Source organism: Panthera uncia, chromosome F1, assembly GCF_023721935.1.
Source record: "Panthera uncia isolate 11264 chromosome F1, Puncia_PCG_1.0, whole genome shotgun sequence".
NCBI classification, from domain to species: Eukaryota; Metazoa; Chordata; class Mammalia; order Carnivora; family Felidae; genus Panthera; species Panthera uncia.
Window position 1 is genome coordinate 63990592 of NC_064813.1, and position 124058 is coordinate 64114649.

General features: G+C 44.4%; 6 protein-coding genes across 7 annotated transcripts in view; 5 read left to right on the forward strand and 1 right to left on the reverse strand.

Annotated features, from left to right (window-relative positions):
* Positions 1–13308, forward strand: part of LOC125925831 (olfactory receptor 6K3-like) — an 18194-nt gene extending 4886 nt beyond the window's left edge. Inside the window, exons 4-5 of the mRNA XM_049635074.1 lie at positions 12310–12360; positions 12418–13308. Of these exons, the coding sequence (XP_049491031.1) occupies positions 12310–12360; positions 12418–13308 (942 nt within the window). The remainder of the gene's footprint in view (positions 1–12309; positions 12361–12417) is intronic.
* A 3946-nt stretch (positions 13309–17254) lies between these two features.
* Positions 17255–18302, forward strand: LOC125925832 (olfactory receptor 6K3-like). Its single transcript, XM_049635075.1, has one exon. It carries the CDS (start codon positions 17304–17306, stop codon positions 18300–18302), a length of 999 nt encoding a protein of 332 aa, XP_049491032.1. The 5' UTR covers positions 17255–17303.
* Positions 18303–24383: 6081 nt separating this feature from the next.
* On the forward strand, positions 24384–25331 carry LOC125925992 (olfactory receptor 6K3). The gene has a single exon (XM_049635296.1). It carries the CDS (start codon positions 24384–24386, stop codon positions 25329–25331), a length of 948 nt encoding a protein of 315 aa, XP_049491253.1.
* A 10404-nt stretch (positions 25332–35735) lies between these two features.
* On the forward strand, positions 35736–36698 carry LOC125925993 (olfactory receptor 6K2). Its single transcript, XM_049635298.1, has one exon. It carries the CDS (start codon positions 35736–35738, stop codon positions 36696–36698), a length of 963 nt encoding a protein of 320 aa, XP_049491255.1.
* A 10689-nt stretch (positions 36699–47387) lies between these two features.
* On the forward strand, positions 47388–112091 carry SPTA1 (spectrin alpha, erythrocytic 1). 2 transcript variants are annotated; one of them, XM_049634731.1, is made up of 52 exons: positions 47388–47690; positions 48525–48764; positions 50323–50448; positions 52355–52495; positions 53223–53369; positions 55421–55554; positions 56110–56254; positions 58409–58563; positions 59529–59664; positions 59765–59866; positions 61316–61453; positions 62046–62156; positions 63641–63718; positions 63866–64021; positions 65423–65627; positions 67087–67268; positions 69144–69387; positions 70624–70746; positions 73609–73826; positions 74603–74695; positions 76826–76963; positions 77732–77883; positions 78001–78187; positions 79749–79850; positions 80822–80913; positions 81695–81839; positions 82602–82783; positions 84745–84844; positions 84959–85156; positions 85951–86094; positions 86934–87037; positions 87635–87797; positions 88059–88190; positions 88691–88828; positions 88996–89100; positions 90398–90606; positions 91961–92081; positions 92586–92707; positions 93472–93604; positions 96750–96848; positions 97780–97942; positions 98566–98642; positions 101812–102021; positions 104508–104804; positions 105844–105956; positions 107124–107141; positions 107630–107681; positions 108674–108861; positions 109778–109831; positions 110216–110362; positions 110975–111119; positions 111639–112091. In XM_049634731.1, the coding sequence occupies exons 2-52, from the start codon at positions 48528–48530 to the stop codon at positions 111762–111764; spliced, it is 7227 nt and encodes a 2408-aa protein (XP_049490688.1). In that variant the 5' UTR covers positions 47388–47690; positions 48525–48527; the 3' UTR covers positions 111765–112091. The 2 variants fall into 2 exon arrangements, with proteins under 2 accessions (XP_049490688.1, XP_049490687.1); XM_049634730.1 differs by having other exon boundaries at positions 47388–47539.
* A 5122-nt stretch (positions 112092–117213) lies between these two features.
* On the reverse strand, positions 117214–118173 carry LOC125925994 (olfactory receptor 10Z1). The gene has a single exon (XM_049635299.1). The coding sequence runs from the start codon at positions 118171–118173 to the stop codon at positions 117214–117216; it is 960 nt and encodes a 319-aa protein (XP_049491256.1).
* Positions 118174–124058: the final 5885 nt, after the last annotated feature.

Sequence of the window (124058 nt, forward strand, 5' to 3'; positions counted from 1 at the left end):
GAAGGGGGGATGGGGGGGATAGAGAAAGAGGAAGACACAGAATCCTAAGCAGACTCCAGGCTCTGAGCTGTCAGCACAGAGCCGGACGCGGGGCTCAAACCTGTGAACCAGGAGCTTAACCGACTGAACCACCCAGGCACCCCTAATCCTAAATTCTTTTGAGTGTTTCCATCCTGTGATCAACATGGTGAGATCCCAATTTTAAATAACAAGCGTAATATTTTGAATTTTATTAACTATAAATTTTACCTCAATAGAGTTGATTTTTAAAAAGTATAAATTACTGGCTCTATTACAAATTTAAAATTCGAATTAGAAGTTCGATTTGGTATCCTAATAGGTCAAACTGTTAAATAATTAAATTATTTAATTAAATTAAATTAAATTATAAATTAAATTAAATAATGCAAATACACAAAATACTAAATGCATAGACTTTTCTTAGGGCAAAAGAGAAATGATAGGTTTTGATTCTATTACCTGTTTCTACAGTTGGCTCTAAAATCTTTCTGGGCTTAAAAGATGCTAACCCACTACAGAAATTATTATATGACCCATTTCTTTATTCCTGCAACAATTATTTACTGAGGCTACTATGCCAAGAACTGTTTCAGGTGCTTGGGATACAGTTGAGAACAATTTCCTGCCTTTACATAGCTAACACTGTGGTGAGGGGAGATGTTTTTTAAAATACATATTAATAGGGGCGCCTGGGTGGCGCAGTCGGTTAAGCGTCCGACTTCAGCCAGGTCACGATCTCGCGGTCCGTGAGTTCGAGCCCCGCGTCAGGCTCCGGGCTGATGGCTCGGAGCCTGGAGCCTGTTTCCGATTCTGTGTCTCCCTCTCTCTCTGCCCCTCCCCCGTTCATGCTCTGTCTCTCTCTCTCTGTCCCAAAAATAAATAAAAAACGTTGAAAAAAAAATTTAAAATACATATTAATAGTAAACCAGAAAATTGGCAAATTATATGAAACTATGTCCTGTGGGAAAAAGAAAAGAAAATGTTGCAGGACAAGAGGGTCTGGTATGGGTAAGGAGATCATAATTTTAAGCAGAGTGGTCACATTGGACCTCATTTAGTAGGTCACATTTGGACAAGGATTTGGACAAGAAGTTAGTCGTATGGTTATGTGGAGGGAGAATAATCCAGGCAGCAGGTAAACCTGGTGAGAGAGCCCCAAGGTGGGCAAGCACTGGCCTGTTCAAGGATTCAAGGAGACCACTGTGGTTGGGATGGAGTAGAGGTGGAGGGAGACCACTGCAGGGCGAGTGCAGGGAAATAAAAAAGATGGAACCTCGAGGGCCTCAAAGGCTATTGTATGTATTTATAGTTTCCTAATTTATTCTGAGAATGGGGGCCAGTGAGAGTTTGGAACACAGGAGAGTTATCCTGATTTAGAATTTAAAAAACAAAAACAAAAACAAAAACAAAAAACATGGCTGCTTCCTGTTGAGAAGACAATGAAGGGAGATACGGAGAAAGCTGGAGTCCTGGGGAGGATATTGCTACAATCCTGTGAGAGACGATGGTGGCCTAGGTCAAGATGGCAGCAATGGAGGTGAAGAAATGTGGCTGAATTCTAGATATAATTTGACAACAGAGCTAACAGGTTTTCTGATGGATTGAAAATGAAGTGGGAAAGGGAAGAGTCAAGGATGACCAACTGGGATAGCAGAGATGCCATTAACTGAAACCAGAAGGGGATGTTGGGAGGAGAGAAATCATAAGTTTAGTTTAAGCATAAGTGGACTTTTGAAAATCTACTAAAAACACTGGGTAGGTGGGCCTTCACACTTGGGAGTGAAGGCCAGGATGAAGACATACGTGGCAATCGTTAGTGTATATCATGTATCTAACGCCGTGAGACTGAAGGAAACCACCCAGGGTATGAGTTTTGGGGCACTCCACTGTTACAGATTTGGGGGAATAGGGAGAATCAGAAAATGTGACTCAGAAAGAGTGCCCAATAGGAAGAAAAAAACAAGTGTCCCCAAGGCCAAATGAACAAAATAAAGGAGGAAGAGGTGATTGACTTTGCCAAATCCTGCAATAGTCAAGTAAAATGAAGACTGAAAATTGGCCATGGACGTAGTCACCTGGAGGCCACTCTTGAACTCAATGAGAGAAGCGTGCATGAAATGTTGCAGGGAAAAACCCGAATTGAGTAATGCCATAGAAAAGAATCAAAGAGAAATTGGAAACTTCAAGTACAGATCATTCTTTCATGGAGTTTAACTGCTGATGAAAGCAGAGAAGTAAGGTATTAAGGAACAAGTGGGATCACTGAAATATTTTAACTGTGATTCACAATAAAGAACATATTTTAAATCACAATATAAGATCCACATACATACATATTCATTTCCATATTTGTAACAAAAACACTTTATAAAACAGTACTTACACTTACTCCATTCAGTGTTTCTTGTCTTTTGTATTCTTTTTTTTCTCCTTATTCTATTCCATTAACATTGGAACTGATTTCACCACCTATTAACGGGTCGCAACCCTTAGTATGAAAACAAGAAGAACTTTAACGTAAGGAGTCTTTAACTCTAATTACACTTGTTTATGTGTGTGTTTCTGTTTATTTGTTTTAATTTTATTTGGTTAACATAGAGTGCAATACTGGTTTCAGGAGTAGAATTGAATGATTCATCACTTACATACAACACTCAGTGCTCATCACAAGTGCCCTCCTTCATGCCCACTACCCATCTAGCCCATCCCCCCTCTTTCCTCTATCAACCCTCCGTTTGTTCCCTATTGTTAAGAGTCTCTTGTGGTATGCTTCCTTCTCTCCTCTTCCCCCCCTTTCCCATATGTTCATCTGTTTTGTTTCTTAAATTCCATATATTGATGAAATCATATGGTATTTGTCTTTCTCTGATTTACTTATTTCACTTAGCATAATACATTCTAGCTCCATCCACATCATTGCAAATGGCAAGATTTCATTATTTTTGATGGTTTAGTAATATTCCTTTGTGTATACACCACATCTTTACTCATTCACCAGTGGATGGATATTTGGACTCTCTCCATAATTTGGCTACTGTTGATAATGCTGCTATACACACTGGGGTGCACCTGCCCCTTCAAATCTGTATTTTTGTATCCTTTGGGTAAATACCTAATAGTGCAATTGCTGGGTCGTAGGGTAGTTCTCTTTTTAGTTTTTTGAGGAACCTGCATACTGTTCTCCGGAGTGGCTGCACCAGTTTGCATTCCCACCAACAGTGCAAGAGGGTTCCCCTTTCTCTGCATTTTCATCAACCCCTGCAAAGCACATTTAATCTACACAGGTAATGCAATCCCTATCAAAATACCACTGGCATTTCACAGAGTTAGAACGAACAATCCTAAAATTGATATAGAGCCACAAAAGACCCTGAATAGCCAAAATAATGTTGAAAAGGAAAACCAAATCTGGAGAGATCACAATCCCAGACTTTAACCTGTATTACAAAGCTGTAGTCATCAAAAAAGTATGGCATTGGCACAAAAACAGACACATAGATCAATGGAACAGAATAGAAAACCCAGCAATGGACCCACAACTATATGGTCAACTGATCTTTGAAAAATCAGGGAAGAGTATCTAATGGGAAAAAAAGATAGTCTTTTCAGCAAATGGTATTGGGCAAACTGGACAGCAACATGCAGAAGAATGGAAGTGGACCACTTTCTTTCACCATAAACAAAAGTAAATTCAAAATGGATGAAAGACTAAATGTGAGACAGGAAACCATCAAAATCTGAGAGGAGAACTCAGGCAACTCTAATTACCTTTGTATACATATTTCACAGGTGGTTTCTATGTTTACTTTTGTATTTAATTATAGTTTCTAATCTATTTATAAGAGAGTATTGCATGTTATTAAAAGCCACGTTTTACCTTAAAAAATGATAGTTTAAATGTGATGAAGAAAATATACACTCTCCAACAGTACTGATGAGATGTCAAAATGGCACAATCTTTTCTAGAGTGATTTAACAAAATGTGTCGAAAGAATTAATAAACATCGACATCTATTCGGAAGTAATGCCAGAGAAGGCTTCTTTGATGAAGTACCATGTAAGTTGACACTTGAAGACTGAGAAGGAATCAGCCAGGAAAGTGCGTAAGGGAAATCATTTGTGCAAATGCCCTGAGGTGATTAAACAGCTGAGTGCACTATAGGAACCAAATGCAGATGTGCAGATGGGACAGAGGAAGAGTCACGAAGCGAAGGCTAGAGGCAAAACATGCAGAACCTTGGAGGTCATGTTGTAAGATACTGGAATGTATCTCAATTGCCAAGTGAGGACCCTGGAAGGATTTAAGTAAGCAATTACATTCTTAGAATCACATTTCTATTGTATCGATAGTCGATCAGAGTGGAGCCGAGGTACAGGTGGAAAGTTTGGTTTAAGAAACCGTATCCATTGTCTTTCACTACAGAAAGGAAACGTCCCCAAAATTAGTGACTTAAGACAGAAACTATTTGTCTGTTAATTTATGGGTTGACAATTTGGCCTGGAATCAAATAGGTGGTTCTTCTTGTCCTGGTTCACTCATGTATCCAGGGTCAGCGGCTGGCCAGGAAGCCCGGGCTGAACAGGCTGGCATTAGCTAAGACAGTTGTACTCTTTTCCCTGTGTTCTTTCACCTTCCACAGGCTAGTGTGTGTTGTTCACGCAGCGGCTGCTAAAAAACTTCTTATGACATTGCCTATCACATAGTCAACAATGCTATTGCCATGGAAATTGTGTGCTGGGGAAACGCAACAGACCTTGGAAATGCTACTACTCTTTCAGAGAGTAAAGAGGGGGAAAAATCCCTAATCCAGTTGAAAGCAATTCTTCATTAAAATGTGGCTTCAGGAGTGACATCACCAAGATGATGACATAGGTTGTCCCTGACTTCACTCCTCTACACAAGAACAAATAACAACTATTCAAAAATAGGACACCCCTGAGAGAACCCTAGAGTTCAGGGGTGGGTCTGAAGCAGCCCTTCACCACAAAGACCGTGACAGACTGCGGTCGAAGGGGAAGAGAAGTGTCTATAAATTGACCCATCACCCTTCCTTGCAGGCCAGCACATGGAGCTGTTTCCCTGAGCCTTAGGTTCCTCTAGTGGGAAAGGAGAACCAGAAGGGGGTGGCACACAACCATCAAAAGAAGCCATCAACAAAGTGAAAAGACAACCTATAGAATGAGAAAAAAACATTCGCAAACCATGTATCTGTTAGGGTGTTAATATCCAAAATCTATAAAGAATTCATTCAACTAAAACACAAAAACCCAACCCAATTAAAAAAATGGATAAAGGACCTAGGTAGATATTTCTCCACAGAAGATAAATGGAAGGGCAACAGGTACATGAAAAGGGGCTCAACATCACTAGTCATTGGGAAAATGCAAACTAAAACCAATGAGATGTCACCTCACACCTGGTAGAATGATCATCTCCAGAAAGACCAGAGATACCAAGTGCGGGTGAAGATGTGGAGAAGAGGGAACCCCCCGCACTGCTGAACCGTTGGTGGGAACGCAAACTGGTGCAGCCACCCTGGAAAACAATATGGAGGGTCCTCAAAAAATTAAAAATGCAACTACCATATGTTCCAGCAACTCCATTTCTGAGAATATACCCAAAGGAAATGAAAACACCAACTCGAAAAGATATTCGCACTCTCATGATCATGGAAGCATTGTTTACAGTAACCAAGACATGGAAACAACTTAAGTATTCATCAATGGATGAGTGGATAAAGAAAATGTGATATATATATATATATATGTATATCACAACCTATGTCATATATATATATCACATTTATAATATATATACACACATATATATAAATATATATATAAGAAATGTGATATATATATGCATATATATAGTGGATTATTACTTAGTCATGAAAAAGAGGAAATCCTATCATTTGCCACACATGGATGTAACTTAAGGACATTATGCTAAATGATATAAGCCAAACCTAGAAAGACAAGTACCATATGATCTCACTTATATGTGGAATCTTAAAAAAAAAAAAAAAATCTCAGAAAAGAGATCAGACTCTGGTAGAGGGGGAGAGGAAGGGAGAGGTAAGGTGGTCAAAAGGTACAAACTTCCAGTTATGACATAGATAAATCCTAGGCATATAATGTACAGCATGATGACTAGAGCTAACACTGCTCTATGGTATATAGAAAAGTTCTTAAGAGAGGAAATTCTAAGACCTCTCATCACAAGGAGAAAATTTTCTTCCTTTTTTTCTTGTTTTCTTTGCATTGTATCTACATGGGAAGATGGATGTTAGCTGGACATTTCACACCAGATGTAAATCAAACTGTCATGCTGTGCCTGAAACTTATACAGCAATGGATGTCAATTTTTCTCAATAAAACTGGAAAAAAATATGTATTTATATAATCTATTAATTCTGAGCAAATATATCAAAGAAGGCTCATATTTTAAAAAGACTCTCGGAGTTCCTCTTACTCAGGAGAACTGATGAGAAAAGATCAGAGGAGGAGGTCTCACTAATTAATCTGTGGAGAAATGGGGTGGATGTTTTTTCTCTGGTTATCGGGGGAAATCTCCGGTAGAGAAATCTTCCCAAGAGTATTTTAGAAACAGGTTACAACAGTCCACCTGATGAACTGAAGGGACTTCAGCCGCATAAACCCAGGAAAGGACCTCCTTCGTCTCTGCCAGGGGGTAAGAGAAAAAGGCATGCGGGTCCAAGGTGCGGGTTTGTCCTGAGTCAAGGAGAAAGTGAATTGCCTAGTGGGTAGAAGAAAAGGACACTTAGCCTGTGCTCCTTATGTTGACTTCACTAGCAAAATCTGGGGACATATCTGAGATTGCATGAACGGCAGAAAGCAATTGGGCTCAGGCAGGAGGAGATATATTTATAGGATTTAAAATTGGTGGTGATGGGGGTGCCAGGGTGTTTCAGTCAGTTAAACTTTGGACGTTGGATTCCACTCAGGTCATGATCTCATGATTTTTGAGTTTGAGCCCCACATCGGGCTCTGCACTTACAGTGTGGATCCTGATTGGGATTCTCTCGCTCTCCCTCTCTCTCTTCCCCTTCCCCCTCTCTGCCCCTCCCCTGCTCATATTTGCTCTCTCTCTTGCTCTCTGTCCCTCAAAAAAGAAAAAAATAGTGATGATGTCATACGTCTGGGGCATGATGGCTGAATAAGACTTTTCCCCTAATGATATTGTTCCTCTCTTTGCACACCCTCAGATTTTTTCAAAATTAATTCTGATCCAGGAGGACACCATTTTACATACTGGTCTCTGTTCCCAGTCAGAGGACTATAAACCAAATAAGGTCATGAATAAAGAGTGCAGACATACCTGAGTTTCAGATTCCTGAAAATCTTGTATCAGGGAAGTGAGTCAGACTGAACACAGTCTGGACCCCCCCCACCCCCTGACTAATGTTTTCTACCCACCTTCCTTTCGCCTGGTAGGATTAGGTGAGCTCATTTTGTCTCCTTCCAGTCTCCAACAGATAAACTTCGAATTGGCACATTGATTTCTGTAGAGTAGAACATTGCTTTTGCCAAAACATAAGGACCCAGATTCTATTAAAGAGTGATCATCACTCACTTCGGAGAAATAAATTGAGATGCCAGAAACACAGTGAGACAATAACTGTGTCTGCTTGGGAGGGTCCAAGATGTCTCGGTTTGAAGACGGTGGTCGTGGTCACCTTTGTACTGATTTGCCAATGGAGAGAAGTATGAACCTTCTTTGCCTCTTCCCGGACAATCTACATGTGTGCCAGGGGTTCAGCTGAGCTAAGAGAGAGCAGCAGATTGAAACAACATTGAGGCCGGATGAAAGTAACCGCCAAGCTCTTGATCCCTTACCGTGTTAGTCACTTACTATGATAGCATGAGCAGAAGGCTGAAGACAAAGAAAGCACTTTCCTGCAGCCCATTTCTTATCCCCTGTGAAACTGAGCACTGATCAGGGGTCAGGAGCAGCGGCGCAAGCCCGAGGGTCATTTCAGTGTTGTGGGAGCCCCGAACAAAAGGATCCAGAAGTTTTAGGAACCCTGAGAAGGAGAAGATACAACGTGGACTAAGTCAGCTAAGTCCACTCCTCTCCCTTGTCCCCTGCAGAGGCATCAGTAGAGGTGCCTGAAGAGGACCTTGGTCCAAGGCTACAGATACAGATGTAAGAGTACGCTTGCTGAGCTGACTGGAAACACACAAAGGGCATGACCGGCCAGAGGAGCCACAGTCCTCGCTGCCATCCCCTTAGAGTCTGTGGTGCACAGGCCAGGACCAAGTCTGGTGTCAATGGGGCGGCTTGCCCTGGGCGTCCTGCCTGGGAAAGCCTTTGCAATCGCCTGCAGTTAGGGCTGGAAATCATACAGGTTTTCTGCCAGGGGCCAGACTCCTCAGTGCATATGTAATTTTGAGGCGGAGACAAGAGTGGGAGAGATCTGTTTCCTTATTCTTATCCCTATGCCTTGGACTTTTAAGCCCTTTATTTGAAACGTGTGCATAACTTAAATCTTTTCCCTTTCTCAAGCAAAGCTGATTCCATCCGCTTGGGTCTTGGGCCAGCCTAACCTTTCTGGGACTTTCAGTTCAGCCCTGTTCTTCCAACCTTTCTGGGTTTCTCCAAGCCCCTCCACTTACCTCTTTTAAGCTTCTCAGAGTCCAGAGGACCGAGAAGGGCAAGTCTGTTCCAATGGACTTCCCCAGGCTCATACCATTCTTCTTCTCTATTTGACCTTGGCTTTATCAAGAGTGACGAGTCAAAGTTACTGCTGATGGTTTCCCTACAGATGTGGGTCACTGCAACGGTCCATCCCCCCGAAACTGAGATTTTCTTAGGCAAAAAATACTTTCTTGTAAACTCTTCTGGCCTCTGCCCTTTGGCCAGCTCCCAGGCTAGTTCCATATTTTCAGGTATTCATTAGAGGACCATCCCTATTTCTCAGTATCAGTTTCTGTCTTAGTTCATCCAGCCTGCTGTGACAGACGTGTCACAGACTGGAAGGCTTAAACAACACACATTTCTATCGAGCACCTCTGCAGCCTGGAAGACTGAGGCCCAGGTCAGGAAGATCTGGGGTCTGGTTTGTAGATGACTGCTCCTCTCTGAATCTTCACATGGCAGCTGACAGAGAGAAGCTATTTTTCTCGAGACTCTTAGAAGGGTACTAATGCCTCTCGTGCTCATGACCTCATCTAATCCTTATTACGTCCCCATAGTCCCTCTCCTAACACCATCACATTGGGAGGTAGTTCCAACGTGTGAATCTGAGCGGCAGAGAGCAAAAACATTCGTCCCACAATCGTCCTAGCAATGGAATCATACAACGTGTAGCCTTTGACCTCTTTCCTTTAACACAGTGCATTTGAGATGAATCCACATTGTGTGTCTGTCATTTATTTTCATGGCTGAATAGTATTATACGGGTGTACCAAGTTCGTTTATCCCTTTGCCAGTTGGAGATCATTTGGGTTGTTTACAGTTTTATAAATAAAACCACTATAAATATTTGTTTACAGGTTTTGGTGTGGCCATAGACTTTCTTTGGGCTAAATACTTAGGAGTGGGGATGCTAGGTGATAGACACCCGTGTCTGATTTTACAAGATACTGCTAAACTCTCTTCCACAGAGGCTGCAGCATTCTGTGTTCCCAGCAGCACCTGCAGGAAAGATAATTACTCCACACCCTCCCAGCACTTGGCATCACCAGCTGTTTTGTTAAAACAAAAAATAGGTTAATTGTTCTTATAAATGTGTGACGGTGATGTATCTCGTTGCGGTTTTAAGAGTTTTGAGTTTTCCTGTTTTCTGGAAATGTCTTTAGGCAGATGCATGCCTCACAAATACTTTCTCCCAGGGTGGCTTTTTTTTTTTTTTCATTCCTGAGGGCCATCAATTTTGATGAGGTTCAGTTTGTCAGTTTCTTCTTTTACATATTGAGCTTTTGATGTTAGAGCATCCACACTTTTGTTGTGCCAAAGGTCATAAGGATGTTCTCTTCCGTTTTCTGGGAGACACTTTATGGTTTTGGTTTTACATTTAGATCTGTGACCCATGTTGTGTTCATTCTTGGGTGTGATGCAAGATTTATTTTAGCACACGTATGCCCAGTTTTCCCAGTGCCATTTGCCAAAAATACCTTCTTTCCTCTGTTGAATTCTTGACCATATATGTGAGTGTCTATTTTTGTACTCTCCTTGGCTCCATTGATCTGGGTGTCTGTTCTCCTGACAATATTACAATTACATTGTCTTGATTTCTTTAGCATTACAGTGAGTCTGGAAATGTATATCAGCAGTTCTGAGTCCTCCAAATTTGTTCTCTTCTATCAAGATGTTTTGCTTTGTCCCTCGATTTTTCATTTATAGTTTAGAATCGGCTTCTTGATATCTATTTTAAAAACCCACCTGAGTTTTAACGGAGGTTACATTGAATGAATGTATACATTATATTACATATACAATCATTGTATGTGTGTATACATTCTATATGCATATTCATATGCCAGATGTCCTATAATGGCATATGTTCTATAAATGGCAGAAAAATGAATGGCAATTAATATCTTTAGAATATTTATAATCCTCTTATTTTATGAAAATGTGAGGGATTTGCATGTATAAGAATAATAAACATTTCCTAATTCTCTGTGGGCACTTGATTTTCCAGAAGTTGCCGAAGTGATATTTGTCAGATTTAGTCTATATAAATAACGCAGTTCTTAAAAGAACATTTTCAAGATATATACTTAGTTTTGTAATGAGATCTCTGAAAAATCTCAGAATGAGCCAAATATGTTCCATTGGCTCCATCTATGTTTCAAATGCTTCATTTTAATTTGGAATTTCAAATGGTATTTTTTAATAAAGTTGTAAGCTTTACATTGATTCTGCTTATAAGTAATTTTTCAAGTAGTGTTAATTCAGGGGAAATATCCCTGCCTTCCTAGGGAATATTGGCATACAGCATAATCAAGTGTCCTAATTTCATTGTATGAGGAGTTTGTTTGTTTAATTTATTATTTTTGTGTGAGAAAGAGAGCAGAGGAGAAGGGTAGGGGGAGAAAGAGATAGAATCTTAAAGCACCCTCCATGCTCAGCACAGAGGCTGGATCGGGGTTTGATCCCACAAGCCTGGGATAATGACCCAAGTTGAAATCAAGAGTCAGACGCTCAACTGACTGAGCCACTCAGGCACCCCGTGAGGAGTTCATTTTTAAAAGGTTCTACACGATCTCAAAAGAGAACTTATCTTTCAAATTCCTTTGTGTTCTCAATATTTCTCTTTGGCTCATTCTCGATTCAGGTTTCTGAATTGCTGGGGAATAGTACCCAGTACACTTGATGAGATTCCTTGAACTACTTTTAGAGATCTCTTCATACTTCATGCAATTTCAAAGGACCCAAATTGTGCTGGAATGTCACATTTTGGCTCTCACCTTCTAATTCCTTGATGGTCTTTGTCAGACTATAAACAATCCATGCAGGGAGACTTAGCTAGCTCAGAAACACTCTCTGCTTCTTTTTAATATCTCTGGTGGACTGACATTTAGAAGTGTGATGGAAAGATTTCAAGAACAGGTTTCTCAAGAGAGAACTCCCTGTTCACAGACTGGGCCCTCTTTGTTCTTCCAGAACCCTCTAAAGCTCAGTTTCTGGAATTTCTCTTCCCTCTGTGCTGGCCAGTTTCCACTAGCTTTATCTCTTCCGCTGCTGGGAATAGGTTCCTACCATAGCTTCACCTTGAAATATTTCCCTAAAAACCTCACCCTTTCTCTAACTACACTCAGAATTCCTCTGTGGTCTGATAAAGGAACTGAATACCGAAAACTGGGGATTTTCCAGAAAATGCAGAATACAACTTGACAATAACTGTGTAGACAGGAAAATAAGTAAAAGTCTTGATCGTCTAATCTATAGCCAAGAAACATTAGAGAATGTATCCGGTATGTGATTCAAAATGATTTTGGGAATTCGTATAAAAAGTGATTATTAGTAGTCCCCCTAATATCTTACTTTGCTTTAGTTAGCATAGCTTATAAAGATGACCTTATACAATCTTACTTATTTTTATTTGTCTCCTTCATTGGAATATAAGCTCCATGAAAATGGAGTGTTTTCTTCACTACTGAATTCAACAAGCCTACAGTTGTGTTTGGCACATAGTAGATACTAAATGGACATGTTTCATTAACCCAAGAATGATAGGGATAAATCATCTAACTAAATCATTTCTTCCTTTGAATCTTATTTGAACCAAGAGATCTAACTCTTTATATTTCATCTAGGGAGTGAGCTGTGTCTTTCTACCCAAAGCACTTAAGGCTGTTGAGCCCATGGTAAGAAATAACCGAACTTCGACAGTGACGGAGTTTCTCTTCTCTGGATTCCCCCAGTTTGAAGATGGCAGCCTCCTCTTCTTCATTCCTTTGTTCATCATCTACATCTTCATTGTGATTGGAAATCTCATTGTATTTTTTGCAGTCAGGATGGACACCCGTCTCCACAACCCCATGTACAATTTCATCAGCATCTTCTCCTTCCTGGAGATCTGGTACACGACAGCCACCATCCCCAAGATGCTCTCCAACCTCATCTGCGAGAAGAAGACCATCTCCATTACTGGCTGCCTCCTGCAGATGTACTTCTTCCATTCACTGGGAAATTCCGAGGGGCTTTTGTTGACCACCATGGCCGTTGACAGGTACATTGCCATCTGCAACCCTCTCCGCTACCCGACAATTATGACCCCCCAGCTGTGTGCTCAGCTCTCTGCAGGCTCCTGCATCTTTGGCTTTCTTGTGTTGCTCCCAGAGATTGTTTGGATTTCCACACTGCCTTTCTGCGGGCCCAACCAAATCCATCAGATATTTTGTGACTTTGAACCTGTACTGCGCTTGGCTTGTACAGACACGTCCATGATCCTGCTTGAGGATGTGATCCATGCTGCGGCCATCATCTTCTCTGTCCTGGTTATCGCTGTCTCTTATGTCAGAATCATCACCGTGACCCTGAGGATCCCGTCTGCCGAAGGCCGCCGGAAGGCCTTCTCTACCTGCGCGTCTCATCTTGGTATCTTTTTGATGTTCTATGGCAGCGTGTCCCTCATGTACCTGCGCTTCTCCACCACTTTCCCACCAACTTTGGACACAGTCATTGCACTGATGTTTGCCATTCTTGCTCCCTTTTTCAACCCTATCATCTATAGCTTGAGAAACAAAGACATGAAGATTGCGATTAAGAAGCTTCTCTGCCTTCAGAAGGTGTTTAATGCACCTGCAAGTTGATGTTACCCCATAGGCACCTCTCACTTTGGATGTTACTCTAAGATACTAAACCACAAAACGAGCATATAGCTCATTCGTTGTCACACTGATAGTTTCTACTTATTCCATTTCTTCCCATGTTTGTTCTATTTATACATGTCTAATGTATCACAGACTACCTGTTCAGACATGCGTAGGTGGATAGATAATAGGGAGGAAATATGACGTTTAAGCCATTAAAATATATGCTGTAAACATTAATTTTATTTCTATTACGTAAGTATTATTCTTATTATTCCATAAACATTAGTAACAACTGCAGATTATAAGATACAGTGGTTAAGAGCATAAGATCTATAGAAGAGAGGCTCATATTTTACTGGACTACATACAAGCTTTGTGACCTTAAACATGAAGTAGGTCTGAGAGGTGTTGGATACATCTGTTGCCTTGACTGTGGTGCTTATATGTGGTGTTTGCATATCTTCACACTCATCTACTGCACATGTTAAATATTTTCTTTGTATACAAAGTATACCTCAATAAAGTTGTTAAAAATAAAATAGACCATTTCATGCCACGGTAAACCATTAGAAAGGACATTTTTTCCCATTAACATTTTTTCCAGATCTTCTCATGTGATTTTTTTCTTTAGTTTGCGTATAGTTGACCCATAATGCTAATTAGTCCCAGGTGTACAACATAGTGATTCAACACCTCTATACTGTACGTCATGCTCCCCACGACTGTAGTCACCATCTGTCATCATGCAGTGCTATGTTCCCTATGCTGGACCTTTTATTCCAATGGCTTACTATTATTTTGGAATTTCAAGAAAAAATATTATAAGAAGTTAGACAAGGAAACTACGTCCCTATGTCACAGGAAGAAATGTTAGACAAACTCAAGAGAGAAAGAAAGCACATCTTCCCATCCAAAATCTGACACATAATTCCAAAGGGGATTACATGATAAAAGCAACTAGATTTGAAGAAGAAGAAGAAGAAGAAGAAGAAGAAGAAGAAGAAGAAGAAGGGGCGCCTGGGTGGCTCAGTTGGTTGGGCATCCGACTTCAGCTCGGGTCACGATCTCGCGGTCCATGAGTTCGAGCCCCGCGTCGGGCTCTGGGCTGACAGCTCAGAGCCTGGAGCCTGCTTCGATTCTGTGTCTCCCTCTCTGTCTGTCCCTCCCCTGTTCATACTCTGTCTCTCTCTGTCTCAAAAATAAATAAACGTTAAAAAAAATTAAATAAAAAAAGAAGAAGAAGAAGAAGGAGGAGGAAGAGGAGGAGAAGGGGAAGGAGGAGAAGGAGAAGGAGAAGGAAGAGAAGGAGAAGGAGAGGAGGAGGAGGAAGAGGAAAATAACAACAACAACTCTGAGTTTTCAACAGAGCAGTGGATTGAGCACTTGGAATACAGAATAATCCTGTGAAAAGTGGTGAGACACTGACTGTCACTAGAGAGGTCAGCAGGACCCACGTGGATTGTTTAGGGGAAGAGAGATTCACATGCATTTGTGGCATGAGAAAAAAAAAATAACATTGCCCCCTCACTTCACTATTGGCACAAAATCCCAATGACATGTCTGTTGTGAAATGGTCTTATTTTCTATTAACTATTTTTCAAGTTTTTCTTTCAAGTATGTTTCCTTCAAGACTTTCCACACATGTGTGTTCATGTAAGAAGAGGAGGACCAACACAAAGCGCTCTTTGCAGGGCACAGGGTAGACTTACGAACACCTGGGGCGATAACCACAGTGGTGGGGAAAGTAGTTTGCCACGTCCAGAGATATGAGTTCAATCAGGAAAAAATACTTCATGACGACTTTGATCCCGAAATCTAATGAGACGAGCATACAATGGGGACCTTTCTGCTAGTTAATCCCGTGAGGGAAAGCGATGTTCTGCACTGGGGGGCAGGGAGGGAATCCCCAATGGAGCCCGCTTACCCTTCTTGCTATTCCCTGGGATGCCTGTGAAAATAACTGTAAGATCCCTTTTGGAGGGGCCGGAGGAGTGTCAAGCGTGCAGAGATCCACACAGACAGGGGAGCCCCTGCAGTCTTGGGTAGAGGTGAGTGCAGGAGGCTAAGGCTTGAGAAAGAATTCACTCACCATGCACAAGAAAGTCATAGGGGTTCCTGGGTGGATCAGTGGGTTAGTGTCTAACTCTTGATTTCCTCTCAGATCATGATCTCATGGTTCGTGTGTCCAAGCCCCGTATCGGGCTCTTTGTTAACAGAGCGGAGCCTTCTTGGGATTCTCTCTCCCTCTCTCTCTCTCTAAATAAATAAATAAACAAACATTAAAAAAAAAAGCCTGAGGACTCAGAAACTTCAAATGTTGGTAGCATATAAAGGCAAGTATAGCGGGAAAGTTACTGGGCACAGGCATAAATAAAACAGGATACTCCATTATGATGGATCCTTTGAGAGGCCAGTTTTTCCAGACTTGCTTAGGACTCTCATTAAAAGTGAATTGTCGGGGAAAAAAAAAGTTAGAGGGGGAGGGAGCCAAACCATAAGAGACTCTTAAAAACTGAGAACAAACTGAGGGTTGATGGGGGGCGGGAGGGAGGGGAGGGTGGGTGATGGGCATTGAGGAGGGCACCTGTTGGGATGAGCACTGGGTGTTGTATGGAAACCAATTTGACAATAAACTTCATATATATATATATATATATATACACACATATATATATATACATATACACATATATACATGTGTGTGTGAATTGTCATACTTCCCTTTCCAAACAGTCTCCAATTTTCTTTTCTCACTTGTCCATGGCTGTCTTGTGGGTTTAATTCTAATTGCATCAAGAGTATGGCTTCCAAGTTAATTTATTTGACACCAACCATTTTTTTTTTACAGGCCAATCCTGTTCTAGGTTACTTCCCTGAAGGAAGAGCCCAGTCTAAAGAAGGAAAAACAGGGGCACCTGAGTGGCTCAGTTGGTTAAGAGTCCAACCCTTGGTTTGGGCTCAGGTCATGATCTCAAGGTCATGAGATTGAGCCCTGAGTTGGGCTCGGCGTTGACAGTGTGAACCCTGTTCAGGATTCTCTTTCTCTCTCTCTCTGTCTCTCTGTCTCTCTCTCTGACTCCCTCCCCACTCACTCTTGCTCTCTCTCTCCCAAAATAAACGAATAAACATTTAAAAAAATAAGGAAGGAAAAGCTAGTAGTGGATGATGAAACATGATAAATATAATCCAGAAACCCCAGTGTAACAGTGCCCAATATTCTGGAGTGTTGACTATCTTCCTGACGCTGCTCTAAGCCCTGAAAGTGTGTTTACACATACGGGCAGGGGCAGTGGGTTCGAGCGCGTCCTTAGAGATACAGTGCACGGATTTACATTCTGACTTCAGGCGAGAATCCCTCGGAAAAGGGTTTCACCTGTCTGTGTCTAAGTGTTCTCCTCTGTAAAAAGAGGATGATCTTGCCTCCCTAGAGCATCTGGAGCATTAGGGAAAAAAATACAGCCTGTGCTTGGGGCGGTGCTTGCCACAGTGACTGACTCCATACCCAGCACACTATGCAATGCGGTTCTTGCTATTGTAAAGTGTTTGGCCATTCTCAAAGCCTTCCATGCTAGTATTAATATTTCCTCCCGTCCGCCTTCGGCTCAGGTCATGATCTCACTCACGGTTTCATGGGTCTGAGCCCCCCATCGGGCTCTTCCCTGACAGCGCGGAGCCTGCTTGAGATTCTCCCTTTCTCTCTGCCCCGCCCCTGCTCCCACTCTCTCCGTCTTTCTCAAAAATAAATAATAAAGAAAACACTTAAAAACATTTGGGGACCGCTGTTTCTGTGATCGTACCTCTGAAGGAGCGGGGAGAAAAAGTCAAATACTAGTCAATGTGCACAAGAGTGTGAAATTAGGAAAGAAGAAAACTTGCAAGTTATTTCCTGTTATTCATCCAAGTTACTTAGCTGTTCACCACCCGTTCTTCTCCGCCTCCTTGTGAGCTGGTGTGTGCCCTCTCCTTCATTCGCAGGGAGCTCTGCTGTGCATATGGAGAGGGGAAACCTGTCAGCCGTGACTGAATTCATCTTCACTGGCTTCCCGCAGCTCCAAGATGGCGGCCTCCTGTACTTCTTCCCCCTACTTTTCGTCTACACCTTTATTGTCATCGGGAACCTGATGGTCTTCTTTGCTGTCCAGCTGGACACCCATCCTCACAACCCCATGTACAATTTCATCAGCATCTTCCCCTTCCTGGGGATCCGGTACATGACAGCCACCATCCCCAAGATGTTCTCCAACCTCATCTGTGAGAAGAAGACCATCTCCATTACTGGCTGCCTCCTGCAGATGTACTTCTTGCATTCACTGGGAAATCCCGAGGGGATACTGTCGACCACCATGGCCATCGACAGGTCCGTGGCCATCTGCGACCCTCTCCACTGCCAGATGATCATGACCCCCCGGCTGTGTGCTCGGTTCTCTGCAGGCTCCTGCATCTTGGGTCTCCTCATCCTGCTTCCTGAGATTGTGATGATTTCCACACCGCCTCTCTGTGGGCCCGACCAAATCTGTCAAATCTTCTGTGACTCGGTCCTCGTGCTGAGCCTGGCCTGTACAGACACATCCACGACTCTGGTTGGAGATGTGATCCATGCTGTGGCCATCACCGCTACCATCCTAATCATTGCCCTGTTCTCTATCAGGATGGTCACTGTGGTCCTGAGGATCCCCTCTGCTGAGGCTCGGCAAAAGGCCTTTTCTACCTGTGCAGGCCATCTCGCTGTGTCCCTGATTTTCTTCGGCCACGTGTCCCTCATGTACTCACGATTCAATGCCACCTACCTCCCAGTCCTGGACACCACAACTGCACTGATGTTTACTATCCTTGCCCCCTTCTTCAATCCCGTCACCTATAGTCTGAGAAACAAGGACATGAAGAACGCGATTAGAACACTGTTCACCTTCGGAAAACGTTCGACACGTTGGAGGTTAATTCTGAGCCACAAATCTCCTCCCCCCGTCTTACTGTTTTCTGTAACAGATTAAAAAAAAAAAATGAAACCACTCTATACATAGTTCTTTATCACACTGAACTTTCTGTCTGTTCTCCTCATTATTTTCCCTGATATCTAGGAAAACACATTTATACTCTAGGTCATAGCTATTAACAATGATGTACATACGGTCAAGAACCTTATTATGGGGTTGATTTGCTTGCTTTCTTCTGAACGGTTGTAATTAAAGGAAAGCTCGCTCATCACTCCAGAAGCTGGCCGTGTGCTTCAGGCAATAGATCTCGGGAAAGTTCTCTATTTCATTATGGATCATGGATTACCTGATTAGGTTTGTTGGGAGTAGCTATCTTGTTTTTTTTTAAGTTTTTGAAATTAATTTATGTATTTTGAGAGAGAAAGAGAGCACAAGCAGGGGGGAGGCACAGAGAGAGAGAGAGACTATATCCCAAGCACTCCCTGCACTGTTAGCACAGAGCTTGATATGGAGCTCAAACTCACGAATGGCGAGATCATGACCTGAGCCAAAACCAAGAGTCAGATGCTTAACTGAGTGAACCATCCGGGAGCCCCGGGAAGCAGATATCTTAAAATAATAATAATAATAATAATAATACTTAAGGAAGTCAAGTATACTTTCCTTTTTAGTAGTGTAATTAGTTCTTCATTAGAATAATAAGCGTATACATTTAATAAGACTAAATGATTCCTGTTGCCAAACATGTTCATAAGAAACCTACCGTGTAGGATACTGTTGACACATATACACTTCAGTACACACAGATACACACAGAGAGGAACGTTAGTTATTGCTGGTCTTCCCGGGGCTAAGCATCTTCATTTTCTTCAACACAAAAGTCTTCTTTGCATCTATGGAATGGCCGCTTCAAATAACATGATTCATTTGACTTTCTAACCGAACAGCTCTAAAGAAACTTTCCTCTCCTTGCCATATCCAGTGCTGTTGCCTGAAGTTTCCATCATAATTCATGCACAGCTCTTATAATTATCTTCATAAAACACACGTACAATAATTTTGGTATAAAAATAGCAATTTTATCCTGTGTACTGAAATTTCCTTCCCCGACAGTCCAATAAAACAGCCCAAACCACGTGGATATTAATTTCTTTAGAGACCCAAAAGGCGCACAAAACACGAAGCAACCCCACCTAGCTTACATCACAAGCATCCTTCCAGGGGGGGGGAAGAAAAAAACCTCTGTAAGTCCTGAAAAACAAAGAAAGGTGAAGTCAATAGACAAAATGTAAATAATCTCTTAAAGTCATAGTATATACGACACAAAATTTAAGGGAATTCAGTACAGGCAAGAGAAGGCCCTATCTGGGAAATATTTTGCAGGAATCTTTTTTGATAAAAGTGTTGGAAATTCCAGGGGCGCCTGGGTGGCTCAGTTGGCTAAGCATCCAGCTTCAGCTGAGGTCACGATCTCGTGGTTTGTGAGTTCAAGCCCCGCGTCAGGCTCTGTGCTGACAGCTCAGGAACCTGGAGCCTGCTTCGGAATCTGTGTCTCCCTCTCTCTCTGCCCCTCCCCTGCTCACGTTCTGTCTCTCTCTGTCTCTCAAAAAATAAACATTAAAAAAAATGTTTTCAAGTGTTGAAAATTCCAAACAGAAGTTGGATTTTGATAGATAATACATTGGGATGGGGGCTCATGAATAAGTATCTGGCATATTTCTGTTTATTAAGTGGGGACTTTACCTCTTCAACTCCTGGGTTTCCTTTGGTGGATGGCACATGAAGTGAAGTTGGGACATCTTTGCCTCAAAAGTCTGAGTTTAGGATTCCACAACCAACAGAGAAGAGGCACATTAGTGGCTGTGTGTCATCCACTTGGTTGGAGTCCCATCAGGAAACCATTTAAATTAAAGGGCGGCTGACAAAAGCAGCTGGAAATGGAGAGGAGGCCTGGGATGCAGTCACATACAAACTTCAGTCCTACTCGGCCTCCGAAGCCAAACCCCGTGATTTTGAACTTGGGCCACGCTAATCGTAAATAACGAACACAAACAAAAGCAGATAAGGAAACAAGAAATTATCCAACAACACCTGTTCTCGACTTAGGATCGCACTTCACGGCTTCACCGTAGCCTCGCCAGAAAATTTGCATTCCTGTTCCGTGGGCAGCCAGAATTCAAACGGTCACATTCGCATTCCTGAGTTTGCAGGAACAGGCAATGGAAAGACAAATGCACCACGAGGGCAGGAGGACCCACAGAAGTGGAGGACGTGTGATGCATCCCAGCGGCACTCCCACATACAAAAGCTTGCTATTGTCAATTAAGTATCGGATAACTTTCCATCCTGAAGGAAAATAAATATAAAGGTTTAAAAATGCTTCTGCCAATCTAAAAGTGAACTTATTCCTCTAAGTGTCACAAAGGGCTTCATATACCCAACTGTTTATATTTTTCATGTGGTACATTTGAAAAAGAGCAGGGAGAAGAATTTTATTTTATTTATTTATTTATTTATTTATTTATTTATTCAGAAAGCAACAAATCAGAGAATCAGAGAATAAAGAGACTGTGCAAGTGTGTTTCTGCACGTTGCTACCATCGGTGTCCGTTTGCCAACTGGACGTTCACTTGGGTTGCAGTGGGGCAACTCTTGACAATTCAAGTCCACGGTGAAGGCTGGTCTGTTAGGTTAAAAAGGGGGCACTATGGTCATTCAACTATTTCCATTTCCAGATTTCCTAACACCTGGATAAGGGCAAATACAGACAAATTAAACATTTTTCTCTTTATTTAGAAGTTTTATTTATTTATTCTGAGAGAGAGAGAGAGAGACAGAGAAAGAGAGATGGAGAGCATAAGAGGAGATAGGGAGAGAGAGAGAGAATCCCAAGCAGGCTCTGTGCTATCAGCACAGAGACCAACGCGGGGCTCAAACTCACAAACTGTGAGATCATGACCTGAGCTGAAACCGAGAGTAAGACTCTTAACCAATTCAGCCACCCAGGCATCCCAACATTTCTTTTTCTTAAAGTAAAGTGAGTCACTTTCCGTTCTTGTTAATTTATGCATTTTCTCATAGAAATAATTTTATTTCTAGAAACAGATGAACCACAGATTATATCTGTAAAGCAAACTTGCCAAATGTTGCTGATACTAAAAGTCAGGTTAGTTTTCATGGGCGTGGGGGGGGGATAGACAATCTAGATAAAATTGCATATTCAAGGGAGCATATAAATATTTCTTAGCGATAAGGTTTTGGTATTACACTCGAGAGAAACATGAAGGGAAAAAAATCTTCCCTGATAATTTTCAGTGGTTAAAAATAAACATATCTTACACAGTCGTCGTTAATATGAATTTATTTTTATAAAGTATTCTAAGTCACCAAATTCCATGATTAGAGATGAGAAGTCCTTCTTCCTAACATTGTGTATTCTTGAGCCAGGCTCCGTAACCACATTCACACGAAAGACGTGACCCCATCGCTTTGCTACCATATCAGGAAACTTCTAAGATATTTTCCGTAAGAATGGTGAATAGAAAACGAATTAATATATGTGTCATTGCATTTGGCGATGTTTGCAACACACTGTGAACGAAGTGGTATACAAGACCAATCTTTCATATATTTGTGGGGAAAAATAGAAAATTTAAGGAATTCATCAGACTCCATAGGAATAATTTGAAGGAGAGCCCCGTATATGTTGCTGGAAGGAAAAAGGTGGGGGGGTTTCCATCGTCTTCTTTAGTACTGGCTCACTTTTCCAAACGACATGTTTTCCCAGAAATTGTTTTCTTTTTTCCTCACTACTTTATCCATGATACTTAACATGCCAGTAAATCACCTTCAATGCTGTTCCTTTTTTAATTTTTTAAAAATGTTTTTATTTATTTTTGAGAGGGAGAGAGATGGAGCATGAGCAGGGAGGAGCAGAGAGAGAGGAAGACACAGAATCCAAAGCAGGCTCCAGGCTCTGAGCTGTCAGCACAGAGCCCGATGTGGGGCTCGAACTCGTGACCCACAAGATAATGACGTGAGCCAAATTTGGATGCTTAACTGACTGAGCCACCGAGGCACTCTAACACTGTTCTATTTCTTGTGTGTTTTGTGAGGGTAGAGTCCTATCAAAGCTGTTCTTTGTATGGAACCCTCTCAATTCCATACCGAGATGGGAAGTGACTGGTTAAATCATAACCAGTAACAAGAAAATGGTGGTAACAATGGTCACCAGGATCTGTGAGTCTTCCTTGGGACACTGATTCTCCTCTGACCTGAAGATCTAATGAGAAGACAGGGCAGGGGTGTCTGATAATTGACCCCATGAGGGAATAGATTGCTTTCTACTTATTACCGAGGGATAAAACCTCAGTGGAGTTCATTTTCCCTTTGGTGTCTTTTGTAGGATGGCTATAACAACACTTCCAGAGACAGTGAAAGAACATTCGGCAATGCAGAGACCCAGGGAAAAGGAAGAGCCCTCTGGTATTTTGCAGAGGTGAGTTTAGGGTCACTGAGGGCTGGGGAGAAATTATCCATTTTCTTTGCTAAGGATGAAACACATTCTAAAGACTCAGTGAAGATCTGGGGAGGCTTGAATTTGGGCATTGGACTAGGGCTTCTGAGGAAGTTCCATCTTTGGAATTCTGGGCTCTGCATATTTTCAATCAGAAATTATATCCAGTTATTCAGACCATGTGATGGTCCAAGACATGAATGCTCATCCTCTCTTCTCTACCTGCCTTGCTTCTGGATTTTTCTGGCTTTAATGATGTTTGCAAGTCAGATCCAAACCTAGTCATTACAAAAGAAGCTACTTTCAAGTGCTTAATATATACTAGGGGTCGTGAAAGACAAAGGCTCATCCTGCCCAAATGGAAGCTCACAGTCTAGTGAAGTTAAACAGAGAACAAGAATTGCAGTGAAACTTAATCAAGTTAATGGTAGAGGCCCTGCTGAAGACACAGAGATGAGAATAAGGCGTATGTGTACGTGTGTGTGTGTGTATGTGAATGTGGGGAAGGACATGAGCGCACTTCTGACAGGAGGCAGAGGCTGAGCTGAAACCCAAAGGGAGCCAGAAGCATCCTGGTGAAGAAAAGCAAGTCTGAATGCCTTCCCAAAAGAGTGTTGGCCTTCACAAGGCAATGATCTCGGGGAATTGGAGGTAGACCCTGAAATCTGCCATCGCTCAGGAGGAGGGAGTGGCGGGTGGGGATATGCTGGGTGTGCGGATCTGAAGTCTGGAAACACACCTGTGCTGGAGACAGAGGCTTGATGCCTATGTATTGTTCATCCACAGACAGTGAGGAAAGACAGGACTTCAGGGGCCACAGCAGAAACATGCCATACACAGCCATGTACCGAGTGGGTAAAGAAGATGGGTCCATAACACATAGAAGGGAAATAATGATATAGCGAACACACGAGAAGAAGCCTCCATATAGGAACAGGGCGAACCTGGAGTGGGGTTGCATGAGAGCCAAGGGAGAAAAATCTTCAAGTAGCGGTAATCAGGAGTTTCTGGCGCAAAAGGGTAGTCATAATATAACTGAAACATTTATGTTGCTTTGCGGTTATCATGTCACTGACACATAGGACAAAATGTCTTCTGTAAGTGGCAGTAAAGAAAGAATTCACACAGCAAATGGTGGAGGAGTGAACAAGATCTGAATGAGATACTGTTAATATTACTGTTTCAGAAAGCCGATCTCGGAAAGAAATGAGAACAGATATTGATCATGAATGTCAGGGGCGTTGATACATTAACTCATGTAATACAACTCCGATTGGACAAATAGGTTTTCACCTACAGAAGAAGATGCTGAATCTCAGAGAGATTGTGGGACTTGCCCATTATCGCCCAACTAATAGGCAGCAGGATGAGAATTCAGGCTCAGTATGTTCGATATGTTCGATTTGAACCCTGGCTGTACTAATCATTAGCTATACTGTCTCCCAAATAAAGATTCCAGATACAGGCAAGCCACTGGTCATTTTGAACTGAGGAAGTGTCAAAACACACGCAAAAAAACGCCACGTAACCAAAATACTGTTTATGTTTACACTGCGTCGATTTCCTTCTCTGTTACTTGGGTATAACCTCTCCCTTATTCACAGGAAGCTCTTCTGGGGATAATGGAGAGTGAAAATCTATCAGCCGTGACTGAATTCATCTTCACTGGCTTCCCGCAGCTCCAAGATGGCGGCCTCCTGTACTTCTTCCCCCTACTTTTCGTCTACACCTTTATTGTCATTGGGAACCTGATGGTCTTCTTTGCTGTCCGGCTGGACACCCGTCTCCACAACCCCATGTACAATTTCATCAGTATCTTCTCATTTCTGGAGATCTGGTACACCACGGCCACCATCCCCAAGATGCTCTCCAATCTGATCAGCAGCCAAAAGACCATCTCCTTTACTGGCTGCCTCTTGCAGATGTACTTCTTCCATTCACTCGGAAACACTGAAGGAGCCTTGCTGACCATCATGGCCATCGACAGGTACGTTGCCATCTGCAACCCTCTTCACTACCTGACCATCATGACCCCCCGACTATGCGCTCAGCTTTCTGCAGGCTCTTGTGTCTTTGGTTTCCTCATCCTTCTACCTGAGGTTGTGTGGATTTCTACCCTACCTTTCTGTGGCCCCAACCAAATCCATCAGATCTTCTGTGATTTCGGTCCATTATTAAATTTAGCCTGTATGGATGCCTCTGTGATCCTAGTGCAAGACGTGATTCATGCTTCGGCCATTCTGATAACGAGTCTGATTATTTCCCTTTCGTACATCAGAATTGTGGTTGTTATCCTGGGCATCCCTTCAGCGGAGGGTCGTAAAAAGGCCTTCTCCACCTGCGTCACCCACATTGCCGTCTTCCTGATGTTTTTTGGCAGCGTGGCCCTCATGTACCTCAGATTCTCTGCCATGTATACGCCGTTCTGGGACACAGCCATTGCTCTAACATTCTCTGTCCTTTCTCCCCTTTTCAATCCCATGATATACAGCCTGAGAAATAATGATATGAAAGATGCTATTAAGAAGCTCCTTTGCCCTCAAAAGGTGTTTCATGTACGTGGTAGGTAACTTAGGAAGCAGCCTTCTATATGGATGGAACTTCTTCGCAAAATACCGACCCCACAGACACGAGAACTGAAAAGAATTATGCAATTAGCCCAAATTTCTTCTCCATGAGTTGGTGAGAAGACTGACAGAGAAAGTCCTATGAGGACTTACAGAGACGGCAAAAATACCGTTTTCTTTTCTGTATCTCTCATTTTGTGCATTTGATTTTAATTTGCTCTTTTACTTCAAGGCGGTTAATTGTATAAATATTAATAATACTCATAGGTATTACCTTTCTTTGGTATCGAATCTCTTTACAAAGCTCCCAGTGACCTGATGGAGCCCATGGAGCCCACTCCCCATGACACTAAGGTGACGGGTCCAAGTTCTTTCTGGAAGCTACTGGACATTAAGCAGAAGCAAGAGCTTCTGGCACCCAGACCATAGACTGGATCCCCCATCTTTGCTTCCTTTCCAGTCAGCCTTGCTGGTATTTTTAAGATCTACATACTGGGGTGCTCTGTATGTGACGCTGTCGTGAACAGGGGCGTCACGGATGATGTGCAGTTATGTTAACCCCGTAACTGTGAAAAGCAACTGAGTAGATCAGATCCCTCCCCGTGGGAACTTAGCATCTCACGTAGGATCAGTGTGAGAAAATGTTGACATAATAAATGCATATGTTTACATCTATAGGCAATGAAATTTATTGATGATTTAATCCACCCCTCTAAGAAATTGTCTCTTTTCCGATATCAGTGCTAAAATATATATTTCGTGTAGCAGTTTTCCTCTAATACCTATGTGACTTGGTAATAAAAAATGTTTAATTCAAAATTATATACTAAAACTTATTCATGTTTCTACAAAGTACTTAGGGCCATCAGTTTAATTATGGCAAAAATTGGATTGGATATGCAAATTATTATTTCTCTCTTTTGAACCTTTATATTGTTTCCTGGCTATCACCATTCTTTTTTTTTTAATATTTATTTTATTTTTTAAGAGAGAGAGAGAGAGAGACAGAATGTGAGCAGGGGAGGGGCAGAGAGAGAGAGAGGGAGACACAGAATCCGAAGCAGGCTCCAGGCTCCCAGCTGTCAGCACAGAGCCTGACGCGGGGCTCAAACCCATGCACCCTGAGATCATGACCTGAGCCAAAGTCTGACACTCAACCGACTGAGCCACCCAGGTGCCCCTGGTTATCACCATTCTTATAAATATGGCAATTATCTTTTTTTTTTTTTTTGCATAAAGTTCTTTCCATTTTCAAAAACTTCTGTCTCAAGATAAATTTCAAGAAGTTGACTCACTAAAGTAACATGCGCTGATATGTTTATAGCTGTTGGTAAAAATATTATTTTTGCAAATGGTTGCACTAGTGCATCGGTGGGGCACTTTCAGTACAACTTTGATTACATGGATTAAGTAAGAAGTCGAGCTGCTCTGCAAAACTGCCAATTCTATCACGGACAAGGCGAAATTGTAGCACGGCTGTCATAAAGGGTAGTGATAAGTTGCAGTGATAAACTGAGTTATCGGTCCCGATTCTTCACATCCCCATAACGGAATTACAAGTTCACAAATCTTCAGGGTGGGTGGCGTATACTTTTCTGCCCCATAACTTTGGATTGGCTTTTTTCTTTTTCTTTTCTTTCTTTCTTTTTTTTTTTCTTTTTTTTTCTTTTCTTTTTTTTTGACTATTGGGATGTCAGTGGACATTACAGGGGTTGAATCCATGCCTTTGTGGTTGGGTTCGTTCTGGTGGCTGCTTTTCAGGCAGGATTGGACTCATGAGGCCGTGTGCCTGGGAGCCCCTGGTTCAGAGAATTAGAGACATCGGGGGGCTGATCTGCCCAAAGCCTGGTGCCTGGAGTCCAGAACCAGAACCCAAAGCCAGGAGTCCAGCCTAAGTCACCTTCTTGCAGCTGACGAGCAGACTCATCAGTAGGAGGCTAAATGATTATTGTTTTAATATCCACGTGTGAAACACTTCATAAGTTACTGCGTTCTGCTGTGCGTGGGCTTTGTCTGGCACCATACCAGCCCGGAATTGTCGAAATTTAATAACTAGTCCTTACTGTCTGAATCTTAAGATTGTCTTTTGGGTTGTGAGTATTTTAGAATCGTATTGTTAATTATTTCTTAATAATTCTATAATTTTCAGAAACATTATCTGCATCAAATGTGTAATTATTTAACCATGCCACCTGGTTGTGTGTGTGCATGTGTGTGTGTGTGTGTGTGTGTGTGTGTGTGCATGCGTGGGAAAGATATTTTACACATTAAATGGATTTTTGCGGGGGACGCCTGGGTGGCTCAGTCGGTTAAGCGCCAGACTTCAGCTCAGGTCATGATCTCATAGCTCGTGAGTTCGAGCCCCGTGTCGGGCTCTGTGCTGACAGCTCAGAGCCTGGAGCCTGCTTCGGATTCTGTCTCTCTCTCTCTCTCTCTCTCTCTGTCCCTCCCCTGCTTGCGCTCTGTCTCTCTCTTTCTCTCTCAAAAATAAATAAACACTAAAAAAATTAATAGATTTTTTTTTATCATTTAGAAACAGAGAAGGTGCTGGAGACCTGCAGTGGGGTTTGGGGGGAGGGGGGATATGCAGGTGGGCCATTCTTTGGAAAGACCATTCTTTTTTCTCTACCATTTTCCTCACCGTTTTTGTGGTTTTTAGTCCTCTTGCACTTGATCAGTATTTGGAAATAATGTTACAGCATTAAAGATTTTTTAAGGTGGAATAATAGTTAAATACAAAAGCTTTTAAAACAATGTGAAAATAAAAAAAACATATGCACGCCATATTGAAGAATTGTAGAGATTCTACTTTTGTATTCTTTTTTAAAAAAATATTTTAGGGGCGCCTGGGTGGCGCAGTCGGTTAAGCGTCCGACTTCAGCCAGGTCACGATCTCGCGGTCCGTGAGTTCGAGCCCCGCGTCAGGCTCTGGGCTGATGGCTCGGAGCCTGGAGCCTGTTTCCGATTCTGTGTCTCCCTCTCTCTCTGCCCCTCCCCCGTTCATGCTCTGTCTCTCTCTGTCCCAAAAATAAATAAAAAATGTTGAAAAAAAAATTAAAAAAAATATTTTAAACTTTATTTTTGAGGGATAGAGCATGAGCAGGATAGGGGCAGAGAGAGAGAGGGAGACACAGAATCGGAAGCAGGCTGGAGGCTCCGAGCTGTCAGCACAGAGCCTGATGCGGGGCTTGAACTCATGAACCATGAGATCACGACCTGGGTTGAAGCTGGACGCTTAACCGACTGAGCCACCCAGGCACCCCCTACTTTTGTATTCTTATCGCTTGTTAAACGTACATAAGCAAAATGTTTTGTGTTTGTCCAAACATAGCATAAAGTTCGTATGAATTGTCTATAGTGGTCTCTAATTAGAAACTGCTGTGTTAGGTAAATTGGTGAGCGTGTCTTTTTCTGAAACCATAATACCATTTCTTGTTGCATATTTGTTTAGTTTATTTGGGGTGAGAAAAAAATCATTTTCCTTAAAGTAAAAGATTTCTTTAAAAGAAGAACAAAGAAAAGAAACTTGGAAGAAAATCAGCAACAAATATAGACAAGTAATTTAAAATAAGATAAATGCAAAAGGCTCATAATCACATAAAGAGATGCTTAAACTCTGGGGCACCTGAAGCTCAGTCAGTTAAGTGCCCTAGTCTTTGATTTGGCTCGAGTCATTATGTCACAGTTCATGGGTTTGAGCCCCGCATCCGGCTCCATGCTGTCAGTGTGGATTCTCTCCCTCTTTCTGCCCCTCCCCTGCTCATGTGCGCGCTCTCTCTCTCTCTCTTTATCTCTCTCTCTCAAAAAAAAAAAAAAAGAAAGAAAGAAAGAAGAAAGAAAGAGAAAGAAAGAAAGAAGAGAAAGAAAGGAAGAATAGAAAGAAAGAAAGAAAGAAAGAAAGAAAGAAAGAAAGAAAGAAAAAGACATGCTTAAACTCTTTATTAAGGCTCAGTGTTGGAGGGGATGTAGAGACAAAGAAACACACATACCCAGCAGGTAATATAAACTAGTGTAGCCATTCTGGAGAAAATTCTGGTAGAACTTAAACTCGAGTGTATCCTCTCTCCTAGTAATCTTGCTCCTAGGAATGTGTCCCAAACATATTTTCACACGTGTTAATAAATCAACATGCATGAAGATGTTAGTTGGGTGTGGGGAAGTTGGAAGCAATCTGTGACCTATGATGGGGAAGAGTTGCTTTAACTAAGATCAGTGAGTATTTCAGGGGATCATATAGGGGCTAGATGGTGTGAACTCAATGAACACAAAGAAACCTAAATAACTAAAAAATAATGCTGAGTGGAAAAAAAAATCAACAATGCAACGAAATCAATCCGATACAATTGATGTGAACAAAAAGCACATGTACACAAAACACAAATGCTTGTTTCGCAAGGAAACATACCTGCGGAAGATATCTTATGATTACAGTTAAGTAATTTAAATAGCTGTCTATGGAGAAAATAGGAGGAAGTATGAAAATTAAGGAAAATAAATAAAAACATATTTCCATGTACATTTCTCTGTCTCTGTCTCTCTCTCTCTATTTTTTTTTTTTTTTTTTTTTTTACAAAAGCAGATCATTGACGCGCCTGGTTGGCTCAGTTGGTTAAGTGTCCGACTCTTGATTTTGGCTCAAGCCATGATCTCACAGTTCGTGAGATCAAGCCTTGCATCAGGCTCTGCGCTGATGGCACGGAGCCCACTTGGAATTTTCTCTCCCCTGTCTCTCCGCCCCTCCTCCACACTGTTTCACTCTCTAAATAAATAAATAAATAAACTCTAAAAACAAAAGCAGATCGCATGCCATCAGAGTTAACAACACATTTGTTTATGTCTTTCCAAGTCACAGCACAGAGGTCTAGTATTTCCATATCAAACAACTGCAGCATAGTATGTTGTATTACGGTTGTACCCCTTATCCCTATGGCTGCAGATTTAAGTTTATTTCAATCACATCTAAGCATAAACATGTCACAGTGAAATCATGTCACAGTGAAAAACGGCATGTACGTGTGTAGACTGCGATCTTGTCGCAAGATTAATTCCTAGAAATACAGCTGCAATATTCAATAATATTCAGGATTTAAAAATGAAATAGTGCCAAATCACGATTCCCAATATCCTAAAAATGTGTATAGTCAGCAACATTGAGAGTTTACATTTCAACCCATTACCTCGTGTAGCATGTATCCCTTGGCATATTCTTCGTCAATCTGAGACAAAACAAAAGGAATGCAAACACGTTTATTTGAGAATCACTGGTATAATATCGCATATATTTAATAACCAGTGCAGATCTTTTCTGTTTTCCCTTTTAACTCTTAATTGTTATGTGTTGACAATTTTTCTTTTTCTTCTTTTTAAATATGCTTTTTTTTTTTTTAAGTTTGGTGATTTATTTTGATGGGGCGCCTAGGTGGCTCAGTCACTTAAGCATCCGACTTCACTCAGGTCATGATCTCACAGTTCATGAGTTTGAGTCCTGTGTGAGGCTCTGTGCTGACAGCTCAGAGTCTGGAGGCTGCTTCGGATTCTGCGTCTCCCTCTCTTATCTGTTCCTCACCCACCCACTTGCGTTCACTCTCTTTCTCTCAAAATAAATAAGCATCTTAATTTAATTTTAAAGTTTATTTATTGGGGCGCCCGGGTGGCTCGGTCGGTTAAGCGTCCGACTTCAGCTCAGGTCACGATCTCGTGGTCCATGAGTTCGAGCCCCGCATCAGGCTCTGGGCTGATGGCTCAGAGCCTGGAGCCTACTTCTGATTCTGTGTCTCCCTCTCTCTCTCTGTCCCTCCCCCGTTCATGCTCTGTCCCTCTGTCTCAAAAATAAATACACGTTAAAAAAAATAAATAAAGTTTATTTATTTATTTTTGAAAGAGAGAGAGAGGGACAGAGAGAGAGAGAGAGAGAGAGAGAGAGAGAATCCCAAGCAGGCTCTACACTGTCAGTGCAGAGTCTGACACAGGCCTCAAACTCATGAACCGTGAGACTATGACCTGAGTCATGATACAAAAGTCGGAAACCAAGGGTCGGTTACTTAACTGACTGAGCCCCCCAGATGCCCCTACATGTTAACGACTTTAATACTGAGTCTTTTGTTTCATAAAATTTCATTCATTGAATAAATGGATATGTATTTCATTGTTTTTATCATGCTTCAAAACGTTAAAAAATAATTTATATTTTCATATTGTAATTTAATGTCATTTATGAAAATAGTGGATTGTTCCAATAAGTCTAAAATGGCTGCAACTATATAAATTTCTTAGACATGACTTCATGTACTACTTGAAGGGAACCATTGCCTGAGTTTGGAATCAATGATACAGAATTAAATGTCATCACGGGTTGTCAAGTAAATTTGTTTCCATGTAAATAACCAATACCTTTTATAGAGTCTCCTAAAGCAAACACGATGCTTAAAATTATACAGAATTTTAAAATTTGATTTAATTTCCAAATTAGTATTTTAAGGTGAACAGGGATATAGCAGATCCTGTTGGCTCGGTTGTCTAATCCAGGACCCATACCTAAACCTATTTTGCCCATGTCTCTGAAGGGGTTCCGAGTATGGAGATGTTGGCAACAATTTGCTAGGATTTCTGGGAGAGCTATTGCTGGTGGGGTCCCAGCCGCACAACTTTTTTGCCGTGAGTGTGGAAACGATGCCTGGCACTTAGAGATCTATTTTGCAACCTTAAGGAAAAGTCCAAGAGAGTGACTCATCTATTCGGGATCAAATAAGCAAGGAGCATTCCTAACTGATACAAGTATAAGGAGTAGTTTAATTATAGGGTAAGAATTAATAAGCAGTCATTTTTTGAAGTACCATGTTAGCATCCAGTTGAACTTGTCAATGAGAACACAAAATTTTGAGGAGAATGTGTTACTGACTGTCAATTCCCATGTCAAATATACTAAAAGAAAAATGTCATTTCCTAAAATTCAGATTTGGGTTCCTAACAGCTGTTTTTAATAACGGAACCAGAACTTTTTACAGAGGAGTTTAGCCCATAACACAGAGAAGGAGAAATTCAAAGAGAGAATGGAATGTCTTATAGCTTAAAAGCAAATTTGCTTTTTCCTAAATTTGGCTTCATGGCTGGAAATAAGTAATCAGGATGGAAGTCTGGATCTCGCTTTTCATTGTTCCACCAATCCGCTCCTCTCTGCTGAATCAACTTCCTTCAAATCCAAGTGTTGGATTTTCAGTAGTTTGATTCATTTAAAAGCCAAGCCAACCAAAAATACCACAAAAAAGGAAGTTTTTAAAAGTACATTCATTCTGGGGCTCCTGCGTGGCTCAGTTGGTTGGGTGTCCAACTCTTGATATCGGCACGGGCTGTTACCTCAGGGTTGTGGGATCGAGCCCCAGGTCAGGTTCTGCGCTGAGTGTGGAACCTACTTGGGATTCTCCCTCACCTTCTCTCTCTCCCTTCCCTATTCTCTCTCTAGAACAAACAAACAAACAAACAGACAGACAGACAAACTTAGAAAAGTACATTTATTCCAATGCTTCAGGCTTCCAGACTATCTCATTTGTCCTGGACTGGAGTTCTCTGGGAGTTCCCTGTGACTGGATTCTCCTAATTACCAGGCTGAACTGTTTCACTTAATTGGAGCTATTATGGGAATGATTGTTTTCTTAGTTATCTTCATTAGCCTATGTAAAATCCCCAGGAGAGTCTGTCTTCCCATGCTGGTTATGCTCAGAAAAAGATACACACATACATACATATGGGGCTGGGGCAGAGAGAGAGAGTTCTACAGGAAGCATCAGATCTATAAATCCCTACCTGGTGAAGGAAACGAAGGTCAGTTGGAAGACTCAGGGTAGAAACACAGCAGAAGGGCAAAGGCAGTTGATCTTAGTGACTCTATATGGCTGGCAACATCAGGGTAGAGAAAGATTGAGTCTTCTCAATGTTTGTCCAACTTTGGAGTCCAACAGCAGGAAGGTCAGTGATTTAACTAATTTGGGGGAATTGGAGCTACCTAGGAAAAGAATAACCCACCTGCATAAGAATAGATAACCTTAGAGTGCACGCAGATACTGTGAATATCTGTGAGATTATTTGGAGCAAGGAGAAATTAGGAGAAAACGTTATAAGGCAAGTTCGTACAAAGCATAAAAGTTTCCCAGGATTAAATATCAAAATATTAAAATTTCCCAGGAAACGTGTGGGACGTAAATGGGGCCAAAGCTTACGTGATTTTTGCTTTAAAACAAGTGAGCATAGTGATTGATTTCTGAAATGTTTCAGGTATCAATGCTTCAGGAATCAAATGAGATTTCCAGTTAGCTGTTTGGCGTTACCATCATTAACATTTGCACTAGACTTAGGATTACTAACTTTTGGATGAAGATAGATGTGGGCTCAGTGGCTTCAACATCAGGAATTTATTTTCTTACAATGCTGAGAACTAGAAGTCTGAGATCCAGGTTTGGGCAGAGTTGCTTCCTCATGAGGTCTTTGTGGTTTGTAGATGGCTGTCTTCCCCCTGAGTCTTCCTGTGGTCCTCCCACTGAAACTGTCTGTGTCCACATCTACTCTTCTTGGATGTTCATCAGTCATATTGGATTAGGACCCACCCGAGTGACCTCATTTTGATTTAATTATCTCCTTAAAGACCCTTTCTCCAAATAGAGTCACATTCTGAGGTCCCAGGGGTTAGAATGTCAACATGTGAACTTTGGGATGACGGAATTCAACTTGTAACAGGTGGAGAGAGCAGGTTTGTGTCCAGGTGAGACCTCTAAGTGGGAGGGTTCTGAAGAAAATGTGGATCACTGGAGAGAGACCCACAAATAAGGAATTCTGGAGCCACTGTAGTGAATGAGAGTAGAAGGCCAAAAGAAGTTGATAAGCAATCTTGAATAAATAAAGTCTCTGTGTGAGAAAAAATATGGAGTAAGAAATAATAAACAAAGATAGAAAAAATAAACAAAGATAGAAATCTGGGAGGTGGAAGACAGAATAGCCAATGAGGGAAATCAGGATAGCATGATGTCAAAAAGGCAAAAAAGGAAAGACTTTCAACGATCAGGTGATTCACCTTTGGACGTTAGTGGCAATGAGGAGATGGGGGGGGGGGCCACTGAATTTTTAATAGAAAGCCACTGATACACTTTAAGAAAAGAGATGTGGAGCATTGAGAGCAGATCATTGATTCAGAGGGTTTCAGGAGCGAATGAAGTCGATAAATACATATTGATGTATTAGGGAAAAATGATGTTGATACAAAGGAAATAAATAGTCTTTGTAGAGATAGCACTTTTTCCCAGGATAAGATTTGTGCCCATTTGACATTTGATAGCAGAAAAGAGAGAATCAATGAAGAAAATAAAACAAATGTTTCCCAAAATGGAATAAATTAATAGGACCATATCCTGCAATGTCTTGAGTTTAAATTGCATTTCACAGAGCCTCCAACCCCCCTGTCCACCTCCGCTCCCCATACAATCCCCCTGGAGCAGCTCTGCATTTATGGCTTCAATTAGCCACTTTCCATGAACTACCTCATTTGACCAAAGCCTTATGTCACAAAACACACTTGAGATCCATTTTTCTAGAAGAGGGGGAAGGGAAGGAATGGGAGATTGTAGAATGACCCATCGTTTCTTAAAAAAAAAGATGAATGGTGGTTTTTCTTTTCTGAATATTCTCTGAATAGTTGTTAAATACATATTATGTATATTATCCATATATACATGGAGGGATGAAGGGAGAGAGAGAGAAAGAGAGAGACAGAGGATGTCTTATTTAGAGGCAGAAAGGGAAGGAAGAGGGTGAAATTCACAAGTGATGGTTTGTCTTTGGCATTAGAATATTCAATGAAATCATATGCCAAGAATTAGATGAGGAATTGGGAGTTTGAGGAAAGAATTTTGAAACCATTTTGGGGAGATCGTTGGGGAACCAGTAAGACTTGAATACAGAAGAAACATCACCTAGCTGTTCCCTCACTGCCTTGTCTAATTCTTTCTTTGTCTAAACACACCTGACCAGTAGGATTAGCATCACCTAGAAATGTTAGGCATGCAAATTCTTTGGCCTTATCCCATATCGATTGAGTTAGTAACCTTCAGGATATGGACCAGCAATCTGTGTTTTAACAAGCCCTCCATATGGCTCTGATGCATGCTAAAATTTGAGAATCACTGGTCTAAAATGTTGACTCTGCTTTCTGCCTGGATATTTTTCCATACTACAACCTTAGTTGTAAGCATATGGAATATGGACTATTTCTTTCTTCCTTTGTCTTCCTCTGCATCCCCAGTACAGGGATCTACACAGTGCTGGCATTCGGTAGGCATGTTTACTTCCTGGCCAATAATAGTAGGCACCTCCTACAAGGCTTGAGTGAACTGGGAGTTGGAAGTCCTTGTTTTCAACTAGAAAATGGAGAGCCCCAATCAAAGTGCCGCTCAGGAGTTCATCTTCTCTGCTTTCCCTTATTCCTGGGGAAGTTCTGTCACCTGTTTTATTCCATTGCTCTTCATTTACACCTTCATTGTCATTGGAAACCTTGTCATCATCACAGTGGTCCAGCTGAATGCTCCCCTCCACACACCCATGTACTTCTTCATCGGCACCCTTTCCTTTCTGGAGATCTGGTACACCACAGCGACCATTCCAAAGATGCTTGCCAGCCTGCTCGGTGAGAAGACCATTTCCTTAAATGGTTGCCTCCTGCAGATGTATTTCTTCCATTCCACTGGCATCAGCGAGGTTTGTCTCTTGACAGCCATGGCCTTTGACCGCTACCTGGCCATCTGCAGCCCTCTTCATTATCCCACTATCATGACCCCCAGGCTGTGTGCCCAACTGACTTTAGGTTGCTGTGTTTGTGGCTTTATCACACCCCTCCCTGAGATTGCCTGGATCTCGACACTGCCATTTTGTGGCTCTAATCGCCTGGAGCATATCTTCTGTGACTTCCTCCCCGTGCTACGCCTGGCCTGCACAGACACACAAGCCATCGTCATGATTCGGGTGGTGGATACTGTCCACGCAGTGGAGATTATCACAGCCGTAATGCTCATTTTCATGTCCTATGTTGGCATTGTGGCTGTAATTCTATGTATTCGGTCAGCTGAAGGCCGCCGCAAGGCCTTTTCCACGTGCGTCTCCCACATCACTGTCTTTTTGCTTTTCTTTGGCAGTGTGGCCCTCATGTACCTACGCTTCTCGGCCACCTACTCCTTATTCTGGGACACAGCCATTGCTCTGGCCTTTGCAGTCTTGTCCCCCTTCTTCAACCCCATAATCTACAGTCTGAGGAACAAAGAGATGAAGGAAGCTATAAAAAAACACTTGGGTCAAGCTAAAATCTTTTTTCACAAGACCGAGGACCTCAAGTAAGATCTAATTATTGGACGTCTATATGGCCACTGGTGCCTTTTCACTCTCAGCTCTGTGATCTGTCCTTTCCCATCAGCTGTTTACCGAGACTGGTCTTACAGAGGTCACCAAGAAACAGAATTCCCTAATAACTGAATTCAATAGTTTCTTTTGCTCTGTACCCAACTTGGCACATTTTTTAAGAGTACATAATTTATTTATTTAAATTAAAGTTAGGTAGCACACAGTGTAGTATTGGTCTCAGGGATAGAACCCAGCGATTCATCTCTTACATACAACACCAATCTCATCTCGACAAGTGCCCTCCTTAGTCAGATAAAAACAAATATGTCAAGTGCATTAAGGAGGGCGCCTGACATATCTTTGGATCTGACTATGGTAATTAAGCTTTCTGCCACTCACTTTAGTCAAGATAAGTTGATTTTCTGGAAATGATCTGGGTAAACATTTAATTTTAGCATTGTCAAAGTATTTGTTTGTAAGATATGGTAATGGAAAAATTATCTTCATAAGACTAAGTTCTCTCCATGGTACTACCTATGGATATAGTTGAAAAATAACCCTAATTCCTAACTTGAATATTTATTATTGATAAATAGCCATATAGACATACTTCAGCAGGTCCTATTATGACTCCCCTGCTCCTTTTGTACCTTAACAATGTTGTGCAAGGTGAGTTCCATTCTGGGTCAATAATGAGTCAAGGCCATCTTCGTGTGCTTGCGGCCAACTGTAATGTGTGAAGCTAGTGGAGGCCATTGTAGTCAACAGTAAATCAACTTCAGGTACATTGGTGACCATGAGAAACTAGGAGAATGGGTAGGCCTCTGTAGAATTGACAGGGGATGAGACCCAAAAAAGTAGTTGGCTGCAGTTGTGTGGTGGTTCAAGACGATGACAAAGAATCTTAGAGCAAGAAGATCACTAAATAATACTTTAAAAGCAAAAACAAAACAAAACAACACAAACAAACAAAACTTGGCCTTCAAAAAAGTGAACAAATATAACTAATCTATTCATTAATGAATCAGTATTTTTTTCATAGTAAATTGAAAAACTTAATCTTTGTTTTCAATGTCATAAAGGGTATTGTATTAATTAAGCAACAACATCGATAAATACTTATTGAATGGATAAACCAGTATGGCCATGCTGAATGATCCAGCCCACCGATCACTGGTATTGAGAAACTCTTCCCTTTTCAATCTCTTTTCCCCTGGCTTTGAGGATGGTGGGCTCTTCTTGTCCTCCTTTGTTTGAGGGCTCTGTCTTTCTGACTTTTCTTACACGTTTCATAAAGGGTGATTTTCTCCAAGGCTCACCCCTCAGTTAGAATGTGATGAAGTGCTGCTTGGGTGGCCCAGTTGGTTAAGCGTCTAACTCTTGGTTTCAGCTCAAGTCATGACCTCGCGGTTCATGAGTTCGAGCCTTGTGTCAGGCTCTATGGACAGGAGAAAGGGGAAAGGGCTTCTGAGAAAACGCTAATACTATCTCATAAAGAGCTCAGAAGGAGAAGAAAAGGTAAATGAGAGAAAAGCAAAAGCCATAGGTTGTGGGTGGAGATGTCTTGACAAGGGAAGTCTTCAGGGAATATTTGGCATAAAAAAAATGAGGGAAAAGAGAAAAAGGGAGATCATTAGCGTTGCTGGGTTCACGTAATGTATCTATGTCTCACATTCTTCCAGAGAAATCAGGAATGGAATTACTTCACTGACTGACTGACTACTTATTTTAACTGAATTTTCCCAAGTACAATATTGTTTGTTAGAGAATCGATCCACATAAATCTCCAACATGGGAAAGGTTTACACGATTTTATCTGTTTTTTCCACTTTTCAATTTTATATTATATAAACCTTTCCTAGATATTATCAATGTCCCTAAATATTAATATAGCCTAAAACTCTCTCACTTACATCTATACTTTTCCACCCACAAGCTGCTCTCCAAAGTGAGGCTAAGTTATTTCTTAAAACTTAGATCTGACCACTTCATTACTTTGTTTGAAATCCTATGATTAGACCCACCCTACTCCAGATTGTGAGTGGAATTTTAGTAAGTAATGTCTGTGTGTGTGTGTGTGTGTGTGTGTGTGTGTGTGTTGAATAAAGAAAATTCCAAGAGGAGGGAAAAATAAAAGCAAAAGAAACAGGAAAAGAAGGCTCATGGAGTGTGTTGATATTCATGTGTTACTTTGTAACACTGCTCTTAGTAAATCTTGGGGTCAAGTGGCTTCTGACTTGGTCAGCACAGGAACAGCCAGCTCATTCTTGTTAATTTTAAATATATTTCTTTTCCCAACAAGTGTGCTGCATTTATTAACCTTACTTTCACTTCTAATAATAAAATAACATTTTATATCTTCACGGCTGTAATTATATCAATAATAACAATATTATATTAATAATAACAATAATACAATTTTCTACTTATTGGGCGTGCATTATATACAAGACATTGTAATAAATGTCTCCTGTATATATGTTACTTGATAACAATCCTAAGCGATGGGTATTAATTACTATCATTCTTAGTATATAAGTGAGAAAACTGTGGCTCATAGGGTTTAAGTGATTTGTCTAAGGACACACATTTAGTAAGAGGCCGGACTGTGATTTGCACCCCATTCTATTATTTCAAAAGCCTTGCTCTAGGGGTGCCTGGGTGGCTCAGTTGGTTAAGCCTCTGACTTCGGCTCAGGTCATGATCTCCCAGTTCATGAGTTCGAGCCCCACATCAGGCTCTGTGCTGACAGCTCGGAGCCCGGAACCTGCTTCAGATTCTGTGTCTCCCTCTCTCTCTGTCCCTCACCCGCTCACACTCTGTCTCTCTCTGTCTCTCAAACATAAATAAACATTAAAAAAAAATTTTAAAGCCTTGCTCTTAACCACCATGTTATATTCCTAATATTGCGTCGATGTTCCTGAGAAAACAGTGACATGCAGAGGACTCGCTTCTCAGAAGCTACTCAGCAGAGACCATCCCTGAGGTTCCCGTAGGTGCTATTGAAATACTTCACCTATTTCTTCAAGAAACGTCTAAAAATTATCTACCATATGCAGGGGAGAATGATGTGTGTTGGAATAATGCCGGGACGAGGCACATTCTCTGATGTCTGGAAGCTCAAGGTCCGGGATCCGAGTTGAACAAATTCAAGGAGCTGAAATATTTACTTTGCTTTTCCTCATCCAGTAAGCAACCATTAAACTTCGTCCACATTAAAAAAAAATCAGCATGCATAGGGTTAGCAAGGGTCTTCCGTAAGTGGTGGGACAGAATAAGTTACTGTTATTAATTTACTGTTATTAATTATTACTGTAATTAATAAATTACTGTTATTAAAATATGGAGCTGGCTTCACATTTGTTCTCATCGTTTGCATGGTGGAGTTCAGCTGTGGGACTACTCCTTAATCACAAAACAAGGTAAGAATAGAAACCCGTTTGTATTCAGGAGGATATTATTAAGGTGCCGGAGAATAGAACACAGGATGCTAATTCTCAGTAATTTTGGACTATTAGTCGCTACTGCAAATCTAATGACTTGCATCGTTTTGATACTTAACTTCTGCCTGCTCAGCCCATGCACCTTTGACCCGGTGCTGTGTCACTCTTGGAAAGCTGCTACAAGAAATCAGAGATGTTGTCCACACTGAAGCACAACAGAAACTGCTACAACCGAGGATGAAAAAGAACCACAGAGAGTTAGGGAAGCTCATCAAGAGGACGGGACCCATGAGCCGGATCCCGGGGATGGGAGGTCCAAACCCCCTCCCCTGTCCTTGGGATGTGGGTTCCATTGGCCCTTCCCCCTCTTGGAGGCCGGCCAAGGACTCAGATGCTCACAGCTGCTGGCCAGTATATGCCGCTGAACCCTGTTAATGTCTCACTATAAACTCTTAAGACCCTGGCGAGTGGGTACAGGAACCTGTGGCCGCCCAAGACAAGCCCGGTATGTAAGTTCCCTTTGCTTATTATACCCGCCACCTACCGATCTGGAGTGGCCCACCTCTTTCTGGGTCTCTCCTTGTCCTCCACATATGGGGACTGGTCTCAGATTACACCTGCAGAACTCCCTGCGGTGGGGTGGGGGCTTGCAAACCAACACAGAGATGCTGTCGACTTTATCCTGAAAAGGTACTTGTCCTCCAACACTTGGAATCTTGGAAGAGGCTGCACTGAGCACGAAGGCCACCTGTCACCTCCCCCATCCTGGGCTGCCCCCAAAGTTTCAAACCGCGGCTGCTACTTCTGGGAATTGATCATACATAATTGCTAACCAACCTACCACCTTGTGGCCCGAGTTGAATGTTGGGATCGAATCCAAAGTATCTCCTGGGGCTTTGCTCCCATCTCGAGTCAGTGCTGGGGGCAAAGGGGAGGGTTACTTAGAGGGGACCTCCGTGCCTCCCTGCAGTGACCCTGCATCCACATTGCGAGGGTGAGCCACGAGCCCTCCTCCTGCTTCCCACCTCATCAGTGTGCTTATTAGAGTTTACTATGTTTATTATATATAATTATATACTGAAAAACCCTCATAAGTAATTCAGCATGTAATTTGAAGGTCATTATGTTCACTGTTAATGTTGTCCCGCATTTTTTTTTAATTAAAAATTTTTTTTAATGTTTATTTATTGAGACACAGACAGAGACAGAGCGTGGGCAGGGGAGGGGCAGAGAGAGAGGGAGACATAGAATCCGAAGCAGGCTCCAGGCTCTGAGCTGTCAGCACAGAGCCTGATGCGGGGCTTGAACTCACAAACCGTGAGATCATGACCTGAGCTGAAGTCGGACGCTCAACCGACTGAGCCACCCAGGAGCCCCCCTCATTTTTTTTTTTTAATCTCAGACATCTCATCTGCATGGATTTACTGAACAATTCATTACTGACCAGTTCTTACACATGAGGCATTGATAGTTTCTGAACAAAAGAGTTTCCACTGAAGCCCTGGAGAGAGGCCTGTAAAGGCACAATAAAAAGAAGTAACAACAAAATTCATAGAATCATAGCAGAAGTAGTAACTAGGCGGGGTGCCTGGGTGGCTCAGTCGATTGAGCATCTGACTTTGACTCAGGTCATGACCGCACAGTCCATGAGTTCGAGTCCCGCTTCGGGCTCTGTGCTGACAGCTCAGAGCCTGGAGCCTGCTTCCGATTTTGTGTCTCCCTCTTTCTCTCTCTGCACCTCCCCAGCTAGTGCTTTGTCTCCCTCTGTCTCTCAAAAATAATAAACGAAAACGTTAAAAAAAAGGAAATAGAAACTATGCTTGCAAAATCAAGAAAAACTTCAAAGAGAAATCCTATTTCTTCTGAGACGTGCAGAACCTTTACTGTTTCTTTATGTTTGTTTATTTACCTTTAGATCTCCATCCACATTTAATTTAGGAAAAGTTCTTGACGCAAACCAAGGACAGACAAGGGACTGCTTTTAGGGTATACCTTGCTCTATTTCATCCCCAATAATGGTGGCATAGAACTTTCTCTGGGAGGAATGGAAGCTGCTTTCTAGGCAGTGTCCTCTCTTATTCCAAGTAAAACCAAGAGCTGACACACCCCGAATGTATTTGGGGTAAATGTGTTTTAAACATTGGTTCCGATTGAACTTTTGACACTTAAAGTTATCTTTACTTATTCATTCATTCATTCATTCATTCTTTTAGAAAAAATTTATCAAGTGTCTATTGTCTTTTAAACAGGATTGTTTCTTGCACCTCGAAGGTAGATATTTATCGCATGTCTTACCAAGGTGTTGTCCTCTTGGTGGGAACACATGGCAGTTCAAGAAATCAGAGACCGCTTCCTTTTCTTTTGGAGTCTCTGGCTATCATCACCTTTCTCTGAATGCCCCAGGTGGCTTACTCTCGCCTCCGTTCACATGACATTGGCAATGAGGAGGCTCATCTCTGGACCAGATTTTCGAAAGACCATAAAGCGGTACTAAGTTTTCTCCAAAGTCACCTCAAAAGTAGCTCTGACATTCTTTTCACTGAAATTCCTCTGAACCCTTTGACACCAACTGATCAGAGTCCCGCATTATCTTTTAATTTGTTTCAGAAACGGGGAAGAGAGGCCATAATGGAAAACTTTGACGTAGACATGAAAACTTCCCTTTCAGTGACCGATTTACAAACGTCCCCGTTCAAGTGGCTTATATTTGCAATTACGAACTATGCTTACGTCTTTTTGTAGAAAATCCAGTGTTACTGACATCACTTTGCTGTAGCACATGTATTTTGCACGCAGACAGCTCTCAGTGCAGGACCATTAGCATAACCTTACACATGCAGTGTGAAAGTGCAGCCTCTGGTTTGTAAACTCCTCGAGAGCAGGCATCTTGCTTCGGTCACCTCTATGTTCCCTCTGCCTGTTAGAACTCGGTGTCCATGAAAAGGCTCAATAATAGTTTGCTGAAAGTGTAAAGGTTTTTTTTTTATTTCTTTAAATGTTTATTCATTTTTGAGGGGAGGGGGCAGAGAGACAGAGGGAGACACCGAATCTGAAGCAGATTCCAAGCTCTGAGCTGTCAGCACAGAGCCCGACGCGGGGCTCGAACCCATGAACTGTGAGATCGTGACCTGAGCCGGTCAGATGCTTAACCGACTGGGCCACCCAGGCACCCCTGAAAGTGTAAAGTTTTAGAAGAGAGATAGTCTATGCTTCTTGACAAATTAGACGTTATAAAAAAGTTAAGGTATAGAAAAAACTCAGACGGTTCCCACACTCCAGGGTACGGCAGGGGAGGGCAAGTAATGGGTGAAGGCAAGGTATGTGATATATACACATACAGCACTTTTTAAAGAATGAAATGAAGCCATGTCACAGACAGTCCACTAAAATTTCTATGACTGGCATATATTTAGATGCTAAATAGAACTTTCGCTGATATCATGGGGGCTCTAGTCCGTTAAATATAAGAACTAAACTTCATAGTTTAATCAGGGCTGTGAAGGAAATAATATGTTCAGTCTTGGCACTTGGCTCCTACTTCCCTTTATTTTAATGAGAAATAATATTTTTTAGTTGAGCTCTTCTTTGCCCCGAGTGGGGCCATGGCACTGATCCTGCTATCTTTACAAGGTTTATGAGGACTTAGGTTTATACAGTTTCCTTTAGTGCTGCTGTACTCAAAGAAAATTATTAGTGGCTGGGAACATCAACCAGTTTTATGTAAGACTTTTAAATGATGCATCGCAAATCATCCTTGAAAAGATAAGCCCTTAGCTTTATGGGGGATTATCCCACAGCCCATCCCTGCCCTTTATATTCTGATTTTCAGAATTAATGATTCAGAATAAAATGTATGACCTGTAACTGAAACATAAAGTGAGTCATATAACAACACCCTGAAATAGGTAGATTAGTCATGACTGTCCCCATTATATACTTAACAAAATTTAAGCGAATTTCCTATGCTCATCAGGTTATTAAGTGGAAGGATCAAGCTTTCAAGTTAGATGTTTCGGTTTGAGATCCAGGGGTCTTGCCATTATCCCCGAAGTTTCCTTCCTGCCTCAATCACATGGTTCATTGCAGAAAGCGCATGTCATGGGTTTTGTTTTTCCTTATTCCATGCAGGGATACCAGGTAAAACATAATAATAATAAAATACATAAGGGAGAGTGAGAGAAGACTGTAGTAGGGGGGAAAGAATTATTTTTCTTTTATTGTAGGATTGCAAACTTGAATAATATATATCCCAAATAACTTTAGAGGATAGGCAGTGATAACAATTAGCGTGGGGACAGTTAACTGCAAAGAGATCGTTTTATGTTTTTGAATTATACTATCTCATATTCTAACCCCTAGAAGAGACAAAAAAAAAAAAAAAGTAGAGACATTTTAAAATGAGAACTAATTCTGGAGAAACAAAAAAATAATAATAAAAATGTTTAAAAAAAAAAACTAATAATGACCTTTATCCCATGGAAGAAAAGATTAGTCTGACACTAAAAGTAACATAGTTTTCCTTGTTGGCAGATGAGCTGAGAAAGTGGGACTCCAGAAAATCCACAGTCAACACGATAGGGGTGTTCGTGCTGCGGCTTGGGGCTGCTTCAGACTTTGGGGTGTGGAGCACCTCTGGGAGTTCAGGGCCCAGGAAAAGATCTGATAGCCAAAGGGGGCCCCGGGAAGCTGGGCAGGGCTGATTAACCGCCGTGTGGAGTACAGATCTGCCCAGAGCCGATACCCACGACCCATGCAAGGGCCCTGCCAATCACCCTGCCCTTGTACCACTGAACTTGAGACTGGTCTCTGATGAAGCTGTCGGGGACACCCTCCACCTTCGTCTGCAGCCGCTCAGCCCTCGCTCACATACAGAGCAACACGCAATTTTAAAGACAGTACACGATTCTAAACCTCCACCCTATTCGCGTTCTTTACCTGAGTGTCTGGAATCAGAGTCTGTCTATCATCAGAGCCGATGAGCATTCTTGGAAAACTATGAAAGTGGCAAGAGGGCTCAGGGCTCCAAGGGTGAAGCCACCAGGATCTGAGATTTTCTTGTCATGACTCTCCATCCATCCCAAGGGCACCCAACGAGGGTGGCGCTCTGGGACAACAGTGGCTCCGTCAACCTGGAGGGCCTGAGAAGATGGGCTGGGGAGGGACGTAGCTGGTAGCTGCCACACGGGCAGCCAGACTGCTGACAGAGAAGCTTGCACCAGGAGCCCTCCTGGCTGCCATGGTGGAAAAGTCACGCAACGCTGGGTGTTGATGCATGAAACCTCTTTCCTGACTCTTGTGCGTTTGCACATCTCTACCTGCTCTCAAGGCTATTGTTCTCACCCACTTTTATTTCATTATTTCATGGTGACCAGTCGTGCTGATGGGGCCCTGTTGTTTCCTTGGTCCCAAGGTTATCACATGGTTGTCGCCGGGAAGATTCTGGAATGGGACAACCAGCAATGTTGATGGATTAAGAGGTGCTTGGCTACAACAGATGGAGGGCAGGGTGGCATAACGGTGTTCCTCATGGGGACTTGACTCTTTGTTTACATGCACCCAAACTGAAAGCCACGGGATGGGATCCCTCTCAGACACCACCTCTGTTCTCATATAAAAATGGGGATGATAATCTCTGCTTCCCAGAATCCTCTAAAGATTGGAAATCAATGTGAATTGATCATGCCAACATATAAATTATATGTACCTGAAGATAGGATAATTGATGGTGGTCCTTACATCTTAGATAAAAGTTTTTAAATGTCCTGTCCACCTCAACTCCAGTCACAGGTTCCTTGGTGCATGTGATATAACACATCCACTAAGATTTGTGTTGCTGCGTTGAGTACCCTGTTTGATTTGAATAGAATGAAACTGTATGGAAAAGTAAAGTAAGACTAGACGTTCAAGAAGAGAATTTGAAGCTCTCTCAGTTGTTTTGGGTGAAGAAGAGGGAAGAGGGAAATCAGAGGTACAGAACCTTGTTCTACCTTAATAGACTATGAACGCTTGGTTATTCAAGGTGGATCCAACCTGAAATGAAGTGTGGGTCACATACTCGGCTTGGGCAGTCCCCTGCTTTGTAGGAGGATCTGAAACCATCCCAGTATTTTCTCTTTGTTTGTTTCATTTTTGTAACGTGGCCAAAAAGAAATATGCCTTTGGAGAACTGTTTCTGCTTCCTTTACACTCCATTAAAAACAATTCATAGGGGCGCCTGGGTGGCGCAGTCGGTTAAGCGTCCGACTTCAGCCAGGTCACGATCTCGCGGTCCGTGAGTTCGAGCCCCGCGTCAGGCTCTGGGCTGACGGCTCGGAGCCTGGAGCCTGTTTCCGATTCTGTGTCTCCCTCTCTCTCTGCCCCTCCCCCGTTAATGCTCTGTCTCTCTCTGTCCCAAAAATAAATAAAAACGTTGAAAAAAAAATTAAAAAAAAAAAAAAAAAACAATTCATAAAACACGATGACTTTTATCCCACATTTTAGAACTCTGTCCCATTCTCAGATATTTTATTCGTTTGTCAAATGAGGTATGCTCATTTTTGCTTCATGAAATACGAATAAACACACACATGTCTTCCTTCCTCCATCCCTTCCCTTTAAATGGTTAAGGGAACGGCTGAATGAGATTTTTAAAAACCCAGCCTGGAAGACCAGGAATACAATTTTCTTCCTATTTTCACAAAGGCTCTACGGCAAGAATTAGCATATCTTACTGATTTCAGGGCTGTTAAAAATCTGCTTCTGTGTTTTCATGAAGTGGTTGAGTTGTATTTCCTAGAGATGGGTTGGAACAAGAACCTATATGTGCCTTGTAATTCTTCAGAGTCTTGTAATTCTGCAGTTCTTGTAATTCTGCAGAGTCCAGAGAGCGGATGACCCAGAATTCCTTCATGATTTGCCATTCGCAGACATAGCATCTAAGACGAGTCAAAGATGAGTCAAAGAAACAACACAGAATTATAACACGGCTTCTTTATCTTACGTCTATCTATAATGGTTTTTGCTTTCTAATTTTTCATTTAAAGAAAAAACCCTCCTTTTATTTCCTATGAAGTCCTCCTGGGAAACTTTTAGAGCTACAGTCTCTGAACCGCTGAGTCACCCAGCAACTGCACAAGTTAACAGCTGCCTCTGCTGAACGTGTCTCCTGCCTTCTGAAGATAACAGAGACTCTAGCTGGCGGGAGTCTGGGCCCAGGGCTTTTCTTTTCTTTCTTTTTTTTTTTTCTTTTTGACTCTTCCACATGTGTACCATTTCTTTCATCTTTATGGGAGGAAGCCTAAACAATTCCGTGTGAATTCTCTCTCTCTTTCTCTCTATTCCTCTCTCTTCTGGAAACATTTTGTCTTGCCAGGTTCTTGACCTTTATGAAAAGTGAAACGCTTTCCGAAGGAAACCGTGAGTATGGAATTCTTTATGGTACAGTTTGTCATTGATATAATGAGGAAAGCAGTCTCGTTTGACCTTTCTGTACCATCTTGGACAGAATCCGTAAGCATTGTTTCTTGGCTTTTGAGAAGTAGAGAAGATTGATTTTGACTCTCTTCTTGTGAGTATCCCCTTTTAAACCACGACCTTAAGCTTGGGGCTTTATAGCATGAAAATCTAGCGATGACCCATTTACACGGGTCCGTATATGGAACAAGTAGAGAACTTGGAGCAAATAGTACACAAGAAAGATCTGGGTCTGTAGACAATGAGTTGATTCTGTAGCCCAAGTAGTAAAAGCGATATACAGAGTAGCAATTATATTTCAGAGGAAGATTAAAATGCGAACTTGATAGTCAGTGTCCTGGCGGAGGTAAGCTAGGGGAAACTGTGCCCACATCCAGATGAATGAAGGTAATCCTATGGAGATTTTTCAAGTTATTGCCCTAAACAGGTTGGTCCCACTTATGGTGTTTAACAGTATAATGTTTTATGTTGCGGAAGCCAATTACTGAGATGCTAATAAGTTGAAATGTATGATAATTGGATACAAGATGTGCTGAACTTTTTGTTTGTAGTGTTTGTAAATATAAAGCAAATAAAAAAGTAGAGAAGATTAATTTTGACTTAATTTATCTACAGAATGTATATATTACATATCTTAATTAATTTATATATATATTTGTGTTTATATGTATCTTAACTAACTTATAGAATGTAATAGATGTTGGCCCACATTTATGTGAAAAGTTGGAAGAATGTTCTGAGTGCTAAAGAATTATTAGCCAAAAGGGTAGCTAGATAAGGTTGAAATTATGTAGATACACTGGACCCCTAATAACAACAGGCTTCAAGACATCTGAATCTAAGTCCCACATGAGTAAAGGCCTTAGGACATACAAAAGGGACATCATAGAGATTTGAGCACCAGTAAGAGAAGATTTTTAACTTTCAGGCTATGGAGACTAGTGGCCCAAAGGTGCTGGAAACTGCGGAGGCGATCCAGGAGAGACGTCAGGAGGTGCTGACTCGGTACCAGAGGTTCAAGGAGCTGGTTGCGGAGAGGGGTCAGAAGCTCGAAGAGTCCTATCATTACCAGGTTTTCAGACGGGATGCAGATGACCTAGAGAAGTGGGTCTTGGAGAAACTCAAGATTGCAGATGATAAGAGCTACGAAGATCTAACTAACATACAGGTACTCAGTCGTTTGACTTCCCCAGAGCAGACGCTGAGATCTCCAGGGAGGGTAACATTCTTGTAATGTAAGTGCCTAGTTAGTTAACTGTCAGGCGATAATGTCACAGAAAGATCAGACTACCCATTAGGGACCATAATTCTGTTTCTAAATGGCCCGTGTCTTTAACTTCTCAAGCCTCAGTGCCTTATTTACAAGGGAAACTCGCTCTATGAATGTATTCTTTTTTTTTAAGTTCGTTTATTTATTTTTGAGAGAGAGACAGAGAGAGAGAGAGAATGGGAGGGTCAGAGACAGAGGGAGAGAGAGAGAATCCCAAGCAGGCTCTGCCCTGTCAGCTCAGAGCCCAATGTAGGGCTCGAACTCACAAACCACGAGATCATGACCTGAGCTGAAACCAGGAGTTGGGCACCTAACTGATGAGCCACCCAGGCGCTCCTCTATGAATGTATTCTGAATCTGAAATTAAGCCATGAGCGAAACAGTGACTGAGAGTTCAAAGAATTTATGACACACTCTGTGATTTTAATATTTTGAGGTGAAGAAACGTCAGTGCCTCAGAATCAGTTGCCCTCCACCCTGCTCAGAAGGATAGGAATAAAGTGGAATTTTTCCTGGGTTTCTCCCAAGGGGCTATCCATGCCCTTCATAAGTCCACTTGACAGGTGTCAGGAGGAGAGCTTTGGTGGAAGCTCCTCTCCTCCTTGTCCTACAGCATGTGACAGAGTCACGACCAGGAGAAAAGGTAACCTGCCTAAAAAGGGTACTTGATGTTGGAGAGGAAGCACTGGGTCAAGAACAAAGTGATATGGATTAAGTGCATCCATTTATATAGGCCAATAACAGCATAATCTGAGAAGCGAAAACATCTCAATCACAAAAAAGCCATTATTGTAATAATCACTTTCCTCATTGCGTTCAACTTTCCATAGCACTTACTTCCTCTTTTCTGAAGAGGAACAAATGTGGGGCATCCTCTCATTCCCACCGATGGCGATGGAGGGTATTTACTGGAAACTCCCCAAAGGCGATGGGAACAGGACAAAACATTTCTCTGTGGCCCTTGACTTTGAGCCTGGGGGGGGCCAGGAGTGACCATTTCTTGTAGGATGTGACTCCTCCAGCCCCGAGCACGGGTTACCACTTAATCTAGATTGTGAAGCAAGTAGTTCCGCCCGAAAGTAAAAAAAGGAACAGAAGAACATTTTTAGGACCCAGGGACGCTAGGCTTCATTAGCCATGTCCTCTGATTTCTTTTTTTTTTTTAAGTATATCCATACTTTATTTGTGTTATTTTTACTTTTAGAGTTTTAATTCACTTTTTATTTTTTACACGTTTTTATTTTATTTATTTTTTTAAATATGAAATTTACCATCCAGTTGGTTTCCAGACAACACCCAGTGCTCATCCCCACAGGTGCCCTCCTCCATGCCCCTCACCCACTTTCCCCTCCCCCCACCCCCCATCAACCTCCAGTTTATTCTCAGGTTTCAAGAGTCTCTTACGGTTTGCCTCCTTCTGTCTCTGTAACTTTGTCCTCTGATTTCTAAACTTCAGGGCAAGTATCGGAAGCATGAATCCTTGGAAGCAGAAGTGCAAGCAAAGTCCAGGGTCATTCCTGAACTGGAAGAGATCAGGGAAACCCGGTTTGCCGAGGGGCATTTTGCCCATGAGGACACCAAGGTAACTATACGACATGACTCTGGAAGAGATGAGTCCAACTTTTTATTACGTTATCAGAGTTTTCATTGATTATGCCAGGTATGCAGCTAGATGCAGCTGGCTTGGAACCGGGGTTCCTGCCTCTGATCTTCTACTGGGCTGGGGCAGGAAAAATGATGGGACGTCCTCCTGTTCTTGGGGTGGGAAAAGAGGTATGACACAAAAGCTATCCTGGGGTAGCATCACACTCCTCCTTGACCACCGCAGGATAACTTCGCTGAAGATCAAGTCCTTTTCAATCTAGTTCCACGTGTCCCAGATGAATTGGCTTTCCCAAATGTCATTTCATTTTTTAAAAAAAAAATTTTTTTTAATTTTTCTTTTTTTACAGAGACAGGGTGTGAGTGGGGGAGGGACAAAGGGAGAGAGAATCCCAAGCAGGCTCCATGCTCATTGTGGAGCCCAACGCGGGGCTTGATCCCATGACCCTGGGGTCATGACCTGAGCCAAAATCAAGAGTCAGACGTTCAACCAACTGAGCCACCCGGGGGCCCCTCCCAAATGTCATTTCTGATTATTTCTTCTGACCTCAGGGTCCATGTTCCTTAGACTCTTCAAACAAGGGATGCTCTGCCATTTGAATCTTCTCTGAAATACCTGTCTTTCTGTGATGCCTCCCTCTCTTCACAGCCCATATGCTGTGACTACTATCATAGTTCTGTACATCTGCTCCCCAAATCCCGTCTTCAGAAAGTCCCCCCTGAACACTGAAGACTGAAGACCATCACCCCTTTGGAATCCATTACTAACGGATCAACTCTTTTCTGACTTCATTCACACACACTTCCAACATGCTTGTGTTGATAAAGTCACGTCAGGATCTCTTCTGCATGAGTGAAATCTTTCTTTCTTTCTTTCTTTCTTTCTTTCTTTCTTTCTTTTTTCTTTTTTTCACTGAGTTCTTTTGTTTTGTTTTGGAAGCGTCAGCCCAGATTTACGTTACATATTTAAAAATTGGGTCTAGTCTTTCCACATTTGGCATACAAATTCTGGTCCATTTTACTGTCAACAAAATATGGTCAGAGAACACAGACTTTAACCAGAAGAGAACCTTATTGGAAAGAAGAGTCTGTAACAAGAAAAATCTCAGAACGTACCTATTGGTGCACAATTGAAATCGTTTTTGTGTTATTCCCAGCTTTGTGTGCCACTGATCCCCTACATCAATTACGATATTTGAGCCACGTTCGAAACCTTTTCACAACTATCAGACTGCACCGCTATAGGATTCGGAGAGAAGTGTGGTCTGTGTGCTACCTTATGCAGTGGACCAGTTGGAAAATAGAAGATTCTTGTGGACATAACACAGACGATGCCTTCAGTTTTTCAAGTTATGTAATACATGATCTTCTAAGCTAACCTGGCGTCAAAGCCTTCGACTGCATAGTCCAAAAATTCTCTTATGGTTTTGGTGCCACTAGTTTCCACTACAAGTTAGCAAAACTGTAACTCTCACTCCTTCTGGCAAACAGTTCGTGCTAAGTTTCTTCTACGCCTTGGCCAGTACTTAGAACGCCCCCCGCCTATCATGGACCTTTCCAAATCCTATCTGTTCCTCAAGGTTCAGTTCACATGAGCACTCTTCCAGGAATCTCTGTGGCCTCCTGTCTTGTGGTCGGCAATCGTTTCACCCTGTAAAACCTCAAAGCACGTTTACATTTTTTTCTCTCGTGGCAGATCGCATCCGGCCTGGTTTAGCAGCTACTCCCGTGCATGTCGATTTCCTCCTGTAAATGCTGGTGGAGCCGTCAGTGCACGAGCGGATGACATTTTTATCCAGCCCCCCTGCCCCCCGGGGGAGTGTGCACCTGCCCCAGCTGCCCTAGGCAGGTGCGGTGTCTGAGCGGTTTCGCCTCTCTTCCCAAAGGCCCATCTGGAGCAGCTGCGCACGCTGTGGGACCTCCTTCTGGAGCTGACCCGGGAGAGGGGCGCCCTGTTGCTGCGGGCCCTGCGTCTACAGCAGTACCTGCAGGAGTGCGCCGACACCTTGGAGTGGGTCGGAGACAAGGTGGGGACCGCGCAGGACACAGAGGACTTCCCGTTCGCGTCCCAGGCACCCCGCGGCAGCTGAACGCAGGCTATTCGTAGACCAGTCTGGGTGCCTGTTCCTGGACTCTGTTCCCGGAAAGTAGGAATTTTGGCAGAGATGTGGGGGTATCCTGGAGACCACTGACGTTGCAATGTGGGGGGAAAGAGCTCCCGGCCTGTCCCCGGCTACTTTCCGTGCCCCTCAGCTCCTTCTCCTGAATTTTTGCTCTGACTCTGGGTCCAGGCTGGCGGTGTTGCCTGTTCCTTCCCTAAGGGCTGCCTCTCAGTACCTGTAACTATTTTTCTAGACACTGAAAGAACGGTCCCGTAGTTAGGGCTGAAGATAACAAGTAAGGAAGTAAGTGCGTAGCACAGCCTTTTTGCGGATACTCAGTGTGTTGACCTGAGTAGAACCAGGATGAATTTATTTCTCATGTTCCAAAGTACAAAGGGTGCTTCCGGGAGCCTTGGCCAACCATGTCCCTGGTATTTCTGGAAGATTACCTCAAAGAGTGCCATGCCCTGGGCCAGAGTGCTCCCTCCGGACACCCGCTCCTGCTTCTGGCTCTTTCCTCAAGGTCTCTCCCAGGCCCCACCAGCCCCTCCTTCTGAGATTTCCGGGGAGTGTGGGCAATGGTTTGGGGCATTTGAACTGCAGGAATTCTGAAGCGTTTGCCAGTGGCTCAACAGACTTTCCTGGTCCACAGGAGGCTATAGTGACGTCAGCAGAGCTGGGTGAGGACTGGGAACGCACAGAGGTCCTGCATAAGAAGTTTGAGGAGTTCCAGGCGGACCTGGAAACTCAGAAAAGAAAACTGGATGGAATGAACCAGTATGCCAACCAGTGTGCCGAGGTGAGGTGGGGAGCAGAGGGTCAATGCAGGGAAGGGCTCCCGATAGCCAAAGCCTTCCGCCATCAGCAGGTGGGACGTGAGGGACACGAGCATCGGGAGAAAACAAGGCTGCGTGTCCTTGTCGTGACAGGTCCGGGGCAACCTGCTCTCCTGTCCGGGTCCATCCCTTGCCAGTCTGTGCAAATAGAGGCGTGACTGGGAGGGAGAGCGTATGTGTTCACACCTGTGGGTGTGCCTGTGCACATGTGCGGAGGAATGAGACCCGCAACCGGGTAACTCCTGTGCGGAACACCAATCGGTCAACCACTCAGTTTTATGCAGCACCCTTTTCGTGAAGAAGCACCCGAATAAAGCAGCAAAGAGTGTAAAATAATGGTGGGCTATTGTAATATGGACGATGTCATTATACATGATGTTTGTGGCTGGGGGAAGGAGAAGGGAGGCAGATTTACCTTCCTTTACTTAAGAAAATGTTTAAATAAGCTTTCAATATCTGAGCAGACAAACAATTCAGTGTGGGGCTACATAACTGTAGGATGTGGCAAGAAAACCGGGAAGCCGGCCCGGTTTTATTTGTATATAAAGGAAATTTTATGTGGATATAAAGGAAATTTTATGTGGCTATAAAGGAATTCGAAACTCCAAGCGTTGGCTATTGTGCTTTTCCATATGGTCTCATCCTCACTGCATCTCCAGAACGGCAACGATCTTTCTGTACTAACAGAACCGAGATTTCAGGACGAATGGGTACCTGAGGGGGGAAAGTAACTGACTCTCAGTTTTTTTTCCAGGCCACGTTTCCAACAGTCTCTAAATTTTTTCTCTCCGCCACCTTTGTCTTGTTGTGGAAGTTGTTTAGTTATTCGGTGCTATCTCACAAACCGTCACAAAACTGAAAACAACAAACGTTTTACTTCTTCCGGATTCAGTGGTTCAGCTGTTCCGCTAGACGATGCTCCTGGTCCCACCTGGGTTTCTTAAGTGGCTGCAGTTATTTGGTGGCTCAGTTGGGGCGGAGGGTCTAAAACGGCCTTGCCCCCACGTCTGCGGCCTTGGCGAGGATAATGAGGGGTTTCTCCACACGGTCTTTCATGTTTGCTTATGTGTCAGCGTTCCAAAGGTTAGAACAGAAGCTGAAAGTACAGGAGCTCGTATCATTTCTGGCACATTCTATGGTAAGCGAGCCATAGGCCAACCCAGATCCAAAGCGTGAGGAAACGGACTTCACGTCTCGAAAGGAAGGCTTCCTGGTAAAATAGCAGGGCCATTTATCTAACCTACCACGGGAAGGATCAACACAGCTTAGAGCGCGTCCTCTGCTCTTTGGGACCAGGACCCACACAGTGCCAAACAGAAAGGACCATCTATCCAGGAAGGAGAGTCTCAAAAATCCCGTCTGGAGCAGCTTCAGAATTGGGAATGGAAATGTGAAGAGACAGGGACGGGAGGAGCAGAAAGACAGACACGTGGGAACTACTCAAAAGTGCCAAGTGTCAACATAGGCTTATGCTGTTAAATTAACCTAGTATTCATTAATCTCAGTGCTTCAGATGCTTTGCAACAATCCATGAAGTTTTTCTCCAAAGTTAAATGTGGATACATGTGTGTATAATTCTGTATAATCTCTCAGTAGATTCTCGAAGGCGTCAGGACCCCAGAGGCGTTAAGAACCACAGTGGCAGAGTTTTGGAAAATAAAGTCATATTTCACAGACGGGGCTTTTTCTTCCTTGGTTTTCAGGATTTTCAGGGGATTAGCAGGCACCAACAAGGTGGAATTCTGAAAATAACACCATGGCTGAGCAATGTGTGTTAATAGGGTGCCCCAGGGCTGCGAGTGAAAGAGACCGTATCTGGGTGCTTGGCCTCTAGATTTTGGCAATGTGGATCGGGTTAAAGCTAGGGCGCAGGGCTAAGGCGAAGACTGGGATCTGGCCAAAAGGTCGTTCTCCATGCCTGGCAAAGTACAAACTAGCGTGAAATGAGAAATGTCAAATGATTTTTGGAATAATCTCACCTTTGCCTCACTCCCGCACTGGTCCCCTCCCACAGGAGAAACATCCTGACCTGCCCTTGATTAAGCTAAAGCAGGATGAGGTGAACACCGCCTGGAAGCGTCTCCTCAGCCTGGCTGGGCGGCGACAGGAAACACTGGCCAATGCTGCAGACCTCCAGCGATTCAAAAGGTACGAATCTGGCCCACACGTTATGGGAAAGTCTACGACAGCGCCCCATCTAATTGTGCCAGCCTCTGTCTGCTGCTGGCAATTACTGGCCAATCCCTCAAACCAAAGGAAATCATGTGCTTGCATTTAAGGCAGCAAGGGAGAGCGTAGTTAAGACAACTGTGACCCACCCCGTGGCCAAGTGTGTGATGACTGGAGCCTAAAGCTGTAAAAGTAGCACAGGTGAATTCGCGATAGAAAGGCTGCAGAGGCAAGGAAAGCATATTACGAACTGGATGGGAGTGGAAGGTTGAGTTGGGAAGAAGAAAGACTCATTAAGAGCTGACCCAGATATGGGAAGTATATGCAGAGGCCCAATGACCAGGGAGATGCCCAGGCCCCTACATGTCAATGGAAGCCATTAAAAGCAAGAACTCTTTGCATTACTCTTCGATAGTGAGTGGGAATTCCAGGTAATTGCTAGCCGAGTGGACCAGGGCGGTCTTTGCCGTGTGTATTGTTTGCCCTGTAATTCCTGACATCTTCTTTGTTGGAACTCATGTGGCTGTCTGGCAGGGATGTGACGGAGGCCGTCCAGTGGATCAAAGAGAAGGAGCCTCAACTCACCTCTGAGGACTATGGCAAAGATCTCATTAGCTCTGAGGCGCTGTTCCATAGTCACAAAGGTCTTGAGAGGAACCTCGCAGTCATGCAGGACAAGGTAAGCCACTGCTGGAAGAATGGCCAGCGTCCTGGGCTAGAAGAGGTATTTGCTGGCCATCTTGCCTCCAGAGGACGCAGTGAGTTCATTATTCCAATGAGGGAGAAATTCCTCGGCCCTGAATATTCTTCTTGTTCTAGTTCGTAACTTACACATGGCCATTGGATATCCTTTAGTTTTCTTTAAAGATACACAGATTTTTATATAGTCCTGTGTTTTTTTGCAATGAATTTCGTGATTTAAAAACAGAAAAAAAGCTACCTCCCAGAATGGCCTCCTAATCTCACTCTGTACCTGCAGCCAGGGAATCTTTTCTTTGGTCAAAACGCACTCGTCATTTCCAGCTCAATCTTGCTTGGTTTTTTTCCTGCACTCGGTAGATAAAGGAAGACATTTCTTCTTGCTCTTCTATAAGAAACTCAGAGACACCTAGGGCACGTTACTAGGTCCACCTTTGGGTTTTCTTCTCTTTTTTTAAAAATTTTATTTATTTAAATTTAAGTTAGTTAACATACAGTATAGTCTTGGTTTTAGGGGTAGAATCCGCTGATTCATCACTTACATAGAACACCCAGTGCTCTTCCCAACAGGTGCCTTCCTCAATGCCCATCCCCCATTTAGCCCATCCCCCCACCCACCTCCCCTCCAGCAACCCTCAGGTTGTTCTCTGTATCGAAGGGTCTCTTATGGTTTGCCTCCCTCCCTGTTTTTCTTATTTTTCCTTCTTTTCCTCCACGTTCATCTGTTTTGTTTCTTAAATTCCATATATGAGTGAAATCATATGATATTTGTCTTTCTCTGGCGGACTTGTTTTGTTTAACATAGTATACTAGTCCCATCCACATTGCAAATGGCAAGCTTTCCTTCTTTTTGATTGCCGAGTAATACTCCATTGTTTATATATACCACATCTTCTTTATCCACTCGTCAGTCGATGTTTGGGAGCTTTCCATACTTCGGCTGTTGTCAATAGCACGGCTGTAAACCTTGGGATGCATGTACCCCTTCAAATCAGCACCCCTGTATCCTTTGGATAAGTACCTAGTAGTGCAATTGCTGGGTTGCAAGGTAGTTCTACTCTTAACTTTTTGAGGAACCTCCATACCGTTTTCCAGAGTGGCTTCACCAGGTCGCATTCTCACCAACAGTGCAAAAGTGTCCCTCTTTCTCCACATCCTCTCCAACATCTATTGTTTCCCACATTGTTAATGTTAGTCATTCTGACAGGTGGGAGGTGGTATCTCATTGGGGTTTCGATTTGTGTCTCCCTGATGATGAGTGATGTGGAGCATTTTTTCGTGTGGCGGTTGGCCATCTGGATGTCTTCTTTGGAGAAGTGTCCATTCGTGTCTTCCGCCCCTTTCTTCGCTGGATTCTTTGTTTTTTGATAAGTTCTTTATAGATTTTGGGTACTAACCCTTTACCTGAAAGCTGGAAGACACGGGTCCCTATCCCTAGAGGAGTAGACACAGGCATGCCGGAACTTAGTAGAAGCCCCGACTCCAGACTGACTTCCCTCTTTGCTTCCTCCCCCTCACAACATCACCCGTAAGTTCAACCAACTCCATGGAGTATGCACAGCAGTCAGCCCACTGAAGGGCCCCGTGTGCTGTGCCCTGACCGTAGGTCTGTCCCTGGAGCAGTTTTGCATTTTGTCTTACTGTTTTCTCCGGATAACAAAACCTCAAATCCTAGACGACACCTGATGATAGTTGAATATAATGATTCCCACAACAATATTTATGGAGACAGTGTAGAGGGTGGTAAGCGACAGCCTGAGGTCTAAACCTTGCTCCTGGTACTTAGTCGCTAAATGCCCTTGCACTAATAAATACCATCCCAGCTTTCGCATAAAAGGGGAATAAGAATAGTTTCTACCTCTGAGTACTATTTTCAAAAGACTGGAAAACAAGCAAACACGTGTGAAGTGCTAAGCACCGTAAGAAACAAACACGGTCAGTAAATTATTAATGCTGAGATAGCACATCCGCATATTAACATAAAAGCCTCAGTGTACGTGTATTAAGTTATTAGTATTCATACGGCTGCTTTCTCGGATCTCTCCCGCCAAACTTTGTCAGGGAGAATCAGAGTGCTTGGAATTCCCACCGCGTTTCTTTCTCATCCCCTTTCTCTCCTTCTCTTTACCCAAAGGTAAAGGAGTTGAGTGCCAAAGCAGACAGGCTGATGCTTTCCCACCCTTCAGATGCATCTCAGATCCAGCAAATGAAGGAGGAGCTGGTCTCCAGCTGGGAGCACATCCGCGCCTTGGCGGCCAGCAGATATGAGAAGCTGCAGGCTTCTTATTGGTGGGAACCCCCTCCTCCCTCTTGCTCTCTCTCTATAGGGTTCGGGTAAAACGTCAAAAGCAGAAATTAAGAGTGAAAGCGAAGACATGAGGAGGGACCCAGCCCTCCCGCCTCCTCAATGGTCGAGGCAAAAAGAAGCTTCATTTGTTAAGAGGAGCCCTCTGCAGGTTGATGTGACGGTCAGAATGGCACCTCCACTCACTGCACCCCGTCCGTCTTCTTCCACTTGCACAGTTGTAGGATGCTAGGAAGCTGCCCGGGGACCCAGAAAAGCAGCTAAAGAAACGCCAAAATCCTGGCCCCAGTTTAGGCACCGAAATAAACTTCCAGGCTGAAGGGCGTAAAAATAAATCTGGAATTATTTCCCGAATGCCGTGTGGGCTGGCTTGCCAAAAAGCCGGGTACCATTTCAGTAGTTAATGTTTATGGTTAATCGTTAAAACCCCAGAAGACAGTGTTTATCCTACTTTTACGATCCCAAAGTAACTGGTGAGCATTTAAATGTTTGACTAAGTAACCGTTTTCGTGGTTTTGTTTTTATGAATAGGGTCAAGGGTGAGCTAAGGTGCATGAGGGCTCCTAACCCCAGCTCTGGTCCCCTTTCCTACCAGCTGCTTCCCGTTATTTACGTGTCAGGGCTTATACTTTGGCCTCGTTGGCCAAAGTGTTTTACTCCAGTTCAAGTGCTTCCGGGGTAGGTGCGACGTTGTGATGTTGGAGAAGCAGGGGCCCTGCGCCTCGTCACACAACAATGCACCCGTCCGGGGAGTCTGCAGCCCGGAGTGAGGGACAGCCCACACCATTAAAGGAACAGGCAGTGCATCAGGGCAGTGGGAGGGGGGCGGGGATAAGGGTGAGGAGCACGTTGGACGTCTCAGCTCAACCCAACCCTAACTCCAGGCTCCCAAGTCCGCTCACACCTACCTGGTTTCTCCTTCCGGCCCTTTACCTTAACTTCCCTGCAGGTATCAGCGCTTCTTATCTGACTACGAGGAGCTCTCAGGGTGGATGAAAGAGAAGTCTGCTCTGATCAATGCTGATGAGCTGCCCACAGATGTGGCTGGTGGGGAGGCCCTGCTGGACAGGCATGGGCAGCACAAGGTAGAGAAGAAGAGCCTCCCCAGGAGGAGGAAGAGGGAGGCGCCAAGCCCCCCAGAAGGTTTCTTGCTGAATTTTAAGACATTCCGTCTTGTGACCCTAGCACGAGATTGACTCTTATGATGACCGATTCCAATCTGCTGAGGAGACTGGTCGGGATCTGCTGGGCGTCGGTCACGAAGCCTCTGATGAAGTTCTGGAAAAGGTAATCCAGTTTAACAGTGTGCGAAATTATGATACACATTTAGCCCCACTGAATCTCATGATAACATGATCATCTCCGAACAGGATGAGGGTAGAAGTCGTATCGACCTCTCAATATGGAGATGCTCCCTTCACATATTGCTTCAGCTGAACTGAGTCATCTGAAATTCTCAGGACGTGAGGCGTGCTTCCTCACCTCCGAGCCTTTATTTCCCGAACCCACCAAGTTTCATCGACCCGCCTTCTACCTAATTGAAAACCTCCATACCATTTGCCTTGTCATACCTGTGCTGTTTTATCGCTTTTCCATACTTGCCTTAAACTGTAAGTTCTTTGAGGACACTACCTACGCATCTTTGGATTCCCTAAGGTGCCTGGCCCACGGCTGGCTTTCTTCTCCCCTCTCGACAACCTCAAATCGCACTGATTTTTCTATACCTGTGTTTCTCAAATCTACATTAAATAACAGGAAAGCTTTACACAGTCTGAATCCCACCCGCTGAATAATCAGGTTGGCCATGATCGTCTCCTCCTGAATCGCAAGGACTCACCTCGTCCCCCTGACCCCTGAGAGATTTCGCTTCAGACGCAGAGTCACCGAAACTCCTTGGGATGATAAATAAAATAAGATTTGCAGCCTCTTTGCCTTTCATCCGATTCCAATCACAGTCTCCAGTGCTGGGGGTGGGTGAGGTTGAGATGGCCATAGTTTGAATTCACCCCGAACTCTCTGGGAAAAATAAAAAATAGGGATTTTCGTTTTTTTAACAATTTTCTGCCAAAGGAAACCGAGATCCTTGCAAATGCACCTATTATCCTGGGAGCCTGAGAAATCTGTGCTGCCTTTTTGCTGGACTTAGCACGGCAGCATTGCCGATAGACTGGGATTCCTTGGGCAGATGTGTGAGCAGGAGAAAAAGGCTCATATGGGTTTGAGAATGTCACCTTTCTCTTTCCTTGGGGGTTCTTATTGGCTGTCAGAAGGGAATGCAAACCTCTCAGAACGATCATTTACGTGCTGTATAAACGTCACCTTCCTCCAGCGTCCACCTTTTTTAGACACTGCACTTTGCTCTGGGACACTTGTATTATCTAACAATCACTTGGAGTGATGATGCTGTCATGGTGTGCCCTCCTACGATCCCGGTCCCCATCCCCGTGCCCTCCTATGATCCCGGTCCCCATCCCCACCCTTTAAATCCCTGTTCGGTGCAACACCTGCCACACTCTCCTCCCCGCTTCTTCCCATCGGAATTCATCTCTTCTCCGTCATTTCTACGTATTAAGCGTATCGTTGTGCCTCTGTTGTGGCGTTTACCCTCATTTCCCTGCCACGTTGTTCACCTAGACATTGACGTCTGCGGAGAAAAGCCCGCTTCTTGTTCATTTGCGTGTCCTTCCGAAGGCCTGGCATTGACTGGACGCTCACGTTGTCTCCTCCTTTCCAAAGATGACCACACTCGCCAGCGACTGGGCTGCCCTGCGAGGGCTGTGGGACCAGCGGAATCATCAGTACGAACAGTGCTTGTATTTACACCTCTTCTATCGTGACAGTGAGCAGGTGGACAGCTGGATGAGCCGACAGGAGGTAACGGGAGGGGACCCTTTACCATGGGACTGCCATCGGTACCCTCACAGCTGCTGCTGAGGGCTGGGGCTTGTCCCAGGTCCTGGAGGGTGATCCGTGGGGAGAAGAAGAGAGCAGCCCTTTCCATGAGGCTCTTAGAATTCCCTCATGAACAGAAGCCTAGAAAAATACCCAAATACACAGCAGAGAGGCTTTAACCACAAGCCAACAGGAGGCCAAATGTGTATCAAAGTGCTAAGGGATCAGGGATAGAAAGTGGTGATGAGTCAGGGTTAAGCAGAGATGTCCTGAAGGAGGTGAGGGGTCCTCTTGAGGCAGCGCTGGGGGCTCAGAATGGTGCCTGGATTGGCCGGGCGGATTCTATGTGGACAGACCCAGAGACAGAGGTGGTAAAGTGTGCGGGAGGATTAGGAAGGCATCTGAAGTTCCTGCTGTTTGAGGTTGGTCCCCACACACCACCCCGCCATGTGCTAATCCCACCTTGCTCTCCCACCACCTCCCTTCCATCCTTAGTCCCTGCGTCAGAGGTGTTCCAAAAGCAATGATTCTCACCAGTGAGGAGAACGGAGATGTGTCTCTCTGTCTCCTACAGGCCTTCCTGGAAGATGAGGACCTGGGGAACTCCCTGGGCAGCGTGGAAGCCCTTCTGCAGAAGCATGATGACTTTGAGGAGGCCTTCAATGCCCAGGAGGAGAAGATCACAGTAAGAAGCGCCCCCGGTGTGGGCGCCGCCTCCCTGTTTGTTTGCGTCATGAGACAACTCCCGTCCTCAGAGAGGACCACGTGTCACTGCCAGACGTAACATGAGGATTATTTTTAAAAGAGGAAACATCCAGAAAAGTATTCATACCCATCTTGCCGTCACATTTCTTGTTCCACAAAGCGTTATTTCGAAAGTTTTTAAAGATTTTGGCCATTCCCATTTTCCGATGAATTGCAGGACTGCCTTATTTTTTCTACAATGTGGATGGTTGTTATTGGATCCACATCTGATAGAGAACCATTACTTAGAAGTTTGAAAGGTATTTTACTTATAACGTATTACTTATTTAGCTTTATCTTCTCCAGGAATGTCTCCATTTAGTTTTCTCTGGTATAATCTAGATGCCTAAGTAACATCTGTGCATTCCTGTATATCCTCAGCTTTGTGTCTCCCATCTAATGCAACCACGGTCTTCCTGTGAAGCCTACGTTACCATGTCCCAGAAACTGGTCAACGTATAAGCAGGGCTCAGACAAGTGCAGGAAGATTTTATTGGTCCAGTAGACTCTATGTCTTTGGCTGTCTCTTAGGCTGGTGCTGGCTTTTAACTCACACACGTCTGCATATAGGACCACAACCAGCAGCAACAACCCTAACAATAAAATTCTAAGCCCTGTCTGTCAATCTTCAGTCAACATGGAGATTACTATGGTCTCTTATCAGTCCATGTGATCACTCTGTTGATTGTCACGGGTGAAAGCTAAAATAATTTATTCTTTTAAAAATGATATCATTTATAAACGTTTATTGATTTATTTTTGGGTGAGAGAGAGAGAATCCCAAGCAGGCTCTGAGCTGCCAGTGCAGAGCCTGACACAGGGCTTGAACCCACACACCGTGAGATCACGATCGGAGCTGAAGTTGGACGCTTAACCGAGGGAGCCACTCAGCTGCCCCCATGCTTCATTTATTTTAAGATTACTTTCCTATTCCTGATCCCTGAACCCATTCTGAGCTCTAAAAATCTGAGGAGTTGATGAATGAATATGAGTAAACGTTTTGGATACTTGTTCCCATGCAGCTAGAGATACAGATGTATAACAGACAGGGGGAGAGAGGAGAGAGAGAGAGAGAGAGAGAGAGAGAGAAGGTGCTGGCTACTGGACATGACTATATCCACAGTGCATCCTCCTGAAAACTTCAGAATAGATCAACTATTCACCTTCAAGTGACACCAAAATTCATATACTATAAACTAGATTTTAAAAATATTATGGAATAAATGGGTAATTAATTTGTCAGGTATACATTTTTGAAACAGAAGTTGTGACAGAGGTCGGAACTAGTACCCAGATCTCCGATCCCAAAACTTGTACCCTTCTCACACTTCCAGGCTTCCTGTCTACAGTTGGCCAAATGCTGGCCACTGACTCAGGGGCCCCAGTAGAAAAACCACTCCAGTTTTTATCGCTTCTGTTTTTCAGACCTTAGACAACAATGCCACCAAGCTGATCGATAACGACCATTATGACTCCGAGAAGATCGCTGCTCTCCGGGATAGCGTACGTCCGAGGCCACAGACGCACGTCTGCCTGCTTGTGCCGAGGGGCCAGGGGAGGCGCTGGGGGCATGGGCACTGAGGTGGGCAGTGAATCTCAGGTGTCCATATTTGGCTGTGCTGACCATGAGTGTGGTCACGGCTTTTGCAGCTCTTGTCCCGGCGGGATGCCCTACGTGCCCGGGCTGCCATGCGGCGCAGACTGCTGAAGGATTCGTGGCTTCTGCAGAAACTGTATGAGGACTCAGATGACCTAAAGAACTGGGTCAACAAGAAGAAAAAGTTGGCCGAGGATGAAGACTACAAGGTAAGCGGGGTTTTCAGCTCCTGGGCACACTCAGCAGGACTGAGTTTCGGGGGACGAAAGTCTTAGCGTGGAAAGGACGGTAGTGTTCAGCAGGCGAGCCTCCTTTACAGAGGAGCGTCATGAATCCCTCAAGACGCAATATCAAGCTGAAAGCCAAGAGTCTGGCTTCTGGATTTCCCGTGCCCTGCTGCCTCTCACCTCTTCCCTGGCACAACTTCTAATGTCCTGTAATGTAACGGGGAAAGGGAGGGACTGTTTTTTATTAGGCTGCTTCTTGTCCCTTGGCCCCCTCTGCTGCTCTCCTGGGCACCTTTAGAATAGGAACACTCTGTGTCCGATCCTGGTGGATGTTCACGTTTACCGAAAGCTACTAGGAACCTAAATGTAACCTCAAGGTTTGACGTAATACAGAGTTACACAGTTTCCTATCTAGAAGGGAATGGCTCCTTATTTTTACTGATGAGAAACCAATAAAATTTGAATTGGAAAGGGAATTTGGATTTGAATTGGAAAGGGAATTTGGATTTGAATTGGAAAGGGAATTTGGATTTGAATTGGAAAGCGAATTGCCCAAAGTTACACAGTTATTTAAAAGGCAGTTTAACAGAAGCGTTTGAAGCATGAATTCTGGAGAAGGTGAACCTGGGCTTGAATTCTCTCCCTGTTCTGTCTCAGGTTATGCGACTTAGGCAAATTCTTGAGTTACCTCTGACCCATAGATTTCTCTACCTTGGGGTTGTGTAACATGCGTATTTTTCACTCATTGGTGTTATGTAATATAAACTATTACATACACGTATACATACTCATAAACTTCCACATTTACAGTCAAGGCTGGAATTAGTCTCTTAATTTCTAGGCCAATATCTATTCACAATATTTACTTTTCTTGACTTCATTCGGTCTTCAGTGTATACCTTGATCCTGAGCATCTTATCTGTACCTTTCATTTTGTAAAACTCCATAACCTGTGTTTGCATTCTTCAGAGGAGCTGTGCCTCCAGGGAATGGAGGGTAAACAGATCTTCTCCAGATGGGGCAAAGGGGTGAATGGTTCAAGTATCAGGACAGGAATGAGGAAAACTTGTCACCTTTCATGACGGTTCTCTGATTGTTTATACTTGCATGGCGTGCCTTATTCAAAATTAATCTTCAGGAGTTATCTAGGCTCTGTAGAAATACGTGTAAGAATCGATTAGCCACATGTGCTGTGTGGATAGATGGAGGGGATGGCCACGTGAGTTTGCTAACCTTCTCTGGCTCAGTACTTGGACCACGACTGTTGCCTTGTTTCCTTTCCTTAATGCCGTTGTGTTTACAGGGACAAGTGACCCCTATCCTCAAAATTCCTGCTCCCCATTCTTTAGATTAATAGTTTCCTTGTCTTCGGTCTTGTCTCAGGATACTCAGAACTTGAAGAGCCGGGTTAAAAAGCAAGAAGACTTCAAAAAGGAGTTGCAAGATAATCAACGCCTGCTCAACACGCTGGAGAAAACTGGCCAGGAAATGATTGAGGCTAATCACTACGCCTCGGACAAGGTGATGGCTCGTGTGGCTGAGGTTGTCAGTCTCTGGAAGGAGCTGCTGGCAGCCATGGAGCAGAAAGGTGAGGAGCGAGGGTTTTGGTCAAAGGCTACTTCCTAAATTCTGGAACCTACCCTTTTCACCTTTGCTACCTTGAATGACCACCGTGAGAAGGAACGCCGTTCGTCTCTTCCTGTATTGATCAAGGGGTTTTTACAATCCAACCCGAATTTATCACAGCATTAGATATGGACAGTTTTATGTTCTCTTCACGTATGTAGGTTTAAGCGAAATTACTTTTGTTTTCTTCACTTTGCTCCCACTTTTTTTTTCTTTCTCCCGAATAAACATTCTGGAGCCACGAATCCAACATTGGCTACGCACCTAGAACTAGACTCCTTAACTCAAGTTTCACATATTTGGGTTCTATAGATGAGATATTATGACCCGGGTTATTAACTTAGACATTAAGGCTGTCAGCACCACATGTGATGCTCCTGCTAAATTTATTCTTATAAATAGGGCTTGACGACTTGCTTTTTTTGCCTCCTTGAGAGTGTTCAGGCTCTGCCGTAAGCTCTTAAAAACAAATCGCCGTATGTCTACTTGAATAATCTCTAGGCACCTTTAACTTCCTTTCTCTAGAAAATCAGTTGTGAGCACTGGGTGTTGTATGGAAACCAATTTGACAATAAGCTTCATATATTGGAAAAAAAAAAAAAGAAAATCAGTTGTAGTAAATTGACACAAACAAGGAGGTTTTCCCATCAATAATCTCCTTGTTAGATGCAGACTCCATCTATAGACATGACTCTGCCCTAGTTATAGGAGAGATGTACCAGGCTCATTCTGTTGGATAGCATTCTAATTTTGGGTTTAGGGGAAAATCTAACCTGACAGTAACAGTAAGACGTCACTGCTACTCCCCCCCATCAGGGGACACATAAATTGCCTCACAGATATAATGCAAATAATTGCTGTAAGGTCAAAGAATGAAGAGTTTAGTTGAGAACAGTGTGGATAATCAAGGCATTTTCTGGAAGAGATAATCATGAGGCGTGGCTCATGATGGGGACTAAGAAGGACTGGCAATGTTCTGAGAAAGACATTTATAAAAAAGACACCTCGAAATTTCAAATGGAGCCAATCCCGATTTTATCCTTCCCTGGAGAAATGCAGTACTTGGGTTTGGATTCCTTTGAAAAGGAGGCCTCATTAGAGAGTAATAAACGTCGTAGGAAAATACCCAGGATGGTTAAAATCTAATACAGGGGGACTGTAAGTCACCAGGGAATAAACTGATTGTGTACCTTTGTTTTGAGAATGAACGCTACCCTATTTAAAAACAAATGCCATCCGAGTTCTACAAATTCAAGGTGATTTTTTTTTTTTTTTTTGTATAACCACGTCCGGGATGGGTATCTATACTTTTTCTCATCAGAACATCAACATACTGTATTCCTCCTTACGTGGATGGAAGGTGTGCCATTGTGTAACGAGAAAGCGATGGCCCCTGTCTCAATCCGAACGCCTTCTTCCAGGGACGCAGTTGCATGACGCTAACCAGGAACTACAGTTCAAGAACAATGCGGAGGACCTAGAACACTGGCTGGAAAAGGCAGAAGAGCAGGCTGCCTCCGAGGACTATGGGAAAGGCCTGGCAGACATCCAAAGCCTGCTCCGGAAACACAGCCTCCTGGAGTCCGCTGTGGCCACCCGCCAGGTGGGTCGCCAGCCCTTTGGCAAGCGGTAGGCCGGGGCACCCCTACGTGCTCCGAGCCCCCTCGTGATAAGTAACTCTCGAAAGAAAAAGAGAGCAAGGCACCAAAGGTAAAACCGCCCGAGTTTTAGCTGGTCAGCTGCCCCTTCCTCAGATCTTCTCTAACGTGGCCATGGCGCTGGGTGCCCGTGGCCTCTGTCAGAACCCCGTGGCTCGTGGGGCTTTGTGGGCTCTCCTACCTTTGGCATCACACCCTCCCTGCCAGAAACTTGGGCTTCGTATTTCGGCTCGTCACTCACTAGTTAGGTCACCTCCGGTGTGTGTTTTCACCCGATTCTCACCTGTACGAGAAGGTTTGGACAACATTGCCTCCTCCTGTTCCGGCACCCCGGGATGCAAAGCTTGGAAATATCTCGAATCCCACTTCTTTTATGTTTTAGTTAAGAACACTGAAGCCCACAGCGGTGACGCGACTTCCACGAGGTCACGGAGAACGTTGCCAGCAGGGCGAGGACTATGATGCAGATACGTTAGGCTCTTAGTTTCGGGGTTATCCCCCTGACATCCCACCAGACTGTGACTTAAGCTCATCCACGGAGTGGTTAGAGTGTAGACACTGTGTGTGATGTTCCGGAGAGCCCGCTTCTAGCTGACTCACTTTCTCATCCCCCGGGGTCCTAGCTTGTATTTAAAAATGACTGTTGTGGGCGCCTGGGTGGCGCAGTCGGTTAAGCGTCCGACTTCAGCCAGGTCACGATCTCGAGGTCCGTGAGTTCGAGCCCCGCGTCAGGCTCTGGGCTGATGGCTTGGAGCCTGGAGCCTGTTTCCGATTCTGTGTCTCCCTCTCTCTCTGCCCCTCCCCCGTTCATGCTCTGTCTCTCTCTGTCCCAAAAATAAATAAAAAATGTTGAAAAAAAAAATAAAAAAAAATAAAAATAAAAATAAAAATGACTGTTGTTCCCTAGAAAGTCCTACTGATCTGTCTTATTAAAATACACTTTTATGATGTCCGCTCTTTGGGTTAACTGGGACAGACAGAGTAATCTACAGGAAAAGAAAACTTGAAACAAACCCAGACTCTTCGGTTGCCCCCCATGGTGGCAGGTGTGGGGGGCGGGGGGCGGTTGATGGAGGTTGAAATGAGGTACCAAAAACAGCGACATTCCTTTTGGAAGCCTCACATTTCATCCCCTGGGCATTGTTCCTGCTACACAACCAAGTTCAGCCTGGGAAGTTCCCGTGTTAGTTACAGCTGCAGCTTAGGTTAAGGGGAGAAAAGGAGCAGAAGGGGAGCCGAGAGAGAAAGGCTCCCTCCATTTTGCTCAGGGCCACGATTTATTAACACTCCCCGACAGTTAAGGCTCTGATTATTGTGGTTTCCCTGATTCCCTTGGCACGCTCTATACATATTCAGTCTTTCTGCAAAGTGGCTTAAGAATTACTTTCCTATAAATAGCTCTTAGGTGAAGAAGGGGTCCTCAATCTAGCAACCCCTGCCACACTGTCTCACGGATGTGATTAGAAGTCGTCACACGGTACCAATGGGAGTTAATTCTCCCCACGACCTCCCCATGCCATCCCCCCACACCCCTTTCTACTAAATGATGGGATTTCCTGGGGCGCCTGGGTGGCTCAGTCAGTTGAGCGTCTGACTTTGGCTCAAGTCATGATCTCACAGTTCGTGGGTTCAAGCCCTGCGTCGGGCTCTGTGCTGGCAGCTCAGAGCCTGGAGCCTGCTTTGGATTCTGTTGTCTCCCTCTCTCTGCCCCTCCCCTGCTTGCGCTCTGTCTCTCTCTGTCTCTCAGAAATAAATAAATCTAAAACAAAAAAACATTTAAATGATGGGATTTCCTGACACCTATTCCGTCTCTCCCTCAGGATCAGGTGGACAGCCTCACAGACCTGGCAGCATATTTTGAAGGAATAGGCCATCCCAATGCTGGTGACATACAAGCAAGGCGGGAGTCCCTGGTGTCCCGGTTTGAAGCCCTGAAGGAGCCACTGGCCACCCGGAAAAAGAAGCTCATTGACTTTCTGCACCTGCTGCAGCTGTTCAGGGACACAGAGGATGAGGAAGCCTGGATAGAAGAGACAGAGCCTTCCGTGGCTTCCACCTACCTTGGTGAGTCCTTGACCATGAGTGGGCAGAGCCACGGGGGAGGTCCAGGTGTGCAGACCTTTTGAGAGAGCTGGGACGCAATGGTGGGGGTGCTTTCAGGGTTTACTCTCAGCTTTCTCCCCGCACACTCGGGAAAATATTTTCCAGTCTTCCATAGGAGGTTTTTTAAAAAATTCATACTGAAAAGTTTACCTCCTAGAATAAGTCACAAACAGTGTTGTGAATGGAAGACCTCTGGGAAGAGATGGAGTGCTCAGCTTTTCGCTACTTACTCTAACGTATTGCCAAGGTCATTGGCTGAGCAGCCATGGTTAGTGTTTAAGGTACCAAGTGATTTTGTCCGTAGCGTCAGTGCCTCCCTTTCGTAATGATCTGCGCTTCTGAAAGGGTAAAAGGGGGCAGAACAGCAGAGAAAGTACAGACTTCCTGTCTTTAAGGAGCTGTCAGGTCATCAGTGGGAGGCCACAGGTGGAAGGAGAACTCAGTGGCCACGTCTATGAGAAGCCGATGATGACGACAGTCTGGGAAAACTTCTAGAAGAGAAAAGACCTCTTTGAAGAGTCCATAGGCACATTTTCTGGAAAGTCATTTAGTGGGAAGTATAAGGAAGGGAATGTTGAAGGAAGAGGGAGGAACCCGTGGACAGGAGACAGGGGAGGGTAAAGTCAACACCTGGAACTCGGGAGCCAAGAAGGTGGAGGAAAATTAAGCATGCATACCACTTAGGAGGTGCTTGTGAATGTTAACAGCAAGGGAGGCATTTATATGTCATTTCTAATCTTAACAAAGAAAACTTCAAGACAGATAACACACCATTTTCTTGGTGAAACAACCTAAGTTGGAAGATTTAATAACTTTCTGACACCCATGGGTATTAGTCAGTGCAAGAGCCTACCTTTTAGAAAGTAATCTGATGAAAGACAATTGGTTGCAAGATATTGGAAGTTTTAGCTGAGGAGTTACTCGCCTCTCTACCTATCTTCGGAAGAGAACAGTGATTTATTTATCGTCTTTTGTAAAATGAGGAATTGAAACTTCTCAGCACAAAGAGGCAAGGGGAAGAACAACGCTGAGCAGAGTTAATTCAGACAAATAATATAAATTTCGGGAAGTGCACTCAGAGATCACAACCTCAAAAGAAGAACTTGTAGGTCGAAGAGTTACAAAGAAATAGACTTAGCCTCTTCTTATTCTCTACACTAGAACCACACCAGGCCCTGAAATTATTTTTCTTTGTAGGCAAGGACCTGATTGCCTCCAAGAAACTTCTGAACAGACACCAGGTCATCCAGGATGACATCGCCAATCATGAGCCACACGTCCGAACGATAACGGAGAGGGGAAACAAAATGGTAGAGGAAGGTACGATCGGTTCTGGTTGAACTGGCCAATCATCACTATGTTAAACTTAAGGGAAGAAGTTTGTTCCATTTTAGGGCTTCATGGGAATTGAAAGATACAAATGATCCACCTTCCGCCTCAATGCAGAAATTCCCCTTGGGCATTTCTGACAGGTGCAATGATGACACAATGTTGCTTATATATTCCAATAATAGGAACCCTCCTACCTCACAAACCAGTCATTTCTATTTTCCAATTAAGCCAATAAAGAAAAGATTTTATGCCAATAACCGATATATTCTCTAGGAGTTGCAGAATTTAGAATTGAAGTTCTAAAGCCCCATAAAACAGATCACACCCTTTCCCCACTTGGGAGCTTCCAGATCTGTGAAGACTTGCCTTAGGTTCCCGATGTCTTATAGTCTTGATGGTAAATAGCACCATTTATTTAAATCCCTTACTTTATATAGTCTTGATATGTCTCTTCCCTCCTGGCCTCCCGTCTTCAGAAACCCCTACTGCTTAAATATGATACTCAAAACCAAGCATCAAATTCCAAGCAACAGTAGATTACACTGGGATTGTTTCTCTCTTGATTCAAAAATAAATTGGGGCCAGAAAAAGAATAAATCGTTGCCAGCCAGGATCCAGTTATCGAAAGTATAGTTTAAAATTCACATGGCTCTGCAAAAATTCAGATCTCAACAGTGATTCATTTGTGGTTGCTATGTTATTATAGTGATTCACCTTATTTTTTTTTCCTTGAAATCTCCAATTGTAATTGTGGATTTTGTCTATTTCTTTCAGTTCTATCAGTTTCCGTTTCATGTATTTTGAAGCTATGTTAATTGTGTGCGGATATATTTAGGCTTGTTGTGCCTTCTGGATGAATTTAAATCCTTAACATTATGGTATAGCTCTCCGTATCCCTGGTCATACCCTGAAGCCTACTTAGCACGACTCTAATACAGTCACACCAGCTGTCTTTGATTCATCTTTGCACAATATATATTTCTCTATCTCTGCTCGTACTCTGTTTCTTTACGTTTAAAGCAGATTTCTTGTAGACAGCATGCAGTTAAGCTTTGAATTTATGTTACACAATCTGATAATCTCTCCCTTTTATTGGGATTGTTTAGACCATTTGCAGTTAATGCAATTATCAATATGGTTACAATTAAATCTAGCATCTTGTTATTTACTTCTCCTTACCAGTTTCCACAGTCTTTGGGTTATCATGTATTTTTTTGTGATTCCATTTTTCTCTCCATATATGTTTAGTAGCGATAGTTCTGTGGGGTATGTGTCTAGGGGAGTTGTGTGTATGTGTGTTTAGTTTAGAGTAGTGATTCTCCACTTGTGGTTTTGTGGGTTTCATAATAATGCTAACACATTACTTGCCTTTTTCATAGGCTTTCTTTCATAAATGCACAGTGAGGTTCCCTGCATGATGTGTGATAATGCCCTTTTGTTCTAACGGTGAATAGAATATACACTTGTCTATTCTTTTGTTTTAAAATTTTCCGTTTCAGTATCTGAAAGGGTGACCGTTAAATAATGTTTTAAGTTTATTTATTTATTTTGAGACAGAGAGAGAGAGAGAGAGAGAGAGAGAGAGAGAGCAGGAGAGGGGCAGAGAGAGAGAGAATCCCATGCAGGCTCTGCACGGTCAGAGCAAAGCCCACGTGGGGCTCAAACTCACGAAACTTGAGATCGTGACCTGAGCCAAAACCAAGAGTCAGACGCTTAACCAGACTGAGCCGCCCAGGCGCCCCTTGCCTTCTTTTTGAAACCCATTTTCAGGAGACATAAAATTCTTGAGAGACAGCGTCTGTCTTTCCGTACGTTAAAGACACTGCTGAATTGTCTTCTGACTTTGCGGGGTTTCTGATGTAAAGTCCGCTCTCGCCACAATCTCTGCTCCCCCGTGTGGAATGTGTCTCTTTTCTCTCTTACCCTTTTATGCTTTTCATCGCTGATTTTCAGAAATTTGATTACAGTATAACCTGGTGTGCTGTTCTTCGTTTGTTGGGTATGGCAATCACTGAGCCTCTCGGAACCCCCAAGGAAGACTGCATCCTGGAGCTGGTTTAGAGACGGGGCCACTACTGGGGTGCAATTCTGCCAGAACTCAGCTCATGTGTTGTAATCCCAGTGCACTTTGCTGGGCGCTGACTTTATCTGCAGCCCTGTGTGGGCCCCAGGGAAGTGGGGCCTCCTGCTTTGCAGCCACCTTGTCCTCACCTGGACGGGTCTTCTTACACACGTGCGCAAGGGGGCACCAGTCTCACCTGCGAGGGGACCTCGGCACACACCTCCGAAGCCCCATCTCTGTGCGGCACCCTTCTTCGGCCCTCTGCTCCGTGGGCTCCGGCTGTCCCACCTGCCCCAGCTCTGGTCTGCCTGCTGAGCTTAGTGTGATAGCCGGCTTCACCCTCCGGCACAGCCTAGAGACTGCCCCGTGCATGGGGGGCACATGTCATTTCTGCCCCTTCTCTCATGAGTCACGATCCTCTGCCTGTTGCCTGAACATCATCGGATCTTGAGATCTGCCCAGTTTTCTAGTTGTTCCTATGTACTAAGCACCTTCCGGCCAGCAGCAACGATCAGTTGGATTTTCTGTTTACTCTAGACGGTATATGTTTTTGGAACTCTGAGCAGGACCCACACCTGGGTATTCTGTTTCAGGTCCATGTGTTACAGACCACACCACCCCACTCACCGCCACGCACGTCTACCCATCTTCTATCATCACCACACGGACTGCCCATGGTAGCGTCCTCCTACCTCCCTCTCTGTCTCTCCCAGGTCACCAAAAGGAGTGAGGTATGGTGATGTTAAGGAAGGGAGTACTCACCCTTCTTTTAACTAACTACTCCACAGGGCACTTTGCTGCAGAAGATGTGGCCTCCAGGGTCAAGGCTTTGAATGACAACATGGAGTCTCTCCAGGCTCGAGCAGCTAGACGGCAGAACGACCTTGAGGCCAATGTCCAGTTCCAGCAGTACCTGGCTGACCTGCATGAAGCCGAAGCGTGGATCCAAGAGAAGGCGCCTATTGTAGACAACACTAACTATGGGGCCGATGAAGAAGCAGCTGGGGTAAGGGGGGCATGGGGGTGGACATCGTCTAGTACGTACCAAATGGCACGAGACTGCGGGACAGCCGCACGCTCTGTTAGATTCTTTGGGGTTTCCAGAGTAAACACATTTGGCCTTCACCAGCTGGGATAACCTTGCAGTGGACACAGGTCCTAAGAGGTACACTACATTTTCCCGATCCCACAGAGATCTGTAGATTCCTTAAAGATTATCTAAACCCGAAAAGGCATGACCAGAGAGCCATCCCTGTCTTGGTCCCATCCTAACCTTCTAAGGCTAGCCTTGGAATTTTGCAAACCAACCATGGTTCTAACATATATGCGCTGTAATTACTTTATTGAAATAAAACCGGGCAGACATGTACCCTAAGGGTCATAATTATCTTCTAGGTCTTGCTCATTGCCTTATGGTAAGCCAGTATCGTATTTAGCAAAACTTCAGTGCTGGGGATAATTGCAGTGGGCATCTAAAGTATGCTAATGTTGAATCCTACACAGTAACGTCACTAGCTGTGATGTGTGTTGATAAAACACTCGTGCTATTTTGAGTTCGTTTTGATTAAGCAAATATATCGAAATTGTTGACCTTCGAACTCCTGTTTTCCTACTCCTTGTCAATTTATAGTTAACAAAAGACCTCTTTATTATAGATGGAAAGTGTCTCTTACCGAGAATGAGGACAACCGATATAACCCGAGACTATAGCCCCACCACCCCCAGGAATGCATAGCGTTCTTCCTGTATTCGATTCTAACGATCCCTCCTCAACAAATCCAGGCTCTTCTGAAGAAGCACGAGGCCTTCCTGGTGGACCTGAGTGCCTTTGGGAACAGTATGCAAGCCCTGAGGGACCAGGCGGAGGCCTGCCAGGTGAGAATTCTGGCTTTGAGATGCCAGAAGCCACAATCCCCACCAGAGGACACAGGACTCTCTTTATGACTGGCTTTTACTTCCAATAACTGGGAAACAATTGCAAAGAAAATGCTAAATTCTAGGGTCCTTATCAGCAGAAATTGTAGCCTCTTCATAGCGTTTGCAGAGATTTAATCCGGAAGGGGTTCTCCTCGTAAGAGCGATCACGTTCTCATTGATGTACTCTTGTTTTCTGTTTTCCTTCCTTTTATATTCCCACTCCTATCCTTTATTTATATCTCATTCTTACAGTCCTTCCTGATTCCTTGTCTTCCTTCTTAGTTGTTTTTATACATTTATTAGATGTCTACCCGATGCGAACCGGAATAAAAAATAATCCCAACAGCAGGACAGTTCCAGTCTATTAGGAGATCAGAGATTTCAGCAAATAAGCGCATATGATAGATACATGAACAGGAGAAAGGGTCTCAAAGAAAAGAGTGTTCCCCTCTCCTGAAATAAGAGTGTTGGAGGCTAGGAAGATCCTCACAGCTGAGGCGAACCGCTTTATCTGAGTTATTTTTTTAAGGTGGTTCACTGTGCAGATGAGGACAGGAAGGGCTTCTCTAGGCAAGAAGCACCAGGGCACAGAATGGCCAGGTGCATTTGGGATATGGCGCATGTGAATGGTGGAGAATGTGAGGCTGGCCCGGAGCCAGAGCCAGCAGTGGAGGCTTCTTCCGAGGAGGATGGGAGCGCCTCTTTGGGGTAGTGGAAGGAACAACAGAAACACCAGGAACAGCCTTTCTAAGGAGAGGCCGTGGACTCACATGCCAGGAGTAGACAACAGACAGGCGGTGTATGCCCAGTAACCATGTGTGCACAGAGCCTGCGTGCCCGCCGTCCTCGGCTGGCGCGGTGGAGCCTAAACGAGCAGACGGGTGTGCGTCTGTGTGTGTGGAGGACACGCAGTACTCGAGGGATAGAAAACCAGAGGGGCCTGTGAGGGGAGGTATACACCCTCCGCTCTGATCTGAAGAAGGGGTGAGCCATTGCTTACAAAGGGGGGATCGTAATTTGTTCCTTCTCTCAGAGATGTGATGTTGGCAGAAAGTATATCGGTAGGAAATCAAATACCTTGGAGAGCAGGTTGCTTGCTAAAGAGAGATACAAGGTCTTTGATCTCAGTTTATGGTCTCAATTTATGAAATTCTGTGGCCTCTCCTGTGCTGTAGGTCACCCATCTCTAAAAACAAAGGCCAGGAGACACCTGGGTGGCTCAGTCGGTTGAGTGTCCGACTTCGGCTCAGGTCATGATCTTGCAGTCTGTGGGTTCGAGCCCCGCATCAGGCTCTGTGCTGACAGCTCGGAGCCTGGAGCCTATTTCGGATTCTGTGTCTCCCTCTCTCTCTTTGCCCCTCCCCTGCTCATGCTCTGTCTCTCTTGCTCTCAAAAATAAATAAAACATAAAAACAAAGGCCCACATTTTCTTGACATGATAATTTAAGGGTTAAGAGGTTGGAAGGATTGGGGCACCTGGATGGCTCAGTCGGTTAAGCATCCGACTTTGGCTCAAGTCATGATCTCACGGTCCGTGAGTTTGAGCCCCACATCAGGCTCTGTGCTGACAGCTCAGAGCCTGCAACCTGCTTCGGATTCTGTGTCTCCCTCTCTCTCTGCCACTCCCCCACTCATGCTCTGTCTCTCTCTCTCTCGCTCTCAAAAATAAATAAATGTTAAAAAAAATTTTTTTTTAAAGAGGTTGGAAGGATTGTCAGTGGAGGCCCAGGAAATGGAGAAGGTGATGAGAGATAGTGGGTCTTTCATTTTCTCAAACAATCTTCTGAAATGTTGGTGCATTTAATCCCTTATTACCTGCTTTACGAACTGGTGGCTTAGAACATTTGCCATGTTTCTGACAAACTACAAACTCACTTGCTCACTCTGTGTTCATATTCCCCAGCCGGCCTGTCCCCTCTTGCATCAGGGTGGAGAATATCTCTGGGAGCGACATGTTGCAATCTGTCTCTTATGGCAGCCATGCGGGAGGTTCCAGCCCGAGGCTCTCCCTTCCGTTCAGCCCAGGGCAACCCACCACCCTTGGGTCCAACACGTGCCTGACATGATCTGCTTCCTGCTTTTGTCCAGCAACAACAGGCTGCACCAGTGGAGGGAGCTGCCCGAGAACAGAGGGTGGTGGCTTTGTATGACTTCGAGGCCCGTAGCAATCGAGAAGTCACCATGAAGAAAGATGACGTCTTAACTCTGCTCAGTTCCATCAACAAGGTGAGTCTCTCTTCTGACCTTCTTCCCGTCGGCAAGACGGCCCTTCCACGGTCAACTCGCCCAACCTTGCCAGATACCCATGTTTTGGCCTCCAACACCTTTCTACTGCGGTCTCTCTTAAATCGCCATAATCTATTAAGTCGTAACTTTCTTCCAGATATCTTGTAAGATCCTGTAGTTATATTTTGGGGTTACAACACCAATTACAGTGAACCAAATGAAGACCCAAAAAGCTTCAGTAATTAGCCCAAAGACATATAAGCTATGAATGGCAGGTCTGCGATACTAAACTGTCCCTTTCTTCTCGTCTCCTTGCTTGTCTCCCTTCTGTGCCAATGGCCCTAGTGATGGGACGCCAATGGTCGGGGCTAGGGGGACCCTGAAAAAAGAGAAGTCTTTTGTCCACTCGGTTTTCTTCAATGTGGCAGAGACGGGTCTGTGAGAAAAGTAACCAAATATTGGCTCTTTTCAAAAGAGCTCAAACAACTTTTTTGAAAAAGAAGGTTTTTGAAAACCCCCACCATAGTTAAAGGTCTAATGTCACACGTCAAGATCCTTGATTTCAGAGGCTGACTTGTACAATCCCTGCAAGTCCTTATTTACCTCCTCCAACATCTGTGAAAATCACACGCCAGTCGTAAGCAGTGGTTTGCTTCTCTTGCCCTCAGCCTGTGCCTGTGCCTACAGGCTTCGTTATGAGAGTTGAAGCCTCTCCTACCTGTGTTTTTCCGAGACCTAAGGAAGGAGTGGGGATCTCTCTCTCCTCAGGACTGGTGGAAGGTGGAAGCTGGTGACCACCAAGGCTTTGTGCCCGCTGTCTACGTCAGGAAACTGGCTCACGATGAGTTTCCCACGCTCCCACAGCGGCGACGAGAAGAACCAGGCAGCATCACTGAGCGCCAGGAACAGATTGAGAAGCAGTAAGTTCTGGAGGCTGCCAACCCAGACAGTACTTGGCTAATCATTTCTTATTGGCAAAGACGCGTCTCATGTTTCGTGTTTCACGACGCCTTCCCCTTCTCCCTGGTTCCGCGCAGGTACCGCTCCCTCCTCGATAAGGCCGAGGAACGCAGATGTCGCCTGCTGCAACGCTACAATGAGTTCTTGCTGGCCTATGAGGCGGGCGACATGCTGGAGTGGATCCAAGAGAAAAAGGCAGAGAACACCGGGGTGGAACTGGATGATGTCTGGGAGCTGCAGAAGAAGTTTGACGAGTTCCAAACGGTGAGAACGAGCGACTTTCTCCTCTAGACGGCTTTCTGGAAGTGACTACTGTTTCCATTTATTCCACGCCTGCCCCTAAGCGGTTGTTCAACTTCACATTTGCTAAATATCCGTCCCAGAGCTGCTGAGGGTCCCACATTTCAAATCCCTGCCTGGGTATTGGAGCTAGAAGGAAAACACAGAGGAGATTAGTCCCTGACTCAGCAGCCTGTGGTCCTTGCTGCTCCTAGACCCTTCTGGGACTGCTGGTCTCCCTGAGTTCTTCAGCACTTGCCCCACACTGCGCTGTGTTCTGGGAGCTCAGGTTGAGGGGGGAAGCTGGGGTGGGAAGGTGGGAAAACAACCTGGCTTTACACTTAAGCAGTTTCTTTTTTTTTTTTTTTTAAGTTTTTATTTATTTATTTTGAGAGAGAGAGAGAGAGATGGAGAGACAATCCCAAACAGTCTCCAGAGCTCTCATCCCAGAGCCTGACATGGGGCTCAATCCCACAAACCATGAGATCATGACCTGAGCCAAAATCAAGAGTTGGACATTTAACTGACTGAGCCACCCAGGTGCCCCTACAGCTAGACAGTTTCTAAGTTTCTGCCTGCCTAAAACCCTCTGTCCTCTGTTCTCACAGATTTATTCCATACATTATCTAGTGGCAAATATAAACCTCTCCTTTCCTTTCTTTTTCTTATGATGCCTTCTACATAGAATTCAAGGTGACATATAGATAGATGATAGATAGATAGAGGACAGATAGATGACAGATAGGTAGAAATCTGGGTAGATAGATGGATAGATACACAGGCATATGGATGGATAGATAGATAGATAGATGATAGATATAGATATCGATAGATAGATAGATAGATAAATAGATGATAGATAGGTAGACATGGGTAGATAGATGATAGATAAATAGAGAGATGATGGATAGATAGATAGATAATAAGGATTATATGGATTATATATACACATACATGGAATACATAAGGAAAGAGAAAAGAGGATAGTGAAAGGAAGGGAGGCAAGGACAAAATTATAAAAGAACACCAAGAATGACACTCCCACGAGGAAGCTCATGGCCTCCCACGAGGAGGCCTTTGTACAATGTAATGGACAATATCGTCCCCATAGGTGTGGTGCTGAGCTCCTCAGAGAAGTTTCTTACAACATGACCTAAAGCAAGCAGGTCGCAGCTTAGTCTGTGAAATTCTATAGAAGGCAAAGGAATTTGTATTGGTTGGAAGCCACAGTATGCGGCTCAGGGAGAGACTCCTTTGATGGCGTCACTTAATCCAGGAGAGAATTTTAAGGAATCTAGGAAACTGGATGTGCTCCACACTCCAGAAAAATAGAAGCTCTCTTGCCAAGTTCTTGATAGCCACAGAGGGTCAGGGAGTTTAAAGGTAACTCTTCTTAGCAGCAGATCGGAGGGCATCTTCTTGTGCTTCGCAGGCGAGGTTAGCAGTATATTTAATATCTAGTCAAGTTGGGGCAGAGGTGAGCCGGAAGGTATGAAGATTCCTGAGAAGGGGATTTATACCGCTTTGGACAAATGTTCCCACCCAGGATCTGAAGGCCAATGAGCCTCGGCTGAGGGATATCAACCAGGTGGCAGATGATCTTCTGTTTGAAGAGCTTCTAACGCCAGAAGGAGCTCAGCTACGTCAGGTAAGTGAAGCTTCTTCCATTTCTCCTCACCGCCAGGCTGAGGTCTGGGGGTCTACGTCTCACTTAAATACATTCAGCGTCATATTCCACAGATCAGCTAGAACGGGCAGAAGGTCTAAAGCTGGCTTCAGATAAGGTCAAAGACAATAGTTCAAACGGTCTAACCATGTATATATTTAAACTGATCTGAAATCTATAGATCGCAGCACATACCTCCATCTTTTCTTACAAACATGGAAAATTCATGCCCAAACCCATGAATACAAACAAAATGCAGTTAAGAAGCTCTGACAGTGGAAAAGGGTTAGTCAGGAAAGCTTAGTGGAAGGGACAAGCGCTGATGAGATTGGATGAAGGAAGGAGAAAACTATAGGTCAGTAGAGATGGGAGGTGGGGGCATTCTAGACCTGATTTAGATCGGGACCTAAAATCATAAAGATTTTATAAAAGATCTGATGAACGTGAGTGGGAGGTCCGCTCCAGCTCTCTGGGTTGTCATAAACCAGGGAAGATGTGTCCTCTGTCTCTTTTATGGCAGTCGACATGGGGTGAGAGGGAGAAGGCGTGTGCATAGGAATAACTTGTTTCCTCTTTATAAAGAAGTACAGCTCTAAGTGGTTGTTTAGCTTGGTCAATCTAGGATGCAGAAATATGGTAAAAACTTCTAACTACCAAGGCAACGTATTCCATTCACCTTTTGGAGACTGTAATTAGTCTCTGCAGCAGCAAACATCGGTTGCTGATCTAAGGTTGATGGTTCCACCCTGGAACGTCATTTGGGGAAGGAAAATGATCCCTTGCTTAACAGCATGAATGAGGGCCAAGCTCAAACTATCCAGGAAAGAAAGAAACCTGTGCAGTTTCAGAAGAGATCACGTGGAAACATGATGCAAGCCTCGTCTGGTCTTTGGACAGCGCTGAGCGACCTGCGTTAGCTTTCCAGCGGACTCCTGTGTGTCTGCTTCTTTCAGGAGTTGAATAATCGCTGGGACTCCTTGCAGAGGCTTGCAGAAGAGCAGCGACAGCTGCTGGGCAGCGCCCATGCCGTCCAGATGTTTCACAGGTGAGGAGGTACCCCAGAAAGGCCCCCAAGGCTGACGACTGCAGGGGACGCACAGCGGTCAGCACAGCACCCCTGAGACAGAGATAAGAAGGGGTTGGGCGTCTCAGTAGTGGATTCCTTTCTTGGCACACGGGGTCCTCCCAGACAAGGAACTCTAATTTTCTAGTTCGTGGATCCTGGTGCATAATTCGCAGGTTGCATGATAGTTAATGCAACGGGGAGTAGACACAAGAGGTTTAAGTCATTATATTTCTGAACTAGCCGTAGGCAACAGGTTATCACATTGGCTCTGACTATCGATTTGACCATTTTTTACATCTGATTCCAAATCTTTGTCCACACATCCATAGACGAGTAAGCAAACAAACAAACAAAAAAATGGTGACCGAATGCCTTGACCGTGTATACGTGTATTTTTGAGCATGCAGAGGAGAGAAAGGAAAATGCAGACGGGTCTGGCTGCTTAGAAGGACTGAAGGTGGAAAGCCAGGAAGCAGTCAAGGGTGCACTCTGCAGCCAGGCCAGCTGGTGCAGACAGGCTCCACCAGGTGGCGGTGGAATAACCTTGAGAAAATGGCCCCCGTGGGGTTCAGTTTTGCCTATAGAGAATGGGAATGGTAATTGTACCTATGCCTCAGGTATTGGTGGGACAATTCAATGAGCCTACATTCTAGCACATCGGAAAGGGTGACGGGGATGATGGTAGAAATGACTTCCTTGGAGCCAGCTGGTCTGCCGGTGGAATCCACTGTCACTCTAGTCTTTTCCTCTCGTGAACCAGAGAAGCAGATGACACGAAGGAGCAGATTGAGAAGAAGCTCCAGGCCCTCAGGGCTGCTGATCCCGGCTCAGACCTGTTCAGCGTTCAGGCCCTTCAGCGGCAGCATGAGGTCTTTGAGAGAGACCTTATGCCTCTGGAAGAGAAGGTGAGGTGTGCGCTCCCAAGGTGTCCCAACGTCCCCCCCTCTCATTTACACCTGTCCATGCCCTCATTATTGCTTTCATTCCCCAGTCCCACACTCTTATACTTCTCCTTATCTTACTCCATACTTGCTTTTAGATCTGTCCCTACAGCAGGTGCACCAAAAGGACATGCCCAGGACCATGAACACAGAGGGAAAAGCATATTGCAATGACCTGTACTGTCCAAGTACCTCTGTAGTGGGTTCCAGGTGCCTAGACCATACAGAAGGCCCACAGCCTCAGACAGAGGGGGAACTGGCCACACCCAGGATAGCCTGGGCCAATCATATTCCCGTTCCCTTTGTGAGGAACTGACAGCACGTAATCCCCCTCCACTATAAAAAAAGCCCTGAAACTTGCCAGATGTGCACTGGAATAACACAGGGCATCATGTGGCTTGGTACTATCGTGCAGAACAAAAAGAGCACAGAAAATGTCCATGTTAAAAAGACCTTCACATTAAAAGTCAGGACCCTTGGGGGCTCCTAACTGATGTTGCCACTGACCAGCAGAGTCACTTAACTGACACCTTCTTATCTTAAAAAGAAGGGTGATAATGTCGAGTTTGACTGCTTCTGGGAGTTATTGTGTGTACCCAAAGGGTTGGCATTATTTTATGAAGTAGTAAGATGTTCTTGTACCTCACTGACGTCTATTTGAGGAGTGGACATGGCCAGGGCTCAGAAGTGTTATTTTGCTGAGATTCAGTCCTTGCACCTCCTCAGGTGACCATGTTGAGGGAGACGGCAGAGCGGCTCAGTGAGTCCCACCCAGATGCCGCTGGTGATCTGCAGAACCAGGGAATGGAGCTGAAGGAGACGTGGGATGACCTTCTAGGGTGCACGGAGGACCGTAAGCACGACTTAAATGAGGCCCGGCAATTCTACACATTCCTCAACAAAGCCAGGTAAAGCTCCAGAGGCAGACTATGCCAAGTGGGGTGGGCGGTTTCCATGTTTGGTCTCTACATAGACCTTCTAGGAGCAGTCTGAGTATAGGTGTTCTTCATGGCTGGTTTGGAGGGTATGTCCACATCCAGATCACACCTCTGGCAAGACAAAAAGCTCCAGCTTGGTAGTTCAAGCCATAGGATACCAAAGTTGGAAGGAATGTGACACCATCTAGGTAAATCAAGTAAGCCTAGAGCATGGACAGTATACAGGGAGCTATGTCAGCAGCTGTAGAATATGGATGTTTTATTTCTACTAGAAAGGACAGAGGAGCACAGATAACCATGGTAGAACACAACACAGCCCAAACACGCATCCTAACAAATGCGTGGAACTAGCAAACAAAGGCACAAGGATAGGAAAGGTGTACCATGTTCATGAAGCGGGGGCAGCTGGCGCAGCGGTTCGCATGTCAGAGGGGTCAAGACAAGTATCAAGACATAAGCTTAGACATGTTGAGATAGAATCTTAGAGAATTTCCATCGCCTTGCTAGAGAGTCTAGACGTTATCATAATTGAGCAAATATACACTCTATCTGTGAAACAGTTTCCACATTCTGCCCCATCTCATCAGTCTCCTGGGAGGAGTGTTGGGAATTGAGGATCCAGAAAGTCGTAGACACAATGTAATACTTTTGGGAAAAAAAAAAAAGGAGGCAAGTTTTGGTAAATAGTTGCAATTGCACTTGGCAATCCCCTCTCCAATTCAGGTTCTCTGGAAAGCTATCATTTTTCATACAATATAAATAAATAGCATCCATAGATGCCCCCCACAATCACATATGTACTCATAGCTCTGTGTATATACAGATTCTGCTCTGACTTCAGATTCCAAGTCAAATGCTGCCTCCTTTTCTTTACGAAATCTTACTCTTCAATATGCAGAAATAATATCCCCCCTGTCCAAACAACTCTGACCTGATTCTACTTCTTTATGACCCTTTTGCTTTTCAGGCTGTTTTTGAAAAAATAGGTATTAGCCTCTGTGTTTTGTTTGTTTGTTTGTTTGTTTGTTTTCTTTCAGTCTACAGTGTGAGCTCCTTGGAGACACAAATATGTCTCTTCTGCAATGTTTGGTACTTAATGAGCACCCAGTGAACCCTAGTTGTTTGACTAAGTGAATACACGAGTTTACAAGAGAAAAGACCCTTCTGCCTCAGAGTGGATGTTTGCTGTTTCTCCCACAAGAGGAAGGATGCCCTCTATGTGATGCTTAATTTGGGCATCACGCAGGGTTGCTAGTCAGGACGTTATTACTTGACATTACTCTCTGGGGTGATGGACTTTAGCTCTCCTTGTCATACCTCTTGACTGCTATTGGAGTAAGAAATGGACCCTGGTCTCATCGACAGCATGGAGTGTGTGTGTGTTTGTGTGTGTGTGTGTGTGTGTGTGTGCATGCTGGCAGAGCACGTACTAGATTCTTTTAGGAATAAAGTAAAAGCGAAGACATGCCTTCCTTGAGATTCCATAAAAGATTGATCTTTAAACTGAAGAATCCACTTTTTAGGGACAAGAATCATTACGGGTAATGGAATATGTGTCGGTCCAGGATTCGAGTGTCTGGGTTCCAGTCCAGATGTCTGTTTCGCTCATACTGCATGAGAACATCACTTACATTCTCTAGGCTGGCCTCCTCATCTCCAAACTGACAACAAAACAGTTCCCAGAATCCTGTACAGGATTATTGCAAGACCTGAAAGAGATAATACATGCAGAGACGTTTTCAAACATGGGGGATTGCCATTATTAAGTCAAACAGTGAAAGGGCTGTTTGCAGAGGGCCTACGAAGCAGAGAAAGACAGATGGAAAGTGTTCCTCTAGAAATGTTTTCTAGAGAGGAAAAACCCAAGGACAGGTAGCCCTGTAACAAGCTGCGGGGTCGTCCTGTCAATCCCAATATGTCTGTTTCTCTAGGGACCTAGAGAACTGGATGAGTGGCATTGGTGGCATGGTATCATCAGAGGAGCTGGCTGAGGATTTAACTGGCACAGAGATCCTGCTGGAGCGACACTCGGTAGGGGCTACAAAAGCCATAGCCGCCGATCACGTGACCTCCCGACCTTCCCTCATCTTACGACTCTGATGAGATGTCACTGGCGTCACCAGTCTCTTCCGTTTTCCAACACAGGGGCATTATGCTGACATGGAGGCTGAGGCTCCCACCTTCCAGGCCTTAGAGGAATTTGGCGGAGAACTTGTAAGAAGTGGGCACCATGACAGCCCTGAAATTCAAGAAAAGCTTGAAGCAGTCAGGCAAGAGAAAGGTGACTTGGAGAAAGCTTGGGATCAACGCAAGAAGATGCTGCATCAATGTCTGGAGTTGCAGGTAAAGCAAACTTCACACCGTTTAGCAGGAGAGCCTCAGACCATTCCTTCTATGCTAGTGTGCATGGTTACTCCAGATGCTCATTTCACCGGACTTACCATCCCATAAGCACAAGGACGTTCCTTGACTATCTGCCCCTGTATTCTCATCATTGTGGTGTTCTCTGCTCTGATCCCTGTTAGAAGAGCCAAACAAAATGGGGGTCAGCTCTTGGCATGGGATGGGGTGATTATTATTATAACGTATTCATTGATTGAGAGTTTGGTTGATGATTCTTATTCTTACGCTACTGTGTGCGAAACCCCGGAAACAGAAAGATTAGTAAGATAACGTCCCTTTTCTTAAATAGTGAAATTAGACATGTAGACAGCCGATTCTAGCACAGTAAGATGATTCTTAATAAAACAAAATGTATGAATATTTTGAGGCTGAAGAAGAGGGAGTGATTATAGCCAGTGAGGGAAGGTACGAGCAGGTCATTGACGACCGTGAGGGTAGTGTTTATGACAGTCTGAAAGAAATAACCAGCCAGCATCCACCAGGCACACCATATGGGAAACCTCACCCTGAGAATGGAGCCTATATAAATATACACTATAGCTTATTTGAAAACATAAGATGTGGTTTCAGGGAAGAGTGAAAAGTCCAGTATAGGTAAGATTCATGGTATGAATGTTTCTTGGGAGAATATAAGCACCCCTTACGGCATCTCTTATATCAGTGTCGTAGGAGAGGGATAGATTCTGTCCTTGGCGCCCTGGATTGAATATAACCTCTACTTTAATTACCCATAGTTGTTCCATGGGAGCTGTGATCAGGCCGAGAGCTGGATGATGGCACGAGAGAATTTCCTGAGGTCAGAGGGAGCGGGCCCCTTAGACAGTCTGGAGGCCTTGATGAAGAAACGGGATGATTTGGAGAAAGCAATCAATGCCCAGGTAATAACAACCAATCTAAGAGTTCCAATAATAAATGTTAGTAATAATAACAGAAATACCAATACATACATGTCGTTTCATGCTTTGGAAATATTTTTTTATGAAATTTATTGTCCAATTGGTTTCCATACAACAGCCAGTGCTCCTCCCAGCAGATGCCTTCTTCAATGCCCATCCCCCACCCTCCCCTCCCTCCCACCCCTCCCCCATCAACCCTCAGTTTATTCAGTTTTTAAGAGTCTCTTATGATTTGAATCCCTCCCTCTCTAACTTTTTTTTTTCCTTCCCCTCCCCCATGGTCTTCTGTTAAGTTTCTCGGGATCCACATAAGAGTGAAACATATGGTATCTGTCTTTCTCTGTATGACTTATTTCTTTAGAAATATTTTAATTCCTGTTTGCTTCTTACAGAAACCTATGAGGTAGATAGGGCAACTTGATACCGTGGCTTAGTCTTACCCAGGTCACACACGACATCGGAACGTCTTACTGCCAGCCCGGCCTTTTAAAACCTAACTTTTAGCATTGGAAGTGACTTTAAGTACTGTTTACCCCAACATCTCAGCCAATGCAGGACTCACCCTCTACGATGGCCATGGGAGGAGTCTGTTCTTTAAGGGAGCTCAGTACTAAAGAGCCCATCTTAGTGTCATTCGTAATGTTTGTCTTCCTGTTGAGTTTAAATCCACCTTCGTGGCAGTCATGTACCCTCTGGCTCTGGTTCCCCCCCACCGTGTGAAGCCACAGAGGGTGTCTCTGTTCTTTTCTAGGAAGGAGTCTGGGATTGCCCCAGAGGTCTAATCTCTAGGCATCTGGGCTTTTTTCTTCTCCTCTGTCCAGGACAAGAAGACCACGGAGCTAGGTAATGTTGCGGAGCGGCTCATTGCTGATGACCACTATGCCAAGGAAGAGATTGCTGCTCGGTTACAACGGGTGCTGGACAGGTCAGGCCTGAGCAAGTGTTTTGTGAGCTAAGGAAAATGGAACGAAGGGACCTCTTGGCTAGCATGGAGGATGGGGGTCACACTCTGAGTCCTTCTCATTTCTAAATGCCTGAAACTGTCTTGACACTTGGAAGCCTTTCTGATCGAGAGTCACAGAATTAAAGTCATGGAAGGTAACTTAAAATTACCTGATTTAACCACTGTATCTCATATTTGAAAATAATGAGATTCTGTGACAACTAAGCCTATCAATATAATAAAACGGGTAATATATAATAATATATGACCTTTGAAAATGAGGTCAATGGCCGAGCCGAGCAGGTGGAGGGAGTCCTCAACTTGGGGAACTCTTCTGATGGAGTGGCAGGCATGTGATGGCAGTGAAGAAACCATGAAGGTAAGGGTTCTGCTCAGGATGGTGGGGGCCAAAAGGCACCTGAGGAGAAGTCTCTTCCTCCTTCAGTCTATAAATAATGAAAGGAGAAGGCACAGTTTGGCAAATGGCAAGATCAGTGGGTATGGCATCAAAGCTTGATATCACTTGGGCATTTGCCCTCGAGGGTCGAGGGCAGAGAGCGACCTAGCCTCCTCCTCCAGATGGAAGGCTCTCAAAGAACTACTGGCTGCTGAGCAGACAAAACTTGGTGACTATGCTGACCTCAAACAATTCTACCGTGACCTCGAGGATCTGGAGGAATGGATCGGTGAGATGCTGCCCACGGCCTGTGATGAATCCTACAAAGATCCCACCAACATTCAGGCAAGTTCGAAATGGGAATCTTGGAAAACTCTGGCATCCCCAGATTTCTGGATGCAGGGTATCTCCCTAACACTCAACTCTTCCTAATGGTTGAGATCCCTGCCCTGCCCTCAGGGGCATCTGAGTCTAACGTGAAGGGGTGAGTCCTTCAGAAGTCACCACCTTAGTTATGACGGCGCATTCACTCTTTTCTTTTACCCAGAATGTATCTATCTCACTTCCCTAGATTCCAGGGTGATTTAGTTTCTGATTTCCTTTCAGAGGAAATACCTGAAGCACAAGGCCTTTGAAAATGAGGTCAACGGCCGAACTGAGCAGGTGAAGGGAGTCCTCACCTTGGGGAACTCTCTGATTGAGCGGCAGGCATGTGATGGCAATGAAGAAACCGTGAGGGTAAGGGTTCTGCTCAGGATGGTTTGGGCTAAAAGGCACATGAGGAGAAGCCTCTTCCCGCTTCAGAGTTTCTGTGGGTAGGAATGTGGAGCGTGTTCTGTGGTTACCGGTCTTCCCTCCGCTGCCACACAAAAGAAGTGAGAAAACCGTGAGGCTCAGACCTTACCACTTTCATCAAACCCAGGACCTAGGGCTCCGAGAAAGCCTCAGACTTAATGCCCAAGTGATATCGTGCTGGCTTAGCGTCTTCTATCCTTCCTGCCGAGGGTTTTGCCACTTAGGCATCAGTCTGTGGGAGCAACCCAGGGCCCTTTCTTCAGACTTCCTCCCAGCACCTGCTGTTCTTTACCCAGATTGAGCGCGACTGGCTTAAAATGGCCCTCCAGTGCCGGCCGACTTTGGCTAAGCCCTAACTCCTAGCCCCCTACCGAAGCCTTCCACATTGTCACAGGACTCAGGATCCTAAAGACCATAGTAACCCCCAGATTTCTTTGGTTCAGAAACAACTTCAGGAAGTGCAGAGACAGTGGGACTACCTGCTTGAGAAAACAGCTGACAAAGGACAGAAGCTCGATGAGGCGAGTCGCCAACAGAGGTTCAACACAAGCATCCAGGACTTTAAGTTCTGGCTCTCAGAGGTAATTGCACCTGGAAGGGCGGGGGCACGGGAGCTTAGTAAATGTTGCCAGTTAAATGGATTTAACTTGACTCTCTTGGGGAAAGTTGGGGGACATGGTTGCTAATGTTGTTCTCCCTAAGGACAGGCTTCATCTGGAAGCTTCGCTGCATATCCCTTTATTTCCAGGCAGAGACGCTGCTGGCCATGAAAGATCAGGCCAGGGATTTGGCTTCGGCCGGAAACTTGCTCAAGAAACATCAGCTGTTGGAAACGGAGATGTCGGCCCGAGAGGTAGGTGGTGTTGGAATCTCAGTCCTGTTGGCTGAATGCAAATGCTTCTGGCTTTCTTCCCTCGTCTCAGGAGGCTGTTGGGGAACGCTTTCTTGGCAAACCTGACCAAAACTGACTAGTGTCCTCAGCCAGCAGTTGTTACCATCAGGTCAAATTCATGAGATGCAGAGCTGTGGCAATGATCACTGCTAACCAATTATCATGAAACTGTAGATTCTAAGGCTCCAGAAAGAGGGGCCTAAAGTTATCGTGTCTACCTTTGAACGATGCACGCATATAAACTCACTATCTTCCAAAGCTCATATTCGATCTGTCTTGGAAAGAAACTGCAAGTTTATTTTACATAATTACAGAGGGCAAAAAGATGAGAAGGGGACATCAGGTGCAATGAAGTTGAATTAAATATGCACTCTGGAATTTCCATGGAGAATTCCAGTGCATTCCAGTATCAAGCAGATATGTGTCTTGGGAGCAACAATAAACAGGTTGGCAGGTATTAATTTCATACTGAAGAATTTAAAAAAAATTTTGTTAATGTTTATTTATTTTTGAAGGAGAGAGAGACAGGGCGTGGAGGGGGAGGGGCAGAGAGAGAGAGAGAGAGAGAGAGAGAGACTGAATCCAAAAAGGGCTTCAGGCTCTGAGTTGTCAGCACAGACCCCAACGTGGGGCTCAAACCCACGGACTGTGAGATCAGGACCTGAGCCGATGTCGGAAGCTTGGCCGACTGAGCCACCAGGACACTGCTCATACTGAAGAATTTTATATTATCGATTTTATTTCACGGCAGAGATATGCACAGGAAGGGCAAGAAGTCAAATGCTTTCTAAGTTCAGATCTTTAGGACTCGATGATATTCCCCCACGACATCGACATCGCTAGAAGGGCAGAAAAACAGGCAGAACAGGCTGGGTGTGTTCCCAATGTGGCCAGCCTAGGGACTTTATGGTCGCGTAGCTGTTCTTGAATACTCCTATGGATCCATCTGCCAAATCCAGGACTACCGTGAAGAGGACAGTCCTCTTTGGAGACACACTTACTCACACTCATTTTCCAGTTGGGGAGAGGAGGAAAATGCAAAGCAGAACACCAGCAGGCAAAACGTACGGTTTAAGGAACATAGTCTTGTTACTGTCTTTACCCTTATCCCATCTGAGTTAAAAGGGCGTATCATCAAATTATCTTCGAAAGCAATCTGTTCCACCCAGTCCTCGAACACGAACCAGTGGTAGTTGAAATCCAGAATGTACTCAAAGCCTGTGGGGTTCCGTTCACTGAGCACCCCTGCACTTTCTAGGATGCTCTCAAGGACCTGAATGAATCAGCAACTCGTCTGCTCTCCAGTGGGACTTTCAATGTTGACCAGATTGTGGAGCAAAGGGATAATGTCAATGAACGCTTCCTGAATGTCCGGAACTTAGCGGCTGCACACCACGAGACGCTGAAAGAGGCCTATGCCTTGTTCCAGTTCTTCCAGGATCTAGACGATGAGGAATCGTGGATAGAGTATGTACTACCAACTCACACTGTGTGAATGATCCAGGAGAATAGATGATCTGTTAAACAGGTTCCCATTTGCTGCTGAAATGAAACGCGTCATTGTTTCTCAAAGTTGATAGTACTTCTTAATCATGTCTGCCTTAGCCTAAATTTAACACTGGTTTTCTTTTTCTCAAATTCCCTCACTGGATGCAGGCAGAAGGAGGCAGGCTTGGAGAAGTAGGGAGCAATTCACGTACACTCTGGGAACAAAATTAAGAAACCTTGTGTGTTTGTTCTAGAGGGTTCACAGTGTGTGCGATGTCAGAATGAGACAGCTGGGCCTTTACAGCTTACTCAGCTGGCGACATCCTTGTCCTTATTCCCCGTTTATCCTGTGACTCGAAGGTGCCACTGAACTGGACACAGGACCTGCCATGGGTTCGTTACTAATTCTGCTTTCGTTGTAAAAAGTACACTTGGGGAAATCTTAGTAAATCAAATTATTTTCCCGACTTCCCATTTAACCTGCCTCCTCGTGCTCCTCTCGTACAAACCTGTTGATTCTCGCTGGTAATCAATGACTTAGAGGGAAGTGTTGTATATAGGGCAGCATGGAGGACATCTTAGAAAGCTTTAGAAGCAATGAGATAATATGATCTTGTCTACGTAGCCCTGTCTTGTGCTTTGTGGCAATGTTCAAACATTGTACACTTGGAAGCAACCTGACTGCCATGACTCCTATGGTATCAACTTTTTACACCCATTCTACCTAAGTTCACTATTGATATTAGTAGACAAAAATAATAAAGCCATGAAAGTCATGTATGTGCATGGCTTCGTTGATATGTGTGTATTAATGTTTTTGAAAACCAATCATTAGCGTATGTTCTTGAGCAAAGAAGAAAAGGTGTGCCAGTAGGCAGGCAAGGGAATGAAAGGGAAGGCTCTTACAGCTGTGGGTACGGTGGGGATCAGTATGTTATTTTTTTAATGTTTATTTACTTGTTTTGAGAGACAGCACACAAGCGGGGAGAGGGGAGAGAGAGAGAGAGAGAGCGGATCCCAAGCAGACTCTGCCCTGTCAGCACAGAGTCAGATGCTTGATCTCACGAACCATGAGATCATGACCTGAGCCGAAATCAAGAGAGTCAGACACTTAACCAACCGAGCCCCCCAGGTGCCCCCAGTATGTTACTTTCCTTGGTGTTTGGATTAAGTCGGGAGCTTGGCAGAAAGCCTCTGGCACCAAATACCTTTGTGGTTACCGGAATTTACCACCTCCTCACCCCCCAGCCACACACCCACTCTTAGAAAACCCTCGCTCTCGGATGGCCTCACACGTCTAAACTGCATTTGGGGTTTCCTTCCTTGGTCCCAGGGAGAAGCTGTTACGAGTGAGCTCCCAGGACTACGGCAGGGACCTGCAGGGCGTTCAGAACCTGCTGAGGAAGCACAAGCGCCTGGCAGGGGAGCTGCAGGCACACGAACCCACCATCCAGGTAGGAAGAGTGGAGGCGATCTCAAGCCCTCCCTCGTGCCGCAGACAAGCGGGGTGAGGCTGCCTCACGTGGAGGTGGCCTGTGGGCACAGAGAGAGCTGGGCATGGAGTTCACAGGTGTTCTTCCCTCCTCTGCCTGTTGGCCCCTAGGGACAGAAGGGGTCTGTGCGGAGACCCATGTTTTCCCCTGGAAGGGGCACTTTCAACACCCCAGGCACTGTTGCTGGTGTTAGGATGCAGGCTGGGACCTCTGGGAAAACTGTACTTGAGCCGAGCCATAAGGGAAGGAGACAAGTCTGTGTCTGGCTCGGCAGCAGGGTCACCCTGTGACCGTGAATAATCCAGAAAGCGGGTCATGGAGTGTAGCCTGGTGCGAGCACTGGAGATTGTAAATGATGTGGAGGGTCGGAAGGGCTGGGTACCTTGTTGGGGGGAACGATGACTAAACGGAGACAGAGGGAGAGAGAGACCGTGGAGTAGTGTGACATGGGGGTGTGTCCTTCAGAATATTCTGGATGCGGCAGAGAGGCTGGGAGACAAGGCTGCTGTGGGGCGAGAGGAGATCCAGGAGCGCCTGACTCATCTTTTTCAACAATGGGAGAAGCTCAAAGAGTTGGCCAGCACTCGGTGAGTTGGGGATCGGACGGAGGCCGTTGTCTTCCTGGATTGTTGGTATTGGGCTTAGCATTGGCTGCTCTCCCCAGCCCCCCGTCTCTATTGATCTTCAAAGTCCCTGTCCAGATGTAAGTGTTCCACTCAGCTTGCCCCCTTTTGCCCCGGGGAAGAGGCCAGGCGGCTGCCACCGCCATGGCCTCGCCACCCGCCGGCTCCTGTGCTCACGGCTATCGTGGTTGTCCCCACATGCCAGCCATCCTTCTCACCGGGCCGTGGCCCCCGGGTCTGTTTTACTTTGTATGACCCACCCCGCTCCCAGGCTTGGCGCTTTGTGCAGCCCCTAGGAAGCAAAGAACGAGGGGTAGATTTCCTCCCTTGTAGCCAGATGGCCAAAGCAAATAATTTCTGCCTATAATTCCATACCTGTTGGCGGTAAGAAGATGTGTCTTGCTGGGGAGTAGAAAGAAACATCTAGCTTTTTGAGGTGTCTTCACTATATAAGAGGCAGCACACAGAATAGAAAGAGACCTTAGCTCACTGGCGCTGTTCTCCAGCTGGGCACTCGTGTTTGGACGAAGCTCCCTCCCAGCAGCAAAGACTCCCAGGGAGCAGGAGATGCCACAGAACAGGACCTCTGGGGTCAGGGCCTCCCCCTGTTCACAGGAGCTCAGATCAGATTGTCCTGTGCATCTGCCTCGTGCAGCTGTGCTGCTCAGTATAGTCCCCCGCGTGCTGACTTCTCCCCATCCTCACTGGGGTTCACTGCCCTGTTGCAGAGGGCTCCGACTGGAAGAATCCCTAGAATACCTGAAGTTCATGGAGAATGCTGAGGAGGAAGAAGCTTGGATCAGTGAAAAGGAAGCTATGGTTGCCCGAGGGGGTTCTGGGGACACACTGGCCACTACTCAGGTGAGTAGTGGAAACATTCTCATGCCTGGCCACTGGTTGCAGTTTCCAGAAAATCAAATTTTAGAAGGGCGACCTGGCAGGTAGACTAGTTCTATAATTTAGAGACACCCTTGTGAATACAGTATTGAGTTTTCCAATCAAGAAATGACCAAGTGGTCCATGTGATCTTGAGTTAAGATGGAGTTTTAGAGCTTTTGAGAAGGTGATCATAAGATAATGATATTCTTGGGACCTTGAGGTCTCCGCCTAGTAGCCTTAAAACTTAGGGATTTACCGAGAAGTCTCTGTGGAGATTCATTCACTCTTACGTGATGACATAAGGGAAGGCTCACACTGGCGATGGAAAACTTAAAACCTGCACGTGGCATGAAATCCCCACCACTAACTCCTCTCGTTTGAAACGTCTTCTGGGACATGTGCACACACTGCACATGTATGAGTGGTTTAAGCTTTCGTATCAAACATTCCCAAGGCTTTGCTTTTTAAAATCAAACCTTACGTTTGGAGAACTGTAGGTACCCGTGCAGTTGTAAGAAGTAATACAGAGAGGTCCTATGGGCACTTTACTCAGTTTCCTCCCGTGGTAACACCTGCCGGCACTTCGACACTGACAGAGTCAAGAGGCAGCACGTCACCATCACCATCTTGCAGAACACCCTCCTCCCTCTGCCCCCCCTTAACCCCAGGCAACCCCTAATCTACTCTACGCCTCTGTAATTTTGGACGTATGAAGAATGTTGCATAGATGAACTCATACAGTCCGTAACTTTGGTCAGTTGGCCTCTCGCACAGCGTCGTTCCCTGGTGACTCGCTCAGGTTGTGTGTGACAACAGTTCATTCAGTGCTATTGCCGGGTGGTATGTCATGGCATGGATGTCACCTGTTGAAGGGTGTCTGGGTCGTTTCCACTTTGGAGCTGTTACGAGTAAAGCTGCTATCGATATCCATGCAGAGGCTTCCATGTAAACGTGAGTCTTCCTTCCTTGGGCATAAATGTCCAGGAATTGAATTGCTGTAGGATCACTGCATATTTGGTTCTGTAAAAAAAAGTATATATGCATAAAACTATAAAAGTGTTCAACTGTTTCCAGAGCGGCCGTACCGTCTTACCCACTCGCTGGCAGCGCGTGAGTGATGGCGCCTTCTAGCACATTCTTGCCAAGATTTGGTACCGTCACCATTTTTATTTTACACAATCTGATAGGAGTGTGGTGTATCTCCTTGTGGTTTCAATATTCATTTCCCTGATGGCTAGTTTTTTGTGTGCTTATTTGCTGCCTTATTTTCTTCAGCGTAATGTTTGTTTGCTTTAACTGCTGACCTTCTGTGCTTCTGTGTCAAAAATGCAAACGTTTGGCCTCGCCCAAGATCATGAAAAGCCACTATGTCTTTTTCTAGAACTTTAGAGATTTACGTGTTCATTTTAGGTCCATTAGCTGTTTTGAGTTCACTGTCGTCTGAGATGAGGCATCGGGCACGGTTCATCTTTGTGCCTGTGACTGTCCAGTGGCTCTTTGTTCCACAGGTGTCCCTCCCGGCCAGCCTGTCACTTTCACGCCCATCATGCTGTTCTATTTGAAGTGTGGCTTTTGTAGACCACATATAGCTGGGTCACATTTTTAAAGCCATTCAGCCAATCTTGATCTTTCGATAGGTACACTTAGACCATCACATTCAAAGACTCGTTTTAATGAAAAGTCTTTGCAGTAACATACAAATTCCAGGAATAGATTTTTATGAGGATTTATTGCTAATAATCTTCACCATTACCTTAAGATGCCTATCCACCTAGCCTTTCTGTGTCATCTTTTATCAAGAAAACAATTGGTCCTCTGAGTTTGGGGGTTCTTGGACCCGTATAGATTGGCAAATATAAGAAAAGAGAGTTGCCTACCTGTCATTGGATTTAGATTTCCTGCCCCCAATCTCATATTCTCTCTTTGTTTAACATGTGAGGAGAAGAGAAGATATTTCTGATCAACTTCTTACAACTACAAGAACCATAAAAGATATATTTAAAGTTAAGTTTTAAGCTTTGGCCTTATCAACTTTTAACACAACATTGAGGAGGCTACTTAGGACTTAGGAATATATTTGAAGGAGGGACACCTAGACTTTATTTAAAGGAAGCATGAATTAGATGTGAGGCACCTGAGCTGTCCAGAGTGTCCAAGGGGAAACACAGAAAAGAGATTGGAAACAGAAGGAGATGGGGTTAAAGAGACTTTATTTCATATATTGTGTGTACATAAAACATGGCTAAATCAGTCTATCTTATATTGTGGATCCGTATCCAATCTCCATGTACAGTTTCTGCATAAAGATGAAATATACAGTCATCCAATATCATGCAGTGCATCTTGTATTTAAAGAAATAACCGTGCCTAAGAACACCTTATATCCTGAAATTCTTTTGTTTGCAAAATGTGGCAGTTAAAAAGCGTGTTAGTCACACAAAATCTATTTCTTCCTGTTGGCCCAGCCTAGTATGTGGTATAGAAGGAAAAGTGGGCAGGTGCTTTGGGGACAGGACCAGGAGGAGGCAGCCGAGCCAGCCCAGGCCCTCGTGGATGGAGGGTGGTGGTGGGCAGGGCTGCCTTGTCTGGAAAACACTCGGGAGAATACAAAGAAGGAGGAGACTCACTGCTTCTGGGCTTTGTCCACACTCCTTTCCCCATCCTACCAGCAGCAGTTAGACCCAGAGAAGTTCAAGACTGAGATTCAAAACAGCTCAGGGCCTTCTTTACCTGCCTTTATGTCCACTCTTAGTATAGGATGATACTTATTCTTTTTCTGTGAGATACAACATTTCATGGAATTATGTACATTTCAAAATGGAGGAATCCGTGTGTATTACCTTGACCAACACTCTCATTCCAAAGTCCAGAAAAGCTTACGTTCACCCTAGTAACTTAGAAACAGTGTCACTGTATTCTTTCACTTCTTTCTTTTCTGGTAGGATTGCCCTTTTTGGCAAGTGGAGAGCTTTAGGGGAGGCATTTAGTGGCACTGTGTAGGAAAAAGTGGATGCCCCCCTAGCGTAGCCAAATCGTTCCTGTGAGTTGCATCAACGGGAGTCAGAATATGGGTGGGTTAGATTGTCCAGGCTTGGATTTGTCGATTCTCACGGACTCATTTCCACAGAGCTTGCTAAAGAAGCACGAAGCATTGGAAAATGACTTTGCTGTCCATGAGACCCGACTGCAAGATGTGTGTGCTCAAGGAGAAGATATTTTAAATAAGGTGAGTACTTCAGGGATTCCAGGCCAAGATCATTTTCCAAAAGGGATTGGTCCAAATACAGAAACACGAGCAGTGCTAAAACCATACACTGAATTTTATTTTATTTTTTAAATATTTTTACGTTTATTTATTTTTGATAGAGAGAGACAGAGCACAAGTGGGGGAGGGACAGAGAGAGAGGGAGACACAGAATCCAAAGCAGGCTCCAGGCTCCGAGCTGTCAGCACAGAGCCCGATGTGGGGCTCAAACTCCCAAACGATGAGATCATGACCTGAGCCCAAGTCGGACGCCCAACCGACTGAGCCACCCAGGCACCCCCACACATTGAATTTTAATAATCTCTTCCTAGCTATCTTATTTTTGTTCTGAGCACATAATTATCTGTTCAGTCGCTGTTTTTTGGAAATTCTTTTTTTCTAGTTCTTACAGGCATATCTCTCAGATTTCCTTAAATCCTCTGTTGACCCTCTTACTCGCTGTAAGACATTTATAAACATCTTATCGCGTGCTTTGGTTATAGAGTATTGTAAAAACATAAAGAAGTTCTTTGTGCGCCTTTAGGGAAGAGGACCACACTGAAAGCCCTTTGTAATTTGAGAATCATTCTTTGGTACAAATGCTTGTTTTTATAAACTCTCACTGATCTAAGTACTATACAAAGATCCTTAAACAGAGGGGACTCCGGCTAAGAAAGTCACACTCATGTGGCCCCACACGAGAAGATCTCCTAAATGCTAGAGTGGAAGTAACCATCCCGGCACGGATGAAAAATACAATAACACGATAACTGCAGTCGACCCAGAGGAGAATAGTTACGTATTTGTAATGAGAGAGATGCCACCTTTTTATCAGACTGAAGAATTCAACTTCTAGCCATGGACACCCACCAACGTGTATCTGTTCCTTCTCTTCTCCATCTTGGTGTCTCAGGAGAAAAGTCAGCGCACGGAGAAGGTAGCCACCAAGATACAGACTCTGACCGAAAAGATCCCTTCTCTGGCTAAGGCGATGGCTGCTTGGAAGTTGCAATTGGAAGCTGATTATGACTTTCAGCAGTTCAGCTGGAAGGCTGATGTGGTGGAGGCCTGGATAGGTATGGCATGTGAAGGCCAAGGTCCTTGGGTGTGAGAAATGCTGGTAAATTCCATCGGTAGAAAGATTCTGCGGTTTTCTCGTTTCCGGTGAGAAAAGAGATGCTCCCTCATCACTCACTCCTACCCTTTCTGGACATAGTTACACTCACATGTGCATACACACACACACACACACACACACACACACACATTCATCCCCCCACCACACACACACACACAAACATGCTGAGGGGTGACTGAGGACCAGAATTCCATAAAACACATTTTTGGGGAATTGGTGATTTCGCATGTGCTATTCAGAAGGGCAGAGCTATAGCAGAACATTCTAAAAAAAAAAATAGCGTGTTTGATTGTTTTTAACTCATGCCTGATCTGCAATTTTCCTTTGTTTTCCAAACCACCCAGAAGTGTTGGTCCCAGCTCAGCTTCAGTCAGGGCTGCACTGCGTAAGTCCAGAGAGACCAGCCATCAGCCCCCCACTGCTCCCATATTCCAATAAATGACTCACTCCGGGAGTCAGGAGGTTCTCTAATGGCTTGTAGGGAATATTCCTTTTCTCCTTACCAAAGCTGATTCAGGAGCAACCGTGTTTCCCCTCTAATTAATCGTCTTTGCTCTCTAGCTGACAAGGAAGCAAGTCTGAAGACCAATGGCAATGATACAGACCTCACTGCATCACTTGCTCTCCTGGCAAAGCAGGTAAGGACAAGGCTGCTCATGGGCAGGTGCCCATGGTGACCACAGCCCACGTGCACGGAAGCTGAACACTAGGATTATTCCATTCCCAAATTCTGTGGTTTTACTGTCTGTAGGACCTGCAATATTGTTCCTCTTTTTCTTCCCCATATGCATAACTTGCTAGTTTTTTTCTCTCTCTCCCTCGCCTCAGTCTTGCTGCTGCTGGGTGTGCATCATTTTTATCAGAGAACCAGCTTTAGGGTTTTTTTTTATTGTTCTCTGTTATATCTTTGGATATTATCCCACTCATACCTTTTTATATCTTTCTCATTTTCTTTTTCTTTCCTTGGGATTAACTTCTTTCTTAAAAAATTCTCAAGGTGGATATTTATTTAGATTATCAAATATTTAGCCACTCCTTTTCTAATATTTTGATATAAGGATATGAATTTCCCTGTAAGTAAAGTTTTAGCAGCACCTCACAATTTCATATGTTACTTTTGTTATTTTCACTCAGTTAAAATGCTTCTGTCTAATTTCTTATTTGACCCATTGGTTATCCCCTATTGTATTTAGCTGAATTTCCCAACACTTGGAAATGTTCTTACTATCTTTTTTGACATTTATATCTTGTCTAATTCTACTTTGTTTTAAAAACACACCCTCTATTATTTTAGAAGCTTGGTTTACATCCGGAAAATAGTCTGTTTTGGTGAATAGTCTATGTCCAGTTGAAAAGCATGTGTACTTTCCAGTGTTTTTTGTTACCTGTCAGGTTTTGGTTGTTAATCATGTTGCTTAAATGCTCCATTATTTCTATACATTCTGAAGCTAAGTTAAAGGTTGTGTTGACATTTAGAATTATGAGTCATCTTGATGAACTGAATCCTTTTTATTATGAAATGTTCTTTCTAATAACATTTCTTGATTTAAAGTCTACTTTTTCACAATCTAGAGTACCAGTGTTTTTGTTTGTTTGTTTGTTTGTTTGTTTGTTTGTTTAGTGTTTGCCGTCCATATTTCTATCCTTTGGTTGTTTTCTTTTTTACATTTATGTCTTTATATTTATAATTTTTGTTGTTTATTTGATACATGTATAGAATGCAAAATGATTACCCTTGTAGCTGACACCTGCCTCCCATCACATAATTGCCTCTTCTGAGAACATTTCAGATCTACTCTCTTAACAAGTTTTAGGTGTATAACACAGGAGTATTAGCTGTAATCATCGTGTTCTACGTGAGATGCCCAGAACTAGTCAATCATTTAGTTGGAAGTTTGTATCCTATGACCAGTATCTCCCATCTTCCCCACCCTCCAGCCCATGGCAACTACCAGTCTGCTCTGTTTCTCTAAGTCCAGCTCTTCTGTATCCCACTTGTGAGTGATATCAAGTGGCGTTTGCCTTTCTCTGTCTAGCTTATTTCACTTAACGTACGCTCTCAAGTTTCATCCAAATTGTCACAAGTGGCGGGATTCCCTTCCATCTGGCGGCTGAATAATATTCCATTTTATACACACATCACATCACATCACATCACATCACATCACATCTTCTTTGTCTGTTTATTTGTTGATGGACATTCAGGTTGTTTCTATATCTTGGCGAATGCAAACAATTTTGCAATAAACATGGAAGTACAGAGTATCTTTGTATTTTAGATGTGTCTGCTATAAATTTCACAGTGAGGATTGCTTTATTTATCTAATTTGATCATTTTATTGGAAGGGGTGAGTCTATTTACACTTGAAATTTTTGTCATGTTTATTTATTTTTGAGAAAGAGACAGAGACCGAGCGTGAGCGAGGGAGGGGAAGAGAGAGAGGGAGACACAGGATCCGAAGCAGGCTCAGGGCACCGAGCTGTCAGCACAGGGCCTGATGCGGGGCTCGAGTCCACGAGCCATGAGATCATGACCTGAGCCGAAATCAGACGCCCAACCGACTGAGCCACCCAGGCACCCCGAGTCTATATACATTTAAAGTAATGTAACTGATGAATATTTACTTATGTTTATGATTTAACACTTCCATCCCCCATCCAACCCCTACTTTTTGGTCAGGGACTGAAATGATATGAGACATAATTTCATTTTTGGGGGTGGGGACTTGCCTTTTTTTCATTGGCTCTTACTCAGGCCTTTCAAGGGTTTAAGTAAACGCCTTTCAGGGGGGCTTCCCCTCTTTGTGTTTTCAACTCAGCGCTGTGAGATTAGCAAGGAGCCTACTTAGCATCTTTGACTTTTTGCTACTGTTTCTGCTGGGCTTCTAGGACTCCTGGCCTGTGCAGTTTAGGAATCTGTAGACGCCTAGAGGAGAAAACAGACAGAATATCGAACCTATTTTTCTGCAGTTCATTTTCCACCCTGGCTGCCCAATTCCCCAGAAACTGTCTCTTTAGCCTCCTGAGATTATCAAGAGCTCGGAGCAGCTGCGTTGCCCTCAACCTCTTGGCATGTGAGGGCTGCACGTCATAGGGAAAGGTGACAGAGAATATTACTCTGACCTTAATACTGTTTCCTCTTCTCTAGAATTTTGATCCTTTGAGGTGTCGTTACCTGCGTTGCATTCTGCTCTCTTTCAAACAGCTGATGTTTTGTGCTTTTATCCAGCAGTTATAGTTATTCTCAAAGGGAGAATTAATCATATGCAAGCCACCCTATTAAATCTGGAAGTTCAGTATCCAGAACTTTGTGATGTTGATTTCAACACCGCACGCACACACACACACACCATGAATCGTGATCTAACTGAGCCCCGCAAGAGGTCTGTTGTCGGTGTGTATACCTCCAAGATCTCTGATAGTGAGCTGTCTGCTACCAATCAGAGCACAAAACCTAACAGAGGATGCAAAAGAGTCTTAGAAAGGATGCGAGCTGGAGGAAGCATTTAGTTTTGACTCAAAAAATGCGGAAGATCGTCCCATGCTCCCGTATTCCCTTAATATTAATATTACACCTACCCTAAGGTCTGGTTATAAAACACACATCCACTCAAACTCAGCCATACTTCCAACCACAGACATTCACTTAAGTCTCGAAGTTACGTCTCCTTCTGCTTGGTCATCACTCTAATCCTTTCCTAGACCTTGTCTTGTCCATGATAAAAGATGTGGTAGAACCCAGGTGTGACTGGCCCCGGGAATCTGGGTTGTATCTCCGCTCACAGCTTCTGTCTGGGTCTTTCCCAGGACACGCTGGATGCCAGCCTACAGAGCTTCCAGCAAGACAGGCTGTCGGAGATAACTGACCTCAAGGACCAGCTGGTGGCCGCTCAGCACAGCCAGACCAAAGCCATTGAGGAGCGCCATGCTGCCCTGCTGAGGCGCTGGGGGGAGCTGCTGGAAGCCTCTGCAGCCCACAGACAGAACTTGCTGGAAAAGCAGCTTCCCCTAAAGAAGGTAAAAAAAGAGAGAGAGAGAGAGAGAGAGAGAGAGAGAGAGATGAGCCATAATCAGTCGTCCACTATCTGTATATTCTATTAGCCATGGAATCCAGAAATAGATACTGGAAACCCTGTTTGGGTAATCTAGAGACATTGGAGTGAGTGCGTGGAAAGGATCAGGAAGGCATTCTTATTTTTTAATTTTTTGTTAGTTTTTTTAATGTTTATTTAAGAGACGGAGAGACAGAGTATGAGCAGGGAAGGGACAGAGAGAGAGAGAGAGAGAGAGAGAGAGGGAGATACAGAATCCAAAGCAGGCTCCAGGCTCCGAGCCATCAGCACAGAGCCCGATGCAGGGCTCGAACCCACCAGCCATGAGATCATGACCTGAGCTGAAGTCGGACACTTAACCGACTGAGCCACCTGGGCGCCCTGGCATTCTTACTGAATAAGAAGTTACTGGGGTTTTTTTTAGATTGATAGGTTGTGTTTTTTGTTTGTTTGTTTCTTTTAAGACTGACTTGTCAGTTGTCCAGCTGACTTGAGAGAGAAGCCAGGCACAGTAGTAGAAGAAGTAGGTGGGTCAAAGGGTGAAAGGTCCTAGTGTTTGAAAGAACTAAACTGACAGGCGGGAGGTAAGGCTGTCCTTGGGCTTTTCTCTAGCCCAGACACAAGGATCACTCAACCAGTAAAACCTGAGTTCCCACCTTGTGTTGATCTTTCTTGGCTGGGAGACCTTGTATATGTCCCTTAACATCTCTGAGCCTTGATTCCGCCATTTATGAAATTGGATCATATTACGACTGTTTCCTGCTGGTCTGTTATGACTATTAAGAGATAATGGATCTGAAAATGCAGCGCAAACCACTAAGTTCTATGTAGGTATAAGTGATGAAAATGTTCTTTCTAGTGGTGGCCGCTAGGGTATTGGATGTTGATCATAAAAAATACCAATAATAAAAGGAAGTCAGGATGGTCAGTGACATTACTGAGCACTCCTAGGCCATAAGTATTATACCGGGCAGCAAGTTAAGGCAGGCAGGGGAATTAGGAAACAGACGCACGGACAAAAATCAGTCAGTCTGGATGCTTAGCTAACTACTCTGTTGGTATGGAACCTACAGAAATAAATCTTAAGTGAAAAATTAAATCAATTTGGGGGCAACTTTACACACATATATGCATTCTAGATAGAAAGATGCTTTACCTTCTGATTCTATTTAGCTTAATTTTTGAACTGCAAAGAGATTTGCTATTTTATTTTCTGATTATAAAATCTTTGTAAAATACTCAGGTGATCCAGAATATTACAAAAATAATACGAAATACTTTATAGTTTTTTTTTTTTTGTTTTTTTTTTGTTTTTTTATTTCTTGTATAGGAGCCAAGTCAATTTCTCTGTACTGGTCTATTTTTAGCATATACATTGCCCAAATGAGTACAGGGTAAGATGTAATGGTGTAATGGTTCGTAATCTCCCTTCCATTTAGGCCAATGTTTTCCTCTTTAACCTCCATATTTGGGGATGAAAACTCATTTTCATATTTGCTTAAAATAAATCTCTTGGGAAGTATAAACTTCTGAGTATGTATGTATGTATGTGGGTATTTTAGAGGGAAGGAGAGAGAGAGAGCATGCGGGAGGGGCAGAGGGAGTGAGAGAAAATCCCAAGCAGGCTCCACTCTGTCAGCACAGAGCTGGACATGGGGCTTGATCCCATAATGCGAGATCATGATCTGAGCCTAAATCAAGGGTCGGATGGCCAACTGAATGAGCCACCCAGGTGCCCCAAATCTGTGATACATTTTAAATTCAAAACTAGTTTTGATCACCCAGTGTTTGGAACAATCCATACTATTTCTGTTGTTCAGAAATTCAGAGAATCCAGAGTCATCGAGAGCATATGGAGAACGCCAGACAGTAACGTAGGAGTAAGGGTACAGACCAGAGGGTGGGAGCTGGGTTTAAGCAGGGGCTTCAAGCACGAGCTGAGCCCTGAACAAGTTCTAGAAGGAAGGCAGGAAAAGAACTCAGTACAGACAAAGAGACATCAGAGAGAGGTGGATAGACTGGCCTAGCCCATAAATGATTTGCTTATTCAAACGTTCATCCATGCATTCATGTAACACTGATGTTTGCACGTTCCCTGTGTGACAGGTAGAACGGGAGCACAGACTTCAGAATAACAAATTGTGAAATCATATGGCTGAAAATGGCCCTCGCTTCTTTTGGACTCTCGGAGTTAAAACAATGCTAAGAGTCCTTCCGCCTCCTTACGTGCAGATGGTGGAGGCCTCGGCTACTCTCAACCAGGGCGCCAGGCCTCGAACTCGCCTGCCCGCCTGCTGAGCACATGGTGCTCGGTGGTTTCCGTTCTGCCCTCCCACAGTTGCTGACCCGCCTAATATTTGAAGATGGGCATTCTTCTTTTTTACATCCTCAGTCTTCTCTTTTGCTGAGGGGTTTTATCGGGCAAGATGGAGGTGACTTTTTCTTCTGCAGGCTGAGGAGCTGTTCATGGAATTTGCACACAAGGCTTCCGCTTTCAACCACTGGTGTGAGAACGCCAAGGAGGACCTGTCAGAGCCTGTGCACTGCGTTTCCCTGAACGAGATACGGAAACTGCAGAAGGACCAGGAGGCCTTCCTGGCCTCCTTGGTGGGGGCCCAGTCGGACTTCAACTATTTGCTGGAGCTGGACCAGCAGATTAAGGCCTTAGACGTGCCTTCCAGCCCTTACACCTGGTTGACGATGGGGGTGCTGGAGAAGGTCTGGAAGCACCTACATGACATCACCAAGGTAACGGCACACGGCAGAGACATTCTTTCGCTGTGGCGAGCGTGACCACCTAATTTAGTATACAAGTTGGGGGGCCTTTTGAGAAGGAAAGGACGCTATTAATAACCACGTTGGGACAGCAACGGAATCTATCTAAGAAAATGTTGGAAGTATGTCCACAGTAAGGTATAGCCCTACGCCCCAGAGCTCAGACACTCTCATGCCTCCAGGTGGTGAGCAGTGATTCAGGGAGGCGAACACAAGTTCCAGGAGGTGGCTGTAAAAATGGGCCATGGAGGGGCGCCTGGGTGACTCTGTCGGTTAAGCATCTGACTTCAGCTCAGGGCTCACAGTCCGTGAGTTCGAGCCCCGCATCGGGCTCTGTGCAGACAACTCAGAGCCTGGAGCCTGCTTCAGATTCTGTGTCTCCCTCTCTCTCTGCCCCTCCCCTGCTCATGTTCTGTCTCTCTCTGTCTCAAAAATAAATAAAAACGTTTAAAAAAAATGGGCTATGGAAAGTTCATGAGGTTCGTATATATGTCCACAGTCTCTAGAATTCCCCCATCCAAGGCACGCATTTTATACATACCTCCAAAGTGCCTTTTTTTATGTGTTTGTGTTTGTCGATAATGACATTTATCATAGAAACTGGAGAAAATATTAAAAAGCTTAGCAGAAAAATTTCATGAAAATATCACCAATTTTAGATGGCAACTCTCATTACTACCTTTCCCTAAAGGAAGGCTGCTTTCCCTTAAAAGCCTCCTTTTATGTTCATTTAAATGAAATTTCACCCAGAAAAAAAATCAGAAGAAAGATGATTTGCCTTTATTACTAGCTTATTTGTCACTGGGCTTGGTCTTACAGATGCGTGATGGGAGCTTCCTTCTCCTTCGGGGGCGAGGAGAGGGCGGGATGACATAGGATCATGTACTACATGCTTCCGGAAGACAGGTTAGATCAGGGGAAGATGTGCAGCTGAGAATAGCTACAAAGCAGCTATTTTACTACAAAGAAAGGTCTTCAGCGTTCACTCTTCTCTCTGTGATTCGGGGTTTAGGAACGGGAGCAGGAGCTACAAAATGAGGAGGAGAGGCAAGTCAAGAACTTTGAGATGTGCCAGGAGTTTGAGCAGAACGCCAGTGCCTTCCTTCAGTGGATCTTGGAGACCAGGTGCGTGGTGCTGTCCCCAAACCCATGATCCCTGTGTCACCACGGGGGTGAAATGCGTGTCTGAGGAGAGTGGGGGGGGGGGTCCTACAGGATTTATGGTGTTCTAAAATCACCAGATCCTGTCTGTGTTTTTCATCTGGAATTGATGGTTTTCTAAGTCAGTCCGTGCAAAAGCAAGAAACGAGAATTTCGTGCCACTGTCCGTCGTGTTGCCTTCCATATTCTCTCCTTGAGGCTCACATTTTCCCCCGTTGCCTGTGATTAAAGTCTAAAAACCATAGCAGTCCCTTATGTTGGCACTTTACAAAGTGCTTCTATACCCGTCACCTCCCTTCACTCTCAGAGAGACCTTGAAATGTGCACAGAGCCGATTCGATTACCTCTGTCCCCAAGTGTGGGAAGAAGATCAGTAGACGAGTTGACTTGCTCCAGGTCACGTGTGTATTTATGGGCACGACCAAAGGCGGAGCCTACTGTGAACACCTGCTATGAAGCTCTCAGGCTGCCCCATCGCTAAAAAGAAGCCGTGGTGAAAATCAGTGAGATAATAGGTGCGGGCTGCTTTTATTAAATGCAGAATGTCCTATACCTGACGATAACATTTGTCACATCTTCCGGGGCAAATGATCTGGAAAAGAAGAGACTCGGAAGGTGTAATACATTAGCATAAATGTCAAGGTTTGTAGGCCGTCTCCAGCAGGTGGGTCAGAAATGTGGTCAGAGTGGTGGTTTTGACAGTCCGTGATATATACCGACTGCTCCCACAAACCCAGCAAGGAAAAACCAGACAATGAGCAGAAAGCAATCCTGTGTCATGGCCGAAACTCATGTGACAGAGGGCAGAGAAAGCAAAGTGCATCATCCTCTGCCTCTGGTGTGGTCCCTCCCACCCACCCCCACCCCCACCCCCAGCAGTGTGTGCCCGACACCTCACATGGTCACCTGACACCTGAGCTCTTCTCCATCCCAGGACAGGAGGAGCCACACAGAGGCTCCTCTGAGGGGGCGAGACTCTGGGGACAGTGCAAAACAGGTTCCTCTTCTCTGGTTACAGAAGATTTAGAATATTTCTTAGATCTGAGGAAAGAAGATCATTGAAGTCATCCATGTTAACACGTGGTTTCTCTTTTCTCTCTTCTGATCGCTGCTCCCGACCTCCACGCCCAGGGCTTATTTTCTGGATGGGTCAGTAATTTGTGTTACCGTGTTTGTTTTGTCACAAATGTGTCTGTTATATTCTGGAACCAAACGGAGGACTCGGCATGGGGCATCTTTGCCATTGTCACCATCAGATTGAGATGGCACCTAAGTGGAAGCATGGGGTGGAAAGAGAAGTACAGGGTATATCATCCTTCCCTGTACCCCCCGAGGGGGAGACTTGCCCTTGTTAGGTTAAGGGTATGTCCCAGAGTAAGAATCAGGGGGACTATGGCAGCCTTCTCACAGGCACAGAAGAATGAGGACAGACCTTCTTTCCCTTCTCATCTTCCCAGCAACTTGCTAGCTGACAGAAGGGTTTGGTTTCATGGAAATCTGGTGTGAAAATTCATTCTGAAGAGGCCATTATAATAAGATACAGAAGTGGAGAAACGTAGGCTGTCAGAATCAGTCCGTCTGGGTGAAATCTTGACCTCTGATTTTATGAGTAACATTTTCGTCTGCTTCTTAACTAGGTCTTTGCTCAAAGAGACGGGAACCCTGGAATCCCAGTTGGAAGCAAATAAAGTAAGTAATGCTTGAGCATCAGCTGAGGATGTTGCCAGAATTACAAGGAGTGCCAGGAAAACCGGGAGAGCTTTTACGTGAACCCAAAGGCAACCCTAGTAGTACTTTTAGGTAAATTTCCGGGCCTGAAGGTCAAGAGCTTAAGGTTCTAGTCCCAACCCTGCCCGCCATTTGCATTCTAACCATTGACTGACACTTCATGGACAAGGACATCGGTTCACTTCAATGTCTGAACCTGAGTTTTTATATCTGTACAATGGAGCTCATAATGCCTACATCATTATGATTAAGATGATGATTAAGAATGAGAGCCGGGGTGCCCGGATGGCTCAGTCAGTTAAGCGTGTGACTTCAGCTCAGGTCATGATCTCAAGGTTCAGGGTTCGTGGGTCTGAGCCCTGTGTGGGGCTGTCTGCTCTCGGCATGGAGCCCGTCTCGGATCCTCTGTCCCCATCAGATCTTTCAGATCTTCTCTGCTCCTCCCCGGTGCCTGTGCACATGCATGTTCTTTGTCTTTCTTTTTCCTCTCTCTCTCTTTATTTTTGAGAGAGATATAAACTTAAAATAAACTTAAAAAAAAATGAGAACAAATACAGAAGCTCCGGGCCTACGATCTGGAGCATCCCCCAATTTCTGTTGTCATTTGACATGGGAAAATAATACGATTGAATGTAGAGGATCTCTCGAGGCGTCCTGGAGGTGCTACTCCTCTCTCCTGCAGCACGTAACTGCTAACTCTTAGACTTCTATATGGCAGATGTCCAGAATGACAGACGTCCCATCACTTAACCTTCCCACCATCGCATAAATGAGGAACACAGAAGTGGACCTCTTGAGCAGTTCATTTTTCACAGAGGACAGGAAGATGCCTGAAAATAATTCAGGAGCAGGCAGGGGAAACCCAAACCCATCAGCTTCTTAATCTTCTCCACCATCGCCTGGTTCGGAGCTACCCTGTGTGACCGCTCTTTCCTTTTGTCGGTCTTCTCTAGCGGAAACAGAAGGAGATTCAGGCCATGAAGCGCCAGCTGACCAAGACTGAGGATCTGGGAGACAACTTAGAAGAGGCTCTGGTCCTGGACATCAAGTACAGCACCATCGGGCTGGCCCAGCAGTGGGACCAGCTCCACCAGCTGGGAACACGGATGCAGCACAACCTGGAACAACAGATCCAAGCCAAGTACTGTGGACCCGTGACCAGGGCTGGGCAGGGCGTGGGCGGTACTGGGTGTCAGGAACTTAGTGAGCCCCAAGGGCTAGAGTTTGGGGTACTGTTTATAAAAGAGCTGCTTCGGAGGTAGTACGCACACCATCTCCAGACTAATCAATATTCTCTTTCTCTCCCTCTCTCTGCACTGCCCCACAGAATGACGATTTCTTTTTATATGGGAATCTATTTTGAGACAGGAGACAGCGCCCCATCCCCCTGAAGCTATTCATCATTCAGTTCTCAGAGTCCCTTGATCTTATGCGATCTCTTCAGGAAGCAGTCCCTTTTGTAAAAGCCTGTCTCAGATGTCTAGAATGCAAGAAATAGTCAAGGTGGAGAGCCAGAAGAGCAAAATTCGCTTGTTTTTCCAAATAAATTAATTACGTCAAAGCAGCTTTAGGTGTCGATAACAATGACAGCATTATTATCTAGACAAGGGATTGGCAAACTTTCCCTGTAAACAGACCAATCGTAAATGCGTCAGCCTTGGAGAGCCATGTCGTTTCTGTTTGCAACTACTCACTCTGCTGTTGTAGAGACAAAGGGCTATTAATAACCCACAAATTCATGAGCGTGTACGTGTTTCAATAAGATTCTATTTATGGACACTGAAACTTGAATTTCGTGCAACTTTAATGTTGAATGAAACACTTCTCCTTTTAATTATTTCCAACCACGTAAAGAGGTAAAAACCCTCCATAGCCCATTAAACTGTGCAAAAGCAAGTGGCAGGCTAGATTTGGCCCACGGGTCATAGTTTGCCAAGCCCTGAACTAGATGATCTGAATAGCATATTATCCACCGACATCCCTCTCTCTTCCACGTGGCAAGCCTTCTGATGTTTTTCTGTTTCATTTCATGGGCCAATTCATGCTTTTCCTTTCAGAGACACCATAGGTGTGAGTGAGGAGACATTGAAGGAGTTCAGCACAACCTATAAGTGAGTAGATCTTCATAGTTGACCCGTTCTTTGCTTTCCAACACATTCAGAATGAATCTCCAAATAACTAAATTTGTCCCCTCAGTGTGGCTTGGTAAGATCTTAAATGAAGATCTAGACGTGTTAATGAGCCTCAAGTCACGGCTTTGAATGTGTCTATGAGAATTCCTGGACTTGAGAAAATGCATTTCTCTCATGCTCCCCATTTGACTGTCTTTACTCCATCCACCGGGTTAAAAATAGTGCAGAAACACAGGCAAGCTCTCTACTCAGCCCTCTGACGACCTGTGGCATGTTAAAGCCTCAGCCAGTCCCACAAGAACTGTTCATTTCTGTTCTTATCTGGTTCTCCATGGAACTTGATAAAATGGTTTTGTTCTTCAGACATTTTGATGAGAATCTGACGGGGCGCTTGAGTCACAAAGATTTCCGGTCCTGCCTCAGAGGACTCAACTACTACCTGCCCATGGTGGAGGACGATGAACCTGAGCCCAAGTTTGAGAAGTTCCTGGATGTCGTCGATCCAGGGAGGTAGGAAGGAGACTGAGGGAATGGGGCTTGGAGACCAGCGCAGAGAGTGAAATGATCCATAAAACATGATTCTGTTAACTCATCTCGGGAATAGGAAGACACAGACTGTATAGACATGAGTTGGGCAGCCTTTTCTGCCTCGGTAGGATCGGCTCCGAAGTGCATGGCACTGATTCCAGCTCAGGCACAGCCCCTGCAATTTGCTCGATTCCTGCTTCTCACTTTTGATCTATGAATTTCAACTGGTTCTTGAGAGAAGCATCTTTCCCTGTAAGGTCCTAAGATACCCAACTGGCGGGGGTGGGGTTGTGTGCATGGGGGGTGGGGGTGGGGTGGAGACAGTCATGAAGGTGCTAGCTCTTTCCAATGCCAAGGATGCCACAAGACCAAAAATTGAGGCCTTCGATTCAATTTGTAAAGCTTGAAGTGCCTGGGGACTGGGGCTGGTGGAGACTTGCAGACTGTGAGGGGCATCCGGCCAGAGGGCTCCCCCGGGAGCAGAGGCTGGGGCCACGGACGCTGCACTGGCTTAGCTGCAAGGGTGTGGGAAGCAGGGCCAAAACAGAGATCGCAGCCCATGTTCTCAGAGAGCTGAGCCCATTTATCCCCCAGGAAGGGCTACATCACTCTGGAGGACTACACCTCATTCCTGATCGACAAGGAGTCAGAGAACATCAAGTCCAGCGATGAAATAGAGAATGGCTTCCAGGCTCTGGCAGAGGGCAAGGCCTATATTACCAAAGACGACATGAAGCAGGTCAGATTCCAGTTGTGTCCATGGTCTCCGTGCTCCCATCGTATTCCAGAGCTTGCTTACTTGGGGCCGGGGCAGCCTCCCATTCGCAGCTACCCTCCTCCCCCACCCACCTTTTGTCCTCTTGGCTCAGACACTGTATTGCACAACTTGTCATTTGCTTTACTCACCTTTCATTTTGTCCTGTCCCGGCCTAAAAATGTAGAGTCATCCTCTAATGACTGTAGCAGTCCATTCCAAACCTGAAACTCAATTTGGAAAACTGTTTCCTATCCCAAAGTTTATGGAATGGGGTAAAGTGTGTGTGGTCAAAGTGAGAGGGGAGCCTCTGGGTCGGGGCTGGTTGAAAAGATGGGCTGGTCTTACTCCTGGGACATTACAGATTTCGGAGAAGGTGTGCGGTGGGAACAGGGCCGGCTGCTGCTTCTAAGTCTCTGCGGTCCCTAAGGTCCAAGGCCTATCGCCAGCCCCAAGGAGTCAGCTGTTTTTCATCCCTGGGACTGTATCTCTGTTTTGTTTCAGGCCCTAACCCCAGAACAAGTGCAGTTCTGTGCATCGCATATGCAAGAATACGTCGACCCGCGAGGCCAAAGACACCTTGCTGGTTATGACTACGTGGGCTTCACCAGTTCCTACTTTGGCAACTGATAAACAGCTTTCCCGGGGTCGTAGAAAATCTTGGTGTGGTGGGAAGTACTGGGGGGGGGAAGGAGACAGGCAAGTATGGGGGGAGGGAGATAGTCGTGTGTGTGTGTGTGTGTGTTACACTTATTAGAGGACCTGGAAAAATCTCAAGCTGGAGGATATAAGGCATTAACAGAGTTGGAGGAGAGGAAGCATCACGGGCTTATTTCTTATGCAACCGGTGACTACTCAGGGGTCAAGTTCTTTATTTTTTCTTGTTGGAGTCTACACATTCTTTGTTACTTTGTTTTGTTCTGATTACGGAATAAAATATTTCCTTTTGTAAAAAAAAAAAAACCTCATATTTAAGTATTTCTTTTTAATAGGGCAATATGAAGTAACATGTTACACACGTGAGCTTCTGTATTTCTGAGAATCACACAGCCATCTAAACATGGGCAGGTAATTACACTGCGAACAAGGGCCAGGGTGGAACGGATAAAGTCCAAGACGAGTTACAAAGAGCTTCTCTTGAGTTTTGGAACATGTCTAAATTCTTACCTTTGAGGGGTGCCCGGGTGGCTCCGTCCATTAAGCGTCCGACTCTTGGTTTCGGCTCAGGTCACGATCTCGTGGTTTCGTGAGTTCGAGCCTGGAGTCGGGCTGTGCAGTGACAGCACGGAGCCTGCTTGGGATTCTCTCTGCCCCTCCCCCGCTCACTCTGTCTCTGTCTTTCTCAAAATAAATAAATAAATAAAACTCCTACATTTGGAAATGAAGATATTCGACATCCTGGAGAACCCCAATACTTGTGTCTATAGAAGAAGAAAAATACCAGCACCTGTTTTCCTCTTGATCTGTCCCTTTTCCATACTTCTCCATGAGAGAGGATGTCATTAGTCTCAGAATGGTGAGATTCTGGCCAAACAGGGCTTCCTTTTGTACTCTGTTTGCCCTTACATTTTAATGTGATGACGAGATTATTGGTTTTGATTTCCTTCTGCCTCCCATTAGAGAATTCTAATTCTCTAAGAAGAGAATTAGTAAGAAGTAGTAGAACTGTTTCCAAAATGAAGAATTAAGGAAGAAAAACAAGAAGAGGGGGGTACTGTCTCCAAAAGGTGTTCGGGCCAAAGCTGACGTTCTGTCCACACTTGTAAAAGCCGACGGTGTCGTTCGCTGGAGAGAATTCTTAAGTCAGTCGGCCTTGTACCTTGTGCTAGCATCCTGCACGGTGTCCGCGGCCAGCCCCCGGATATTGCTACCTGATTATCGCCTTGTCCCAACTCATCCTTCACACAAAAGTCAGTCCTTCCTCAGCCAGGGACAAATTCTGTCCCTGGAGACACTTAAGCGAATCTTTGGTTAAGACCAAAAAGCTATCTTTGCTGCTAATAATGTATAAAGCTTTTTACTAAGTTTTGCTTAAACATTTGGAGACTACTGAACATGAAAATCAAAAAGGATTTGAAGAAAAAAACCACTTGATTATGAGTTACCAAGAATGGTTGCCGTTGACAAGAAGCTAGCCCAATGGACCATCACAAATAGTATCATTAATATCACACTTACCAAGAAGTAGGGAGACTCTAACAAACACGTGCTTGTAACGAACAAAGACAAAGGTAAGTATGGTTCCATTCTCGGCCTGAGCCTCCCCCTCCCCCAAGTATCTGCAAGGCCTAAATCAGATTATTAGGCACGATGGGTCAAGAAATGCTCTTTAAGGCAAAGGACTATTAGCATTTCATGAAAGATATTGGGTCATAGTGAGGCCAGAGGAGATAATATTTATCTGATGAATCAACAAAAGACCACAAGAAGATGATGATGTCAGAGTCACGTACAGCTCCCTCTGAAGTCAGATTCTGACCACCTAGGCACACAAGTAAAAATGGAAATGCAGGGAGCAGCATACATAATTTTGTTGGGTCTGTAAGTATTCAACTTTTAACAATTAGAACTCACATCAAATGTCTCTCGTGATTTGGGTTTAAGTTTCACCTAACTGATACTCTACTTTTTTTTTCAATTTTTTTAACATTTTATTTATTTTGGGGAGGGAGAGAGAGAGACAGAGCTGTCAGCACAGAGCCTGATGCGGGCCTCGACCTCACAAACTGCAAGATCATGACCTGAGCCGAAGTCGGATGCTTAACCAACCGAGCCACCCAGGCACCCCAATAGTCATCTTTTCTTAGCTTTCTGTTCACTTACTTTAAACTGGAGCCCTTGACTTAGTCCTATTAATTCTTTTCTTTACAACATATAGAATGAAGCCTGTTTCCGAGCCCCAGCCCTACAGCTACATCCGTGGGTGTTTTCGTGATCCCTACTGCTCAGTTGTGTCTCTATAACTCTTCCACTCCTAAAAGAATGCTCCCCTTTACTTTTAATGCACCTCTCTGACACCAGGCATTTGCCTGGAAGCTGTCAGATTTCTGTTTCCTGTATCCAGGCCGGTTTCCCAATCTGCAATCCTCTCAAGGCCCAGGGTCCGGATTCCTGCTTTCTCCAGTCAGATGCTGTGCCAGGCAACAGCCCTGTACTCCTGCTTGTCCAGTTAAATCATGGAATGCAAGATACAGGGCACTGCTGGTCCCAGCTTCCACCAACATGAACAGGCGGCCTCAAGTGATGCTGTCTGGAAGCTCCAAACAATAACAGATGGCTGTAAGGAGCGCTCTGTGCGTGGCAGGCTCTGTTCTGAAAACTTTATAACAATCTTCTCCAAAAGAGCCCTAGAAATCAGATGCCACTAGGGGTGCTGGGTGGCTCCATGGGTGAAGCAGTCGATTTCGGTCCATGTCATGGTCTCATGGTTTGTGAGTTTGAGCCCCGTGTAGGGCTCTGTGCTGACAGCTCGGAGCCTGGAGCCTGTTTCAGATTCTGTGTCTCCTTCTCTCTCTGCCCCTCCCCTGTGCTCTCTCTCTCTCTGTCAAAAATAAATAAACATTTAAGAAAAAGAAAGCAGATCCTACTATCATCCCATTCTATGGCTGGGAAACGGAGACACAGAAAGGCGAAGAAGCTTGCCCGAGGTCACGTGTGCAAAATGTGGCAGATCAGGGCTTTAACCTCAGGAAGTCAGATTCCAGACCCTCGTGGCTTAATGGGCTCCTTAAGGACCATGAGTTGGGCACATGTGGTCGTGTTCACATCGGAGGGGCCTCTGTTTTGCTGTGTGTGTGTGTGTGTGTGTGTGTGGGCGTGGATGTGCCTGGAAGGATGATTTATTCTTTGTAAGAAGCACATGGTCACTTATTTAACCAAAGGAGGGAATTTGAATCACCTAGAGTGATTTCATAAACTCTTTCTGGCTGGCCCCACCCCAGGTCAGTTGTAGGCTCTGTCTGTAGGGATGGCTCCCAGGAACACCTATTCTGAACAATCGTTCCACCCCCATGTGATTTTTACGTCCTTCCAAACTTAAGACTACTACATTTGGAAGTCAGTAGGACCTTTGAGTATTACTTACTAATTCTTGGAACGTCTTTACCCACCACTGCTTGCTGTGCATTTAGGGAATGCTGTGCTAGATGGACTGAATCGATTTGGGAAATGAATTTGCTCAGGCAGCCTCAGTGCAATGGGGAGATTACTCCCAGCCCAGAGTGAAAAGGATGCGAGAGTACCCAACTTCTCTCCAATGACCCAAGCCCTTTCTGCCATCTGACTAACTCTCCTACCTCTCCCCAACCTGTTCTCTTCTCTGGGATCTGGCTCCCTTCTTCCCAAATTTAATTTCCACAAAGTTCTAACTGGCATCTGTGTTTCTTCCCTGAGAACATAGAAAAGTATGAATTCTCATTTGAAAAAAAATCCCCCCAATATGAGTTTCTCTCAACTCTTGCCCCCCACTGCTCATTCATTGCTGAATTATGTGAATTCGGCATTTTCAAAACCTCTTATGTTTCATAATTTTCTTCAGCTTCCAGCCCCACTATCCATGTTCTGGTCTCCATGCCTTTCTTTATGATGATAATGATGGATTTCTTACTGATCTCTTTGCCTCTTTTTTCTCTCTGCTGAGATCTGTCAGCCTCTCTGCTGCTGGATTAATCTTCCTGAATCAGTTTCCAGACGCCACTCAGCTCTCTGCTCAGAGGTTTTACGGTGTCCTCTCTCCCACTGCCGAAGGCATCAAGCCTGAAGCAAGGTATTGAAGCTGCTCTCCGCGAAAAAATGCCTTCACCCAAACCAACTTCTCAGCCCCACTGGTGACGCAATTTCAGCGTCTCGGGACAATTCGCCAAACTCTGACACAGGCCTAGATTGCCTTGCCATTGAGACTTTAGTTACCCTATTTTCCCTTTTAGCAGATTCTTCCTTCCCACTGACTGCATTAAAACTTACCTACCTGTGAAGAACAAGTTCAAGTATCACCTTAGACACAAAACCTCTGAAATCCACTGATGTTAACCTTGAAGTCTCTGATTCTCCACAGAAATTAACCTCTCCCCAAACTAAAAGCTGATATTACTTTGTTTAGCTCGTTATCAATAATAGCAACTGACATTTATGGGAAGATGACTATGATCCAAGTACTGTGCTAAATTCTTTACATGCATGGTTCCGTTTAGTAAGCCATGCAAAACCACCAAGTTACAACCATTTTACAGATGAGGACGTTGAGGCTGAGAAAGGTAATGTAACTTACCCAGCATCACACAGTTAGTTACAGGGCCTGCATTCAAACTCCTACCTGACAACCGTGTGAATTCATGATACCTTTACTTACCCCTAAGAATGTCTGTGCACGAGATATTACAGGTGGAAAGTGTAATACACAGGACAGTGTATCCACCACAGTTTCTACAGGACAGTGTCCGTGCCAGGGAGTGAGCCAAGCAAGGAGGTCCTTAACACCAGAGATCATGAGGCCAACACAGGGCACAAAGAAACAATGAGCCAGAGATAGATGGGACAATAATATTAAAAAAGATGAAAGGCACCCTCTGGGGGAGAGAAAAAAAAAACCTACCTTTTCATTTAACAGAGCATTCAAACGAATCTGTCAAATAGATTCTCAATGAATTTCGATCTTGGAAGAGCATTATAGGTAGGATAGTCTAATTATGCAGTGATTTTACGAATATCTACTGTATCCCTGATAGGGCCCCAGCCAGCCCTGCTTTGAACTTGAAGTGCCAAGCTGCTCTCTGTTCAGCCGAGCTGAAAAATTCTTAACGAATGGGGTTTCCGTGGTGGCATCTCTTAGGCCGAAAGTGGAAATTCAGATTCTGAGCTCAGTGGGAGTTAAGCACCATGGACAGAGCAGGAAGCCCTGCTCCGCTCCCCCAGCAGCCCTCCACCCCCCCCCACCCCGGGACTGTAGGCTGCAGGACTGGGCTCTCCCAGAGGGTTGGGGATGGGACAGCTTTGACCTGAGACGCAGAGTATGTGGCCGGTCGGCCTGGGTTCCTGTTCTCAGTCCAGCCTGTGCAAAGGAGGCTGAGCCACGGGAGAGCCTTCATCCTGCGCCCAACAACCTCCCTCGGAAGGCACTTCTCAGGGCTGTTTGCACAGCCCGATTCCTTAGACTATAAACAATAGGGTTGAGGAGAGGGGTCACCACAGTATAGGTGACCGCAATCAGCTGATCCCGCTCAAGAGAGTAACTGGCTTTGGGCCTCAAGTACATGAAGGAGGCACAGCCATAGTGGATGGTGACCACTGTGAGATGTGAGGCACAGGTGGAGAAGGCCTTCTTCCGCCCCTCAGTGGAGGGGATCCTCAGGATAGCTGCCAGAATGTAGGCGTAGGAGATGGTGATGAAGGAGAAAGAGACCAGGAGGACCAGCAGGCTAAGGATGAGGATGCCCAGCTCACTCGGGCCTGTGTCCCCACAGGCCAGGCTCAGCACTGGCGGCGTGTCACAGAAAAAGTGCTGGATCTCGTGGGAGCCGCAGAATGGGAGGTGGAAAATGACCAGTGTCATTCCCAGCCCAAAGAGGTACCCACTCAGGAAGGAGGTGCCAACCAGCCGGGCGCAGAAAGGAGGATCCATGCGGCTGGCATAGTGCAATGGGGCACAGATGGCCACATACCTGTCAAAGCCCATGGCGGCCAGGAGGAAGCAGTTGGTACAGGCCCACGAGGCAGAGAAGAACATCTGGGCAGCACAGCCCTCATAGGAGATGGCCTGGCGCCCCATGACCAGGCTGGAGAGCATCTTAGGGATGATGCCCAAGGTGTAGCAGGTCTCAGAGAAAGACAGGAAGGAAAGGAGGAGGTACATGGGGGTGTGCAGATGGCTGTCCAGCCTGATGACCACAATAATGAAGACATTGCTGGTCAGGGTGACCAGATACAGAGAGAAGAAGAGTGCAAAGAGCAGGAGCTGAAGCTCCCCGAAGCCGGAGAAGCCCAGGAAGACAAAGCCCCTCCAGGTGGTTGCATTGGTCTGCCCCATCCTCGGTGGTACCCTCATAGATGTGTGGATCCCTTCCCCCTTGTCTGTAGATGCCCCGCTTCTTTACAAGGCAGGATGAGGTGGGTTCTCATTCCTTTGTGTCTGTTGGAACTCAAAAAGATGGCCGTAATTTAGACAGCCATCAAACCTCAGAAACGTATTTATCCCATTAGAGGCACAGATATGTGGATCCATTTCACATGCATGTATATACATGCACAGGCATGCACAAAGGCACACAATGTGCACACATGTGCACACACAAAGACACACACGTGTACATGCACACCAGGTGCAAAGCCCTCACACATAATCATGCATATCTCCTCAGTACACCGCACGTTCGCCATTAATGACCATATCCACAAATCACAAATACGTCAGGCATGCTATAAATGCACACCTATTGAGATAGCACATAAATAAGCAGATGTGTGCACCACACATATATTCATACCGACATCATATATACACCCGCATAAGAATATTCACGTGGACACATACGCGTCGCCTGTTAGAACGCGATGGGGGGTGGCTTAATGGACATTGTTTTATGAGTCAGGCAGCAGAACCGAGACTCGAGGAAAAGTGCATCCTAATCTAACATTCCTTCCCCTAGTGACGACTCTTCTCAGACACCGTGGGACATGCACTCCCATGAACACGGAGCTCAGCAAGAATCCCTTGTCTGTGTCGCTCTCCCAAAGTCTTTTCCATATGAGTCCACGCCTAGCACTGGAGGAAGCATCAGAACTCAGGGAAGGGGCGGGTCCCCAGCACACCGATCAGCTGCCAGGGGCTGCCGCTGGGAGACTGGGCAGGGGGAGCTCTCTACTCACCCTCACCCGAAGAGGCTCATGGGGAGGCAAGCCCTCCTTCTCAGCGACCATGCTCTATGCGCCGCCCCGCCACCCTGCCTGCAGGAGAAGAGACCTGAGATCCATCTCAGAAACTCCTGCTGTGGGCAAAAAGCGATGTTCCCAGGTTATACCAGGACAGCTTCCACACCTGTGGACCCAGGAGGTGAGTCATCTCTGCTTCCACGGAAACAGCTTCTCTCTCTGAGGGTCCCCTGTCCCCATGGGTGTAGTGTCAGGAAGCACCTCTAATGGCGTTTGCCATTAGCTGTGAGTATTCTTTTGGGGAAACCATAAGAGGAACCGTGAACAAAGAGATGCTAGCATCATTATTCAAACAACAACTCGATATGTGCTAAATATTATATTTATTATTTTCACCTGTCAAATCTCTTTTCAAGCTTCAAATGCCCTGGTGAAAGACAGTTGACAGTCGCATTTCATGGAAGAGGAAACCAAGCCCAATAGAGTCTAAGTGACCCATCCAAGATCGCAGAACTCAGATTCAACCTCTTAGAGTCTCCCTGTAAGATGTATACTAAGAACACAGGAATTCACCTTCCCCTGCTGTTGTCTCACGAGCTGGAGATGACTGTTTCTCACCTGTGTCCAGTTTCACAGGTGCACACACACTCATGCTCACATGCTGAGAGCACCGTCATTTCCCAGGTTTACCCCCTTCACCTATCCTCATCTGTCCACTCCACTTTTTCACGCGCATCTTTTTCAAGTTTATCTATCTTTTGAGAGAGAGACAGAGAGCAGAGGATGGGCAAAGAGAGAGGGAGAGAGAGGATCCCAGGTGGGCTCCACACTCTGAGTGCAGAGCCCGACGCGGGGCTCCATCCCACGAAACGTGAGATCACGACCTAGGCTGAAATCAAGAGTCAGGTGCTTAACCAACTGAGCCACCCAGGTGCCACCAGACACATTTTTCAAAAGGAACCTTACTTTATTTCCATCTTTCTCCAATACTGCAATAACTGTACCCAGATTTTTAATCCATCCGTCAGACCATCCTGAAACCTGAAAATATCCAGAAATTCCAGGCTTCGTCATCTTATCTAACTCTTCGCTCAATGCGCGTTGTTCTCGAGTACACCAGCAGTGTGAATCCACCCCTCCAATACACATTTTTGCCCATTGGCTGGCTCAGGAGAAATGGTAATGATGATTGTTAAAATGCATTCAGTGCCAGACATTTTGCTGACTTCATTAGATGAACTGAACACTCAAAATATTTAAAGATTATTCTGATTACCCTCCCTTTTTGGATAAGAAGATTGAAGCATAGAGAACGTAAATAACTTACTGAAGAGAAGGTGACAAGGGCCAACACGACAACAAGTGGCCTCAGGAACGCTTCTCTTCACTACCGTGTCATTTATGGTAACCTGCATCAGTCAGAAGGGTCCAAGGGGCACCTGAGTGGATCAGTTGGTTAAGCATCCAACTCTTGATCTCAGGTCCTGATTTCAGGGTTCTGAAGTTCAAGCCCCGCATCGGGCTCCTCACTGGCAGCACGGAACCTGCTTGGGATTCTCTCTCTCCCTCTCTCTCTCTGCCTCTCCCTGCTCTCTCTCAAAATAAATAAACTTAAAAACAGGAGTTAAGGGTCCAAAAGATGAGCAAGACATGGACATTAGTAGAAAGTACAACTATTGGCTTTCTAGCAATTTCCCTAGCACTTGCTACTGTTTCATCTGTCGACCTAGAGACTGTAGCGTGCATTTTTAATTTAACACATTCTACGTAAACTTAATATTGGATGATTTCTAGCAAAATATGGAAAAGTTGCAATGACGTGACTCCATTTACTTAAATCCACCAACACATTCCTATAATTTTTAAACAGCCATATGCCTTTTTAAAGAAATTAAGATAGTACTTAACACGTGCGTATATAAACTTTTATGTTTAACCTCACATTCAATTTCAGGATTCTTCGTTCTCCCCTTTGTATCCAGGTTACCGTGGGCTTCATTTTCCTTCAGCCTTCTCTTAGTATATCTTACACTGCATGCTGGCTAGCAACTCTCCTCATTTTTGTTTATCTGAGGATTTTTTTCATTTTGCCTTCATTCGTGAAATATAGTTTTCCTGGATAAAAAATTCCTAGTCCATGGAGTACCTTTCTTCGTCTTCCCCTATGTCATTTTCAGTGTCTCTGTCCTCCCTAATTTCTAATGCACACACTGCCCTTAATGACATTGTCATTTTATTCTATGCAAATTCTCCTGTTGTTTCAACATTTTCTCTTTAACTTTGGCTTTCATCTATTTGTGTATGGTATGTTTACATATGCTTTTGTGTTTTTCTTACTTGTGATTTATTGAACATCATGACTTTCTACCTCATTGTGTTCTACCAAATTTGGGCAGTTTTCAGCTATTATTTCTTGAAATATTCTCATCCCCTGTATCTTTTCATTTCCTTCTGATCTTCCCATTACACAAATGTTGGACTACTCGATATCGTCTCAAAAAATCTGACAGAATGGATTCATTTTAACCCTTTTTTTCCTTCTTCAGATCAACTTATTTGTATTGTTTTATTTTTCAGTTCATCAGTCCTTTCTTCTCTCATCTCCAAAATTGAGCCTATTTAATGAAAAATAATGTATTCCATCAGTATGTAAAAAGAATAACGTTTCATGACAAAAGGGGATTTATTCCAAGGATGTAGGACCGATTTACTATTTGAAAAAATGTTGAAACCATTCACTAAATTAGTCAAATTAACGGAAAAAAGATAAGCTACTCATCTCAATATTTGTACAAAGATTATTTGGAAAAATAAATATCTATTATTATATGTAAAAAAAACAACAACTCTGTTCCTACTCCTTCCACATTGTAAAATATTGAATTCTTTTCCCTTGGATAAGCAATCTGACCACTCTACACAACATCGTGCCGGAAGACCAGACCAGTGTAATAATATCAGTAAAAGATAGAAAAGATGTAATAATTTGAAAGGGATGATAAAACCCTTCATTTGCAGATAACGTGACTGAGTACTTAAAAAATCTTATTAAATCCATAGAAGGAGTACAAATACAATAAGTACACTTAGAAAGTTCTCAAATCAATTGCTTTTCTTCATATTAGTCACCAAAAATAAGAAATTCCCTTTTTTTAAAGAGAGAGTGTGTGCAAGGAGGAGAGAGGGGCAAAGAAAGAGATAGGCAATCTTAAGCAAGCTCCAAGCTCACTGCGGACCCACAGCTAATATTATCCTCAACAAGACTGGGATGTCCATTCTCACCATGACTATTTAACATAGTACTGGAAACCTCAGCAATCAGACGACAAAAAGAAAGGGCATATAAATCAGCGAGGAAGATGTCAAATTTTCACTATTTGCCGATTACATAACACTCCTTGTGGAAAACCTGCAAGACTCCACCAAATAATTGCTAGAACTGATACATAAATTGAGCAAAGTCACAGGATATAAAATGAACATACAGAACTCTTTGCCTTTCTGTACACCAATAATGAAGCAACAGAAAGAGAATTCAAGAAATCTAGCCCATTTATGATTAATCAAAAACCGTAAGATACCTAGGAATAAACCTAACCAAAGAGATAAAAAGATCTATATGCTGAAAACTAAAGAAAGCTTATGAAAGAAATTGAAGAAGACACCAAGAGATGGAAAAACATCGATGCTCATGGATTAGAAGAACAAACATTGTGGAAATGTCTATACTACCCAAAGAAATCTAAACATTCAATAAAATCCCCATCACAATAATACCAGCATTCTTCACCAAGCTAAAACAAACAAGTCTAACATTTGTATGGAACCAGAAAAGATCCCAAGCAGCCAAAGCAAACTTGAAAAAGAAAATCAAAGCTCAATTCATCACAATATGGACTTCAAGCTATATTATGAAGCTGTCGTCATCAAGACAGAATGGTACTGGCACAAAAACAGACACATAGATCAATGGAACAGAAGAGAAAACCCAGTGATTGACGCACAAATGTATGGCCAACTAATCTTTAACAAAACAAGAAATGCCAATTTCTACAAAGCTATAGTCAGAGCGAGTAAGCATATTGTCACACAGAGACTTGTATAATTATGTTTTAGCTGCTTAATTCATACTTATTGAAAACGTAAAGCAGTGCAAATGACCATGAGCGTGTGAATGCCTAAACAAGTTCTAGAATATTCCTGCAATGAAATAATACCTGGAAATGAAAAATAAAGAAATGTGAAACAACATGGAAAAATCTCAGAAGCATTAGGTTGAGTAAAAAAAATCCACAAGCAACACCATTCACACCCTCTGTGTCCGTTTCTGAATCCAAAGAACAAGAAAGTTTTATAACAGTTGTTGACATCACCTCCCCGATGGTCCCTGTGGCTATGATTGGAAAACAGCATTAAGGAACTTGCTGAAATGATAGAAAAGTCCCAGGTCTTGAACTCAGGTTTGATTAGTTATGAAAATGCAAATTAAACAACACACTTCTGAATTACCAGTGGGTCAGAGGACATCTCAAAAGAGAAACACAAAAATATATATCTTGCCACAGACGACAATCCCAAACTTACAAGATGCATCAAAAGCATCTGTTACAGGAAAATTTGTATTGATAAATAACGCTCATTGAGAAGAAAGAAAGATCCCGAATACAGAGCCTATCTTGACACCTGACAGAACTAGAAAAAGAACGCACTAAACCCAGACAGCAGAAGGAAGGAAATAACAAAGACGGGCACGGAAATAAAGACTAGAAAGACAGTAGAGAAGATGGATGGAATTAGCAGCAGGGGTGTTTATTTGTTGGTTGGTGAGTCTTGCAGGGGGTCTGATTACTGTCTCCAGGTTGTGGACTCCAGCAGCTCTAAGACTGAGGGACTTAGGCAACAAGACCCAGGGAACTTGTCACTATATTGTGCTTTGGGCCCCAAAGCCCCGAGCTGCTCTTACCCTTTCCAGCATTCAGGTGTGTCTTCTTCGGTAATGGCCAGAGTTTTCAATTGTACTAAGTTGGAAGAACGGGGAAGGTCTTTCTACTCTGGGGTCTG

Bases quoted from the DNA above. Each gene is read 5' to 3' on its own strand.
- LOC125925832 (XM_049635075.1), top strand. From the start codon at position 17,304: ATGGAGAGGGGAAACCTGTCAGCCGTGACTGAATTCATCTTCACTGGC.
- LOC125925992 (XM_049635296.1), top strand. From the start codon at position 24,384: ATGGAGAGTGAAAATCTATCAGCCGTGACTGAATTCATCTTCACTGGC.
- LOC125925993 (XM_049635298.1), top strand. From the start codon at position 35,736: ATGGAGAGCCCCAATCAAAGTGCCGCTCAGGAGTTCATCTTCTCTGCT.
- SPTA1 (XM_049634731.1), top strand. From the start codon at position 48,528: ATGGAGACTAGTGGCCCAAAGGTGCTGGAAACTGCGGAGGCGATCCAG. The intron at 84,845-84,958 runs GTAGGGGCTACA...TTTCCAACACAG, and splicing joins TCCTGCTGGAGCGACACTCG to GGGCATTATGCTGACATGGA. The intron at 85,157-85,950 runs GTAAAGCAAACT...AATTACCCATAG, and splicing joins ATCAATGTCTGGAGTTGCAG to TTGTTCCATGGGAGCTGTGA.
- LOC125925994 (XM_049635299.1), bottom strand. From the start codon at position 118,173: ATGAGGGTACCACCGAGGATGGGGCAGACCAATGCAACCACCTGGAGG.